We start from the raw sequence: 126,887 nt of genomic DNA, 5'->3' as shown, positions 1-126,887 counted from the left end.
TACTGAATTAGGGAGAAGTTCAGACTAGAGGAGAGATGCTCTGGCCCAGGGCTGCCCCTTCACCTGGGGCCCAGGGATTGCCCTGAGCCTTCTTTTTTTGTTGTTGTTTCCTGACCAGGGATTGAACCTGTGCCCTCGGCAGTGAAAGTGCAGAGACCTAAACGCTGGACTGCCAGGGAATTCCCTGGCCCTGAGCCTTCCTGTTCTTGGAGAAGTCCACCTTGCAGTTCTTTGAGATGGGGCTGTCTTAGGAACACACCTCTCTGACCTTGCTCTTCTTATGTACAAAAATGCTCCCCAGGCTTCATGGTCTCTCCCACTGAACAGACTGAGACTGGGGGATGTGCTGCAGGGTGCCCCTGGCATTCACGATGAACAGGCTTTCAGGGTTAACTGATGTCCTTACCCTCTTCCAACATACCTGTCCTAGGCCAGGCTCTGAAAAACAACTGTGTTGGTTGTAGCCTGGTAGGTTAAACTCTCTGAACTTTGGTTTTCTTATCTGGAAAAAAGGGTTTAATGACACCCACCAGCTGGGTTTGTTGTGAAGATTAAATAAAGTGATATATGTAAACTTCCTTACACAGTGCTTGGAACATGGAAAGAAGTCAATACATATTCATTCTCTTACACTCTTCCTTTCCTTCTTTTCCACTGCTGTCCTCTCCCTGATGTCAAGCCAGAAGGTGGGGAGTCACCTAGCCCCTTTTCTCTCCCTCCCTAAAAAAGATCAGATTCCATGCCCTGTCATTCCTGTCTCCTGGCCTCTACATGCCCACTACCTCTTAGCTGAGTTCAGGCCCTCATCATTTTCCACTTATCACTGCAAGTAGTGGAATTAAATTATTCTCCCTAAGACCAGCTTCATCTATTTCCAACCCATCCTCCATGCTGTTGCTATTTCTAAAATGCAAATTTGATCATGTCTCTCCCCTGCTTAAAATTCTTCATTTGCTTCTCATCACCTTTGGGATAAAATCCAATCTCTTTGGCATGCCACACGAAGTGCTTTGTGATCTGGTCCCTATTTATCACTCTGCCTTCATCTATCCCACTTCCCTCCCCTGACCTAACACATCATACTTTGTGCTTAAGCGCTCAGAGTTCCCTGAACAAGCTATGCTCACCACCCCTGAACATCTGCCCTTATTATTCAGCCTGATTGGAACTGCCGCACACACCCCACTTCCAAACCACCACACACACACACCCCCACCAGGTTCCCTTGATCCTTTTGGCCCTTCGGGCCTGAGCACAGCAGGTCACCTCTGGGAGCCTGTGGGTTAGAGCTACACGTCTGCTCACACATTTGTCACAGCACGTATCACACTGCAGAGCAACTGTCACTTTCTGACTGTCAATCAACTGTGAATTGAAGTCAAGAGCTGCATCTTTTATCTTTGGATCCTTAGGGTCTTGAGTACTCCAAGCGCAGATAATAAATGTTTACAGAGTGAGTAAATGGGCTGGGATATGAATTAAGGTCTGATTCCAAACTCACGCTCATTCTATGTGGCATCATGTTATTATTTGAGAATGAATTCATTCATTAAACAAATACTTAATGGGTATCTATTTTTCCAGGCATTTTTTAGTAAGGTACATCCCATGTCATCTGGGTCCATTTCCTGTTTCCTTCTTCGCTGCTGTCTTTCATAGCTGATTATCTTTTGCTGTTCTGAGTTTCTGACAGGATACTCATTGGTCTTTTAGTCTGATTCCTGACTCGTTTCTGACTTCTGAACAATTGCTGCCTGCTGTTCTTACCTGCCATGTTTGCAGTTGGCATGTGGTCAACCTCACTCAGGTGTCCACCGAGCCAAGTTTCCAGTCGGCCTGCTTTATCCTATTCGGCCTCCCAAGTTTTGGCACAAACACTTCTTTGAATAGGAAGGGTTCAGGCTACCTCCTTTCCTTTGTTTCCTGTAATCTGGTTTTGATCTTTAAATTCACCAAAGATCTCCGGTGACCTGTTGAATTCAATGGGCTTTCTCTTATGTTTCTCCCAATCAACCTCCCCATTGCTTTGACTCCCTGACAAGAGTCCGCCTACTGATGCAGGGGACGCGGGTTCATGCCCTGGTCCGGGAAGATCCCACATGCCGCGGAGTGGCTGGGCCCGTGAGCCATGGCCGTTGAGCCTGCGCGTCCGGAGCCTGTGCTCCGCAACGGGAGAGGCCACAGCAGTGAGAGGCCCGCGTACCGCAAAAAAAAAAAAAAAAAAAAAATGAAATGTCTTTTCTCCCTATAGCCTCTATGATGTTATGTGCTCCTGATTCTCAACCTGTGCTTCTAGTAGCTCTTTTTTCTTTCTCCTCTGTTGGTTTCTCATTTTTCCTAAGGCTATTGGTTATGGAAAACTATGGGTTTTTCTCTAAGTCTCAATTTCAACCTCCTCACCTTTCTTCTTCTATGTTCTTCCCTAATATAGATAACACAAGGCTCTGTTAAAATGTAAAAATAGCTCACATTTTAGCATCACAGTTTACAGAATGCCTTTACATACCTGATTTCATTTATCCTCATTCTAGTATGTGAATGTCTTCACAAATTAACTCCGGTTCCATGCATGGGATCTTGCTATTCTTAGTAGCTCCTTATGATGCCTGTTCAGATTGTTATTCTCATTCTATTCTTTCTTCTGGACTCTCACTGCACTTGCCCAGACTTCCACCACAGCACCCATAATGATATTGCACCTTCGCGTTCACATGACCATCTCTCCCCTTCTAGACTGTAGGCTCTATGTCATGTGGGTCTTCTTTTCCCAACACCTAGCATAAGTCCTGGCCATAATGTGTGTTTAATAGCCAGTGAATAATTGAATAACTCCCAATTTTCTGGTCCCGATTCCAAGAGTCACTTCGAATCCTCTCCTAAATCTTGTTATTGATTCCTTATGCCTTAGGTTTCTTGATGTTGTCCCTTTTCTTCTGTTACTGTCACTATAGTCACCCAGACTGTTGCACTTTGTACAATTATGACATCCCCATCTTTTTCTCCCTGCTCTTGGTCTTTCTCTTGTCAAATCAGTCCTATGTTTTCCTTGCAAGTATAATCTAAAAATGCCATTTGTACCAGGGTAAGGTTTAAATTCCTTATTCTGACATTCAAGGCCCTCACACATCTCCTGCCACTTCCCTACCATAAACCTCAGTCTTCTTTCACCATTTCTTTCTTGTTATCACCCAGATGTCAGATCGACACCTTTTCCTCCTTCCCCCCTTCCTTCTAGCATTTGTCTAAATTTTAGCCTTCCTTTATCCAGCCCAAATCCCATTTTCTCCAGGAAGCTTTTGACTCTTTCAGTCCTAGACAATGTCTTTCTTCTTAGACCTATACTATTTACTGTTATACAACTTACTGTTGTAGCATACTTGGGCATTTAATCATCTATGGCAGGGATTGGCAGTTTATGGCCTGTAAGCCAAATCTGGCCTGCTGCCTGTTTTTGCACAGTCTGTGAACTAAGAATGGTTTTTACATTAAAAATGTAAAAGAAGAAAAAGAATATTTCACAGCACATGAAAATTATATGAAATGCACATGTTAGTGTCCACAATAAAGTTTTATTAGAATATAGCCACACCTATTTTGTTTAGATATCGTCTATGACTGCTTTCAAGCTATAATGGGAGGCTCAAGTAGTTTAACTATAGGGCCTACAAAGCCTAAAATATTTACTCTCTGGCTGTTACAGAAAAAGCTTGCTAACCTCTGATCCAAGATCTTGGATTCTCTGTATAATCTTTGCATCACTGTTCAAGAACTTTGGAGAGGTCTGCTTCACTAAAGACAATCATTTCAAGGCTAATTAGCTGTTCCTTAGACAGGTGGGGGAAGCCAGAGGGTAGGCTGCATAAAGTAGGTGCTAGCCTACTTAGAATTTAGTAACTTAGGCAACCAGATTCCCATTGGAAAGTGAGAGTCAGAAGATCCCAGGTAGATGGGGGAAAAGATGTGATCTTCTTTTCCATCTTCTCTGTTTCCGAAGTGGCAGAGAAAATGTAAACACACAGAGGGTCTCGCTAGAGAAAGGGTATTTGAGGTCTTATCTGAATCTGGTTGTTGAGAAGGGATCAGTGGTTGCTGGCTGAGAGAAGCTCAGCTATTAATGACTCAGTTATTACAGGCCATGATAGAAACTATCAAAAGGGTGTAACGGCTAACGCTGAAAGTGTTTGGCTTTGGCTGACTGAAGCTCTAAGTAGGCTAAAAGGTTTTACAATGCCTAGAAGTATCACAGGCAAGAGCATTTAAAGGATTTCTTTAAAGTAGAAATGGAAGCTAGATATTTAGGAATAGCAGTTGAAGTTATCAGAAAGTTCCTGACTTTTACCTAGGTGTTCTATTTCTTTTCATCTTGCTCTAATCATATTTTTTTCTTAAAACTTATACAACATAGTGATTATTTAGTGAAGTTCCATCTTACTGAAAAATAATCTATATAGATTGGACTGCGGGCTTCATCTTTCACATCTGCTCCCTACATCTGGGCAGAATCCACTTGCTAGTTTTGGTACTCAAACATATACCACCAAATGGGTTCCTACCCGAATTGCAGGAAGAAAAAACCTAGACTCTAAGAGATAGGACTTGCATATTGAAATCTATTTTAATGGCAACAATAGGTGCAAGGTCATAATGTGTGTGTGTGTGTGTGTGTGTGTGTGTGTGTCTCTTTCTCTCTCATTTTTTTAATAACTTCACTACCACAGTGGAGCACAGTGGAGGGCACATTGTCAGACTGAGATTGGATGAGTAAACAGTCGTAAATTAACTTTTGGGGGGAGCTCATTACCTATTCAAGTAGACGCTAGGGGACCATCATTTTGTTGGAGAAGGGTTTTTCGCATTATGTGGGAGGTAGAATTGATGAATCCTAAAATGTCTTTCAACTCCTTAGATCTATGATCTTCCAAATCAAACAGGCACTTCAAAATTCCCCTGTTCTTTGCCACAGAATACCGTCCCCTTGCATCTCTCTGTCTCTTTTGCTCTCTCTGTCCCTCTCTGTCTCTATCTCTCCCTCTCCTTCCCTTCCTCCTTTCTGCCCTTCGCTTATTCAGACTGCCATCCTATTACTAAATCTTAATCTGTAACATCTCTTGGCTTTTACCCTTTCATTCAGTTTCCTGCTTCACATGTACCCTCTTGATATCCTTCCAGCTCTTCTTTCTTCACTTTCTTAAACTCACACACTCCTTCCCTGCCTCTCTCTCTCTTTCCTTCGTGTACTACTCCTTCCTCTCCTTCCTCCTTTGCTCCCCCTGCTTCATTTTCCATCTTCTCATCCCCCGACGGTCTCCCCCTCCTTCCCGCTCTCTGTCTTACCCTAGTTTGGAAATGCAGCAGACCTCTGAGCCTGCCACCATTGGGTGCCAGGGGCTGTCACTCTGCGGCAGGAAGAGCTCCTATTGGTCGGGCTGGAGGCTGGTAGGGAGCTGACTATAAAAGGTGGGGCCGGCGGAGGCTCGCGGAGCGGCTCTGACAGGACAGGGTCGGAAGGGGACTCCTGGCGGGCAGCTGAGCGCCTGGAGCTGGGGTGCGGGCACTGGAGCAGCGGCTCTCCGCACTAACTCTCCTCGCCTCGTCAGCGGGGCCCCTGCCTCAGAGCCCGGCAACTTGCGGCCGTCGCCCGTGCAGCCTGAGTGCCCCTTGTCTCCCCTGCACGTGTCGCGCCCCGCGCGCCCCGTCTGGCCGCCGCGATGAGCGAGGTGAGAGGCGCTGCCCGGCCCCGCCGCTGCGGACTAGGGCTGCGGCGCGGGGAGGCCGCGGCTCGGGGTCCCAGGGCTGCGAGGGAGGGTGCTGCAGCCCAGAGCCGCTGAGAATCCTCCCGGGACGGCCCCTGCCTCTCTGGGAAAGCTCCCACCTTGGAGTGCTGGGGAGCGATTGGAAGAGGGAGGCTTTAAGTTCCCTGACTGTCGGTGGAGATTTGGGGGGACTGGAATCGATTGTAGAATGGGAGGGCTGAGGTCTCAGGTCGTAAGTTTTATCCTCAGGATACTGCCCTCTGCATAGGTCTTACTGCTCCAAGGTTACTCGGGCTTCCCTTCACTCCCCAGACTTCTGAGAAAAACATTAGCTTCTGTCTTCCCTCTCCTAGGGCTGTATTGCTTTTACACTCCTTATGTAGCATTCAACGGAGAACTCCAGCCCTCGCCCCCTGGGGTGGCCACTTCGCCCCTATTAGGAAGGTGGCATCCTACCCTCCACTCATTCAATCAAGAACTAACCGTTGGAGGGACCATTCTGATATTCAGAAGGCTTGTAGTGGGGGCCTGTCTGGCTGCTGGGGAGATGTCCCCTTCAAGAGTAGACCTCCTTCTGCAGTGCTTGTTACACCCTGAGTCTCCACAGGGTCCGTGGTCATCCGAACCAGACCCAGTCCATTAACTGTGATTTCCTCTATTCAAAGAACACTGTCCATCCGTGGGGGTCAAAGCAGAGACTGGGAAAGACCTCTTCCATTGTTTGACTGCATTTTTAGGCATCCAGAGACAAGGATCTTTCTTTCTAAGTGAAGTCAGTATGGGCAGTGACATCACAAGCTTGCTCTCTGCACCCCCTTCCTAGTACCCAGGATCTTGTGTTAAATCCAACATCTCAGCTATATGCCAGATCCCAGCTCTACTGCTTACTAGCTATGTGGCCTTAGGCAAGTTTACTAAGCCTTTCTCTGCTTCAGTGTTTTATCTGCAAAATGGGGGTAATACTGGTCGTTCTAACGATTAAATGAGATAATATATGCCAAGTACTGAGAACAGTACCTGGCAGAGAGTAGGCACTCATTGTATGTTAGATATTGTTATTATCTCCATCTCACTTCTAAAATTAAAAAAAATTATTTTAGAGTATTTCAGAAAACTAGCATGAGAAGTGTCAAGGATACGAGGTTAGTGAAGGGGTAGGACCCTGTAGGTCTCAGTTTAGATCTTCATCTTTAGTAGGAGCTCTGCTGGCTCCTACCAAAAGCTCTCACCCAGGGAGCCAATTAGTGCCAACTACTATGTTTTGGTTGCCATGTCCACTAAGTTTATCCTGGAAAATTCAGCTACTCTGGGGGCTGCAGATGAACTAAAGTGGTTTCCTGTCCCTCAGATAGTTGTGACTGTGACCACAGCAGCCTTTCAGAAAGAAAGAAAAGGAAAAAAAGGTTCAATCTTCTTTCCTTTTGCTTCTTTCAGCCCTAATGTGAGAAGAGAGGTTTTCTTTGCCCTCTCCCGTTGCAGAGCACAGGCTCGGGACGCGCAGGCTCAGCGGCCATGGCTCTCGGGCCCAGCCGCTCTGCGGCATGTGAGATCTTCCTGGACCGGGGCACAAACCCGTGTCCCCTGCATCGGCAGGCGGACTCTCAACACTGCGCCACCAGGGAGGCCCTCTTTGCCCTCTTTTCACTGAGGTCTAGAGTTCAACGCCCCCCTAGTGTTTCTAAATCTGAAAGTTGCAATTCAAGCCATCCCCTGGAGGTTTGTGATGTGAAGTCTATGCCAACATGAAGATGTGTGGTTAGCCTGTGCTTTTTAGGGGAAGTGCACAGCCTCTCTGTAGGCTACACTACAGGGGCTGGGATCTAGGGTGATAGTTGGTAGAGTGACAAAGCTGTCACAAAGCAGTGTCAAGAAAAATAATTTGGTGTTTGAGGGGAAAGTCAAGTCTTGACTTAGCAGCTGTACTTGACTAGCCTCGATCAGGAACTCAGTAGAATGAAGAGAGTGGAATCCTTGGATGGGAAGTAACTGACAGTGTCTGCAGGGCTGCCTGACCTCCCAGGCTGTCAGAGTGAACTGGTCCTAACTAGCAGTTTAGTCGTCGAAGCTGCCTCCTAATACAAAGCTGAGCCTGGCTTCAGGGATGAGTATTTATAAAATCCAGAAGCAGCCACCTGGGCTTACACAGAGATCAGCTGTCCCTGAACCAGATACCCAAAGGGCCTCTGCTTCCCTAGAGGCCAAGACCCAGCCTGTTTTCTTCCTCTTGTAAAAGCTATGAAGAAAAGTGGAAGTGTTGCCCAGAGCTCTGAAGCTCTAGGGAGACTCCAAACTTCTTTCTCTCAGCCCAGCCCCAGGGGTCTCCTCTTTCAGGCTGGAGCCCTAGCCCAGGAAAGCCCTGTGCACTCTGAATCTTATGTAAGCTCCACCTCCCCCACCTGCTTATTGTCTTGCTTCAGTGAAACTGCATGAAATGAGAGAATTTGGGATCTCTTTAAGAGATTTCCATTTCAAATGAAGAACAAAAATTGGGGAGGGGGTCTCCAGACCTAGAGGAAAAGTGTAGGATCCTGGTGACGCTGCTGGGGAGGGTCTCTGGTGATACTTTCCCTTCCTGGCTCTGCTGTCACTCAGTACTGCAGCAGAGCATTCCCCTGTGAGTGTGTGTGTTCGTGTGCAGAGGAGCTGCAGGGGCTCGTCTCCAGCTTGTCTGCATTCACAGCTGCAGGCAGGACTTGATTGCTGTGAATCACAGTCTTATCTCTTATAGTTTAATAACTTTTTGCTAGTTTCGGTGGAGAATGGGGATGGGAGATGCATTCAGTCCATGAGGGCTCTTTCCTATAATCCCTTGTCATATGGTGTAGCTGGCGGCTTAAAGCACAGTTGCAAGTTCTTCTGTGATCCTGTTGCCCTTCTCAACTGTAAAAAGCCCAGCTGGAGGAATCCCTTGGTCCAGCCGTCATTCTGCTGAAATGGGGCTTATGTATGACTGGTAACTAGTTCCATGGTGTCTGCCCCATAGTGTCTGTCCTCAAGCTGGCAGGGGATGGAGCAAGGGACAGATCAACTAGAAACCTCACTAGACCCAGTACTCCCTCCTTTATTATTCTGCTTGCTGTCCTCCTAGGTAATAGGAATGGGATATCACACTTTGGGGATCACATTCTCCTTCCTGTGCATGTCTGCCTGAATCTACAACCTCCTCCACAATGGAAGTTTGGTCAGGGTGACATCATTCTGTTATGTCTTCTGCGAACCATTTGTTAGGGAACCTGGTAGGGACTTGGAGGAAATCCAAGTTTCTCTCTTTCTCTCTCATTGGTATTTTATTATGATGATGATTATGTGGGACGTATAAAACAGAAGAGCTGGATACTGGAGAGCCTTCCACCTCTAGAAATATCTGGCTTCTGAAGTAAGAGAAACCAGAATTTGGTTCCAGAGCTTGCTCATCCCTTTCTCAGTCACCAGTCCAGGTTGTTGGCTTTAGCTGCTTGAGCAGGAGACTGGCTGATAAAAGTGGATGACTTTGTCATCCTGTGACCTGGGAATATAGTCTTCTCCCTCAGCTGCAGCTGTTATCAGTAACACCTTAGAATGTCAAGTCTCTATAGGGACAGGCACCGTAAGTATTGTGGCTGGAGTCCGAATATGCAAACCTGATGTGTCTTTCATGTCTGTCCATGGAGAATCTTAACTGATGACAGTGATGGAGATAGGGCTGCAAAGACAGAGGAGGAAGTAGGATCAGGTCGATCAAGACAAGTCACTAGCTTGTCTTTTCAAGGTAGTGGTTCTATGAATGCTTCCCCCTGTTTTCTTTCTGTTTTTCTGTAGTTCCAAATTGTCTTTCATGAGTCTATGTTATCATGGAAAAAATAAGCTTAGTTTTGCAAAAATCCTTCTATCTAGAAGAAATACAGATATTTTTTTTTTACCAAAAAAATCTCAAATAATATATCAAAACATTTTAGCGATATAATTTCAGATTTGTCAAGGAACCCTAAAGATCATCTGGTCCAGGGCTTCCCTGGTGGCGCAGTGGTTGAGAGTCCGCCTGCCGATGCAGGGCACACGGGTTCGTGCCCCGGTACGGGAAGATCCCACACGCCGCGGAGCGGCTGGACCCGTGAGCCATGGCTACTGAGCCTGTGCGTCCGGAGCCTGTGCTCCGCAACGGGAGAGGTCACAACAGTGAGAGGCCCGCGTACCGCAAAAAAAAAAAAAAAAAAAAAAAAGATCATCTGGTCCAATCTCCTCATTTTACAGATGAGGAAACTGCGGCCCAAACCTTATCTAAGTTTACACAGTATTAGAACCAACACTGGGGCATAGAACTGCTGCCTTCTTATCCCCAAAGAACTTTCCCTAAGACTCTTTTAACATGTGACTCCAGTGATAGAATGGTTTAATCTACATGCAACTTTGAAGGAATATATTACAAATACTTTCTATAGGAGATCTAAGCAGTGTGATTTAATAAATCCTGAGCAAGAGGATAGAGAGAGAGGAGAGACCAACGTAGGATGATGTGTACCAACGGGGTAAATTTTGGTAGAATACTAGACAGGGTAAGCACTATTCTTCCTTATGCAAGATGCCTAGTCACCTTAAAAGTGAGTGCAATGGATATGCTGAAGTGGAGTAGGTAAGTTAATAGGAGTGTAGGAAGGCGGAAGTCTGGAGGTCCTCTTTTCATGCGTTCTTAGTTTCTGGTGTCCATCACTGATTATCATCACTGTAAAGAAACAAGGACCAGAAGGAGAGGTTTTCTTTCAGAAAAGAAAGGAATGAGCAATTCTCTTAACTCTAAAGTATTTGACTTGGAGGATCCAGTGCAGAAAACAGGTATCTAAGTAAAATTGCGGTACCTGATAATCAAACAGACGCTGAACATTTACTCCTCCTTCATTTGGCCACTTGACTTCCAAAGAGAGTACCAAGGCTTTGGGAGGAGAAATCTAGAAGAGGGAAAGAAGAACACGTTAGGCTGGCAAAGTAAGTGATGAATGCTAAGTGCGTGATTTTCTAAATCCGTAATCCAGACCTACTGCTCAAAGTGACTTGCTCCAGCATTATTTGACCTGCAAGAGTAAGCCAAGTCAGAAGCAGATCCCAAACCACTTTTTCTAAGAAATCTGCACCCCTGCGGGTGCCTGGATCTTATCACGTTCTCCTCCCTGAAGCCTGATTATTGTTTAAGTCCAGGCTGATGCCAGAAGGCGGGCCCACCTAGGTTTCCCAACCCCCCATCCAGGGAAAAGAGGTGCCATTTACCCTTCTGTTGTCCTTGGTGCTGCCTCCCTCCCCCACAAAGCCCTCCAGCTGAGCGTTTGCCTTGTAGGCTGTGGTGGGATTAATACGTTTATTCTGGGACAATAACGTCATGGGTGGGATGCACACTGAAGATTCCAGTAATACATGATGCTTTGGCACTACTCTCTCTCCCCCACCCCCTACCCCCAGTATGGGGTGAAGGCACAGCTCCAAGCTGTGTGCAGAGCACCGCAAATAACTACTCATTAAATTGTGGCAGCCCATGCTGGGGGGAAACGGGCGGGGGCTGTTGACTCACCGCATACCATGAGCTGGCATAGCCAAAGAATTCTGCCTGACTCCAGTGAGGGGTACTGCTATTTCAGGAAACAGGGGTGGGATGGCTGAGCGGGGAAGGACAGACCAGGGGGCTTGGGAGCTCGGACTGCTTAGGTTGTATTCCTGTCTCTAAGGTGTTTGGGTTATATTCCATGCATTAGGAAACATTAGGAAAAGAATGTGTGTCTGTAGAACCTGGAGTAAGGATTCCTAGTTCTTTTTCTGTTATTATCTTGAGGGTGACCTTGAGCAAGTCTTTCTGAAGCTGTTTGAGGACTGCAGCTGGTTGCTGCCCTGAAAGAATTGAAACAGTTCCAGCAGTGCTCCAAAAACAGCAGTCCAGGGTCTTTCAGGGGCACCAGGGGATCCCAAAGGCCTCTCTAAGGGTCTTTAGCAGTGAACTTCATTTATCACTGGGGGAGAACATGTCAGCAGGGATAAAAGGGTCCCTGGGGGGCTGAAGCCTCTTTGTCACTACTTGAAAGCAGATGCACTAACTCCTGTCTCCCTTCAGTTTCTGCATCTCTAAAGCAAGCAGGGAGCTTACAAGGCCTAGGATTTATTTCAATACTAAGGCAAGAAAGGGGTCTTTGGGGCTCGTATTTAGGATTTTTAGGATTCAGGCCCTTTTTAGATTTCCCTGCCCTGGACTATAGGACAGGATTCTGAGTCCTTGTGCTTATCCATCTGAACTAAGTGATCCTAACAGTACTATAATGTGTATATGATGTGTTTTCATTTGCCCAGCATCCAAGATATATCATGCAAAAGCAGAGTATATGTGATCCAGATGCAATGAGGTGCTCCTTTGTTCCTGTCTGTTGCTGCTGTTAACAACCTGTGATACCTCTTTAAAGACCCCAGTGGGATGAGGCGTAGGGGGAAATCTGGGTAGTTTACCTTTCCCATGGTTAGTTCTAAATTGCTGCTTGGAACAGAGGGGGTGACACTATCTTGCCTCTTCGCGTGACAATGGTTGCTGTGGCAACACCATTAAAGATGTAAGAGACAAAGAAAGGAAGAAATGCAGCCCAAGAAGGGGGCAGGGCGAGTAGGGCCTAGAGTTATAGGGTACCTATTCCCCAATAGTGACAGCTATAGGGAAAAAGCACCTAAGTCGCTACCACTTTGACTATTTTCAGGTGCTTTGCCAATACTAACAAACTATCCTTCTGAGGCAAGGAATGGCTTTACACAGTCATCTTTCTGATACAAAGGATTGATTGAGGAGATATGGTCTATTTGCTCCTGAGGATTAATCATCTTCTCCCTGTGGTCTACAAAAAAAAAAAAAAAAAAAAAATAGGGTATGTTTCTGTCTAAGGGTTCTTTGCAATGAAACATGAACATTAATGGAGGTGCTGTATTGGAGGTCCCCTCTGGTACACCTATGACCTGGGAGTAGCTCCAGGAGGCTCCAGGGCTCCAGACATGGGCAGCTGCTATACAGAATACAATTTCTGCCCAAGCAGACTATTGTTGGGCCCTTTACCAAAGGTTTAGAGCTATTGTCAGCATTTTTGGGGACAGACATTGGGAATACAGGGAGATTGTGATTTCCAGGGTTGGTTTAGAATAAAAAGAGAACAGTTATGAAACTCCTTTGGTAGCAGAATAAGCCTCAAGGGCCCTTAGAACCATCCCAGGTATTCCCTTCATCCTTCAGTCCCACTTAGTGAAGATATACTCTGTGGCAGCTCTAGTTTTTGATTCCAGGTCTTGAGCCAGGCAACACCCCAGTAACTTGTCCTATTCTTATATTCAATCCACAGTTACATTACTTCAAAATAATAACAATTTATTTTGATATATGCTAGGTATATTTTTTCTAGTTCTTTTCACCTTTTAGGATAGATATGTTTTCTCTTCTGCAGATGAGATGTCTGAGCACAGCAAGGCTAACTGATTTATCCAATGTCACACAGCTAGGAATGGGAGAGCCGGGATAGTCAATGCAGATCCAGGATATGAACTCGGATCTGTCTACCTCTACCTAAGATGACATATTGCTTCCACCAGGAATTTGAGGCTTGAGAAAATTTTAATTCACATAAACAAATATCTACTGAGTATCTACTATGTGCAAGACATAGGTTGCAGTTACTACAAGTGATACACAAATAAATGGACCGTGCTTTCAAGGAAATGGACTCTGGTGGGGTGGTGAAGTTGGGGAAGGGGAGGTAAGACAAATACACAATAACTATAATACAGGTAACATGAAATACACTCCTAGAGAAGTTCTTCCCCTTCATCCTCAGCTGTTTTTCAGGCACATCTACTGAAGTGAGGAAAAGCAATGACCTGGCTTCACAATCTCTGAGCCAGCTACAGAGTGAGGCCCTCAGCTATCTGAAAGCAAATTAAACTTCAGAAATCGTGGTGAGGTGGCAAATACAGCAGAGTAGGAGCTCCCTTCATTTGTTCAACATATACTGAGTGTGTATCATGCTAGACCCTGGAGTGAGTAAGATAGACACTGCCCCTGCCCTCATAGCGAGTTCCTCATAGGAACTTGCACAGAAATGGAGGAGACAGACATTAAATAACTAATTAATAAATTATTATTTAATTACATTAGTAACAAGTACTACTAAGGAGAAATACCAGGTGCTGTGAAAACTTATGACGGTCCTAGCCTAGTCTGGGGAGCTAAGAAGGGCTTCCTGGAAGAAGGAACCCTTAAGTAGAGCTCTGAAGGATAAATAGGAATTAACTAGGTAAAAGGGGAGCAGGGGTAAGGGAACCATGTGCCAAGGTCCTGAGGTGAGAAGCAACAGAGATGAGGTTACCGAGGTAATCAGAGGTTGCATAATGTAAGATCTTTTAGACTGTGTTAAAGATTTTCTTCTAAAAATACAAGCATTTTCTTCTTTATCCTAAGAGCATCAGTAACCACTTGGGCTATTACCGTGGTCCACATAAGAAACAACTGTGTTAGGATGGTGGAAGTGAATGGATTAAGAGATATTTGGGAGATAAAGTTAATAGGACTTGATATTGAATTGGATATGCAATGTGAAGGAAAGAAAGGTGTCAAGAACAATTTCTAGGTTTGTGGCTTGTACAACTGGATGAAATGGGGAATACCTTGCAGAGCACTAGGTTGGGTAGGTAGGATTATGAATTTAGTTTGAGACACAAAGAGTTTGGAGTTCCCATAGAACACCCAAGTGGAGATGTTTTATTTATTTATTTATTTTAATTTTAATTTTATTTTATTTATTTTTTTGTGGTACGCAGGCCTCTCACTGTCGTGGCTTCTCCCGTTGCAGAGCACAGGCTCCGGACGCGCAGGCTCAGCGGCCATGGCTCACGGGCCCAGCCGCTCCGCGGCATGTGGGATCTTCCTGGACCGGGGCACGAACCCGTGTCCCTTGCATCGGCAGGCGGACTCTCAACCACTGCGCCACCAGGGAAGCCCAAGTGGAGATGTTTAAAAGCTCAGAGGAGGTTTCTGGGATAGAGGTATGCAGTCTGCCCTCTGCATCCACGGGTTCCACCAACAGCGGATTGAATTTCTGAATCTGAGGATGCAGAACCCATGGGTACTGGAGGGCAGACTGTACTGTGCCATTTTATGTAAGGGACTTGAGCATCTGTGGATTTTGGTATCCCTGGGGATCCTAAAACCAATCCCTCTTGGATACCAAGGGAAAGCTGTACATTTGAGCCGTCAATGGCATTCTGTGCGGTTCAATATGGTAGCCACTAACCACATGTAGTTATTTAACTTATTAGTTATTAATAAATTATTAACTTATTAAATAAATTTATAAATTTTATTCCTCAGTTGCACTAGCCCCATTTCAAAATGCTCGATAGCCCCATGTGCCTAGGGGATGCCATATATTGGGCAGCACAGATATAAAACATTTCCATCATTGCAAAAAGTTCTTTTGCAGGGGTCTGCAAACTTTTTCTGTAATGGGCCGGGTAGCAAGTATTTTTGGCTTTGTGGGCCCTGTGGCCTCTGCTGCAATTACTCAACTCTGCTACTGTGGTGCAAAAGCAGCCACAGACAATATGCAAACAATGGGCATGGCTGTGTTCCAGTAAAATTTAATTTAGGAAAACAGGCCGTAGACCAGATTTGGCGGTGCGCAGTAGATAGCTGACCACTGTTCTATCGGATGGTGCTGTATAAATGATAACTGAAGTCATAGGTGCAGATAAGATCATCTAGGAAAAGAGAACAGAAGGGAGCCTAGCCCTAAACCTCGAGAGCCCCCAATACTTAAATGTTGACAGAAGTGTCCAGAAAGATAGGAGAAAAATCAGGAAAAACTGTGATGTCCCAGGAGCCAAGGAAAGAATGTGTGTCAAGAAAGGTGAAATGATTAAGAGTATTGAACGCTTCAAGAGGTCAAGCCAAGTGGAGCTGAAACTTTTGCATTTGATTTCTTATCATAGAGCACATTGGTTTTCTAAAGAGGCATTTCAGTGGAGTAGGAGTAAGAAGCTAGGTTGAAGTGGGTGGGAGAGTGTGTGGGAGGTGAGGAAATGGAGATAGTAAGTGTTCTGAGAAGTCCAGCTATGAAAAGAAAAGAGATGTGAGAGACCCTGGCCCCCACCCCTTCCCCAGTCACCTATCTACTCTACCTTTCTAACTGGTCCTTCTCAGTCTTTTCTAGCTCTCTTAACCTTCTTTCCCCGTAAAAAAATAACTTATTATTTAATAACTTATTACGTTACTTGTATAACTTAATAAGGTATAACTTACATGCAGTAAAATGTACTTTTATCCGGATATAGTTCTGTGAATTCTGACAAACATATACATCATGTAACTGCCACCACAATCAAGATATACAGCAGCTCCATCATCCCCAAATTCCCCCATTTTCCTTTATACTCACCCCTCCCATGACCTCAGCCCTTAGCAGCCACTGATCTGTCTGCTGTACCTATAGTTTTGCCTTTACAAGAAATGTCATATAATTGGAATCATACGGTATACGTGTATCCTTACGGGTCTGGCTTCTTTCACTTAGCATAATGCCTTTGAAGTTCATCCATGTTGTTGTATGTATCAGTAGTTCATTCCTTCTTTAATTGTTGAGTAGTATTACATTTTATGGATGTATTACAATGTGTTTACCCATTCCTCAGTTGAGGGACATTTGGTTGTTTCCAGTTTTTGGTGATTGCAGGTAAAGCCGTTATAAACATTCACCTGCAAGTTTACGTGTAGACGTACGTTTTAATTTCACTTGAGTAAATACCTAGGAGTAGGATTGCTGGGTTGTATGAAAAATGGACACTTAAGAAACTTCCACACTAGCTGTTCCATCTTACCTTCCCACCAGCAATGTCTGAGAGCTCCAGATACTCTGTATCTTTGCCAGCACATCGTATAGTCATTAAGAAAAAACCAACAAAAACACGTGTGTGCATGCATGCGTGCATGCGTGCACATGCGCACACACACACACACACACACACACACACACCCCCCAAAACAACAACAACAAAACATTCTAATAGCTGTATAATGATATCTAATTGTGGTTTTAATTCAAATTTCCCAAATGACTAATGATATATATTTTTTCATGTGCTTATTTGCCATCCATGTATCTTCTTTGGTGAAGTGTCCAAATATCTTGCTCCTTTTTACAAACTGTATTCATACTATTGAGATTTGAAAGTTCTTTATATATACTGGATACAAGTCCTTTATCAGATTTGTGATTTGCAAATATTTTCTTCCAGTCTGTAGTTTGTCTCTTCATTCTCTTAGGAGTGTCTTTCAAAGAGCAGTTTTGAATTTTGATGAAGTCCAATTTATAATTTTTTTCTTTTATGGATTATGCTTTTGGTGTATCTAAGAAATCTTTGCCTACCCCAAGGTTGCAAAGATATTTTTTCCCTGGATTTTCTTCTAGAAGTTTTATAGTTTTAGGTTTTATATCCATTTCAAGTTAATTTCTGTATAGGGTGCAAGACATAGATTGAGGTTTCTTTGCACTTGACTATCCAATTGTTCCAGCACTATTTTGAAAGGACCATCCTAACATTTTATTTATTTATTTATTTTTATAAATCTTTATTGGAGTATAATTGCTTCACAATACTGTGTTAGTTTCTGTTGTACAACAAAGTGAATCAGCCATATGCATACATATATCCCCATATCCCCTCCCTCTTGAGCCTCCCTCCCACCCTCCCTAACCCACCCCTCTAGGTCATCGCAAAGCACCGAGCTGATCTCCCTGTGCTATGCTGCTGCCTCCCACTAGCTATCTATTTTTACATTTAGTAGTGTATATACGTCGATGCTACTCTCACTTCGCCCCAGCTTCCCCCTCCGTCTCCCCCCATGTCCTCAAGTCCATTCTCTATGTCTACGTCTTTATTCCTGCCCTGCCACTAGGTTCATCAGTACCATTTTTTTTTTTAGATTCCATAATATATGCGTTAACATACAGTATTTGTTTTTGTGTTTCTGACTTACTTCAGTCTGTATGACAGACTCTAGGTCCATCCACCTCACTACAAATAACTCAATTTCATTTCTCTTTATGGCTGAGTAATATTCCATTGTATATATGTGCCACATCTTTATCCATTCATCTGTCAGTGGACATTTAGGTTGCTTCCATGTCCTGGCTATTGTAAATAGTGCTGCAATGAACATTGTGGTACATGTCTCTTTTTGAATTATGGTTTTCTCAGGGTACATGCGCAGTAGTGAGATTGCTGTGTCGTATGGTAGTTCTATTTTAGGTTTTTAAGGAACCTCCATACTGTTCTCCATAGTGATTTTATCAATGTATATTCCCACCAATAGTGCAGGAGGGTCCCCTTTTCACCACACCCTTTCCAGCATTTACTGTTTGTAGATTTTTTTGATAATGGCCATTCTGATAGGTGTGATGTGATACCTCATTGTAGTTTTGATTTCCATTTCTCTAATAATTAGTGAGGTTGAGCATCTTTTCATGTGCCTCTTGGCCATCTGTATGTCTACTTTGGTGAAATGTCTATTTAGGTCTTCCACCCATTTTTTAATTGGATTGTTTGTTTTTTGATATTGAGCTCCATGAGCTGTTTGTATATTTTGGAGATTAATCCTTTGTCTGTTGTTTCATTTGCAAATATTTTCTCCCATTCTGAGGATTGTGTTTTTGTCTTATTTATGGTTTCCTTTGCTGTGCAAAAGATCTTAAGTTTAATTAGATCCCATTTGGTTTTTTCTGTTTTTATTTTCATTACTCTAGGAGGTGGGTCAAAAAAGATCTTGCTGTGATTTACGTCAAAGAGTGTTCTTCCTATGTTTTCCTCTAAGAGTTTTATAGTGTCTGATCTTACATTTAGGTCTTTAATCCATTTGGAGTTTATTTTTGTGTATGGTGTTAGGGAGTGTTCTAATATCATTTTACATGTGGCTGTCCAGTTTTCCCAGCACCACTTATTGAAGAGGCTGTCTTTTCTCCATTGTATGTTCTTGCCTCTTTTGTCATAAATTAGGTGACCATATGCACATGGGTCTATCTCTGGGCTTTCTATCCTGTACCATTTATCTGTATTTCTGTTTTTGTGCCAGTACCACACTGTCTTGATTACTATAGCTTTGCAGTATAGTTTGAAGTTGTGGAGCCTGATTCCTCCAGCTCCGTTTTTCTTTCTCAAGATTGCTTTGACTATTCTGGGTTTTTTGTGTTTCCAGACGAATTGTAAAATTTTTTGTTCTAATTCTGTGAAGAATGCCATTGGTAGTTTGATAGGGATTGCATTGAATCTGTAGATTGCTTTGGGTAGTATAGTTATTTTCACAATATTGATTCTTCCAGTCCAAGAACATAGTATATTTCTCCATCTGTTCACCCTAACCTTTTAATATTGGGGTTCCTCAAGGCTTGGTCCTAGACCCGCTTCTTTTCACTCTAGTTGTGGTTGAAGAAGGAATTCAGATTGAGGAAGGCTTTTTCTTGTTTTTTCGGTTTTAAAGAAAGGAAGAGGTTTTATTTATAAGCAAGTCAAGAGAATTGATTGTGAAGATCCCTGAGGAGGAGAAAAGGGGAATGGGATCTAAAGCTCAAATGGAAGGAAAAGACATCATCTGAATGCTGATAAATGCTCTGGAAGGAGGTATGGGGTCAGGAAAGGGAGGATATTGCTGTGTCATATCCCTCTCTGCAGTCTCTCAAAGTTTGAAGACAGAAGACCCCTAAGCCAGCAGACCTCTCCTTTTCCTCCGTCCACACTGGAAGGGAGAGTCCACAACTTTGAACTGCAGAGGAAACAAAAGTATACTCATGGGGAATTGACAGCTACTGCCAAGATGATGGAATGGAACATTGGAGCACATCAGGCCCAGAGGTGAGGAGAAAAGGAATACAGGAATGTAGGCAGGGAAAGAAACTAGGGCCCTCTAGGGAAAGGCAAGAGTTGATGGGCCTCATAGTTGCTAATTACATGTTGAGAAGTAAGAAACATTTAGTCCTGTGTAGGCAGTGAGGCTGAACTGAACCAAGCTTCAACTCACTAGAAACTTCGAGTAACAGGCTTAAATGTAAGCAAGAGAGTCATTTGAAATGGAAACCAATAGGATGATCCTGCACATGGAATTCTCAGAATCTGAAAGGCTAGCATCTGGCCCTGGGAGTGAAAAACACACATACAGGCTATGGCTAACCCCCAGGGGTCAGCCCGGTATGTGTCAGGAGGCCCACTGGGCAAACATCAAGATGAAAGCCAGAATCAGCATGGCTAGCTCAACTAGCAGAGCAGGAATCTGAGTCAGTAGGCAAGGTCTGGGATCAGGTTCTCAAATTACAAGAAAGCTTTCCCCATATTGGGAGGACAGGACCCTCTAGAGTATATATCAAGCAAGTGTTGGGGACTATGGATTGAGAGACTGGTCCTTGAATACAGCTGCCTAACTGTGGGAATGGAAGGAAATCATGATCTCTAGGACTTTCCTTCTTACCTAGGGATTGCTCTGCTGTGTGGGAGCACTTGTCTATTTAAATCAGTTTCACACTGGACATCCTTCTCATGTGGTATGTATGTACCACATGCATACACGTGCTTACGCCTTTGGCTGGAGACGGATACAGCATAGCATAATGTTCAAGAGGGTGGACTCTGGAGTCAGACCACGTTGGTTCAAATCCTGGCTTTGCTACTTCTTAGCTATATGACCTTAGGCAAGTTAATTAACCTCTTCTGGCCCTTAGTTTTCTTATCTGTAAAGTGAGACTAGTAACAATACCTATCTTATAGGGCTGTTGTAAGAATTAAACATGTTAAAGTACTTAGAACAGTGACTGGCACAAAGTAAGTATTATATCAATATATATGATTATTAATAAGATGAGGTGGGGTGGCATTCTAAAGTCCTTGATTTCTTCCAGTTCCCCTAGATGGGTCCCATAAGGAAAAGGAAGGATTTGCTAAACCATTTCACTGTTGTTATTTCTGGTCAGAAGAGCTCAGTGTTGAAAGAAGTAGAAGAGCACCTGAGAGTTTCCAGTAATCCATACCTGGCTAGAATGAGAGGCTGAGAGAGAGCGGCTGAGAAACGCTCACCTGTCACAGCTCTGTGGGTGAGCACTGATCCTCTGGAGTTGCGAGTTTTTGTAAGAGACACTCTTACAGCACATGTGGTTTCTGGTTCATCCAGAGAGGACCTCCGTGCCTCCTTGGTTTACCAGAAATATGGTTAATCTGATGGCTGTCAGATGGATGCACCAGAGGACCTTGATTCATCTAAAATTGCTGAGTTTCTGGAAGATACACAGGAGACTTGGGGCAGAGACCAGGGACCAGGAAAGGGCTGAGTATCACGTAGAGGGTGGGAGCTAACAACATGTGATCTAACTGCCCCCACCTCCTACCTCAGCAAATCACTAACCACTAAATCCAGAAATCTATAGTGTTCGGAGTAGCTATTTGAGAACTGGCTGGAGAGGGTACAGGGAGGAGGAGCAGGTTGAAGCCCCAGCGTATTACTTTTTAGCAGAAGGTGTGAGAGAGATTTCAAGGGGCATTGTTAGTAATAGGGGTTTTCTTCTCCTTTACAGAACCCTTTTCTAGTCTCCGTAGTGACCTCTCATAAAGTTCGGCCAAATGGAGCTGAGAACCCCTGGGTGGCTAGACAGCAGCTGAGCCATGGCTCCATTCCAGGGTCAGTAATCTCAGGAGAGACTCAGGAAGGTGACAGCTGGCAGGGCAGAGGGAAAGGGGTGGCGGGTGTGGTTCAGCCCTGGCAAATATTCCTGCTTCGAGGATTCTCAAGGTTAGCTGATATGAGAAGGAAGGCAGAGGAAGGGGCCGTTACTCGAGGGAAGATTTTTAGAACTGGGGTCCAGATTTTCCTCCAAAGGGGAGGGATGAAAGAAAAGAATTGGTGGATTAAGGGAACAGGCTTAGAGAGAGAGAGAGGGATAATGGTTAAAGCAAGGATCAGATTCAGGGATTTGCTGGCAATAAAAAAAGGAGGGTTTGAAGTCAGAGATCATAGGACTATAGAACTTGCCTCTTGACCCGTGACCCTCTTGTCAGGACTATTGACTATTATCCTATTACTAAACACCCCATGTATCTCATGCTTTTGCAGTGTGGACAGACCTCTTGTGATGACAGCGTGCCAGTGTGGAAAGCGTCACCTAGCTAACTACTGGGTCACTACATTGATCATGTGCCAAATATATATATATATATAGACTACAGGAAGATCATGGGAAAAGAAAGAATAATGAGTGGGCAGTCTCCCAAGAGTCTCAGGAACAACCCTTCCTCTAATGGAAACTTTTTTTTTTTTTGGTCAAAGGGGGACTAGCAGGAATTCCATAGGGTTTGGGGAACACCCTTGTGCAAGTTCTTTCAGATTTTTAAATAAAAATGTACATATACATACATAAGCAATCAATATATTTTACAAAAATTGGACCATATCAACTTTTATTTGTAAATTTAATTATTTTTGGCTGCACTGGGTCTTCGTTGCTGCGCGTGGGCTTTCTCTAGTTGTGGTGAGCGGGGGCTATATTCGTTGCGGTGCACAGGCTTCTCATTGCCGTGGCTTCTCTTGTTGTGGAGCACGGGCTCTAAGGTGTGCAGGCTTCAGTAGTTGTGGCTCGCAGACTCTAGAGCATAGGCTGAGTAGTTGTGGCGCACGGGCTTAGTTGCTCCGTGGCATGTGGGATCTTCCTGGACCAGGGATCGAACCCGTGTCCCCTGTATTGGCAGGCGTATTCCCAACCACTGCACCACCAGGGAAGCCCCCAGCGTTTTTTATCTTAATAATTTGTATTTTACTTTAAATTATTATTTTCTTATTTCCCCCTAACTTTCTGTTAGAAAAATTTATCAGAGTTGAAAGAGTTGTTCAATGCACATCCATATCTTTTCCAGCTAGATTCAGTAATTGTGAATATATTAGCATATTTGTGTCAGCATGCGACGGTATTCGATCTTGTGGACATAGCACAGTGGCTAAGAGTGTGGAGTTGGTCTGCCTCGGTCCCAGAGCCAGTTCCACTGTTTTCTAGTAGTGTGGCTTGACCTTGGGCAAGATCTTTTTTTTTTGCGGTATGCGGGCCTCTCACCGCTGTGGCCTCTCCCGTTGCACAGCACAGGCTCCGGACGCGCAGGCTCAGTGGCCACGGCTCACGGGCCCAGCCGCTCCGCGGCATGTGGGATCTTCCCAGACCCGGGCACGAACCCGCGTCCCCTGCATCGGCAGGCGGACTCTCAACCACTGCGCCACCAGGGAAGCCCTTGGGCAAGATCTTTAACATCTCTAAGCCTGTTTCCTCAACTATAAAATAGGATGACATCTCAGAGATTTCAGAGGATTAAATGGGATACGGTTTGGCCATAATAAATGCTCAGGAAGTATTATTTGGATACTTGTCTTATCTCCTCACTCAGCCTGGAAGATAGGGACAATATCTTGACTGGTTTTACTTTATTTTTTTTTTTAATTTTTGGCTGCGTTGGGTCTTCGTTGTTGCAGGCTGGCTTTCTCTAGTTGCGGTGAGTGGGGGCTACTCTTTGTTGTGGTGCTCGGGCTTCTCACTGCGGTGGCTTCTCTTGTTGCGGAGCATGGGCTCTGGGTGTGCGGGCTTCAGTAGTTGTGGCGCGCGGGCTCGGCGGTTGTGGTGCGCGGGCTTAGTTGCCCCATGGCATGTGAGATCTTAGTTCCCTGACCAGGGATCAAACGGGCATCCCCTGCATTGCAAGCCGGATTGTTAACCACTGGACCACCAGGGAAGTCCCTTACCTGCAGAATTTGACACAATTAATCACTCTTGTCTCCTTGAAATAGTTTCTTCATATGGCTTCTAAAGTACTATAATCTCTTGACTTTTCTCCTGGCTTCTTCTCAACTTCTCTTATTGATTTCTCCGCATTTCTACAACCTCTAATCACCGGAATGCCCCAGGATTTGCCCCTTTTCTCCTCTTTATCTGAACTCACTCCCTTGGTGATCTCACCCAGTCTCATGGCTTAAATGCCAACCACATCTTAATAACTGTCTAATTTATATCTCTAGGCAAGAGTCTTCTCTTTAACTCATCTTGAATATCCAACAGCTTATAACAACATCTCCTCCTGGTAGACAGTGGACTTGAGGATGGTGGGGGGCCGGGGGCCAGGGGGTACGGGGTGGGGAGGCTGAGACAAAATGAGAGAGTAGCATTGACATATATACACTACCAAATGTAAAATAGCTAGTAGGAAGCAGCTGCATATCACAAGGAGATCAAGTGCTTTGTGACCTCCTAGAAGGGGTGGGATAGGGAGGGTGGGCAGGAGGCTCAAGAGGGAGGGGATATGGGGATATATGTATACGTAGAGCTGGTTCACTTTGTTATACAGCAGAAACTAACACAACATTGTAAAGCAATTATACTCCAATAAAGATGTAAAAAAAAAAAAAAAAAAAAAAAAACTCCTCCTGGATAACTAGGTAGGCAATCTCAAACTTGTCCAAAAACAAGTTTCTGATTCTTTCCCTAATACCTGCTGCTCCTGCTGTCTTCTTCATTTCAGGAAATGGCAATTCATTTTTTTTTCATTTCCTCAGCCCCAAAACTTTGGAGCTATCCTTGAGTTGTGTCACTATGCCATTTAACCAATAGTCGTAGCTTGAAAATACAGTTGGCCCTCTGTGTCTGAGGGTTCTGCATCCGTGGATTCAACGAACCAAAGATTGAAAGTATATAATTTTTTAAATTTCAGACAGTTTCAAAAAGCAAAACTTGAATTTGCTGCAAGCCAGCAACTATTTGCATAGCATTTACATTGTATTGACAACTATTTACATAGCCTTTACATCGTATTAGGCATTATAAGTAATCTAGAGATTTTAAGTATGTGGGAGTATGTGCATAGGTTATATGCAAATACTTGCCAATATACAAATAAATGCCATTTTATATAAGGTATTTGAGCGTCTGTGGATTTTGGTATCCTTGTGGGTCCTGGAACCAATCTCCTGCGGAATCTGAGGGACAATTGTATACCTAGAATCAGATCACTTCTCACCACCTCCACTGACACCTTTTTGATCCAAGCAACCATTATCTCCTGTCTAGTTTTCTGCAATAATTGCCTAACAGATTTTTCAGCTTCCTCCCTAATGCCCCTTATGTGCCAATTGAAGGTCTCTAATGGCTTCTCATCACCCTTACGATAAAAGTCAAGCTCCTTAAAAAGACTCCCAAGGCTTAAAAAGACTCCCAAGGTCCGACGGAGTCTGCCCCAACTCCCAGTTATCTCTGATCTCATCTCCAACTGTCGTTCACTCCAGCTACGTTGGACTCATGCTATTGCTCAAACACGCTAGTCACACTTCCACCCCAGGGCCCTTGAGAGCTCTTGCCCACCACCTACAGCCCTTACTCCCTTATCTCCTTCAGCTCTTGGCTCAGATACCACCTTTCAGAGAGGCTTTTCCTGACCACTCTGTATAAAACTGTATTTCTCCATTCCCACCTGGCAGTCACTACCTCCCTTCCCTGTCTTTTCTCTATAGCACTTATCACCACTTAACATAATAATAATTTTTTTATTCATTTGTCTATCTATATCCTAGAATGTAAACTCCATGAGGGCAGGGTTTTTTCTGTTTTGTCCTCTACAATTTCCCTAGCACCAATCAATACTTGTTGAATAAATTTTGATGACTCTTCTCCCTCTCTCTGATCTCAAGACCCACTTCTTCAAAAGACTAAGGGATGGGGCTTCCCTGGTGGCGCAGTGGTTGAGAGTCCGCCTGCCGATGCAGGGGACGCGGGTTTGTGCCCCGGTCCGGGAAGATCCCACATGCCGCGGAGCAGCTGGGCCCGTGAGCCATGGCCACTGAGCCTGTGCGTCCGGAGCCTGTGCTCCGCAACAGGAGAGGCCACAGCAGTGAGAGGCCCGCATACCGGGAAAAAAAAAAAAAAAGACTAAGGGATGGACCTGGTAGTAGGAGGGCTTGAAAATGATGATGGTGAGTCTACGGGGATGGCACCTTAATACTTCTGTGAATATCTAATATTCTGATTTTTCTTTTCCAGCTTAACACCAAAACATCCCCAGCAACCAACCAGGCAGCTGGCCCAGAGGAAAAGGGTGAGTGGGGGTGGGCTAAGCAGTTTGTAGGGCAGGTAAATATAGGGACATGAAGACAAGTAGGGCTGGAAGCCTGGAAGCTCCTAAAGTCAGATGTAACAGGAATAAGAATGTGATAAGTGAAACAAAGCACTAGGTTAGGACTACTATATCTATAAACTTCCTTCCACTTTTTCCTAAGAAGTAAACCTACTAGAATTTACGCTTTGATTTTAGAAACTGGCTCTGGAATGCTTGGAAACAGGTACAGTGATAGGAAGAAACTCATCAAATGATCCCAGCCCCTGTCTCAATCAGAACTTTAGGGAAAACAGGGGAAAGTGAGTGTGCCGTGGGACTCTGAACTGTAGGATTTAGGAATAAGTGGTGATAGAAGACATTTGTCATCTTGGTTCAAGAGTTGCAAAGCTTCTGAGTACCTACTATAACTAATTCTCAGCCTAGGTACCCTGACTCAAGCTTCTGGGAGAGTCATCAGGCATTCCGGGTCCTAGCAAAGATTGGGGGACCTCACAGAGTCCAGTAGAAAGTGGACTTTAACCACTGTATTTGGGGTCTGGGAAAGGGGCTGGGGCAATTCAGGTTTACTCATTAATGAATCTCTCAACTATCTGCAGGGAGAGCTGGCAATGCCAAGAAGGCTGAGGAGGAGGAGGAGATTGACATTGATCTGACGGCACCAGAAACAGAGAAGGCTGCCCTTGCTATTCAGGGCAAGTTCCGGCGATTCCAGAAAAAGAAAAAGGATTCCAGTTCCTGAATAACCAGCCTTACCCTTCACCTTGCTCCCTTCCCTCCCCTTCTCCACAGCTCTGACTCCCATGTATCTTTGTCTCCTTGTCCCTCAAGCTTCTCGTTGAGGCAAGTTCAACACTTATACATTATTTTCCCTGGCCTCTCAAGCCATCGCAGCCGCAGAGGCACAAGGAACACAGGGAAGATGAAGAATTCAACAGGCAGCCACTTGCTTAAGGGTGGAATGTTTTCTCCTTGGGATACAGCTTCTTGACCAGTACCTGTGCCTGCTCTATGAGGCTGAAGAGCAAGAGGATTTGAGGTTGAGAGAGGGACCCCTGATGATGTGGGAGGGAGGGAAAAGCCTTCAGAGTAGGGTGCCCGAGGGTGGGGCATATGTTCCACTGGTTACAGCATTCACACTTCAGGTAGCATTTTTTACCTTCACATCCTTCTCATCAGAACCTCAACTTCCCTCCTATGAGCTAAGCCACAGTGGGGACTGGAGCCTCCCTTTCTCCTGGGCAGACCTAAATCAAACTGCTCCCATGTTAGTGCATGCTCAGTAGATTAGTTCCAAGGAAGGCCGACTGGGACTGGTAGAGACAAGGGCAAGTTTCCTTCATCGTCTAGTCTAGAACCGTAAGGGGCAGAAGTGGAAGAGGTTCAAGGGGCCGCAGGCAGGGAAATGGGAAGATTTGGGAAGGAAATCGCCAGTTGATTTGGGAAGAAAAGAAAAGTGAAGGAGGAGGAGATCTCTAAGGACACAAGTTACTGCTGGTAAAGGTGTACCATATGAAGGATTCCTGGGGCTTTGTTAACCTGCCTACCTCTAACCCCTCATGCCTAGCCACCCCCAGAGGCCACAAAAACCAAGTGACCCTTGTAGTTCCCACCTGCCCCATGGTGGAGTCAGAGCAGAAGTGGAACAGCCACTCTGTGTGATTTTAGCATGTTTAATAATTATGAAAACAATAAACAAAATCCTCAAGTGGGGCCTTTTGACCTCTCCTTCTGTTTTTTCTCGGGAGGAATATGAATATAAGCCTGAGCTGGCCTCAGGGAGGGTGGTAGAGCAACTGCGCGGATTACATGATGGCTCAGGAAACTAATACAGACCGAAGCCCTCTCCTACCTTCCTTCCCTGACCTTGTCCTCACCTTGATTCACCACCCACATTGTCTCTACCTGCTGCTATTTCCACCCCCGATGCTCCCCTACAAGGGTGCTCATCTCCTTCCCTTTCCCCTTCCAGCGAGCACACGCTTGGTGGATCTGCCTCTGAAAACCAACCCCATCTTCCCTTCCTCCCTCTCCCCGAGTGACCTGTGTTAGCTGTCCCTCCTGCTTTGTCTTCCTCCCACGACCCTCCTCCCCTCCCACTGTTTTATCAAACAGGAGAAGAAGCAGATGACTCTGGGTCAGTAGAGAGCACCACTGTCACGCTGAAGATTTTAAACCATGAATAAAATGATGGCTTACGTTGCTGAGAAATGATTTCTATACATTGAAGCCAGAAGCCAAATGCTTGAAGGTCGAACAAGGAACGCTCTCTCTCCCCCATTCTCCTCACTTCTTAGTACTGATTTAAGAATACGGAAGCTGGAACCATGCAGCAGCTCTGAATAGGAAGCAAGGAACTATATCCCTGGAAGCAACCTATATTACAAAGTTCGTCCATGCCTAACAAGCCATGGCTATAGACTATCAGGAGGATTAAACAGTAATTCATGGGAAGGCCCTCTTCTCCTGTTGCCAGAGACGAGAAGGAAATTTTACATTTGAAATCTGTTCTGAGTGCAGTATAGTAATGATGGTGGCTTTTAGTCCTGGACTCAGGGGCAAATAAAAGGATATGCTCATTGCCACACTAGGTGTGTGTCCAGTATGTCCTGGTAGAACAGGAGGATTCCCTGTTCTCTGGTTCCGTGGACACAAGATGGGGATTAACTGTACTGCACCTTGGTCTGCCCCTATTAACACTAAAGTAAAACAGGTACTTCCTATTCCTGGTGATATGAGCTTCTGAGAGTTGGCTGGTGCTAGGGCAATAGTGGCATTCTCTGTCACCAGCCGTCTCCTATAGACTCTGCTGCTTGGAGGATACCTGCTGATTTGTTTTTTGCCACACTGGTCTGGAGCATGATTTTTTTCCCCTTCACTACTACTAGCTCCAGGCTATTATTCTTGTTCTCATGTGTATTTTAAAGAAAGTGCATGGTAGCAAAAACATAGTCTGTTGCTTTGGGAAAGATAGTTTGAACTGGAAAGAAAGGTTTAGGCATCTTTTGCTGGACCAGTAGTAGTTCTCAGTAAAAGTTCTGAAAGCTGGTTTCTCTCTGCCCAGGCTACTTACTTCTACCATAGGGCACTCAGATTGAGCCTTTCCTCTCTGGCCTATCTGTAACTCCTCCTTGGGGCCCTAGAATTCTGTCTCTCTGCCAGAGACACGATCCTTGAGTACTGATCACTGAGAAATTATTCCCGAGTGCTTTGTTCTGTGGAGCAAAAACCACAGGTCTTTGAGGGATCGGTGAATACTCTCATAATAAGTGGTTTAGCAGAAGACACACGCATTAGAAACAGTCGAGGAAGAAAGCAAATGCAGTTGTCACATCTATATCACTGATAACTCTTTTGGTACTTTTTTCTCTGTGTAGGAGTGGCAGAGCTGGGAGTAGAGTCTCGTCAAAAGTGAAAGAGGTCTGGAGATCTGAGCGGGAGATACTTTGAAATATGTTCCCAAAGCCCAAACTTGGAGGTGAAAGTCTTGGGAGAAATTCAGGCGGCTAAAAGGACAAGGATCCTGCTTCCCTGGACAACCTACTTTCAGGGACTTGGTGTCATTGCTGGGTAGGGCTCTTGACCTCTCCTTGAACTTGCCCCAATATAGAGCCATCTTTTTCCACTTTGATCTCTTCCATCTTTTACTCTTACACTTAACCCCTGTCCTAATGTCCTTTTTGGGAGCTTCCCTTCCTGTCCACCTCTGCCTCTCTCTGTCTACCCTTGCTGTGTTTCCCTTATTTCTGGAGTTGTTTTCAGTGGGAGTGACTCCTGGCAGCTTCTTTGAGCAGGGGCCGTACTCATCCCTGAGAACAAGTTCTCACTGGAATCACTCTCCAGTGAGCTGCTGTCTTCCACTTTTAATCCTCTGCTGTCTGTGCCTCTGAAAACTGAGGCTTTGTGGGTCCGGTGGTTTGTTAAGACGGACATCACTGGTGCCTACTGTTCTGGTTGTTTGGCTGGTAGCCCTGAGTCCAGATCTGCAAAGGCAGAAACTCACAATCCACGGATGTTCAGAAAGTCAGCCTGTTCCCAAGGCTTCAGCAGAGGCCTCTTCATTCCCTCCCTGACTTCTTCCCTCCTCCAGCCATTGGGTTAGGGTGGCATTGACCGCTCTCCCTCCTGCTCTCAGGATTCTAGTCTCCCCTTGGTATAACACTACTGCTACTAATAATAGGCCTTTCTTATTCCCTAATCACCTAGATCTTCAAGAATAAAGCAAGAGGGTCATATCCCCTAGATCACTTGCGTATTACCTGTACATAATGTTCTGTTGACATAGATTTCATCATGTTCACCTCCCAAGTTGGGGTAACTCCCTAGGCTTATGCTACCTGCAGCGCATGAATGGTGATGACAATGGTAATATCTAGATTTGTAAAGTACTGTGTGCCAGGCCACGTTCCAAGCAGTTTTACATATGTAAACTCATTTAATTCTTACAACCCTACGACATATTATTTCCATTTTACATATGAAGAAACTGAGACACAGAGAGATTAAATAACCTTCCCAAAACAAGTGAATAGGTAAGTTAGTATCAGAGCTCAGGTAGTCTGCCTCCAGCATCTGTGCTCTTTGTACCACCTTGATAAGGGACTGGATGACTGAAGAGTAGAGAGCTTTGTTGTCGAGGACGTCGTTCAGCCTAGTTTAGAGGGCAGAGAGGGCCAAGCTTCCCTTAGCTGAGCCCAGGCATATCTACTGGTCCCTCATGGCCCACACAAGTAAGACCTAGACCCTCTGTGGTCCCCCATATTTCTAGGGGACCACCAGCTCTGGCTTTACCTGATTGTACCGCTAGACTCCTCCCAGAATTCTATCAGTGGCTTGATCGCATCCAGCTGCCTCCCCTGGCGCTCCAAGGAACCTAGGGGCAGGCCTTCTGGAATTAAAGGTGGTTTGAAGTGAAATGGCTAGAGAAATGGGGCACAGAACTTGGCGGGTAGGGCTGATACGCATGCCCAGAAAAGGAAGAAGGGTCAACAGACTCACATTAGGGTATAAAGGTGAAGAGATGCGGGCATCAGGAAATGAAACCAAACTCTTCTCTAACTCCTGGGAGGGCTCCAGGTCTCACTGATTCCCCAAGCCAGTTCTCAACAGGAGGATGTACTGCCCTCTAGGGGATGTTTTGGAAGTCCATGGGGGTATTTTTTTGGTTGTCATGATATGTAGGGGGTGGGGTGGGGATGAGGGAGGGTTTCCTGGTATTGAGCATTCAGGGGTGAAAGATGCTAACCATACTGCAATGACCAGAATAGTGCTGCACAAAATAAAATTGTCCCACATCCCTCATGTCTTTTAAAAATACCATTGTGTATTAATGTGAAAAACCTGTTATAATCTGAGGGTACCTGGAACCCAACTTCATTTTACATACGAACACAAAGTACTTTTTGCACCATTTTAAACACTGGATTTTCAGAAATGCAACTAACATGTAGATTGAAGGAACTTATAATGTGTTTTGTTCAGAACTTTATCATGAGTTGCTTACCGTTTCAGAAATCCACGTCATCGATGACAATACTGCTTATGGTATTTGAGTCACTGATACGTATGCCCCTATCAGTTTGCATTTGTTGCTGTTGTATTTACAGTGATTCTACGTGTAGGTTCAAGTCTCTACTATGTTTTATGCTTCCAGTGTAGTTATGCCTGAACATTACATATTAAAATACAGACAATTTTATTATAAATTAATCTTTTATTTCACTTTTATAATATATGGTTAGAGTATTATATTTACTTTTTGAAATTATGTTTATAGTTTATATTACATATGAATATCATGCCTGGATAGTAAAACGGGCACTGTGTCTGAGGGCTTTGGGAACTGTTGCTCTAAGCTTTTGGAAAGCCATGCCCAGCACTAGCCTGAAGATTCAGGAATTCATCTTTCCCCTGCCTCCACCCCTTTTTTCTCTAAAAGAGGCCCCCAAACCTTACTGCCAAGCTGTAAGTCTTTACCATGAGCTGGACACTTAGAGAGGGACCACAGGATAAACAATGGGGACTCAGCTGGAAGCCACACTTAATGCCTACAAAGAAAAGCCTTTGCAAGACAAAAGGGTCATGTCTGTGTTGTGATGATGTCTGAATTGTGAAGCAGACAGTAGTAGATGGAGATCTGACCTGTGGGCAAGTTAGGCCCTCCTGCCTGAATATGTATTGGGGGAGAGGTTCCCCACTTGCTTCAACTGAACAGAGGAAAAAAAGGGAGGAAGAGTATGACTAGGAACTAACGTGGATGGAGCTTCTACTCTATGCCAAGTACTTAGTGACATGGTTTACATATATTCTCAATTTCTTCTTTTAAGTGCACCATAGGATAGATATCAACTTAACAAAACTCAAGCTTCCACAGTCACATGATTTCCCAGGTCACAGAGAGCTTCAACAGGAATTAAAGCAGGACTGGTTTGATCCGTGTTTTAGGTTGCCAAAAACAGGGGTGAGTTCCTTCTTTAGACCATTCCTAATTTTTCGTTCTTTTGGAATAAGCAAAGAGAGACTTCCCTGGTGGCGCAGTGGTTAAGAATCCACCTGCCAGTGCAGGGGACACGGGTTTGAGCCCTGGTCCGGGAAGAGCCCACGTGTTGCGGAGCAACTAAGCCCGAGTGCCACAACTACTGAGCCCGCGCGCCTAGAGCCCGTGCTCCGCAACAAGAGAAGCCACCGCAATGAGAAACCCGCGCACCGCAAGGAAGAGTAGCCCCTGCTCGCCGCAACTAGAGAAAGCCTGCGCTCAGCAACAAAGACCCAATGCAGCCATAAATAAATAAATAAAATTTTAAAATGCTTTAAACAAACAAACAAACAAATCTTCTAGATGACTCCATAGCTGAGTGCCTAATATGTCAACAGCAGAGACCAACACTGAGTCCCTAATATGTACTACTCCCTGGGGGGACCAGCCAGACACTTGATGTCAAGTTAATTACATTGGATTTCTTTCATCATGGAGGGGGCATAGATTTGTCTTCACTGGAATAGACGTTTTGGACATGAATTTGCCTTCTTTGCTCATAATGCTCCTGCCAGCACCAACACTGGGGGAATTCACAGAATGCCTATTCATAGTTATGGCATTCCCCATAGTACTATGTCTAATCAAGGAGCTTATTTCATAGCAAAGGAAGTTTAGTAACGGGCTTGTGCTCATGGAATTAAGTGGTCTTACCATGTACCCCATCATCTGAAAGCAGAAGCTTATTTGAAACGTGGAATGGTTTACTGAAGATTCACAGCAGCAATTGGGAGACAAAACCCTGAAAGAATGAAGTTCTGGCTTACAGGATGCAATATATGCTTTGAATCAGAGACCATTACATGGTGTTTTCTCCTCTATGACCTGAATACAAGGGTTCCAGAGTCAAGGGGTAAAAGTGCGGGTGGCTTTTTCACTATGACACCTAATAACCAACTCACAGAATTTTTGTTTCTCCTGGCAACTTTGAGCTCTACTGGTTTGGAGGACTTAGTCTCCAAAAGGAGAATGCTTCTACCATTAGACACAATGGTTCCATTGAATTAGAAGAGGAGACTGCCACCTGGTCATTTTGGGCTCTATACATCACTGAACCAAGAGGCAAAAAAAAAATGATTACTTGGCTGGCTGGTGTGATATATCCTGATGACCTAGGGGAAGTTGGGATGCTGCTACACAATGGGAGCAAGGAGAGCTATTTCTGGAACCCAGGAGATTCTCTGGGGCATCACTTAGTACTTCCTTGCCTAAGAGTAAATGTTAACATAGCAACCAAAAAAAAAAAAAAAAAGACAGGACAGACCTTGAGTCAGAAATGGAAGTTTGGATCACTCTACCAGGTAAAGAACCCTGACTATCTGAAGTTCTGGCTGAAGACATAGGAAATATGGAATGAGTAGTTGAAGCAGTTCATAGATATTAATTATGGCTTCTTGACCAATTACAGAAATGAGGACTGTGGTAACTTGGCATATTTTCTGTTTGCTTGTTTTAGATATGTATTTGTCTAAGTTAACCATTTTATTCATCTCTCCCTTTCTTCCCATTTTTATGTTATTATACTAGTTGTTGGAAGTGAACTTCACAATTTAATCTTTAGGTAACAAAAAATTCAGTGGAACTCTGGGTTTAAGGAGTAGCTAATATAGCCAGAGATGGACATGATGACTGGTGGCCTGTTTGAGGAAATGTGAAAAGCTCTGTGTTGTAGTCTGACTTTACCTCCCTTCTCCAACTTCACTCCCACACATAAATATTTGTCCAATTTCTTAGATGTTTTAAGGCAGAGCAGCAAATTCATGTTAAGGGTGGTTGGGCAGGTAAGGAAATGAGAGTAGTGAGAATTCAGGCCCTATCTAGAGGAAAAAAACTATATTCAGTTCAAGATGATTGTTGCCCTGTGACGCTCAAATGTAGCCTTAATTTAAATAAACAAACACGCTTCGTGTGGGACGAACAAAAGATGTCTTCCTGGTTATTTCAATCTCTACTTTAAAAAAGTCATGCAGAGCTTCCCTGGTGGCGCAGTGGTTGAGAGTCCGCCTGCCGATGCAGGGGACACGGGTTAGTGCCCTGGTCCGGGAAGGTCCCACATGCCACGGAACGGCTGGGCCCGTGAGCCGTGGCCGCTGAGCCTGCGCGTCGGGAGCCTGTGCTCCGCAACGGGAGAGGCCACAACAGTGAGAGGCCCGCGTACCTCAAAAAAAAAAAAAAAAAAAAAAGTCATGCAGTTTTCAAATACGTGGGAGAAAAACCATTAGCGTGTTTCAAGGAAGCCAAGAGATAAAGTGTTATCAGAAAGAGGAAGTGGCCATTAATGTTAAATGCTGCTGAAAGGGTGAGGAGGACTGAAAAATGACCATCGAATCTGGCGAAATGGACATCATTAATGCCCTTGGACAGGAGCAGTTTCAGTAGAGGGATGGGGACAGTGTGTTGAAGGGAGAATGGGAGGTAGGAGATAGTGCCCTAGACTTGTTCAAGAAGTTTTGCTATAGAGGGGAGCAGAGAACTGGGACAGTAGTTGAAGATGCGAATAAGGGAGATATTTAATTGTTATGTGTAGGAAGATATTTCATTTGTGTTGTATTTTTCTCCACAATTACCAAGTGTCTTTTGGTTTCATTTATAATATATTCTGCCATTAAAGAGGTTCAAGATTTTATGTACTTCCTTTAAGATTTCTGGACTTCCTGTCTTGTTTAAAGGCCTTTTCCATTTGAGGATTAAATGAATATGCTTATTTCCTTCAGATACTTGTATTTTATTTCTTAATATTTAGATTTTATTTTTATATATGGCATGAGATAAAGATCTTACCTTGTTTTCTTCTATACATATGTCAATTGCACCAATACCTTTTGTTAAATAATCCATTAATTTACCACTGAACTAGAATGTTATTTTTATAATAAAATATGTTCCCACACTTATTTGCATTTCTGGGCTCCGTATTCTGGTCTACTGATAAAGACTCTTTAGCTTAGATATTCCCAACTTCATTGAGTTGTGACTCAGCTTCCTCTCCCACCCTGAAAAAGCTATATAGACTCTATTAGCTTCTATTTTCCAATTTAAAAAAATGTGGTAAAATACAATTAACATAAAATTTACCTCTCAACCATTTTTAAATGTATAGTTCAGTGGTATTAAGTACATTCATAATGTTTTGCAACATCACCATTATCCATCTCCGTAACTCTTCATCTTGTAAAACTGAGACTCTATCCCAATTAAACAATAACTGCCCATTCTCCCATTTCCCCAGCGGCTGGCAACCACCATTCTACATTCTGTCTCTATGACTGTGACTACTCTAAGTACCTCATATAAGTGGAATCAAAGTATTTGTCTTTTTATGCCTAGCTTATTTCACTTAGCGTAATGTTCTCAGTTCATTCATGTTGTAGCATATGTTACAATTTTCTTTCTTTTTACAGCTGAATAATACACCATTGTATGTATAGATATACCACATTTTCTTATCCAGTCATCAATTGTCCAGGGACCTTTGGGTTGCTTCCACATATCAGCTATTGTGAATAATGCTGCTATGAACATGAGTGTACTAATATATTTTCAAGACCCTGATTTTAATTTTTTTGGGATATATTCCCAGAAATGGAACTGCTGTATCATATGGTAATTTTGTATTTAATTTTTTTGAGGAACCTCCATACTTCCCACAGGGGCTGTACCATTTTACCTTCCCACCAACAGTGCACAAGGGTTCCAACTTCTCCACACCCTTGTCAACACTTTGTTTTGTTTTTGATAGTAGCTATCCTAATGGGTATGATGAGGTGGTATCTCATTGTAGTTTTCATTTGTATTTACCTAATGGAATCTATTCGCTTTTCTATTAACATGAATTTGGGTTAATTTTTCTTTTCAGAGAAGTGGAAGACAGCCCTTGAAATAAATGGAAGCACTCTGGGTTTTGGCAAAGCTGCTGTTAAAAATCTTATCTTTAACCTCTTAACAAGGTGAAGAATTGACTTGTGAGAATCTTGGGTTTTTTGCTATCAGTAACCGCCAAGGGAAAAAGATATATATGTTTTTCCATAATTATTTAAGGATTCCAGGATATTAATGGTGTACCATTAGCATACCAACAAACCAGCTAATGAGCTATTAATATTATACCTAAAATGCACCAACAAAACAAAGTTGTGTGTGCATGAGTTTGTAGGGGTGAATGAGATTAGTGCTAGTTTGTAAAGTGTAATCCTTTAGGCAAGATTGAGAAACATCTTTAAAGGACTGATCCTCAATATCTTAGTTGTATATCAATTTATAGTTTACAAAGGTTTCCATACACAGGATGGAATCATGTGATTCTTACAAGAATCCTGGGAATTCAGTAGGGCAGGTATCATTATCTCAGTTGTTTACAAATGCAGAAACAGGCTTACCTAAGCCAAGTGACTAGCCCTGGGTCAGCTTGTGAGTGGCTGAGGTATCTTAAAAATATAGATCTTGGTGAAGAGGGAATCTGTTATAACCCATGTAAACGCAGAGCCTGACACACAGTTTAGCACATAGTACGAACTCTGTGTACTATAGTACAAACTCACTGAATATTTGTTGAATGTATGAATGTGTCTTATGAGCCTATTTCAGAGTTCTTTCCATAATACTATGTAATCCATGCCATGAAATCAAATTCTTAACAACTGAAACCGGTTGGGGAGAAGAAGGAGTTGGGGGAGGAGAGGGTTTGGGGAAGGTGGGAGGTTGGGGATGGGATAAGGGGCAGGGATTATTCCCAGAAGAATGAGGAAATTGGAGATGGAGGCAACAGCTTCTGGAAATGTCAGTGTTTATTAAACATTTAAGGAGATTTGGGGGTTTGAGAAGAAATATACAGAATGTAGAAAAATCCTAAGAATCCCCTGTGGCTAGGAGTGCAGCCTCTTCCCTTTCCCCCGTTTCCCATTTGTTTTTCCTGCTTTTTCTTTGGTTATTTAAAAGCTATTTCTTAAGGCTCATTTGTCCCCTCCTCAGCCCCTTCACCTATGAAGATCCTTTGTCTCTCCCTCTCCTTTCCTGTGACCTTGAGTCCCAGAACAGTGCTCCAAAGTGGTCAGGGGGCACCATTCCTGTAGCTGAGGTTTGAGGATCGGGGGCCCCTCTGCTTGGGCTGGCTCTCCATTAAGGATTTAATGGGGGGTGGGGAATTGCCAAAGCCACATGACGTCATTGGTACTCAGTCATGGGGGGAGGGTAGAGCATGGGCACAGATCAGATAAAACAAACAAACAAGAATGGATTAAAAAATAAAAAATAACTAACAACCTAAATAAAACCTGAAGGAGAATCTGATCTGGGTGACCTGGGTGTTAGCTGGGAGGGCAGAGTCTGCAGCTGGGCCACCTGATGGAGGGGAGGGAGGGTCAGAGAGAAGAGGGTCAGAGGGACAGGCTAGGTGGTGCAGGGGATGGGAATATCAGGTGGCCTGGAGTTGAGGCAGGGGGTAGCAAGGTCCCTTTCTTTTCAGCGCCAGAGGAACGGGTACCAAACACACAGTCCCTGGGGCAGGTGGAGTGTAGGATGGAGCCCTGGGCTTCCAGAAAGCCAGGAGGTGAAGGTGGGGGAGAATATGAAGTGCTTGGGGAATGAATTTTGGAATGAAACTTACATCTCAAAGGGAAGTGAGGGCAGGGCAAGGGCTGGGGAGCTAAGGAGGAAAGCACCTAGACGGGGGATAGAGGAGCCTAGGTCCCCCTTTTCTGGCAGGGCCTTGGTGGGGGGAGGGGGTGATCACTTTTCTGAGTCCAGGCCCATCATGTTCTTGAGGGCGTTCTTGAGGCTGGTTCTGCTGGGGGACTTGACAGCAGGCCGGAGCTCCGAGCTCTGCTCATCCTTTCGTAGCTCCATCTCTATGACCACCATCTGAGAGCCTTTGGTAGCCTCCGCCCCTGACCCCTTACCCCCCGCCCGGCCCGCTAACCGCTATTTCTTATCCTTGCGAGACTCCCCCAACCCTTTAGTCTTCTTCTCACTGGCAGCTTTGGTGCTTCTGCTGTGGTCCAGCATGGCATACAGCACTGGCGTCTGTGGGGAGGAGTGCACGCATCAGTCACTGGTCAGGTGGGGCTTGACTGTTCCCATCCTGCCCCCGACTGCTGCCTGGAGGCACCCCAAGTCCCACTAACCTGCCGGCCGCGCTTCGATGAGTCCTTCACAGACTTGTGCAATTTCCCCTTCTCCATGGCACTGCAGGGAAAGGGGGTGCTATGGATTTGGCCCTGTTGGAGCCCCTCACGGAGGGGTCAAGGCTTCCTTTTCCCTTTGGCCCTCCCACCCATTGGGTTAGTCTCCGCCCACATGGGGAGTAGTGGGTGGGGGAAGGGGAGTCGGCTCCGCGCCTTACCTGAGTCTCCTCTGCAGGGCCGCCTGCCTGCGTAGCCAGCAGTACCGAATCAGGTAGAAAAGCAGCAGCAGCAATAGAACACCCCCCAAAACACCCCCGATCACGGCTCCCAGCACCACCCCGTACCTAGTAGGCACTAAAGGGGAAGGAAAAGAAGTGGCGGAATGAGCAGGGACAAGTATCTTTGGTTCCTAGCCCCACACTTATTCCCTGCGGTTTGGGTTGTAAGACATCCCAACCAAGGCTGTCTTCTGCCCACTCTCCCTGAGCCTGAGGGGCATTAGCCCCGGCATTTTGCCCCTTCCCCCAGCCTCTCAGGGAGGCCCGATCCCCTCTCTGAACTCCCTCCCATGCCCACATCCCACCTCCTCTCACACCTTTTTCAAAGACATAGAGCGTGACCTGAGAGGTCTTGCCCACTATGTCTGGTGGGTTTTTGACGTCACAGGTGAAAGTGCCGTTGTCACTATAGTCCAGGTTGTGTATGACAATGGAGCCATCCTTCCAGAGAGGGTCCCCTACCCACTGAATGCGCTCTTTGAAGGTCCCCACCTCATCGATGTAGGGCTGTCCCTTGGCATAGTGGAAGATCTATGAGGAATGAGGGGAAGCATGTATTTCTAGCTTCAGGGTGAGGGATTCTGGGCTGGTGAGGGTAATGCTGGGGAGGGGGTTCAGCCCTAGTCAGTGTGACAAAGATTGCCACTTACTCCCCTTCCTTAGCCCAAGTTCTCTTTTCTGTGGTTCTTTGAAACACCCTTTCTGTTATGCAAACTCAGGATTCCCCCCAGGCACTCACCGAGATGGCATCACGGCCTCCTTCTGGCTGGTAGCGCCAGGTGAAGGAGATGTCATCTGAGACCCACTCACTGGACCAGAAGGAGCAGTGCAGGGTCACCCGGGAGCCCACAGCACCGTGGACCTCCTTGTCCGTGTAAACCACAATGGCCTGGGCTGGGGAGAGCACTGCAAACATAGAGGGGGAATCAGATGCACATGTGGGCCCAAAAAGGGATATAGAGGGAGTGAGATCAATAGGAAGTCAAGCCTGAGTCAGAGGCCAAAGCGAAGACTGGGACAGAAATGACGCATTCTGCGGTCCAGGTCTCTCTCGCCTAATTGAATAGATGAGTGGAAATGCTGTGCTGGTTCAAGCTCTTCGGCATGTTCATAGAGGAAATGAAATCAGCAGTACCAGAATTCCCCTGAGGACTTCCAGAAGTTGAATTCTGTCTCCAAGTCTAACTTTCCCTTTGGATCAGTATCTAATTCTTAAGCTATCCCTTAGATGCAGGCTTTACAATTTTTAAAACTTATTATAAATTATACAGGTAACACATAGTGCATTCTTCTTATAACTATTCAAGCAATAGAGATAAAGAGAGCTAAAGTCTCTCTTGACCAATTCCTTTCCTGTAGTCCCCTCCCAGATATTACCAACGTTATCAGTTTAATGTGTAACCATTTTCTATGTGTCAGACTCAACATAAACTCAAGATACACATATACTTATAAGAAATAGTTTCTTTCTGTGGAGCTTTCTTTTCTTTTTTAACATATATTGCATTATAGTCTTTTTTTTTGGCTTAAGAATATATGTATAAAAAGAATATATGTATCTGTTGGGAGTGTTCCACTTTGATGCATACAGATCAATATTACTTTTAACAGCTACATAGTATTTCACAGTACAACAAACTCAAATGTCTTGCAGAAGAATTGAAGATAACTAGAGAATGTAAGTCTTCTTCCCTGACCCAGCTGTCTTCAGTGCTGAATCCCTGATTGCCATACAGCTGCTCTTGACTGGGGGGGTCACGGAGGGAAGGCCCTCATATCCCTCTCAGGGGAAGCTTGATTCAGAGCAGCACCCCCAAGCCCAAAGCTCAGATGACTCTGCATTTGAGCCCCTTGTGGTTCTGCTTTGACCCTCCTCACCCTCCTCTTGGCCCTTTTGGCCCAGGGTCACTCCCAAGACTCACCCACACAAGGCCATTCCAGGGAGATTATGTATGTGGGCTGGCCCTGGCTGGGGGCAACTGTAGACCCTTTTGTTCTATGGGAGAGGGAGGAAGCAATCAAATAAATAGAGACCCATTGTCTGACCACTGACCAGTGTTGGGGGCTCATGCCTCCCCTCCCCTCACTGCCCCCCGCACCCCTGCCCGTGGTCCATAGTCCCAAATCTCCCACCTCAGCATGCAATACCAATGACTCACCTCCTGGGACTGAGCCTTCGAGCCTTCTTGGGTATCCCAAATGTAACAAGGAAGGTTATTCATTGGATCTAACTTCTATTCCTCCTGTTCAAATATCAACCACTGCCCTTCAGCTCTGTTCAATGGTGCTATGAGTGGGACAGAACTTTCTCTCCCTCTTATACTCCAAGATCCCCTCTCCCCATTTCCCTCACCACGCCCTTCTCCAACTCCCTATCCTTAACATTTTCTCAGGATACCTCTGAATAGTCCAGTACAGTCCAGAAGAGTGTAGCTGCTAGGTTTAGGACTCAAGGAGCTGACCGCAGAGAATCTCAGACATTCTAACCAGCCCTCCCTCCCCTCCCCTCATTTGCCCTACTTCTCACCCACTGCACTAGGCTTCAGGGCAGTTTGGAGAAGGGAACAATCCATTCAGATAACCCTGCTTTGAACTTCTCTTCCTCACCCAACATCTGCCGTGGGGCAAGGAAGGGGCTGGTCAACTTATGTGGAAGATAGCTTTAGATGAGACAAGACCCTAGAATCTCACAGAACCTCCCTTCTACTCTGTTCACCCACATAATGGACAACAGATCCACAAAGAGAAACTGAGGTACCAAGAGACAAAGGATCGGAGGAGTTGGGGCCACAAACCTTGGGCTCCTTCCTTAGATCACATTCCCTGACTTCTCTCTTCAGGGAAACTAAGGTTAAGGTACCTTCTGCACGACTAGGGAATGAGTAGGGACCAGAACCCAGATGTCTGAACATGTTCCTTACCAAGCTCTAACACTGCTTCCTAGTAGGCCTTCACCACTGCTTTGGGGGCATGTTACTGGTTTCCAACCCGGGTCCGGTCAGGTCCACCTCAGGGAAGCTCTCTACACTCTTTTCCCTTTTCCCGTCACAGAATACCTTTACCTTTACAGCCTCCCTCCAAACTATATATATATTTTTTCTCTGCATAGAATAGCATCTTCCTGCTGTTGCTGCCTCTTTCTTTGATTGCAGTGAGGAGCGCAGCGAAGGCAGGGGGAAGGTTGCTGAGAGACAACCTGAGCCCCGGGGCCCCCAGACTGGGGTGGCTCAACTTACCCAAAGAGGAGAAGAGTAGCGCAGCCAGGATAGGACTGGGGTTGGAAGAGGGAGCCCCAGGAGCCATAGCTGGGGCAGGGCTAGGGCCCGGAGCGTCTGCGGGGTTGGGAGAGTGGGGGACAAGGAACTGAGCGGGGGTTCCTGGAACCCGCTTAAAATCCCCCAGGGTCCCGGTATGAGGGGGCTGTCCTGAGCCAGTAGCCAATTGCAGCCTGGCATGTGCAGTTGAGAGGTGGTGAGGAGGGGGGCAGAGCACAGGGAGCAGAAGGGGCATTGTGTCCTCTGGGTAGAGGGGTGGGGGGGGGACACATACCACCCCATACACTGAGGGCTTTGTGTCTGCTGGCCTCCCCCTGCCCCAGGCTGGAATGTCGGGGGGGGGTGAGGGAGAGGGACAGAAAAAGGGACACAAACACATTTCTCTGAGGGACAGATGGGTGGAGGAACCTGAATCCTAAGGCTATGAAAAGGGATTCCTCCCTAGCCTCCATGCCTGAGAGTGGCTCCCCTAGGGCTCTAGGAGTTAGAGGTGGGTTTCCCCCAGAGAACTTTCAAAACAGGATATCCCTGCTATCTTCACTACTGTGGGCTACATTACAGGCTTCTTGAGATGACTAAGTCCTTTGGGTGTCTTTTTTTTTTTTTTTCCTATCTCTCTGCATCTTGGGTGATTCTTTCCAGATAAAAAACTTTTTTTCCGTGGGAAAATACCCAGGGAAGAATCCCTTGATCTTTCCCTTTTTTTCAGGAAGTCCTTCACTGCCTCACGCTGCAGTTTAAGTCCATTTCAGTTAAAAGCAAGGCAACAAAATTATATTGAGTGCCAGCCAGCTACATATATGAGTATGTGAATACGTGGGTATGTGAGTAATAGAAAGAGGAATAAAAATTAAGATCCTCCTTCAAGGAGTTCAAAATTTAGTTTGGGGAGGCAGAGGGGAGAATCAGAGGACAAACCCGTTAACAATGAAATATAATAAACCATGATGCAGCAGACTGATGAACAAAGTGCTGAGAGTATAAGTGAGGGCACATAGAGCTACATTAGGAAAATTAAGTTATGTAACAGAGATTAAACACAAAAATATCAATAACTTTCATTTAATAAATGAAGTTCAGAGGAAGAGGGAGTCATGTCTAGAAGGCAGTATTAGATGTGGACCAACCTTTAAGGATGCATGCCATTTTGAAAAGGAGAAATTGGCAGTGAGGGTATCTAGGCAGATAGAACAACAAAAGCAAAGACAAAGAGATAAGAAAGTGTGTATGTGTGTGTGTGGGGGGGGGGTGGGTAGGTTTGTGAAGTTTTGGGAATATTCAGGGCAGATCTGGTGTCCTCCATTTTTACTCAATTTGGGGGATCTTGAACAGGCATCAGAGGTAAGGAGTCTGTACAGGAAAGTTGAAGCCAGTTTGTGGATGGCCTTAAATGACAGAGCAAAAGGGGTGGATTTAATCCGGTACATCATAAGAATTCTGCTGATGGTTTTGGGATGGTATTTGGGGTTAGGAATGGGAGTGTCTACATGGTCAGAGCTGAGTTTTAAGACAAACACGTTACATGAAACATTGGAAGAACTAAGTGAAAGAGGCATTCATTGGATTTGTTAACGTGAAGCTTCCGAGGGCCAAAGCAAGATCAATGACTGGAAGATCAATCGCAGAAAACTGTATTTTAATGTAACAACTTCCTAATGACTAAATTGTTTACTAAATGAAACTTGTTTTTTGAGGTACCCATTAGCGAATATGTTAGAACACACTCTTGAAAATCAGCTGTCAGCAGCGCTACAGAGGAGATTCCTACACTGGAGAGAAAATCGGGCTGGAGAGCCTGTAAGGTCCCTTCCAGTCCAGAAGTTTATTATAGTGCTTTCTTTGCCAGCATTATAGAAATGCAAAATAGTATATTCATTTGATGTAGAAATAAATGAATCTGTGCTATTTAAGTCCTGAAAGGAAAAGTACATAAGCGCTAAATATAAATAAGATCTGAATATTAATGCAACGAATATGTTTTTATTGCTGAACAGGAGTTGCTTTGGCTGTCTGCTTCACTTCTCCTCATCCTTCCTCCTCAAAAGAGGCTCAAGAACTTTTGCGCTTTTCCGTTCCTTTCCACTTGCTTGTTTTCTCCCTTATAAGTGCTCTGGAAGTGATTGCTCAAAACTGTTTTTATGTATATAAATCAAAGCAAGTTCTCCCCCACCCGTACCCCAGGTTCTTCTGGCAGTGGGTGTCACCCACATAGCCCTGAAACAAGGAACAAGGGAGCGTTGTCTTTGGTTAGTGGGCATCTAGCTCATGCAGCGGCTCAAGCCCAGGAATTGTGAGACATAAAGCTAATCGAGGTGGTTAGAGGACGCTCCCCATCCTCGGATGGTGCTCTGAGAGGTTCTCTCCCCCACGGATCTCAACTTGTGCACTATCTCTGTACTGGTGAAGACGGTTCACATAAGAATGGGAAGGAGCCCAAAGTATCTTTACAAAAAAAATTTTTTTTAATTGAAGTATAGTTGATTTACGAAGTTGTGTTAATTTCTGGTGTACAGCAAAGTGATTCAGTCATATATATATTCTTTTTCATATTCTTTTCCATTATGGTTCATTACAGGAGACTGAATATAGTTCCCCGTGCCATACAGTAGGACCTTGTTGGTTACCTGTTTTAGACATAGTAGTTTGTATCTGCTAATCCCAAACTCCTAATTTATCCCTCCTCCTTTCCCCTTTGGTAACTATGTTTGTTTGTTTTCTATGTCTGTTTCTGTTCTGTAAATAAATTCAGTTGTACCATATTTTAGAGTCCACATATATGTGATGTTATTTGTCTTTTTCTTTCTGACTTACTTTAGTATGATAATCTTTTGGTTCATCCATGTTGCTGCAAGCCGAAAGTATCTTTTTCCCTGCATGTCTCAGTCACCCTATAATACTTTTTAGTCCCACCTGGGAGGGGGAAGGCGTGAAACTAGACTGAGAAGTCCTCAGTGAAGAATCTGGGCAAGCCCTCTGCTTTGTGGTGCTAAACAAAATGAGTGTTTTTAGAGGTGCTACCTGTGAAGCACCTCTGAAAACAAAAAGGTAAAACGTAGACTGCAGAATTTGACCCAGCGGCAGTTCTGCGGAAAACTTACCACTTTTTAGAAGTCAGCTGAGAGAGGAGGGGTCAGAGACTAACTGCGCACAGAAGATATGCGAAGAGTCGGAACTAGGGCTGATCCGGAGAGCCTCCCAATCCTCAGAAAGAGCTGGTGTCGTCACGTGACAGAAGCCCCGCCCCTCCCATCGCCCAGAGGTGGTGGGGCCGTCGGCGTCACTTCCGTCCAGGCCGGAACCCAAGATGGCTGCGATCTGTTTGAGGTGACTTTAGTGTGGGGTGGGAGTCGGTGCCGGCGGCTCTCGGGAGAGCTGCACTGGCCCCTCACGTCTTGCTAACAGCTGTTTACCCCGTGCCTCGGCAGGGAAAGGACCTGTGGGTGGAGGCCACGCGCTTTGGAAACCTAGAGACCCTTCCCCTCCCCTAGCGTCTCCTGTGCACCATGTAGGGCTTCGGGGGTCCCTGGCCGATTATCTTTTCCTTACTCCTTGCGGATGGGTCGCGGGGCTCTCGCCGCTTCTGTTTTCCCACTTTTTTTTTTTTGCGGTATGCGGGCCTCTCACTGCTGTGGCCTCTCCCGTTGCGGAGCGCAGGCTCAGCGGCCATGGCTCACGGGCCCAGCCGCTCCGCGGCATGTGGGATCTTCCCGGACCGGGGCACAAACCTGTGTCCCCTGCATCGGCAGGTGGACTCTCAACCACTGCGCCACCAGGGAAGCCCAGCTTTCCCACTTTTAAAATAGTTTTTCCCCACTTCTAAAATAGTTCTTCCCCAGATTGCTCTTGTGGCTGCAGCGAGAGCCGAGCTCCAAGAAAATAAGTAGGTCTAACTTCTCTTATTTAGGGCTTGGGCCTCGAGGAGAAGGATCTTGGTGTACTTTACCTTTGCGTTTTACTCCTGCAAACACCAGCTGCTGGCAATGAGTGGGCACTGTCCCAGTTCCTAACGGGCTCCTCGTAGAGAGTGCAGGAGGCCTAGACCCCTATCGGGGTGACGATTAGCAATAGCGCCCATAGTGGTTGCTCTGCTGCCTCAGAGCAGCCAGGAACTTCAGTTTGTTTATTTTTTTACTTGGTGGGTGAGGGGAATAGATGCCCCAGTTTTTCTCTGTAGTATCAACTCCTTGTCCTGAGAAATACCCTAGACTGTCTTCCATTATGAACTGTCCATTGTCGACAAGGCCTCGTTCTCTGCTCAGAGCCTTTCTAGCCATAGCGATTTTTGACGCTGTTGGTACAAATCCCAGCATAGTTTCGTGCCAGCACTATTTTTGGAAACTATTTGTTATGGAAAGTTAGTTTTAATGCAGTTGGGATTTAATTCCTGATTTCCCCAAATGTCTTCTCATTTCTCTTTCCACTTCAATCACCCAGTGTAAAAATAGACGGACTTTATTTAGTTTTTCTCTGTGACAAAATGATTCCTCTTGGAGCTGAGATCAGGAATGGTTTATCTTAATCCTTCGTTTTTCTCCCTGACTCTTATTTACAATTGTGTCTTTTTTTCTAAAGCGTGTCAGGGGTAGTCTTGCCAGATTGCCTCCTTTATTACAAGTAGTTTGACCATAATTGAATGCTTTTGAATTCTTTGATATATCATATTTTAGAAGATGTCACAGGCTTTTTGGTGGAATTAACGTTTAGCTTGTAATGATCATATTGGGTCTAAACAGTTCATTTTAGGAGTTTCATGATTAGCGCTTAGAAACCAAGGATCACTGTACACATTGAGTATGTCCAGTCTGTATCATTTTGAGCTGTGTAGGACTGTCATCACTAGGATCATTAGTGGTAGTACAAAACTCTTATGGAAAGGGCACCTTAAATTCTAGGAGCTAGTTTCTAGTTCTAGTAGTGTCACTAATTCCATTTATTTGGGACAAGTCAAGGTCATTGATTGCATGATTGTGGTTTCTTCACTTGTGAATGAAAATAGTGATAACTTGAACTCACTTAAGAGAAATATTGGCTAAACATTTTTAATGCTTGGTTAACTAAAAATTATTAGTTATCACAGTATTGTATGTCATGGCTTTTGAATAGTGCTCTATATTTTGTAGACTCCCTAAAGTTAATGGGCTAGCTAGGGAGGAATAACCAGCTAAGTAGCACAGACTCCACTGGCAGTCAGTCAGGGAATGAGTTGCCAAAGCCAAGACTGAGATAGAGAACTAAGCTAAGAACGGCTAGGCTTCTATCTAGTAAAGTTCATGCAGTTTAAGCACAAAGCCACCAAGTCATTAACCCTCCGAATGTTGCTCATCATATTAAATGCTACATGTGAAGCACCTCCAAAAACAAGGTTTAATTTATTTAAAGTCTAAATTCTTAAGACTGCCTTTTAAAATAAGCATACTAATTCACAAATCATTTTTTTGAGCCTCTTCTGTCATATTGTTATAGGTGCTATAGATGCAAAGTATTCCAGTTCTATTCTTGAGGAGCTCAAAATTTAGCAAAGGAGATAAATGGATTAATTAATAAGCAACAGAATGTTGATTTAGAGATATGAACAAGTGATGTGGGAGCATGACAGGTGCAGCAGATAGGGCTAAAGGAGTGGTGAAGTTGCCATTTGGGAGTTGTTGGATCTTGAAGGATGAGTTTATCAGGCTGCTAGGGAGGTCCACTCAGAGAATAGCCTGAGCAAAGGCATGTGGTCAAAAGAAACTATGCTCTGTCTGGGGGCAATGTAACATTCAGTGTGGTAGAAGTATAGAGGGCTGAAGGGAGCTTGTGGGAGAATAGCTCTGGAGAATTGGATCAGGTCATGTTGAGAAGGGCCTTGTTTGACTGCAGTGTGAACCTTATAAGTAGTGGGGAACTGTTAAAGACTTGCAGGCAGATGATTGATGAAGTCAGCTTTATTTTTCAGTAATTTAACGCTGCTAATATTGAATGATAGGGAAGAGATTGGTGCTAGGAGATCAATTCAGGAGCTCCTGTTACAGTCCTAGTGAGAAATGAAGAGAATACAGACTAAAACAATGGACTGAAGTTTTCTAGATAGTATTGGTAAGATTGGGTGATGCCTTGCATATATATGGGGGGATGTAAGAGAAAAGAAATCAAGAATGACTTAACATTGTATCTTTGGAGTTAGTTGGGTGCTCATACAATTAATCAGAAATTCTATATATAAATGATTGCTCTTCATTGTGTCCTTCAAGGTTATGTAAATACTTTAATGTTCCTGTTACCTCATTTATGAAACTAAATTTTGACATGCCATCAGATCAAGTTTAGAGGGCATACAAGAGAAATTCATTATATTATAGTCACATCTTGTTTTGGACCAAAAGTGGATCTTATTCAATTTGATCACATAGACTTGGCTTTGAATAACTTTTGTTTTTTTCCAAAAGTCAAATCCATTTTCAGCAGATGAATATTTTTACACTGCAGAGTTTTAAAAAGAATGTGATATGAATTCTAAAGACCTTTGGGAGACCAGTGAAATATTACTAAATTACATGTATGGGGTATATTGCAGTTTAGAGAGTGCTTTCCTATACATTTTCTCTTGCAGTCCTCCCAACAACCAATAATGTAGGTATTATCAATCCTATTTTATAAATGAAAAAGCTGAAGCTCAGTGACTCACTAAGTTACACAACTTATGCAGATCTAGACATCCAGTCTGGCTGTTTTACTTTGTCCAGTGTTCTTGTTACATTACTGTTGTTGCCTCAGTACAGAGAAGAGTTTCAAAAACAATTTAAGCCATGATTACATTTTGCATTAAATAATGCATTTAGAAAGGGACAGGCCCTAACTAGAAATCAGTTCTGGCTTGTTAATTAAAAATAAAATAAAGTACTGTTACTTTCTAGCTATAACATATAACATATAACTCTTCCTGGGTGGAAAAAGAAATCTTTTCAGGGTTCCTGGTTTCACATGAAAGGCAAGGATAGATTAGATATCTACTTTTGTCATATTTCAAATAAGGTTATGCAGTTGTGCAACTAGTTTCTGTTAGGGCCTTGTGGAAAGTTTACGTTGGTATTTGTCTGGGAGACAATAGCACTAGACAGAGAGTGCTGTAGATTCCAACCCACATCTGCAAACTCTTGCTGGGTAGCTGAGTGACTGGACGTAGCCTGGTGTGAGGAATGCATGCCCTGCAACTTCAGAGTCACAATTGATTTAAAGAGATTTGTTCCCACTTCTTTCTTTCTGGGAGCCTTGGGTACACAATGTCTGTATTCATCTCTTGCCTCCAAAGCTGGAAAGAGGGAAGAGCTGAAGGAAGTGTTGGTTGGATTATTTTTCCTTCAAATAGTGGGCCCTTCTAGTGTTCTAGTGTAGAGTGTAAGGTTCTTGAAATATTTATGCATCTAATATCAATGGTATGAGGGACATCATGAGCTTTTTTAGAAGATCATTGGATCTTAATGTGATCTTGTATCCCCACAGTGTCTTGCACATAGTGTATATACAATAAACTTTTGTAGAATCTCAATGTATTTGGTCCCAGAGCTTCACTCTGATAACTTTCTCAAATACCTTTGGAAAGATTCGATATAACGTGAGTTAAAGGGGTGTAGTGATCATGTGTTTTTCATAATACCATGTAAATGCTGGATCAGTTAAATTCTCTTTAGATAGAATGCCTGGGTACATTTTAGTCTCAGACTTGAAAAGCAGTTCCGGTATTGATATATACGTTTCAAAAATAGCAACTTTTTAGTAGAAAACTTGTGTTACCTACTTCAAGTACCTTTTCATGTGGGTAGTAAAGAAATCTACATTCTCATATTTTTTGCACTATTATATGACAGCCTTTTTCACTTAAAGTTCATCGAGGTTGTCTGGAACTTGTTGGTAGTTCCTAGAATGACAGCTTAATATTGAGGACCCTGCCTCCTCAAACCCCTTGTTCTTTAAACCTTTTAAATTCATCCATTTGCATCAGGTGTCTGCTTTGGCTAAGTTGTATAGTACTTGGTGTTGCCACTGGCTTATTCTGTACCCACCCCCCTTTTAAAATTTTATTTTATTTTATTTTTTATTTTATCTTTGGCCATGACTCATGGCATGCAGGATCTTAGTTCCCTGACCAGGGATTGAACGCTTGCCCCCTGCAGTGCAAGTGAGGAGTGCTAACCACTGGACCGCCAAGGAAGTCCCCCTCTCTTTTCTTTAAACCCCTGTCTTTTAAACATCACCTCCTTTAAGATCTAGCTTGAAAAAATTTGCTTTCTGTATTTCTTTGTTGAACATTACCAGCTCTGGTTATTCTTTTACCTTGTATTATTTGTGTTCAGCTAAAACCTTATTTTGCATTTGTGAGTAATATTTGTGATTATTCTCAAGTTATTTAAAGTTGCAGCTTTCCAACTAGAAAAAATCTCAAAGATCCTGATACTGTCATTGTTTTTATCTTATTCCTAATTTTCCCCTCCACCCAGAGTCTAATACAGTACAAAAATAGAGAAGTTGATATACTGAAGTACATCTCTAAATGTGTATTGACTGTTGGTTCTCTTATCTTTCAGACGTGCTGGCCATCACTGCCTCCGTGCCCACCTTAGTCCTCTGCTCTGTATCAGAAAGTAAGTTTCCAAATATGGAGATTATTATTATTTAACCTTTTTTTCATCAGGGAAAAGCAGTAGGTTGACTGATATTTTGGGGATATGTACGAAAGCAGGTAATTGTAGATGGTTGGCTGAAAATTTAGTGATTGTGGTCCTTATTTTTCTCAGCTGGTAGTAGAAGAAGGAAGAATAAGAATATATCTTTGTTTTTTTCTCAATTTTCCTCACTTTAAGCTTTTCTGCTATATATAACTTTATTGATTTGCATTTGGGGCAGCTCCCAGGCCTTAGTCTTTATCTCTCTTTCTTTCTGCTATATTCATTTCTAGTCTACTGACTTCAACAATTGTCTCTTTGTGGTTCTTTTTTTTTTTAACGTTTAATTTTAGAAATGTTTTGTACTTCCAGGGAGTTCCCTAGTGGTCCAATGGTTAGGATTCAGTGCTTTCACTGCCGCGGCCCGGGCTCAATCCCTGGTCGGGGAACTGAGGTCCCGCAAGCTGTGTGGTACTGCCGGGGGAAAAAAAAAAGAGAGATAGTAGAAATATTTTGATAATTTGTACTTTCAGAAAAGTTGGAAGAATAGTACAAGGAGGTTCTGTATACCTTTCACCTACATTCATCAGTTGTTAACATTTTGCTGTGTTTACCTATCACTCTATATATTTTAGGTTGTACTATATGAAATTGCCATTTTTGTGGGTCAAAACTGGCCTAGTATTGACAATTTAGTGTGATTCAGCACAATTTAATTATTGTGATTATTTTCTCTGAATTCTTTGAGATTAAGTTGCAGACATCATGACCTTTTACTTCTAAAAACTTCTCCTAAGGGAATTCCCTGGCGATCCAGTGGTTGGGACTCCGAGCTTCTACTGCAGGGGCTACCAGTTCTATTCCTGGTTAGGGAACTAAGATCCTACATGCCGTGTGATGTGGCCAAAAAAACACACAACTTCTTCTAAGAACAAGAGCATTATGTTATAAAGCACAGTAAAATTATACAAATGCAATTATCAAATTTGGCAAATTTAACATTGATGTAATCTTATCTGATATACAGTTGTTTTTCAGATTTTCCATTTGTCCCAAATAATGTACTTTATAGAAATACAGTCCACCTGTCCCCCATCCAGGATCTAATTAGGCTCACATATTATATTTAGTTGTCATATTTCTGTAGTATCCTTTAACCTGGAACTATTTCTTAGCCTTCCTGTGTCTTTTATGACATTGACATTTTTGAAGAATACAGGTCAGTTATTTTGTAGAGTGTCTCTTAAGTTAGGTTTGTCTGATTGTTTTCTAATGACTAGATTCAGGTTATCCATTTTTGGCAAGTGTAATACATAAATGATGTTGTATCCTCAGTACATCACATCAGGGGCATGTGATGTCATTTGTCCCATTAGTGATTTTAACTTTGATCATTTGAATACAGAAATGTCTGCTAAGTTTTTTCCCAGTATGGAGTTACTGTTTTTAACTTTTGCAATTAATAAGTAATCTATGGGGAAATATTTTCTTGAGGGGGATAGATCATGTTTAATATAGGCACCTAGAAAGTTAAATTGTTGAACACAGCTGTTTAACAATTGGCTTCAGGGACTTCCCTGGCAGTCCAGTGGTTAAGACTCTGCACTTCCACTGCAGGGGGCACAGGTTTGATCCTGATGGGGGAACTAAGATCCCATATGCCCCACAGTGCGGCCAAAAAAAAAAAAAAAGTAAAAAGAAAAGAAAAAGAATAAAACAGTTGGCTTCAGCCTAGCCCAGTGACAAGGAAAACCAAGAAGCTATTCAGAGGTACTGAGCTGAATCCAGTTCTTGATTTTTGAGAACCTAAAAAGGATTCTTGAAGAGCCAGATGAGAGCAGATGGTAATGTATGAGATATCACTCATGGCCTGGGAAAAGGGTAATCCATTTATATAAATGGTTTTGAAATATTATATTTGCCCTGCCGCCCAACAAGAAAGAAGTTTAGCCTCCGTTACTGGACCTGTGTGTTGGGGGATTGGAAAGAAGAGTTATCCTCTGATATGACCTCATTGGGTGATTGAGGTTATTAATAACTGAGTCAACCTTGGCAGAAAGATAAGGTGAGTGGACAAACATGTTTTCCTAATACATAGGTTTATCTAGCCCAGCTTACCTTTTTATATGTTAACTTTTTGTTATGTGAAAATTTAAACCAAGTTTACTTTTAATCATTTTAAAACCTTTTGGTTTTATTTTAGTGCTGTTCCTTTGGGAACCACAGCCAAAGAAGAGATGGAGAGGTTCTGGAATAAGAACACTGGTTCAAACCGTCCTTTGTCTCCCCATGTCACTATCTACAGGTAAGGGCTCTGGAACCAGGGAATTTAGTAGTAGTGGATAAAAGTTCTGGAGGTTGGCCCATAGCCTCCCTGATTATTTCCCTTAGGCCTTTTTTATAACAAGATGACTAAATTCTCTCTTCTGGCCTTAGAAGGGTAATCTAGCCTGCAAAACTACTATTTGGAAAATTCTGGTAAGTCAAAATGTAATTCCTATTAATTAAAAAAATTTATTTTGAAACAATTTCAAATTTACATAAATGTTGCAGAAGTAGTGCACTGTGTTCCTCTATACCTTTTGCAGATTCCCAATGTGTTATAACATGTCTGAATGATTTAAGAACAAGTGCAGTGATGATGATACCCCATTATTCCTGTATTAGTTTTCTATTGCTGCTGTCACAAGTTAACTACAAACTTGGTAGCTTAAAACAGCACATTTATTATCTTACAGTCCTGTAGGTCAAACTCTGGCTCATGTCTTACAGGGCTAAAATTAAGGTGTTAGCAGGGCTGCATTCGTTTCTGGAGACTCTAGGGGAGAATCTGTTTCCTTGCCTTTTCCAGCTTCTGAAGGCTGTTCCGAATTCTTTGGTTTGTGGTCTTCCTCCATCTTCAAAACCAGCAATGGTGGGTCAAGTTCTCCCATCCTGTCACTTTGAACCTGCTTCATTGTCACATTTCTCCTCTAACTGCCTCCTTCTGCCAGACCCTTCCACTTTTAAGGACTTTAAAAGGATTATATTGGGCCCATCCAGCTAATCCAAGATAGTCTCCTTATCTTAAAGTGAGCTTATAGCAACCTTAATTTCACATGCAACCTTAATTCCCCTTCGCCATTTAAGGTAAATACTCACAGGTTTCAGGGATTAGAATGTGGACATCTTTCTGCCTACCACAATCGCTTAATACTTGAGTGTATAGTTCCTAAATTCAAGGAAACTCTCCATGCTACAACCATCACAGTCAAAATTAACATTGATCCAGTGTTACCAACTAATCCTCAGATCCCATTCAGATTTTGCCAGTTGTCCCAGTAATGTCCTTTATAGGTCCAAGAGCCAACTCAGGATCATGTATTACATTTAGTTGTCTCTTTAATCTCCTTCAGTATGGAACAGTTTTTTAGCCTTTCTGTATCTTTTATGATCTTGACATTTTTAGGATGTTTCCCAGTTTGGGGTATATCTGATGTTTTCTTGTGTTTATGCGGTTTTGGCAGGAATACCTCTGAAGTGATGCCATGTTCTTCTTAGTGCATCCTATCAGAGGGTGACACAGGATGATGATTTATCCCATTGGTGGTGATGTAACTTTTTTTTTAAAGATTTATTTATTATTTATTTATTTAATTTATTTATCTTTGGCTGCATCGGGTTTTAGTTGCAGCACGTGGGATCTTCGTTGTGGTGCACGGGCTGCTCTCTAGTTGTGGCGTGCGAGTTTTCTCTTCTCTAGTTGTGGCGCACAGACTCCAGGGTGCATGGGCTCTGCAGTTGTGATGCATGGCTTCCAAAGCACATGGGCTCTTTAGTTTGTGGCACACAGGCTCTAGTTGAGGCACTCGAGCTCAGTAGTTGTGGTGTGGGGGCTTAGTCGCCCCACAGCATGTGGGATCTTAGTTCTCTGACCAGGGATCGAACCCACGTCCCCTGCATTGTAAGGTGGATTCTTTACCACTTGACCACCAGGGAAGTCCCTGGTTGGTGATGTAACTTTTTATCACTGGTTAAGGTGTGTCTGCTAGGTTTCTCCACTGTAAAGTTAATGAAAAATGATGTTGTATTTATTAATTCTTATTTTGTGGGGAGGTACTGGAGAGTATAATATTCTACTTCTCATCAGAAGTTTATCCATTAGCATCTTTCGATGGTAGTTGCCTGAATCAGTTATTCCTGTGATGGTTGGCAAATTGTGATTTTTCTAATTCCATCATACCTTGTTTATTACTATAAGGTAAAGCTTGCTTTCTCTCTCTCTCTCTCTCTCTCCCTTTCTCTCTCTTTCTTTCTTTCTCCAGTATTTCTAACAGGAAAAACTCTTCTCCTCTACTCTTACGACACCAACTAAAGGAAAGACACTAATGTTTCCTCTCTACTCTCTATACTTCTGATACCAAATGTGTACGGGTTTTCCCACATCAACCAATTTTTCAACTCTCCAGCACCAACTGGGTGTCCAACAATTCAGTTATGACACTTACTACTTGGAGTTAGCACAGACCCCCCCAGGTTAGGGGCTCAGTCCCACAAGACTGCCTGCCACTTTGGATGCCAATCGCAAGTCCCAGGTTGTCACCTGTACTTCTGACTAATCAACTATAAATCAAGAGTTTTCATAACACCCTCTGTGGATTCAATAATTTGTTAGAATGGCTCAAAGAACTCAGAAACATTTTCTTAAATTTACTGGCTTATTATAAAGGATATTACAAATGATACAGATGGATAGCCAGGTGCCCTTTTAGTTAGTTCTATGTCTGGAAGGATCCTGAGCACAGGAGCTTCTGTCCCCATGGAGTTGGTGGTGCACTCCCTTCCCGTCATGGATGTATTTACCAGCCTGAAAACTTCCCAAACCCTGTACTTTGGGGATTTTTATGGAGGCTTCAACACGTAGGCATGATCAATTATTAACTTAATCTCTAGCCCTTCCCTTCCCGGAAGGAGGTGGGGGTGGGGCTGAAAGTTCCAAGCTTCTGGTCATGGTTTGGTCTTTCTGGGGACCAACCCCCATCCAGAGTCACCTCATTAGAACAAAGATCGCTCTTACCACCCAGGAAATTCCAAGGGATTTAGGAACTGTGTGTCAGGAACCAGAGTCAAAGACCAAATAAAAAGATACTCCTAGCACCCCTATCACTCAGGAGATTAATAAGGGTTTTAGGAGCACTGTGTCAGAAACTAGGAACAGATATTTTTATATATATATATATATATATATATATATATATATATTTATGTATATATGGGCTTCCCTGGTGGTGCCTGCCAATGCAGGGGATACAGGTTCGAGCCCTGATCCGGCAAGATCCCACGTGCCGCGGAGCAACTAAGCCCATTAACCACGACTACTGAGCCTGCGCTCTAGAGCCCATGAGCCACAGCTACTGAAGCCCACGCTCCTAGAGCCCGTGCTCCGCAACAAGAGAAGCCACCACAATGAGAAGCCCGCGCACCACAATGAAGAGTAGCCCCCACTTGCCGCAACTGGAGAAAGCCCGTGAGCAGCACCGAGGACCCAACAAAACCAAAAATTAATTAATTAATTTAAAAAATATGTATATATATATATTTTTCCTATTATTGCACAATTCCTATTTTGCCCAAAGAGTTACACTGTTACTCTGATTTATTTTGTTGTTCAGATTGTCCCAGCCTTAGCTAGTGGGAGTTCTTTCAAGATGGCTCCTGTGAAATCAAGATCTGGGTGCTAGATGTGCTCACTGCTACCAGGATATCATTGCTTCTAGGCTGTTTCAGTAGATAGATCTATGAGACATATGTATGAATACACACATGTACATGTGTATATGTGAGTATATACATATGCATACGTACATCTATTTCTGTTAATTTGTTGTTTTCAGAAGTAGCATTGATGGCTGTTATGCTGGTGTCTTCCCCAAAAACCCCTATAGATCTGCTCCTTTCTAGCTAACTCAGCAAATCATCTTGAGCTGAGCTACCGTCTTTACTTGGGTTCCTGCCAGGGAGGCTGATCATATTTTAACCACCTCCACAAATACCACAACCCTTCAGATTTTTTCCAAGCCAGATTCCAGAAATAATTCTGATTGAACAGTAGAAATTGGACATTCTACTAAAACAGAAGATTAATAAGTGATCTCAATCCTTGCTACTTTATGGTAAAACTTATTTTTAAGAGCTGAAGGATGTGGGGGAGGATTATAATGATGAAGAACTTCTCAAATTATTTTGAGTCTATATTTAAAGCCCTGGCCTTTTTTCACAGCTCATATAACAAACAGTAATAAGCTGATGAGATGAGACTTAAACTACCTTGTTTGCTCTTTGGTTATGAAACTCTAGACAGGAAACATAGAGCTGTTTCCAAGGTGAAATGTCTGGGAAAGATTTCTGAGATATCTGGAATCATATATTTTCTGTTGCTAACTTTCATAGATTTTTGGAGGTAGCACGGAAGTATATGGTTAAGTTAGCCCTTTCTGAAATACTCTTTTTTAAAAATTTTTTAAAAAATAAATTATTTATTATCTATTTTTGGCTGCGTTGGGGCTTTGTTGCTGCACACAGGCTTTCTCTAGTTTTGGTGAGCAGGGGCTACTCTTCATTGTGGAGCATGGGCTCTAGGCATGCGGGCTTCAGTAGTTGTGGCTCATGGGCTCTAAAGCGCAGGCTCAGTAGTTGTGGCGCACGGGCTTAGTTGCGCTGCGGCATGTGGGATCTTCCGGGATCAGGGCTCGAACCCATGTCCCCTGCATTGGCAGGCGGATTCTTAACCACTGTGCCACCAGGGAAGTCCCTGAAGTACTCTTTATCTCTTAATAAATTAAGTCAGTTTATCAAAGCAAAAGTGTATATAGGGATTACATTATTGGGAAAACAAGTCATTCTAAAGGACGTTAGAAAATAGTTTAAAAACTTAGAGTTAGAAACGTTCTTAAATTTTAATTTATTCTTCAACCTCATTGGTTTTAAGACTGCTACTTGGGGCTTTGGATATTCCATTAAGCTTCTGCGGATAGTCGTGTGGGGCTGGCCAACATGCAGATTGCACTGTAGGCCCTTAGTCCTGGATAACCAAAGCAACGTGACTTTAAGGATTTTGCATTTGAAGAAAGAGTGCTGCTCAAAAAAATAATAATAATAAAAAAATAAAAATAAAAATGTTTAAAAGCCACTGTTGTACCTAATGAGTGAATTTCCTCTGCAGTATTTTCATAAATGGATGTCTACCTATGCTTGCACACCTCCAGAGAAAAGGAACTATCACCCTTTTCCAATTTGGGAATTTCTCTTATTATCAGAAAGACCCTCATTTTATTGAACTTACTACAACTTATATCTTCTGTACAGTGGTTCTAGTTCTACCTTGAACCATATAAAATAGATCTAAGTCCATTTTTTTTTTTGACAGGCTTTATTGACGTTGAGTATCTTTTTAATGTGTTTATTGGCCATTTGTATATCTTCTTCGGAGAAATGTATATTCAAGTCCTATGCTCTTTTTTTTTTTTTTTTTGCGGTACGCAGGCCTCTCACTGCTGTGGCCTCTCCCGCCATGGAGCACAGGCTCCGACGCGCAGGCCCAGCGGCCATGGCTCAGCGGCCATGGCCCAGCCGCTCCGTGGCACGTGGGATCCTCCCAGACCGGGGCACGAACCCGTATCCCCTGCATCGGCAGGCGGACTCCCAACCACTGCGCCACCAGGGAGGCCCATATGCTCATTTTTAAGTTGTGTTGTCTTTTTACTTTTTTTAAATTGTGGTAAAATGTATATAACATAAAATTTGCCAGTTTAGCCATTTTTAAGTGTATAGTTCAGTGGCATTAAGTACATTCACATTGTTGTACAACCATCACCACTGTTCATCTCCAGAATCCTCTCATCTTCCCAAACTGAAACTATACAATAATTACCATTCCCCTCTGCCCCCGGCACCTGGCAGCCACCATTCAAGTTTCTGTCTCTATAAATTTGACTACTCTAGGTACCTCATAAGGTAGAATCATATAATGTTTGTCCTTTTGTATCTGGCTTATTTCATCTGGCATAACGTCTTCAAGGTTCATCCATGTTGAAGAATGTGTCAGAATTTAATTCCTTTTTTTTTTTTTTTTTTTGTTTTTTTGTTTTTTTGTTTTTTGCAGTACGCGAGCCTCTCACTGTTGTGGCCTCTCCCGTTGCGGAGCACAGGCTCCGGACGCGCAGGCTCAGTGGCCATGGCTCACGGGCCCAGGCGCTCCGCGGCATGTGGAATCTTCCCGGACCGGGGCACGAGCCCGTGTCCCCTGCATCGGCAGGCGGACTCTCAACCACTGCGCCACCAGAGAAGCCCTTAATTCCTTTTTAAAGCTGAATAATATCCCATTTTACATATGTACCACATTTTGCTTATCCATTAATTCGTCCATGGATTTTTGTGTTGTTTCTATCTTTTGGCTCTTGTGAATAATGCTGCTATGAACGTGGGTGTACGAATATCTCTTTGAATCTCTGATTTCAATTCTTTTGGGTATATCCTCGAAGTGGAATTGCCAGGTCATATGGTAATTCTATATTTAATTTTTTTAATATAAATTTATTTTATTTCTTTATTTTTGGCTGTGTTGGGTCTTCTTTGCTGTGCGCGGGCTTTCTCTAGTTGAGGCGAGCGGGGGCTACTCTTCGTTGCGGTGCATAGCTTCTCATTGTGGTGGCTTCTCTTGTTGCAGAGCATGGGCTCTAGGTGCATGGGCTCAGTAGTTGTGGCTTGTGGGCTCTAGAGCACAGGCTCAGTAGATGTGGCGCGTGGGCTTAGTTGCTCCGCAGCACGTGGGATCTTCCCAGACCAGGGCTCAAACCTGTGTCGCCTGCGTTGGCAGGCAGATTCTTAACCACTGCACCACCAGGGAAGTCCCTATATTTAATTTTTTGAGGAAGCAACGTACTGTTTTCCACAAGGGCTGCACTGTTTACATTTCCACCAGCAGTGCACAAGGGTTCCAGTTTCTCCACATCCTTGCCAACATTTGTGATTTGCTGTTTTTGTTGTTGTTTTAATAGCCATCCTAATGGATGTGAAGAGGTATTTCATTACGGTTTTGATTTGCATTTCTCTAATGATTAGTGATGCTGAGCATCTTTTCATATACTTACTGGCCATTTATATATCTTCTTTGCTTTTTACTTTTTTGGTGGTATTGTTTGCAGCGTGATGTTAGGTCACTTGCTGAAAATCATATATCTTATGTCTCAGCTTTTCCTTGATTAACATTCTACTAACAGTCAAAAAGAAAAAAATTCAACACACTTTAAATCAGTAGATATTTGTTAATTGCTCACAGTGTGCTTGGTACTTTTTTAGGAGTTGGAAATACAAAGATGAATAACATATAATCTGTGTTCAAAAGGATCTCAGTATTTCCTGAAAAAAAATTTTCCAAAGGGAAATCATACTGACTCCTAGTGATCATCTTTTCTGTAAGTGAATTTAAACAATCTTGATTTTCTGTGCTTGACTCTTATCTAATGTTTGAAAGGAAATAGTGGGGATGATCTGTCTCTGCTCCATGATATCTGAGGCCTCAACTAGAGAACACAAGGCTGGAACTGAAATAATTTGAAGATCCGTTTACTCACATGTTTTGGGTTGATTCTGGCTCTTAGAGGGGACTTCGTTTTTCTCTCTGCATGGGTCTTGTTACATGATCTCTCTGCTGAGGCTATTTTGGGCTTCCGTATTGCATAAGAGAGGGATGGACGAAGGGATGGAGGGATAGAAGGAGGGCAAGTGATTTGGAACTCGTGCAGTGTCAGTTCTGCTGCATTCTATATCTTGAGGCAGTCAGTCATGAAGTCCTGCCCAGAGTCAAGGCGCTAAATATAAATAGTGCCTGATAAGGAGTGACAAGATTCTGGAAGATCATGTGAGACTGGAAATAATATCATGGTTGTTTGGAAAATAAAACCTCCCTTACCTACTCAGTACTAGGCTAACCAGGCTATGGTTTTAACCATTTTTTTTAATTAAAAAATTTTTTTTAAATTAATTAATTTATTTTTGGCTGCATTGGATCTTCATTGTTGCGTGCTGGCTTTCTCTAGTTGCAGCGAGTGGGGGCTACTCTTCTTTGTGGTGCGCAGGCTGCTCATTGTGGTGGCTTCTCTTGTTGCGGAGCACGGGCTCTAGGCGCACGGGCTTCAGTAGTTGTGGCACACGGGCTTAGTTGCTCCACGGCATGTGGGATCTTCCCGGACCAGGGCTCGAACCCGTGTCCCCTGCACTGGCAGGCGGATTCCTAACCACTGCGCCACCAGGGAAGCCTAACCATTTTTTTTTAATTAGGGTAACATTTGACTTTATCACTCCCATTTTCCATTTCAATATGTCTAAAAGATTACTAGAACAGTGCATATATTCCATGTGTTAGCTCTTGGGATTTAATTGATCTTGCCAGGAGCCCTAAGTGCACTTGGAATGCTAAGCAATGTCTTATAATTTCCCGACTTTTTTTTTTTTCTTTCAAATCAATATTTGTTCTGTCTTTTTGAGTCTGATAATCATTCTCTTTGACAAATAAAATAGTTGAGCAATCTGCTTTGCACTCTGTCATCCATTAACATAAAATTGTCAACCCCAGTTAGGAGGCTGTCTTTCCCTGAATACAATTTTAAAAGCCCCTTGTTGTCCTTGACATTTTTGCAAGCCTCAGCTCATTCTGGGTTTTAGTCTCCTGATTCTTCTAATCAAATTATGCCATTGTTCTCCGCTTGTCCTTTGTTATGAGGCTCTTCTTCTGCCTTTTATATTTATCTTGTTAGTCTGAGTTAATGAGAGTGGTGTCTAGCCAGTTTTTTTGGTTTCTTTAGACATTACTCCTTTCTTACTGTGACCATTTTTAATACATAGAATTTCCTTTTGCGGTCCTTTCAACCTACTTGAGTTGCTTCCCTTTAGAGTATGGAGTACGTGGTCTGATTATGCTCAGCATTCTCTATCTAAGCTGACTTTCCAGGATGAATGTTAACTTTATCCAGAGATGCCTGTTCTTTCCATTTCACTAACCAGTTCCCTCTTGAGCATGAGCACTAGGTCCAGAATGTAGCAGTGTTGGTTGTCCTTCAATGGAAATGCTTTGGCAGACAGACAAATCAGAACATGATTTATTTATTTATATTAATTAATTAATTAATTTATTTTTGACTGTGTTGGGTCCTCTTTGCTGCACGCGGGCTTTCTGTAGCTGCGGCGAGTGGGGACTACTCTTCGTTGTGGTGCGCGGGCTTCTCATTGTGGTGGCTTCTCTTGTTGTGGAGCACGGGCTTTGGGTGCACAGGTTCAGTAGCTGTGGCTCGCAGGCTCTAGAGCGCAGGCTCAGTAGCTGTGGCCCATGGGCTTAGTTGCTCCGCGGTATGTGGGAATCTTCCTGGACCAGGGATTGAACCCGTGTCCCCTGCATTGCAGGAGGATTCTTAACCACTGCGCCACCAGGGAAGTCCCAGAACATGCTTTAAAAAGTGGTTTGATGACAAAGTATTTTAAAACTACTGTGGATTAAGAACATATACTAAATCCAGCAAAATGGGATTTTAAATTTGGGATAGGTAATTTATTAGGGAATGACTGATATGCTCAATTTGGATATTTTGGGGTATATAATAAGAAAGATCACGGATGACTGTGTTATATGAAACAGCGGATAAATAAAACTCAGGTTTTCTTCTACTTCTGTCTTATGACTGGAGAAATGGAGGGACACAGGTGGTTGTAATCTAGTGTTTATTTTCTAACTGTATGCAACTTTTATTGATGTTTTTGACCCATGTTCCTTCTTCTTATGAAAGGAGGAGTTTGAGTTTTAATTGATTCCTCCTCTCAGCTCTGTTAGTGATGCAGTCTGGAAAAGGGAGTAATGCATCTCTTTAAATAAATCATTGTTCTTATTTTCAAATTAGAGAGTGGAAACACAGGAATGTGAAAGCTGTTTGTTTTTATTTTGTGATAAATGGTTGCCTATTTCCAAAGTGGTTTATATTCTCTTTGCCAAGACGGACTCTCTACTATGGTGTCATCTATTCCTCTTTTTTTTTTTTGCGGAACACGGGCCTCTCACTGTTGTGGCCTCTCCTGTTGTGGAGCACAGGCTCTGGACGCGCAGGCTCAGCGGCCATGGCTCACGGGCCCAGCCGCTCCGCGGCATGTGGGATCTTCCCGGACCGGGGCACAAACCCGTGTCCCCTGCATCGGCAGGCGGACTCTCAACCACTGCGCCACCAGGGAAGTCCTATTCCTTCTTTTAAATTGCTTTTGTGTGTTTCTTTTCAGATGGTCTCTTCCCATGGTGATGTCCATTTGCCACCGTGGCACTGGTATTGCCTTGAGTGCAGGTATGTATGTATGTTTTTATGTGCACGTGAACACACAGACACACACACATACTGCTTTGAAAAACTTTGCTGTTTCTTTGGCTCTTGGCAATGCCTCCTCAGAAACTTGATTTAGAGAAAATGATAAGTCATTTAAGCTTATTGTTTGTTCATTTCTTTAACAATTAATTATGAGTTCACACAATGCTTAGGTTCTTTTCTTAGCCAATTTTTTTCTTTTTTTAATTCTTTTTCTTATCTTTTCTTAGCCAATTTTTAAATCATCCCTAGCATGTCCTGATAGTATGTTTATTGTCATTACGGAGAACAGATATAGAAATATAATGGAGATAGATTGGCTGACTGACCAAACACAGTCCAAGATTAACCATCAACCTTATTCTTTCAGAAACTCAGTTTTAGCACTCAGTTTTCATCACCTAGAATTGATCAGGTGCAAAAACATTAACTCATTCTCCAATCTCAAAAATTCTTGGTTACAAATCAGAATGTCTGTTTATTTATTTATGTGATATGAAATACAGCTGCAGAGTGAGTCATATGCTGGTCTTAGTGCATCCTTTTCAGGTAGTAAGGTTTATTACAAGTAGGATGTACAGATTATAGTCAGGTTTCTGGAGTCTGATGGATCTTTCCACAGTAGGGAGGTACTTTATAAGAGGATCAGCTGTATTTTAAAAGTTTTCTCTGGCTAGCGCTGGAGACGTGGACATATTTTTGTTTTTCATAATATCCTTTGGGGGCCCCTCCTAGGCTTCTGTAGAGTGTGTTTTCACTGAAGTGGTCATCAGCACAACTAGTGGCTCAAATATAGGGATCCTGTATTTGGGGAGCAGCTGCTGAGACATTGGAGAAATTATCCAAAACTAAGTCTCTGCTATTCACAATTAGATTAGTTTTGTTGGTAAGCAAGTAAAGATAGGAATTCCTATTTAAGATACGATGTTATCATTCCTATGTTACCATTCCTTAGGTTATTATATAACTTGTAATTATTTGCTTAGTTTTTATAAATCTGTCTCTTTTATTAGGCTGTAAACTCTTCATAGAGTAGGAACTGCATCTATCTTATTTACCTTTCATATCCTCTAGCACTCAGTAGGTGCTTAGTTAATCTTTATTTACTAGATGAGTACAACCATGTAAATCACTTTGCTCATAGTGGTCATTTCAGATATGTTCGTTCCTTCTAACTTCTAATTAATCTCCTGTTATGCATTAGAAATTGGTTAGTGATAATAATAGCCTCTACCCTCAAGGGTGAAAGAGTCTAAGGAGTAAGACAAATAAATATTTATAATGCACTGTGATAACCTTTTAATAGAGATATGAGATCCCAGAGGAGAGGACAACTCTTCCGGAATTGGAGAACTTGAAAGAAGGATGAGTAGGAGAACTCATGAAAAGGAGGTAGAGGAGGACTTTCCAATGGACAGACTACCTTATACAAAGGCACAGGGTTTGGAAAGCATCCAGAGCCCTGGATAATGATAACTAGATCTGCTTGTTTAAGAGTTGTGTTATGGGAGAAGCAGCAAAAGATAAGGCTGGAAAGTGCGCCAGACTGTAAAGGACTTTGACTGCTGTGCTGAGAAGTTGGAACTTGATCCCATTGACCATGGGAAGTCATAAAGGTTCATGTTCTCATTTGTTTGGCCTAGACAAATCCATGATTAGGTATTTATTCAGACTGTAGAGATTTTGTGGCCACTATATAAATTCTGAAAAGCATGTTGAACTAGAAAAGCATGATGACACTAGTTTGACTTTATATAGAATTTATTGAGGAAGACCTTTACAAGCAGTCCTTTAAAAGATGGAGAGAGAAGGCTAGTAACACTCTTTCATTGCTTAGATTCTGTAGGGATTAAAATACTCGTGATTTTTCATAGTGACAGACAGTATAAAAATCTAGGTGAAATTAGGTAAATTGCTTGAGAATGACAGGTACCTGAAGCTGCGATGTGAATGAGCCTGGGAAAGGGTAATCAAGATGCAACATACAACAATAAAAAGAATGAGATTCAAAAAAGAAAATATGAGTGCCAAACAACAGATATTTTAGAGGAATACAACTATAAATAAATTGTACAATTAACTTGAATGGGTAGAAGAATGGTCCTGAGTGTTTTGGATAGTCTTGAAAAACAGGTTAGATTGGAGAATCAGAACTTCAGTGGAAGGTCACTTGACTGTATAGGCAAACCTACTGCTCAGGCAGTCGTTTCTTTTCTAGAGAAGCCAAAGGACTTATAGATATATAAAGTAACTAATGGAACTCTGAAATGACTTTTTTTCATCTGGACTTTTCATGAGATGGGACTGGCGTTATTGATTCTCCAATGTGATGTGTTATACCCTCGTCATTCCTGACTGAGGCAGTTTAGAGAAAGAGAAAAGAGCATAAACTTTGGAGTTAGATCTGAGTTCAATTCCAGCTCTGTCACTAACTAGCTACTGTATCATCACTTCCTTTTCTGGTTATAATAATACCTAGTTAGGACTGTGAGAATTAAGTATATAAAATTCGAGCTGTAAATCAGGGTTCCCATGACCCCTTCCTCAGGTTTGATAATTTGCTAGAAGAGCTCACCATAACTCAGGAAGACACTTTATTTAGACATACCGTTTTGTTTCTTTTTTTTTTTTTTTTTTTTTTGCCATGTGGCTTGTGGGACCTTAGTTCCGTGACCAGGGATTGAATCTGTGCCCGCTGCATTGGAAGTGTGGAGTCCTAACCACTGGACCGCCAGTGAAGTCCCAAGACATACTGGTTTTTAAAATAAAGCATCAACTTCTTTATTTTATTATTTTTTTTAAACTTGCTTCAGAACTTTTTTTTTTGGCTGCATTGGGTCTTCGTTGCTGCACTCAGGCTTTCTCTAGTTGTGGCGAGCGGGGGCTGATCTTCGTTGCAGTGCACGTGCTTCTCATCGCAGTGGCTTTTCTTGTTGCGGAGCTCGGGCTCTAGGAGCGCAGGCTCAGTAGTTGTGGTGCACGGGCTTAGTTGCTCCGTGGCATGTGGGATCTTCCTGGACCAGGGCTTGAACCCGTGTCCCCTGCATTGGCAGGGGGATTCTTAACCACTGCGCCACCAGGGAAGTCCTCAACTCCTTTATTTAAAAAACTAAACGGGGCTTCCCTGGTGGCGCAGTGGTTGAGAGTCCGCCTGCCGATGCAGGGGACACGGGTTCGGGCCCCAGTCTGGGAAGATCCCACATGCTGCGGAGCGGCTAGGCCTGTGAGCCATGGCCGCTGAGCCTGCGCGTCTGGAGCCTGTGCTCCGCAACGGGAGAGGCCACAACAGTGAGAGGCCCGCGTACCGCAAAAAAAACCAAACGGAGGAGTTACACAGGGCAAGGTATGGGGGAGCAGAGAGGGGAGTATGTATGGAGCTTCCATGCCCTCTCTGGGCACACCACTCTCCCAGTACATCTTTGTGTTCAGTGACCTGGAAGCTGTCCAAGTCCTGTAGTTTAGGGGGTTTTATGGTGGCTTCATTACCTAGGCAAGGTTGATTAAATCATTGGCCATTGGTGATTAGCTCAATCACCAGCCACTCCCAGGTGTGGTGGGGTTGGGGGAGGGAGGTATGGGACTAAAAGTCCCAATCCTCAAATCATGCCTTGGTCTTTCTGGCATCTTAGACCCCATCTTGAAGCTGTCTAGCCTCCTGCCCCCCCTGCCCCCCAGCTACTAATTATCTCATTAGCATACAAAAAACCTTTCCTTTCACTCCAGGGATTACAAGGGTTTTAGGAGCTGTGTGCCAGGAATTGGGGGAAAAAGACCAAATACATATTTCTTATTGTATCACATCTTCAAACAAGGAATATCAGTATCAGTAAGTTAATCAGAAGCGATTTTGGCCAAAGCTTTCCTCTTTACAAATGAAAAGTATATGAGAAGAAATTAAATATGAAATTTCCTAAATCCTCCTCTGATGTCTAGTGTACTGGAAGGCAGGAAATAGCCTCTCCTCCTAGAACCTGAGTGCCTGAGGAGGGACTCCTCTAACAGCCAAACAATTTAAATTATGAAAACAAAGCCACTGAAGCTGTCCCATCTAATCACTAAGAAAAATTAAATGGTGCTTCCACTTGGCTGCCAAGACCAACTTCAGCCTGCTCCTCTGCAGTTAAGTGCTACATACAGAGCTGTGCGGATCGTCAGTAAGTCCTGTTGCCACTTCCAGAAGCCATCATAAGTTCTTTCAGACACTTCTTCCCAGCAAGCCTCTGCAGATGTCACTGCCAAAGAAAATGAAAACATCTAAAAGGGACTTGGTGGACCTGTCCAAATGATGATTAAAACTCAGGTTGGCAGTACCTGATTGCTGTCCTAACTAAAGTGTTGTCAAACTAATCTCATCATATATTCTGCCTGTCTGCTTCCCTGCAGCCTTGTGTGGGGGGGGGCACGAGGCGGGCAGGAGTATTCATGCATTGAGGGAAAACAAAGCATTTTTGAGAAGCATTTTCTCTTCTGGTGACAATCAGTTTTTCCAGGTCATCCCCTCTTGACAATTCAGGGACTAAGACATGGAGTAGGAAGGGCTGAGAATGAGATTTTTAGCTACAAATGATCAGACATTTTCTGAGAGGTAAAAGATTAAATATTCCAACTATTAATGTAAATAATAATCACTACCAGGCCTGTATTAGGAACTTTATATATATGTATTTAATTTAATTCTCACAGTCCTAACTAGGCATTATTATAAGCAGAGAAGGAAGTGATGATATAGTAGCTAGTTAGTGACAGAACTGAACTCAGATCTGTCTTAACCAAAGTTTGTGCACTTTTCACTCTCTCTACACTGCCTCTGTCTGGAATGACTGGGATTCCTAACATATGACATATCACATTTGAGAATCAATAATTCATGTCCCATCTCACAGAAAGCCCAAGAGAATAAAACAGTAATTTCAGAGTTCCGTTAATTACTTTATAAATCTGTAAGTCCTTTGGCTTTTCTAGAAACGAAGCTGACTGCCTGAGCACTAGGTTTGCCTGGTCTCTCACTGAAGGTCTGATTCTCTAATCCGACTTGTGTGAATGTCAGTGTGGAACAGCAAATGAGCATGGTAATGTCCAATTTAATTTCTGAGGTTTGAGATGTACAATATCCAACAACATATTAGCAAATAACTCTGGTTATTTAAGAATAAAAGTTTTTTCTTTCCATTTACAAGGATAATTTTTTTCACATAGCTACTAAATTGTTAGGACATAAATATTTGAGTTGTTTGAATCTAACTACTTAATAAACAGAACTGTTAGGTTTTTCTTTTGGCTTGGGGGCATCATGAAAAAAATTCCTGAAAACACTGAGGTACCATGGAACTGAGATAGTTTGAGAAGGTTTGGGAGGAAGATATGACCCAAGAGCGTTCAAGGATCTTTGACAGCCTGGGTAGATAGGAAGCTAGACGATCACAGGAGCTCCCCACTATCCTCTGAATTTCAGTGCAAACCTGAAGTTCCGAAACCTCGACAGCCACACATATGCCTCAGATACCAGGCTCAGCTTTGATCTGTGCACCAAGTGTGACAGCAGTCTACTAACTGAGTCCTAGGAATAGCCACTCAGCAACACTAACCTCTAGGAGACCAGACTCTGACGTGGCTGCCTCATCCTAGGGTGTGAACAGCATGTCTTCCTTCAGCCTTTGCTTCTCCTATGAATGCTATAAAATTCTGACGCATCTGAGGTTTCGTCAAAGAGCTGCAAGCCATGGTAGTTATTCTCAGCACCAGCATTCTTCCAGACTGATGGAGAAATGGACGGCACCCAAAAGTTTTTAATTTTGATGAAGTCCAATTTATTATTTTGTTGCTTCTGGTTTGCTGTCATATCTAAGAAACCACTGCTAATCCAAGGTCATAAAGATTTACTCCTGTGTTTTCTTGGTTTTATGGTTTTAGTTCTTACATTTAGGTCTCTGATCCATATTGAGTTAAATTTTTGTATGGTAGAGATGTAAATTTTTTTCTCATTCTTTTCCTTGGACTGAATGTACTGTTCTTATTTTTTCTTACTGAGATGATGATATAGATGTAGCCAGAGGTGCCTTCTAAAATGATGGGTGAAGTTTTTATAAAGAGATGTTGAAAGAAGTAGCAATATGGCAAATTTAAGAGATTAGGGTCAGATTCCAAGTAACGTATCTTCCACTGAGAATGTGAACATTAGTTTAAATCTTCCCCATTTTAAAATGGTTTAGAATTGTGTGAAGTCCTAGGGGCTGTCATAGAACCCAGTTTTATGTGTTACATTGGTTGTAGCTGGTGTGTAGCTGTGACGGGCTTACTTTGTTTCTCCGCAGGGGTCTCTCTTTTTGGCTTGTCAGCCCTCTTGGTCCCTGGGAGCTTTGAGTCTCATTTGGAACTTGTAAAGTCCCTGTATTTGGGGCCAGCGCTGATCCACACAGCCAAATTTGCACTCGTCTTCCCTCTCACGTATCACACCTGGAATGGGATACGACACTTGGTAAGTTAATTGTAGACTTGTACGTTTTCTGGGTGAAAGGAATGGAGAGCCTGGAAGGATTTTCTCTTTCCTGGTCTGAGTTTAGTGCTGTTCTTAAAGTTAGTTGTGCTGGACCTTTGTTCAGGGGCCTCTTGGGGAAAGCTAAACTAGATGCCCTGTGCATTGCCAGGTAGCCCAGCTGGTGATGCAGCTGAGACTGGATGTAGGCCTGGCAGATACTTGCAGGGTCTCAGTGAACTCTTTTAGTTTCAAGAGGGATGTTACCAAAAGAGACCCATGAAGCCAGGCCATACATCTGGCATAGAAGGCATATTTATCAGACAAATACTAGTTACTGCTTTCAGTCTAAACTTCCTGTCAACACAGAGTGACAAATTTGGCTGGAGTCAAATATTCTGACGTTTATTATCTTGATGTTGGATTGTGTTAACTGCTTTTGTTTTTTGTTTGTTTTGAACTATTAGAGAGAATGGGGCCAACTTTAACAAGCAACTGGGTGCTAGGATCCCAATATTGAGTTTAGGAATCTTTTGATAGCCTGAAATCTGACCATGTTGCCTCCTACATGACCTTGGGGTCAGTTCAAACTGGTGTCTCCTTCTCTTTATTAAGGAATTAAAGCTTAATCAAACCTGCCCCAGGTCAGAGATGAATCTCTCCTACAGCATCTTAAGATTTATATTTTGTGGTCTCCCTACCCCTAATCTTGCTTCCTTTCCCAGGAAGATAATTACAGCTTTATTCTTTCTGGTTTTCCATAATTTCTCAACCTAAGCCTCTGTCAGTTGGATGCTCTTGCCTTAATTTGACCTTTCATAACTTCCACATCAGAGCCTAGAGATAAGCACTTTCTGAATTGTATTCTGGTCCAATAGACAGTTTAATGGAATCAGAAGAGTGAGAGACTAAATGATCTATTAAATTAAGTGTATCTATCAACTGGTCCCTGGGGCAGTGTTCAGTTTGATTCAAAATGACTTCACTTCCCTCAGGAGGAGGGGATGGAGAGGGACGGCATTTCCATTAATGACTTCTTATTCCACAGAACAAAGCTTTCCAATGGAATCAGCTGATCAGCTTCCTTTGTTGGCATCCTGGCTCAGGCAGGGACTTGCCATATATTTGCTTTTGTCTCAGTATGGGGGGAGGGAAGGGGAAGAGATTTTATAAAATGTCAGAACTAAGTCAAGGCTTTTCTTAATCCCTTAAATCTGCTTTTGTTTGTTCTTTTAGCAAGTCCTGGCTCTGAGTGTGGGACAGGATTTTTATCTGTTCTCTGTGACAGTCCATAGTTCTTGCACTCTCAGCTTGATAATTGCCTTGCCAGAAGATCTAGTGGGGGAGTGGAGGGTGGAATTGATATTAAGAGAGTAGGAAGTGACAAGGTCTCTGGTATGCTAGAGAATATTCCCCCATCACCACCACCCAGTAGGACTCGATTTTTTGGTAAAACACTGTGCCTTTATAAGCAAAACAGCTTTTTGTGGAATCTGTTTGACTCCTAATCTTATCTAGGTAGAAGCTCTTTGGCAGCTGAGGTGGGGCATCTTCTTATCTTGATTATTTTGGGGGCTCTCTAATTTTTCTCTGAAGCAATCCTAATTTATTCAGTTTTACATTCAGGGTATAGGTATATGTGTGTGTTGAGACAGTCATATGTGGAAAGTGTGAAACCTGAAGACTCTACTTTTGCCCTAGGGGATCTTTTAGAGTACAATATGTTAATGTCCCTAGGGCACAAGGGAGTCTAGATCAGTATTTTTTAAATTGTGTTTTTTTGACTCAATGGGTAGAAAATCAATACAGTGGGTTGCTACCAACAAAAAAAAGAAATTTAAATAGAATACAACATATAGAATATAACACACATGGTAATGATAAATATTGCTTATTGTTTCATGAACTTTTATATATTATATATTTTATACACACACACGCACACACACACTGGATACTAATTAAAAGGTATTTCTTAGTTGGGGGTGTGGGTCACAGTCAAAACAAAATTGAGAAATAGTGTTGTAGACCCCAAAGAGTATTTTTAAAAATTATTAGTCCTGGACTTCCCTGGTGGCACAGTGGTTAAGAATCCGCCTGCCAATGCAGGAGACACAGGTTCGAACCCTGGTCTGGGAAGATCCCACGTGCCGCAGAGCACCTAAGCCCAAGCGCCACAACTACTGAGCCTGCACTCTAGAGCCCATGAGCTACAACTACTGAGCCCTTGTGCCACAGCTACTGAAGCCTGCGTGCCTAGAGCCCATGCTCCACAACAAGGGAAACCCCCACTTGCTGCAACTAGAGAAAAGCCTGTGCGCAGCAATGAAGACCCAATGCAGCCAAAAATAAATAAATAAATTTATTTAAAAAAAAAAACTAGTCCTCTGATGGACAAATGTTCCTTCTCAAAGGGGATTCTGTGGTTGGCTATACCTAGGAAATCATGTATATTATATCCCCATTTTGGAGATTAACAGTGTGTATTAATAAATTGTTTGAGAAGTCTTGTAGTTAAACTTTTACCAAATTAATTTGACTACAGAACTTTTTTCCCCCATGTAATGCCTTTTAACATCCTGAGGAACTAGATTTTGGAGAAACACACTTTGGGAAACATTGATCAGTTTTTTTGTCACGAGAGAAAGTTTTTATTCATTCTGGAAGATCTTATGGGCTGAGGATGGATCCCTTTACTATCATTGGGATAAGCAGGTGGTCGTTACTGTATTGTGAGTTTTGAGGAAAGTGAAGGTCAGGAATAAGGGGAGAAGAGCTTTTCTCTAGAATCATGCTGAGAGAAATTGCCTGTTCCTAGGTGGAGTTCCTTTCTGAGAAAGGAGCTGTGAGAGTGACCAGGACCCTGATTGCTGAAAAAAAATTTTTTTTTCTTATTTCCACAGATGTGGGACCTAGGAAAAGGCCTGACGATTTCCCAGCTATACCAGTCTGGAGTGATTGTCTTGGTTCTTACCGTGTTGTCCTCTGTAGGGCTGGCAGCCATGTGAAGAGCCGACGTTCCCAGCATCATCTTCCTACCCGTTATTGCATTGACCCATCTTCCTGTTTGTTACTCTTATCTTAAGCCAGGGCAAAGTTATCTTGATTTGTTTAGACCCTTTTGTGCTTGCAGATCCCCTTGGAGCTCAGCAGTAAGAGTACCTTATAGAACTAGAGTAGTGGAAAAGGATCCAGTTTTTCCCTTATTTCTAAAGATGGAATGACTATAAAAACTCCCTTTTCCTGCCCCCAGCTTGCAGCCTACTCTGGGCCTGGGAGCCCTCATTCTCTCTCCATATTAGGCCTTGATTTGTGCTGAGGGTCAGCTTTTGGCTTCTTCCTAAGACAGTGGAAACAATGCCACTCTGTGGCCTCTGCCATGGGGACTGGGAGTGGGGCTTGGGTTGCCACTGCCTGTGGGTTGCTGGCTTAAAGGACAATTCTGTTAATTGGTCAGAGCCCAGGGTCTTTAACACCCACACAGTGTGACTGAAAGAAGAGGGGTGGGGGTGGAGGGGAATTAGCCTGTCCTGGCTAGAGGGAGATGAAGAGAGTAAGTTGGCTCTTGGAGCACATGCTTTGGGGAGAAGAAGATATATAGCTTTTGATGCAAGAGGAAGATCCAGAAAACTATCACTGAACCTATTAAGGATTATTTCTCTTCCTTGCATTTCCAGAAAAACCAAACCTCTTATTGTCATGTTTTCTAATCCAAATTCATGTGACAGCTTTTTCTGAAACAGAATTAAAATTATTATTTTGTCTTTGACTCTCCTTGATATCTTGAGAAACCAAGACAGTGGTGGTTGGGGAGGAGCCAATTTCCTCCCCCTCCCTCTGGTCTCAGGCGATTACATCCCCCAATCTGACCTTTCTCAGGAGGGAAACAGTTTGTCCTACAAGTGACCACTGGAAAAATTTTCAGGGAATCAAATGCAAGTAGCCATGGATCTAACATCTTGCCGAAACCTCAGAGAAGGAAGGAGCAAAAGAGAGGAAGTTGAGCTTTTTGTTTATTACAGGCTCCAAAATCCCACTGAGAACTGATTATTATAAGCCTTAAGGTACAGTTCAGCAAATTATGATCCAGTGGAACAATGGAGGGGACAGCCAAGGGACTATGAATATGAACTAAGTATGTCCATTTGGGGAGAAAGGAGAGTAGAGGTAAGAAAGGAGAGATTGTTGGAAACCTGGCAAACATTTATAGTTTAGTGAGAAAACTTGCTACTTTTTATAATCCATGTAGGCCAGGCTTTTGGGTCCCTAACTGCCTTGACAGGAGTGCTGTTTTGATAGCCTTTGGAAACTCTGGGGTGACAGGTCTATCTTGTCTGTCACTCTGAGTTTTTAGCCGACCAGTTAAAGCTGTGGGTTGGAGAGAAGTAACAGTGGCTGTAATTGGTGTCAGTTAGAGAGGAAGACCTTACTTAGTTGCCTCAACAGTCTTCATCCCAGCTCCCAAGTAGTCTTTGGCTTTAAGTGATGATCACTTCTCCCTTTTTGCTACACTGGCCCTGGGAAGTCTTTGTAGCCTTCCTCCAGCGTATACATATGTCCTCTGTACTTGTCCTTGGAGTTAGGCATACGTGTTCATGAGGGAACAATTGGGCAATGGAACTGGGAAAGGTTTGGCAAGGGCATTAAATTTAACAGCCAGTGCCAGGAAGATGCAGAATGGGGATAATGATAAACAGAAATTGGAGGCTGGGAAATAGATAAGGGACTTTTTTGGTGGCTTCTTATCATTCAGGTGATTGGGGTGAGGGGAGTGGCAGTGTGGTCATCATGTATGTTATTCTGTCCTAAATTTCTCCTTGTTGTCTCCCTTTATTTCTCTTCTCTGTCTTCTAATCACTTCTTTATCTTCAGTTTTCAAATTGTATTTGTATTTTTGCTTGAGTTTTGCTTTTGTAACTCTTTCTAATTTGTTTTCCCTGTGTGTTCTGTCATCAGATAATGAAGTGTTAGACAAGGATTGTGTCTTCTACTCTGGCTTCCTGTACCTTTTCTTCCCCACCTTCTCCAAATGCACATACACACACTCTACTCTAAATGATTGTACTTCTGACTTTGAAGTTGTAGTTCATGCTCAGGATGAAACGTGAGCGAGTAGGGGTGACAGACTGGTTATTTGAGGTTTCTTTTGCTGTGATTCAGACCAACTTCCTCCTGGTCATTTCTGGAAATGACTCAATCCTTGTAAAAATGTGTTCTACCCCCAAGCCACTGTCATGTTCTTTTCCCTGCTCTATTTCCTCCAACCCTTCTCCTAGTTATGGGTTAAAAGAGGCAGACATAGCAGGAGGGAAAAATCCAAATCAGTAAAAGAGTCAACAAACAATGTTTATTTTCCAAATTTGCCTTTATTCCCATCCATAATTTCCCTGACTGGGAGGTCTTGCTTACATCACTCAATCTCTAGACAGGTTTTCTCAGTGTGGTCCCTTAGTCCCTTATGGAGTTCCAGGTTTGCATTTCTGGACCTCAGCTAAATTAGGACCTGCACAGTGTTCTAGCATACATGGGCTTCCAGGTGGACTCTTTGGAGAGTTGGGTGGGCTTTGGGGACCTGGAGTGTGACCTTCAGAGGGGTGTGACCTTTGGAGCTGATCTGGGGAATTGAGATTTGATGCTGGGGAGCTTGGGATTATGGTTGCACTTGGTGCTGCTTGCCGTACAGTCTTTGTGATAGACTCCCCAGGTTTCTTCTGACTGTCTGGATCATGGGGCTGTCAGGGGTGGAGTAGAAGAGACAGTTATGTTTCAGGTTAGGCCTAGATCATTCCCAATCCATCTCAGAATTCTAGATCCCTTTCTCCCCATTCCATGAACAAAAGGTCAGGTTTCAAATAAGAAGAGTTAAATTTGATACTGTTAACTTCCCCTTGAGATCAGCTCATGCTGTACTGTGTGGACGGGGTATGAATGGGAGGGTGTGGATAAGATGCCCTTAGCTTATCCCTTCAGGCCTCAGAGGTTGTTTAAGGACTGGATAGGGTAAGACAGAATTGGTTAGAGGTTCCCCCTGCTGGGATTGTGGTAGTATAACATTAGGCATTTTTGAGGTTGAAAAGAAGTGAAGACAACAGGACTGAGGTTAGATGGGAGGAACAGATACCTTGCCTAAGATTTCAGGATGTAGCCCATTGGAGGCCTTGAGCAAATCAGGATATTTCTGTATCCATTTGGTAAGGGAGGCAGCACCAGCAGCTGTACGGGAGGTCAGGGTCACCCGAGCAGGGGGTATCTTCAGAGGCATTTGCCAGGTGCCCATGAAGGAACCCCAAGGACTTGCCTAAAAGGAAAAATGGGATTCCTCAACAGGGCTTCTCACTCCCAGTAACTGACCTATTGGTGGGCTGTTTGTCTTATTTCCATCCTTTACCTTTGGGAATGCATCGTCATGAAACAAGAATGAAAGCATAATTTCCCCACTCTTCCTTTTCCCCCTCTCTCATTTAGGCTACCCTAATTTTTTCATCCGCTTGTCTCTGCTGGCTTAAATTCCACATCCTTAGGTTAAGTTTGGCAGCGTACCCACTGCATAAATGTTATCACCTGAAGGTGTTCATTTTATACAGATGATTCATCCGCTTAAGGAATTCTGGGTGTTAAACACGACCCTGTTCTGTTGGATAAGCTGGCTGGAAGTTTGGGGGCACTCGTGTTACAATGTGAATTAGATTGCACCTTAATTTTCCAAATAGTAGCTGCAGGAGATTGCAAGTCTCCCTGCCCCCTTACTCCAGTTCTGTGCCTCAGTTCTTTACCTTTCAAGATGAGAATGGAGATGAGTATCTCACCTTGGAACGGGGCACTGAAGGCAACAGATGGCCACGATCATTGGCGATAATCTGAGTGTAGCCTTCATGGGAAGAAATCCTCTGGGGTAGAGGTGGGGACAGAAGTGCTTGTGAACATGGAGTGGAAAAGTGGAAGAAAGTATCTGAAGGGCTTTAATTAAGGATTGAGGGAGAGGAGGATATGGGAATTCCAAGAAGGCTGAAAGAAGTTAGGTACCAGTGAATTACATAGAGTGTGACATAAAGAACCAGAAACTGGCATTGTGGTGTGCTGAATGTGGAATACCTCTTTTGTTGGCTTGGCGAGAGACCAGTTCTGCAGATACTTGGGTGAGAAAGCTTTTTCATACTGTGGAGAAAAAGATGAGAAGCCCTATGAGACTCAAAGGCCCCAAGCCCAGGAAATGATAGCTAGGCACAGTTCTTCAGATTTGAAGACCAAAAGCGTGAACAACCATGCTAAGTAAGCTTTAACTTGCTTTAGAGAGGATGTGATTTGTTTCATCTGTGTGCTGTCCAACATGGAGCCACTAGCCACATGTGGCTGTTGAGCGTTGGAAATGTGACTAGTCCAAATTGAGGTGCTTTGTAAGTACAGTTGACCCTTGAACAACATGGGTTTGAACTGTGCACGTTAACTTACAATAAATAAATATGTACTTTTCAATAAATATGTTTTACAGTACTACATGATCAATAGTTGGTTGAATCTGTGGATGTGGAACCCTGGTTATGGAGGGCCGAATCTAAAGTTATATGTAGATTTTCAACTGTGTGGGAATCTGTACCCTAATCCCTGCCTTGTTCAAGGGTCAACTATATAAAATACAATGGATTTTGAAGACTTAGTACAAAAACGAATGAAACATCTGATTATAACTTAAAATATTAAGTGTTGGAAATAATATTTGGGGCTAAATTATTAAAATTTACTTTATTTCTTTTTAATTTTTTTCACGTAGCTACTAGAAAATTTAAAGTTACATTTGTGACCCACATTATCTTTTTATTGTAGTGCTGGTCTAGACCAGCGGTCAGCAAACTCTGGCCTGGGCCAAATCCATCCTCCTGTCTGTTTTGAGATGGCCTGAGAAAGCTAAGAATTGTTTTTATAGATGAACATTTGCACTTGATTTGATAAAGGGGAACACTAACTTTGTACCCCAATTAACCGAAATATTTTCTCATCCTATAAGAATTTCATGCTTTTCATTAACATTACAAAAAATTGCACTCAGTTATTGTATTTTGAATTTTGTCAAAATTTTATGGAAAAGTGTTTTCTCTCATACCTATATAATATCTCTGATTTTGTCACTCGACTCACAAAGCCTAAAATATTTACTCTCTGGCCCTTTTCAGAAAAAGTTTGCTGACCTCTGGGTTAGGGCCTACAGACTTAACCCAGAGATACCTATTTCTTGTCCTTGGGCCCTCCCTCCCCTGAGGAGCTGAGGAGGTAAAAAAATATTGTCTCAACCCACTCTCAGCTATATATTCAGTCATCAGAATCCTACGGGAGGGGTCAGACCAAAGGTGGAATCTGGAAGGCAAAATTTAACGTTAAAGAAAGAAATGGAAAAGAGTACTTACTTGGTTGGCGCTGTAGTTAGTGGCCATGATCCTGCCACTTCCTCTGTTTACCTGTGTTGCCTGGCAACTGCAAGAAGGCAGACCTTCTCGACTACCTCCCAATTAGCAGGGGCTGCCTTTTCCTTCTTGTTAATCACTTTCTTGGCTGACAGTGCCCCCGATCTTTCCCCTTGAAACTTAGGTTCATTTTCATTTTAGAGATGTGAGGGACAGAGTAAATAAATGTGAGAAAATTGGTTGAATAGTGGCCCAGACTTTTTTCTAGCATAACTTCCCCTGCTTAAGAACTTCCAGGTTGTCTTTGACTGGGGTCTTTAACCACCATAACAAACCATGGAGCCCCAAGAGCTGTGTTCATTGGGCAGTGTGGTGTAATGTATCATAGACTTTAGAGCCAGACACTGGGGTTTGAGTCCTTACTAAACACAGGAACATAGCTGTATGGCATTAAATAACTGATGTCCCTTCACTGAATTTCTATAGTCATTTGTATTGTGGAAATAATAGAACAACTACAGGGTAAATGAGGTGAGGTGAATAAAGTATCTAGATAATGTCATACCATGGTAGGTACTCAGTACTGCCAAGACCCTGTTTACGGGGTCCACTACTTCATTTTCTCAGAATAACAAAGGAATGATGTTTTTATTTATTTATTTATTTATTTTAAAAATAAATTTATTTATTTATTTTTGGCTACGTTGGGTCTTTGTTGCTGTGTGCGGGCTTTCTCTAGTTGCGGCGAGCGGGGGCTACTCTTCGTTGTGGTGTGCGGGCTTCTCACTGTGATGGCTTCTCTTGTTGCAGAGCATGGGCTCTAGGCGTGTGGGATTTAGTAGTTGTGGCTCACGGGCTCTCTTAGAGCACAGGCTCAGTAGTTGTGGCGCACGGGCTTACTTGCTCTGTGGCATGTGGGATCTTCCCAGAACCAGGGCTCGAACCCGTGCCCCCTGCATTGGCAGGCGGATTCTTAACCACTGCGCCACTAGGGAAATCCAGGTATGATGTTTTTAAAAGCAGCTGATTCAGATTTGTCCCCAGAAAGAAAAACATATCCTTAGTCCTTAAATGACTCCTGTCTCTTCCATCACTCTCTAGAATCACAGAGCCTAAAAACAAAGGTGCTTGATGTTGGCTGGGATGAGGTGGAATCAGGAGCTGGTGCCAGGAGATTGAGCAGGGATGATGAAAGAAAGCTGTAGTGTGGAAAACATCAGATTTAGAAAATTAAGTGGTGGTGCTATGACACAAACCTAATGTTTGTTGGACTAGGAAACCTCTCTGAGACTAATCTAAAATGGTATTATCAGAACCATCTACTGGGTTGTTAGGGAGAAAGTGGAATTGTGTTTTCTGAATTATAAAGTTTATACATAAGGCATTAAAATGAAAGGAAAAAACTAAGAAATAAGTTGTCCAAAGAAATAGATCATTGAGAACCAGGAGAGCATTTTAATGGATGATTGTCAATCCCTTCTCCCTTCCTTCTTCCAAAGTCCTCATCCCAGCCAACACACCAAGTACAAGAACGCTCCTACACTTCTAGAGATGGAGGTAAAAACCAGCTCTTGTTTTACAGACTCTGGCAGTTAACAGATGTGCTTATGTGAGGTCTGGAAAGGGGACTCATGTGCTTAGTCCCTGTGGTTCTCATTAGTCTCTAGAGTGATAACATTTTGGTTCCTAAAGCCACAGTGATATTTAAGCAAGCATCGTATCTCTTGGAACTTCTGTCTTTAGCTGGTACGCTTTTCTGATAGAGATGTAATGTTATATGATGGCTTCAATTTTATTTTTTTTAATTAGTTTTTGTTTAATTGAAAAAAGTGTACACGGGAAAAAAATTTCACGTTTACGGAAAGGTATTTACTGAAAAGCAAATCTCCATTTGACTTCAACTCCCAGTCTTGCTCCTCAGAGGCAACTACTCTTATTATTTTCTTGTGTCTCCTTCCAGAAATACTCTATACATTCTAAGATTAACGGGAGCAAGCCGTTCACACTGTTTTGTGATTTGCTTTTTTGACTGTCTTGGGGATTTTTTTTTTCATGATAGTATATTATTTCATTTTAGGGTGTACCATCATGTATTTATTTAGTCTCATTTGGATGACCATTGAGGTTATTTCCAGACTTTTGCTGTTACATACATTGCTGCAATGAAAATCTATATCTACATATATATCTTTATGAATATAAAGATATATATAGAGAAATATGTGTATATATCTTTAGGAACATATGTGATTAGTAGGATAAATTTCTAAAAGTGAAGTGTAAAGTCAAAGGGTTTATGAATTTAGAACATTAGTAGACAATGTCAAATTGCCACTCAAAGACATTGTACCAGTTTATACATCTGCCAACGGTGTATGAGAGTGCTTAGTTCTCCACTCCCTTACCAATGTTTTTCCTGTTTTTGTCAATCTAATAATAAAAACTAATGTAGTTACTTTATGCCAGGCGCAGTCCTAATTGCTTTTTATTATATTTTCTCATTTGATTCTCACAAGAACCCCAGCCTAGGAAACTGGGGCATGCACAGTAAGGAGTAGAACCAGGATTTAATCCCAAGCATTCTGACTCTAGAGTGATCAGTTTTTTTTTTTTTTTTGAGTGATCAGTTTTAACCATTACACTGTATTGCTTCTTAAGCTGTAGGTGAAACATGGTGTATCCTTGTTTTAAACTTTCTTTAATTACAAGGTTTTTTCTTTATGTTTTCTTTCTTTTTTTTCCCCCTGAAAATAGCCTTTCATGTTTTTTGCCATTTGTTATTGAGCTGTTGATCACTTTTATTAATCTATTTGAACTTTATGTATTAAGGAAATCAGCCCTTTTGTCAGTTATGTTGCAAACATTTTCCCCCAGTTTGTCATTTAAATTTATGTAGTCAAACTTATCACCCTTTTTTTCTGTACTTCTGGATCTTATACTTTGAAGGCTTTTTGTAAATTCCAATATTTTAAAAATAATTCACCCCTGGTTTCAGTTTTTATATTTAAATTTTTATTCTGTTGGAATTTATTTTGGTGACTAAACTGAAGTCAGTCTCCAGATACCTAACTAGTTGTCTTGGCATCATTTATTGAATAAGCCATCTTTTCCCGACTGATTTGAATTGCCACCTTTATTGTATTCCCTAATATATTTGGGTCTGTTTCTGGATCCTCTAACCCATTGTTCTGCAGGGAGAGGTGACCATTTTAGGTTATTTGTGTCTTTAAAATCCATGGTTCAATCCTGGCTGGGTCCTGTGTGAATTCTCCAATTAGAATTTCACAGACACTAGGAAATTGTAATATAAATAGTAACAGGCAATTTCGAGCTTCTAACAAAATTGTATTGAATATTAGCCTTTCTTCAGATTGACTGGTTGACTTTAGGTACAGCTGTTGTTCTTTCATCGAACCAGATTTAACTCTTTCAAAGTTGGAAGGGCTCATAAAGGCCCCACTCAAAAAATATGCCTCACGATATTTTCATCATTTGATTCAGTTCTCTGATGCCTGAAATTAGACCATTAGGAAATCTTTTATTTGGGTTGAGATCATCTGCCATTGGACTACAAGTTTACTTTGTGTCTATAGGAAGTGTATAAACTACCTAATTGAGGGCAACTACCAACCTGAGCACTGGAGTCAGATTGCCTGGATTAAATTCTGGTTCTGCCTAAATGTGTGACCTTGGACAAGTTACTTGGTCTTTCTGGGTCTGAGAACCCTTATGGTGTGAAACGAGGATAATCTGAGTTTTGAGAGTTAAACATATGTAACATGCCTAGTAGGGTACGTGATGCATAGTGAGTGTTCAATAATTTTAGCATTAGTATTAGCTCGAGACTGCCCAGTAAAAAGAAGTACCTATTCAGGTTACCTGAAACAGAAAAGGGGGGAATTTATTATAAAGTTATGGGATATTTATAACAGATTCCAAAAGTAGGAAGTATAGTTTGGGCCTTAAAGGGTACTAGAATCTGGAAGATAGAACATGATCAAGAAGAGGGATTTTTTTTTTCTCCATCTCATTGTTCTCTGCAATGCCTTGTTCTTATTTCTCTGCAAGTCAGCCAGTATGATTGCTTCCTCATTGACAGCCACCATCCTGAGATTACTTGGACTTGTACCTTTCTTGCAACCTAGTAAGAGTCTTACTAATACAATAGGAGGGAATGGGAAGAACAAAAAGAATGCTGGTCAGTTTAAGTGGAAAGAGACCATAGAAGGTAAAGCTTTTGCTTTGAACCAGTGGATCTTCTTTTAAAAAATAGGTAATAACTTTCCCACAATCAGTTATCAGTTTTTTCTGTAGTTTTCCAAGGTTTTGTGCATATTCAAGAATAGATATAATAAATAGAAATATATATTTTATTCATCACCATTACATTTTACACAAATTGTAGCATAACATACTACTTTCATTTTAAGATTAAAAAATATATTTTGAATATCATTAAATATTAGTGCATAAAGAGCTTCCTTGCTTTTTTTATAGCTGCATAGTATACATTAATGATGTATTATAATCAGTTCCCTATTGTTGAACATTTAGTTTGTTTTTAAACTTTTGCTATCACAGTGCAGCAATGGATAACCTTCTGCATATGTTGTTTTGCATTGTGTGAGTATATTTGTAAGACAAATTTATAGAAATGAAATTGTGAAGTCAAAGGATATGTGCAGTTTGATAGATACTGCCATATTGCCTTCTAGAGGTTATATCCCCTCCAGCCACATATCAAGAGTTCTCTGGCAGAACTTGAAGCCTTGATAGATTGATGAGATCTCCAAGTTTGCTTTTATCCCACATCTCTTCCCAGACATTAAAGAGATTCACAGCAACTTCTCCCTCAAAAATCTGCGTTGTTAGGTAAACTACCCCATTTAGTGATTTCTAATTTATAATAGCCAAAAGTTAGCAACCTGAACTTTCAATGTATTTTTCTTCCCATGGCAATTTTTTTTTTCTTTTTCACCATGCAGCTTACAGGATCTTAGTTCCCCAACCAGGGAATGAACCCAGGCCCTCGGCAGTGAAAGCGCAGAGTCCTAACCCCTTGACCGCCAGAGAATTCCCCCCCATGGCAATTTTAAAACCAGAAAAATCATTAGTAACCTCATTAGTAAAAACTTGAGCATCTCATCTATTACATAGTTTGACCAACAGCTCTCCACGTTTTCTTCCAGATAGTTCCAAAGTACCCTGCATGCTAGTTCACTGGGGCAGGTGGTAGTGGGTCTTGGATTGGAGACCTGGCTTTTGCCTGTTTTCCTGAGTTAACAGGATCTTATCCAACCAAGCTACTGGACCAACTTTGAACTATTTACACCTCCCTGTTTTCTATATTCCTTTATAGGAACTGAAGACAGTTCTGTACACAGTAAGCACTGAAGAAATGGATGGCTGCATATATAGACACTATTTCAAAATTTCTCTATATATTACAAATTTTTTATCCTATTTTCTTTCCTTGGAGGAACCTAAGGCTCCCTCTATTGGAGACTGCTATTATGTCTCCCCTCCCATACCCCATAAAAGAAGAATATTGTTGATAAGAACACTTCCTGAGGAATCTAGAGAACAAGCTGTAGACGACCACAGTGACTGAGGAGACATCAGTATCTCTCACTAGTGGAGAGAATTAAATTTATGTTTACTTGAATAACCAAGAATAAACGATGGTTCTAATGGAAAGAGTGTAGTTATGTGATAGCTATGTGCTTTGACGATATACACAGTGGCCATAAAGTCTGGGAAAAGATACTATTTTGTTCTGTATTGAAATATAATACCAACAAACCATTAATATGTATTCATTTATGTTTCCAGATTTCTTGGCAACCCTGTAAATATAGTGCAGATAACAATGAGAGATTAGATATGTGAGGTAGATTAGGTAGTATGTGAGAAGTATCAATAGAATAAGACCTGATTATCATATACAGATATTAACTAAAAATAAAGGATTTGCCTCAAGTTAGGTGCTAGGGGAAAGCAATGGGGGCTGGTGGGGGGAGTGACTGATTAAGAGATTCCTAGATAGTTTCAGTGTTGCTCTATATTAGGAAAAACTCCAGTCCTCCTGTGTTTCTCCTTTACTCTCACACTACTATCTCATTAACAACACTTCTGACACCAGACAACGGGTTTTTCCCCACATCAAGTAATTCCATGACACCAGCTGGGTGTTCTATAATTTAGCTCAATTCTAATGCTATCTACCTGGAGATAGGATCAGATCCCACAGGTTAAGGGCTCAGTCCCACAAGACTGCCTGCCCCCCTACCCTTCAGATGCCAATTGCATGTCCAGGTTGTTACTTGTGCTTCTGATCAATCAGCTGTAAGTCAGAGGTTCCCATGACCCCCTCCTTGAGTTTAATTAATTTGCTAGAATGGCTCACAGAACTCAACAAAATACTTGAGGATATCTGTGAGGATATGATAAAGAATACTGATGAACATACAGATAGAAGAGATGTTTAGGGAAGGTATGTGGGAAGGGGCATGGAGCTCCCATGTCCTCTCTGGGTCTGCCACTCTCCCTGGACACTCTCCAAACCCTATCTTATTGGGATTTTTCTGGAGGCTTCATCACATAGGCCTGATCAATCGTTAATTCCATTTCTAGCCCCTCTCCCCTCTCCAGAGAATGGGGGATGGAGTTGAAGTCTAAGCTTCTAATCATGACTTGGTCTTTCTGGTGACTAGCTTCCATCCAGGAGCCCACCAATAATCACCTCATTAGAACAAAAGACACACCCACCCCTATTACCCAGGAAATTCCAAGCACTGTGTCAGTAACCAGGGTCAAAGACCAAATGTTAGCACAAAAGATGTTCCTAGTGCTTTTATCACTTAGGTATTTACAAGGGTTTCAGGAGCTCTGTGCCATGAACAAGGGGCAGAGACCAATATATGTATTTTCTATCATCTCACGTGCTCATATAGACAATAGCAAAAGAGACAGACCTTATGTATTGTATAAAAGTATTAGGATAAAGTTAACCATTAGAACAAAAATACAAACTCTTTTAAATACCAGAAGGTATGTTAAAAAAAAAGTTGGGGTGGGGAGAGGAGGAAGCATATGAAATAGATCACATGGTGAGAGACCTACATATATAAAAAAAAATATGTAACTTAAATCAGTAAGGCAGCTGTAAGTCCAGAAATATTGATTGAATCAACAAATATATAAATGGGCTTACCACACCTGTTAAAATGATTTTCACATTGACTACAAAAGCAAATTCCAACACTATGCTGTATAAAAGAAATAATCTAAATTGAAGAGATTCAGGAAGCCTAAAAATAAATGACTAAAAAAGTACCAGAATTATTTTCCTAAATTAAAGCAGGGGTTGCAATTGTAATTATCCAAGAAAGTAGAATTCTGACTAAAATTGTTTAAAAGAGATAAAGAATTTTTAAAATTAATTTATTTATACAGAAAGTTCTTATTAGTTATCCATTTTAAACATTAGTGTATATATGTCAATCCCGATCTCCCAATTCATTCCACCAACCCCTCCCCCTGGCCTCTTGCCCCCTTGGTGTCCATATGTTTGTTCTCTACATCTGTGTCTCAATTTCTGCCCGGCAAACCCATTCATCTGTACGATTTTTCTAGGTTGCACATATATGCGTTAATATATGATATTTGTTTTTCTCTTTCTGACTTACTTCACTCTGTATGACAGTCTCTAGATTCATCCACGTCTCTACACATGACCCAATTTTGTTCCTTTTTATGAGTGAGTAGTACTCCGTTGTACCACATCTTCTTTATCCATTCGTCTGTCAATGGGCATTTAGGTTGCTTCCGTGTCCTAGCTTTGTAAATAGTGCTGCAATGAACATTGGGGTGCATGTGTCTTTTTGAATTATGGTTTTCTCTGGGTATATGCCCAGTAGTGGGATCGCTGGATCATATGGTAATTCTATTTTTAGTTTTTTAAGGAACCTCCATACTATTCTCCATAGTGGCTGTATCAATTTACATACCCACCAACAGTGCAAGAGGGTTCCCTTTTCTCCACACCTCTCCAGCATTTGTTGTTTATGGATTTTCTGATGAAGCCCATTCTAACCGGTGTGAGGTGATACCTCATTGTAGTTTTGATTTGCATTTCTGTAATAATTAGTGATGTTGAGCAGCTTTTCATGTGCTTCTTGGCCATCTATATGTCTTCTTTGGAGAAATGTCTATTTAGGTCTTCTGCTCATTCTTGGATTGGGTTGTTTGTTTTTTAATATTGAGCTGCATGAGCTGTTTATATATTTTGGAGATTAATCCTTTGTCCGTTGATTCATTTGCAAATATTTTCTCCCATTCTGAGGGTTGTCTTTGCATCTTGTTTATAGTTTCTTTTGCTGTGCAAAAGCTTTTAAGTTTCATTAGGTCCCACTTGTTTATTTTTATTTTTTCACTTATTTATTTTTGTTTTTACTCTAGGAGGCTGGTCAAAAAAGATCTTGCTGTGATTTATGTCAGAGTGTTCTTCCTATATTTTCCTCCAAGAGTTTTATAGTGTCCAGTCTTACATTTAGGTCTCTAATCCATTTTGAGTTTATTTTTGTGTATGGTGTTAGGGAATGTTCTAATTTCATTCTTTTACATGTAGCTGTCCAGTTTTCCCAGCACCACTTATTGAAGAGATGGTCTTTTCTCCATTGTATATCCTTGCCTCCTTTGTCATAGCGTAGTTGACCATAAGTGCATGGGTTTATCTCTGGGCTTTCTATCCTGTTCCATTGATCTATATTTCTGTTTTTGTGCCAGTACCATATTGTCTTGATTACTATAGATTTGTAGTATAGTCTGAAGTCAGGGAGTCTGATTGCTCCAGCTCCATTTATTTTCCCTCAAAACTGCTTTGGCTATTCAGGGTCTTTTGTGTTTCCATACAAATTTTAAGACTTTTTGTTCTAGTTCTGTAAAAAATGCCGTTGGTAATTTGATAGGGATTGCACTGAATCTGTAGATTGCTTTGGGTAGTATAGTCATTTTCACAATATTGATTCTTCCAATCCAAGAACATGGTATATCTCTCCATCTGTTTGTATCATCTTTAATGTCTTTCATCAGTGTCTTACAGTATTCTGCATACAGGTCTTTTGTCTCCCTAGGTAGGTTTATCCCTAGGTATTTTATTCTTTTTGTTGCAGTGGTAAATGGGAGTGTTTCCTTAATTTTTCTTTCAGATTTTTCATCATTAGTGTATAGGAATGCAAGAGATTTCTGTGCATTAATTTTGTATCCTGCAACTTTACCAGATTCACTGATTAGCTCTAGTGGTTTTCTGGTGGCATCTTTAGGATTCTCTATGTATAGTATCATGTCATCTGCAAAGAGTGACAGTTTTACTTCTTCTTTTCCAATTTGTAATCCTTTTATTTCTTTTTCTTCTCTGACTGCCGTGGCTAGGACTTGCAAAACTACGTTGAATAATAGTGGTGAGAGTGGACATCCTTGTCTTGTTCCTGATCTTAGAGGAAATGCTTTCAGTTTTCACCCTTGAGAGTGATGTTTGCTGTGGGTTTGTCATATATGGCCTTTATTATGTTGAGGTAGGTTTCCTCTATGCCCACTTTCTGGAGAGTTTTTATCATAAACACATGTTGAATTTTGTCAAAAGCTTTTTATGCATCTATTGAGATGATCATATGTTTTTTTCCTTCAATTTGTTAATATAGTGTATCACATTGATTGATTTGCATATATTGAAGAATCCTTGCATCCCTGGGATAAATCCCACTTGATCATGGTGTATGATCCTTTAATATGTTGTTGGATTCTGTTTGCTAGTATTTTGTTGAGGATTTTTGCATCTATGTTCATCAGTGTTATGGGTCTGTAATTTTCTTTTTTTGTAGTATCTTTGTCTGGTTTTGGTATCAGGGTGATGGTGGCCTCATAGAATGAGTTTGGGAGTGTTCCTTCCTCTGCAATTTTTTGGAAGAGTTTGAGAAGGATGGGTGTTAGCTCTTCTCTAAATGTTTGATAGAATTCACTGTGAATCCATCTGGTCCTGGACTTTTGTTTGTTGGAAGATTTTTAATCACAGTTTCAATTTCATTACTTGTGATTGGTCTGTTCATATTTTCTGTTTCTTCCTGGTTCAGTCTTGGAAGGTTATACCTTTCTAAGAATTTGTCCATTTCTTCCAGGTTGTCCATTTTTTTGGCATAGAGTTGCTTGTAGTAGTCTCTTAAGATGCTTTGAATTTCTGCAGTGTCTGTTGTAACTTCTCCTTTTTCATTTCTAATTTTATTGATTTGAGTCCTCTCCCTCTTTTTCTTGATGCGTCTAGCTAATGGTTTATCAATTTTGTTTATTTTCTCAAAGAACCAGCTTTTAGTTTTATTGATATTTGTTATGGTTTTCTTTGTTTCTATTTCATTTATTTCTGCTCTGACCTTTTTTATTTTTAAATTAATTAATTAATTTATTTATGGCTGTGTTAGGTCTTCATTGCTGCAGGCGAGCCCTCTCTAGCTGCGCTGAGCAGGGGCCACTCTTTGTGGTGGTGCACGGGCTTCTCACTGTAGTGGCTCCTCCAACTGCAGAGCACGGGCTCCAGGCTCCCAGACTTCAGCAGTTGTGGCATGCAGGCTCAGTAGTTGTGGACTGCAGGCTCCAGAGTGCAGGCCCAGCAGCCATGGTGCACAGTCCTTGTTGCTCCGCAGCATGTGTGATCCTCCCGGACCAAGGCTCGAACCTACATCCCCTGCACTGGCAGGCGGACTCCCAACCACTGCGCCACCAGTGAAGCCCTTTGCTCTGATCCTTATGATTTCTTTCCTTCTGCTAACTTTGGGTTTTGTTTGTTCTTCTTTCTCTAGTCCCTTTAGGTGTAAGGTTAGATTGTTTATTTGAGACTTTTCTTGTTTCTTGAGGTAGGCTTGTATTGCTATAAACTTCCCTCTTGGAACTGCTTTTGCTGCATCCCATAGGTTTTGGATCGTCATGTTTTCATTGTCATTTGTCTCTAGGTATTTTTTAATTTCCTCTGATTTCTTCAGTGATCTCTTGGTTATTTAGTAACGTATTGTTTAGCCTCCATGTGTTTGTGTTTTTTACAGTTTTTTCCCTGTAATTGATTTCTAATTTTATAGCATTGTGGTGAGAAAAGATGCTTGATATGATTTCAGTTTTCTTAAATTTACTGAGACTTGATTTGTAACCCAAGATATGATCCATCCTGGAGAATGTTCCGTGCGCACTTGAGAAGAAAGTGTAATCTGCTGTTTTTGGATGGAATGTCCTATAAGTATCAATTAACTCTATCTGGTCTATTGTGTCATTTAAAGCTTGTGTTTCCTTTATAATTTTCTGTTTGGATGATTTGCCCATTAGTGTAAGTGAGGTGTTAAAGTCTCCCACTATTATTGTGTTATTGTCGAGTTCCTCTTTTATAGCTGTTAGCAGTTGCCTTATGTTTTGCGGTGCTCCTATGTTGGGTGCATATATATTTATAATTGTTATATCTTCTTCTTGGATTGATCCCTTGATCATTATGTAGTGTCCTTTCTTGTCTCTTGTAACATTCTTTATTTTAAAGCCTATTTTATCTGCTGTGAGTATTGCTACTCCAGCTTTCTTTTGATTTCCATTTGCATGGAATATCTTTTTCCATCCCCTCACTTTCAGTCTGTGTGTGTCCCTAAGTCTGAAGTGGGTCTCTTGTAGACAGCATATATATGGGTCTTGTTTTTGTATGCATTCAGCGAGCCTGTGTCTTTTGGTTGGAGCATTTAATCCATTCATGTTTAAGGTAATTATCGATATGTATGTTACTATTACCATTTTCTTAATTGTTATGGGTTTGTTTTTGTAGGCCCTTTTCTTCTCTTGTGTTTCCCACTTAGAAGAGTTCCTTTAGCATTTGTTGTAGAGCTGATTTGGTGGTGCTGAATTCTCTGAGTTTTTGCTTGTCTGTAAAGCTTTTGATTTCTCCATCGAATCTGAATGAGATCCTCGCTGGGCAGAGTAATCTTGGTTGTAGGTTCTTCCCTTTCATCACTTTAAATATATCATGCCACTCCCTTCTGGCTTGTAGAGTTTCTGCTGAGAAATCAGCTGTTAACCTTATGGGAGTTCACTTGTATGTTATTTGTCGTTTTTTCCTCACTGCATTCAATATTTTTTCTTTGTCTTTAATTTTTGCCATTTTGATTACTATGTGTCTCAGCATGTTTCTCCTTTGGTTTAGCCTGTATGGGACTCTCTGTGCTTCCTGGACTTGGGTGGCTATTTCCTTTCTCATGTTAGGGAAGTTTTTGACTATAATCTCTTCAAATATTTTCTCGGGTACTTTTTCTCTCTCTTCTCCTTCTGGGAGCCCATAATGTGAATGTTGTTGTGTTTAATGTTGTCCCAGAGGTCTCTTAGGCTGTCTTCATTTCTTTTCATTCTTTTTTCTTTATTCTGTTCCACAGCAGTGAATTCCACCGTTCTGTCTTCCAGGTCACTTATCCGTTCTTCTGCCTCAGTTATTCTGCTATTGATTACTTCTAGTGTATTTTTCATTTCAGTTATTGTATTGTTCATTTTTGTCTGTTTGTTCTTTAATTCTTCTAGGTCTTTGTTAAACATTTCTTGCATCTTCTCTATCTTTGCCTCCATTCTTTTTCCAAGGTCCTGGATCATCCTCACTATCATTATTCTGAATTCTGTTTCTTGAAGGTTGCCTATCTCCATTTCATTTAGTTGTTTTTCTGGGGTTTTATCTTGTTCCTTCATCTGGTACACAGCCCTCTCTGCTTTTTCATCTTGTTTATCTTTCTGTGAATGTGGTTTTTGTTCCACAGGCTGCAGGATTCGAGATAAAGAAATTTTTACCACGATTAAAAAAAGAGAAAGAATTACACTTAATATGGAAGAAATAGAAGCACATTAATAATAGGAGACTTTAACAAATCAGATCTAGAGAGATAAAGTGAACAAGAAATTAGTACAGATACAGACAACCTAAACAACATAATAAATAAGATAGATTTAATATATATTAAACTCTGAACCTTGATAATAGAGAATATGGCTTTCCTCCCCCCCAAATGCATAGGATTCACAAATATCACAAAAATGTGGCACATTCACAACTTAGGCCACAGAAAAAATCTCAATAAATTCCAATTTGAATTTCCAAATGGGAAATTTAAAAACTTGCTGTTAACCACTTCTGGGTCAAAGGAGAAATGCAAAACCAATCGAAAATGTTAATAATGAAAATAAGAATCTATGGGAAATAGTTAAAACAGCTATCAGAGATTTAATATTAAATGAATAGAAGTTAAAAAGCAAATATAAATGAACATTATGACTCAAAAAACTAGGGAGAAAAAAGAACAAGGCAAACTAACACACCATTGTAAAGCAATTATCCTCCAATAAAGATGTAAAAAAAAAAAAAAGAGAGACATCAGTCATATCAAACTGAACATGGCCAAAGGAAGGAACTAGAAAATAACAGAGAAATGATTGTATCTTCAGCAAGACAATGACATGGGGAAAAAAAGGAGGACTGTTTTTAATTAAAAGAGATATAAGAACTAACCACAGTATGAATATTGCTGGATCCTGATTCTAATTAAATGTATAAAGACATTTAGAGAAATCTGAATATGGAGTGGCTATTGGATGGTACTGATGGATAATGATGGATGATACAGGTGGATAATGATCTTATTTTTAGAGATGTACCGTGAAGAGTTTAGGATTGTGATGTCTGAGGTTTGCTTTAAAGTACTTCAGGAAAATTTTTTTTAAAAGGATAGATGAAGCAACTGTGGCAATATATTGATAAATATTCAATCTGGACAGGGATATATACAAATTCATTTACACTATTCAACTTTTATGTATGTTTGAAAATTTTCATAATAAAGTGTTTTTTTAAATTAAAAAAAAAGGCAAACCAGTGTCAGGAAAGGAAAGAAATTAGTAAAAGAAAGGCAGTGTTAATGGGTTTGAAAACTACAACAACAAAAAGTAGAACTTTTAAAACTGGAAATTAAAATTCTCTTTTAAAATAAATAAATCCAAAACTGTTTCTTTGAAAAAATTAAATTGATAACTTCTTAACTAAACTACTCAAAATAAAGGGGGGCGGGGAAGACAGTACAAATAGATAATGTTAGAAAGAAAGAGACACAGAAAAGAAAAATTTTTATCTATTCTATGTAAATATGTTTGAAAATCTACATTAAATGTATAATGTTGTATAAAACCCCAATTTAACAGAATTGACCCCTGTGGAGACAGAGTAAAAACATATCATTTAATATAAAAGAATTAGAGAAAATGGTTAGAGTTACCCCACAAAACAAAACAGATCCAGATAGTTTCATAGAATATATTATCAAATTTAAAAAAATAAATCCTTAACTTTCTAAGCTATTTTAGAGCATGGCAAAAGAAGGAAAATTCGCAAATTCACTTTATGAAGTGGGTGTAACGTTGATTCCCAAACTTGAATTTTGGAACCATGACAAAGACTAAACAAAAAGCACTCTAGATCAACTTCACTTATTAATATTGATACAAAAATCTTATATAAAATATTAGTAAGCAGAATCCAATAGTATGTTAAGAAAATTGTATCATGACCAAGTGGATAATACTCTATGGATGCAAAGATGGAGAGTCAAAGGAAGTACGTTAATATAGTTTATCATATTAATTGATCCAAGGTAAAAAAAATGCTCATCTCCACAGATGCATTGATAAATTTTAATACATAACACCACCACCAAAAAGTAAAAAGACAACTGGGGGAAAAAGTTATACCACAGGCAAAGAGTTAGCATCCTTGATAAAAACAACAGGGACTTCCCTGGTGGTCCAGTAGGTAAGACTCCACGCTCCCAATGCAGGGGGCCCAGGTTCGATCCCTGGTCAGGCAACTAGATCCCACATGCCACAACTAAGAGTCCACATGCCAGAACTAAGAAGCCCAAACACTGCAACGAAGATCCTGCGTGCCACAACTAAGACTCGGCACAGCCAAAATAAATAAAGAAAGAAAGAAATAAATGTTAAAACAAACAACAACAAAACTTCTAAAAATACAGAAGAAAAAGACTAATAACCCTATAGAAAACTGGTTATAATGGGGCATGTCACAGAGAAAGACATACAAATTGCTGTTAACCATATGAAAATTGTTCAGTATTGCTCATAATTTTAGAAATATTGAAATTAAAACTGCATGGAGATACCACATTTTACCCACGAGACTGCATAAATCTAAAAGTTTGATAACGTACTCTGTTGGTCAGTCTATGAGGAAACAGGCATTCTAATATGTTGAGTATGGAAATGTAAAATGGTACAACCTCCACGATGGAGACTTTGGCAGTATCTAGCTAGCACAGTTATCAATGCCTTTTGATTAAGCAATTCCATTTTTAGAAATCTATCCCAAAGATACTCTAGCAAAAATATGAAAAGTGTCAACTATTATATGCAGCATTATTTGTAATAGCTACAGACTGGAAACAACTCAACTGTCAGTAATATGGTATCTCCACACAGTGGAGTACTACACAGCTGTGAAAAGCAGTGAGGAAGATGCTGCTGTGGAATGATCTCCAAGAAATACTTTAAAGTGAATAAAGCAAGGTGTAGGACATGTGAATAGTGTGCTACTGTTTATATTAAAAAGGAGATATAAATTATATGTGTTTCTAATAGAAAAATGATGGAAAAATAAGTGGTATGATTAGTGATTACCTTTAGGTAGAGAGGAGAAATAATGCAGAAAAGATAGGGGTAGAAGATAAACTTCTTTGAATATACCTTGTTTTGCAGAGTTGATTTTAGAACCATGTAAATATAATTATAAAATTATAATTATATTATATTTATAATTATAAATATAATTATAAAATTATAATTATAATATAATTATAAAATTAAGATTAAAAAAAGGTAATTCCTAAAATAAAAAACAAATGAATTCTCATTATTTTCACAACAGTTTTCTTTTTACAGAGATAATTGGCTAAATACAACAGCTATATAAATGAGTTAATACCTAAACAGCTATACTAAACAGCTATATAAATGAGTTAATACCTCTACTACTAAACGTCACAAATTTCATAACCAGTTTTCTTTCTTAAGACTAAGTCTCCCTCTAGTGGAGATTAGTTTTACAACCAGTCCCCTACCCCCTACACTACAAAGGAAGAAATCTTTTGCCCATTGTCTCCTGCCACCAAATCCTTAAATTACGTAAGTGTTAGAGTCATGAGGAGGAGGATGTGGTGGAAGATATTGAGCAATGGGATAGCAAAGAGTCAGGGACAGAGTCAAGTTTTAAAAAGAAGTGGGGGGGAGGAGAGACTCTAAGAGCCAAGAAAATTTGGTTGTTCAACCCAGAATGGGGAAGGAACTCCAACTTCCTGTTGTTGGAGGATTGCCACCACCTCTGCGCAGAAAGATTTGATTAATATGTCAGTGTCGCTGTGTACTCAGGGAAATAGCTCCCCCTAAGGCATTGCTTTAGGGAGAAACCTGGGTGAGAAATAGTGGTGAGTAGATGAAGAGTGATGGGAGTCAATTCCAGGCATCTCTCCCATCCCTCAGGACTCTCCCAGAGTCCCGCTGACCCTTGAGGTCAGATGCATGAAAGCTTTGCCTCCTTGGAAACTGATCATGGGGAAAGGTACTGGCACGGTCTCTTCAGTTCCTGGTAGGGAGAGGAGAGTCAGAGACTGGCCCACATTAGTGGTTGCATAAGGCTGAGGAGGGACCTGAGGGTGATGGCAACTTGCTACAGGATTTCTTTCAGGGACGAGGAAAATTTTCTAAGGTTGTGGTGATATTTGCACAACTCTGTGAATATACTAAAAGTCAATGAAGTGTGCCCTTGAAATGAGTGAATTGTATGGTCTATAAATTATATCTCAATAAATCTGTTACCAAATAAATAAATAAGTAAATGTCCCCCCCCCTACCCCCACCAGATCTAACTCCTTAATTCAGTTCTGGGGGCCTGCTCTTCTCCATATCTAGCCTAAGAATACTGTCCAGGAAATTACTCATTTGAATGACTATTTCAGCCAATTCCCACACCTTTCTTTGTTCTGCCTTCACTTCCTCCCTTTAAAAGGTGAATTGAAATCCTAGATGGAAAAAATTGTCCTAACTAGGTGTGGTGACACTTCCTGTGGGCAAAATGTAAGAAACATGTTGCTAAAGGCCAAAGTTCTTAATATAACAATAAGTAATGTGAACGTTATACAATGAAATATTATCAGCCTTAAAAAAGCATGAAATTCTGACATGCTACAACATTTGGATGAACCTTGAAGACATTATGCTAAATGAAATAAGCCTGTTACAAAAAGACAAATACTGAATGATTTATTTATATGAGGTACCTGTACTTAGAGTGATCAAACATCATAGAGGCAGAAAGTAGAATTCTACTGGGGGTGGCAGGGGAGATGGGGAGTTATTGCTTAATAGGTACAGAGTTTCAGTTTTGCAAGATGAAAAAAATTCTGGAAATAGACAAGGGTGTTGGTCATATAACAATATGAATGTACTTAATATGACTGAACTGTACACTTAAAAAGGGTTAAGATGGTAAATTTTATATGTATTTTACCACAATAAGAAAAAAAATTTTTTTAAGTGTTGTGTAATGTGAACTTCACTGAAGACTGCCAAGTAATGAAAATAGGTACCGATGATGCTAGGATAAGATCTCGTCTCATTTTAACAAGTACCAAGAGGAACACCAGAGCTCTCCAGAGTTCTGTGTCCCTCCTTGTTACATACAGAAATCACTCAATCATCATTCACACCTCTTCTCTGAGAACATATTGCCTCAGACCACTCCCAAATTTTACCCTCTCCTTCTTTGTTTGTCAGAAATAAGGCACAGAGTCAGTAATTTCCTAAAAAGTCTAGATCAGAGTTTTTATTCTCACAGTTATCAAAATTTTTTGAGCAATTAAAGTAAAGCCAAAGTTTTTAAACTTATTTTTGCAATAGCCCCTTGTAAAATGAGAATAATATTAGTACATTTTATATATGAGAAAACTAAAACATAGGAAGGTTAAATAATTTGTCCAAGATGCACAGCCAGTAAGTTGCAGAACCAGTTTTCAAACTCCCAAACTGACCTGTTCCTGAAAGTCCAGACCCTAAAATCTGAAATCTCGAGCCCTCATTTAATCTGATTGGATAAGTGAAACAAAACAAGTTTCTCCTGTGGGAAGTCTCAGATGTTTAACTTCCAAGCGTACATTAGAACTCTTCTGTAGTGGAAAGGGGATATAATATACACCATTTCCTCAACTTATTTGACCACTGGACTAATTTTTCATGGAGCATCTCAAGGAATTTTCTTAGCTGAAATTTTGCAAAACTTTACATGTAATACAGAATATTGTTTTTGTATTTTTCAACTACTTTAAGAGAATATTTGAATTACTTTCTCTCATTTGGAAAAATTTTTAAATTGAGATATTGAGAAACTTAATGATTTGCCTAAGGCCATAACCAGTTAATACTGGAGCTGTAATTAGACTCTAGGTCTTCTGGCCACAATTTCAGGGATTTTTTTTTTTTTAATTATAGAAGGAATATATTCACATTGTAGAAAATCAAACAAATCAAACAGAGATATGCAAAGACTCCCCCTCCGCCACCCCCCAGCATTCCAACCTCATCTTCCTTGGGGAAAAAACTATTCTAGTTAAAGTAGATTTGGCTGCAAGTGACAGAAAATCTAAAATAAGTACCTTAAAAATATAGAGAGGTTTATTTTGCTCCCATGAAAATGTCCAGAGGTATGCAGTCCTGGGTTGTTAGAGGAGCTCTGCTGCTTGAAGACCTCAGGGTCTTAGATTCCTTCCAGCTCCATCCCAAGGGTGGAACCCTGATTCTCATAATCCAAGATGGCAGTAGTTCCAAAGGGCACGCAGCAGCTGTCTTTTATTTATTTATTTATTTATTTATTTATTTATTTTGCGGTACGCGGGCCTCTCACTGTTGTGGCCTCTCCCGTTGCGGAGCACAGGCTCCGGACGCGCAGGCTCAGCGGCCATGAGCTTACCCGGACTGGGGCACGAACACGTGTCCCCTGCATCGGCAGGCGGACTCTCAACCAGTGCGCCACTAGGGAAGCTCAGCAGCTGTCTTTTAAGGAATGATACTTGAAGCTGTCACACAAAGATATTTCCATTTTCATCTCATTGGCCTGAACTTAGTCACTGACCATAGCTCGCTGCAAATATAGCAGGCTAGGAAAAATACAGTTTTTATTCTGAGAGGTTATATGCCCAACTAAAAATTACATTACTAGAAGAAGTGGGAGAAATTATGTCAGGGAACTGTTTCTGAAACTAAATAATCGTCAGCACTTGTTATGCATCCTTTCAGATTGTTTTCTTGTACTATACACATTACTCTGCAACTGGCCTTTTTCATTTAATGTATCACTGAGGTATCAGAGTCCTCAGCTAAAAGAAATACAAATCAACTCTGGCTAATTCAGCGGAAAAATAACTTATTAAAGGACATTGGGTAGTTCATACGATTTCTAGGGAGATAGAGAATTAGACTTGGATTTTAAGTTATTCCTGTTAGTCCTGACGAATTAGTACCCTGAGCTGCCACTGCCACTGGGCACGAACACTGCGGCTTGCATATCTGACTTACTCTGCCCTCTGCCCTGGCTCCATGGGCATACGACCTATGCAGTCCCATAGGGCCCTGCACTGAGAAAGGCTGTGACCTGGGTTTGTCTGTTGTTCCTGTCTTGAAATTCTTAATAATTTTTGAACAAGCGGCCCCACATTTTTATTTTGCACTGGCTCTCAGTTGATCATTTGGCCCATCTTGGGTGTTTGTTAAGTCACAGCACGCACTCAAATGATGGACAGATGTAGGTCCAAAACCAAAATTAATCTTCCTATTTCCCATTCCGATTCACATTTGTTCTCCAGTTTTACGTCTTAAGACTAAGACTCTTTCTAGTGCAGACCAATATTTTGACATAAGTAGTGGCTCACAATTTACTCATTACATTCAGATATGCATGGGAAAAAATGTAGCCTATTTTATAATTGATCTAACCTGTTCTTAAACCTCTATCCTACAAGATGTGGAGAAATGGGGGGAAATTTAACTGCCCAGTTAAGGATCTCTAAGTTTTTTCTTGTTTAAGTTGTGGTGGTGATTGTGTTTCCAAAGATGACAACAATATGTCCCACCCCGTAAGCTGTTTTGAAATGTGACCTGGACAATTACCCTACAAGAGGTAGAGTCTATTTCCGCTCTCTACGAATCTGGGAACTGCTGATATGTAAGTTCCAGGGTGGAGACTTAACAGATCTGTAGCTTCTGCCCGCCTTGGTTGGGAACATTCCCTCTTGCTAGTCTGTGCCATGTAAGAAGACCAGTTACTTTGTCAGAGATAAAGGCCATGTGGAGAAAGGCCTAAGGCTATCTTGATCATTCTAGTTCCAGCCAAATTCCCATCTGAGCCCCTGCCAACCGACAGAACCATAGAAATAATAAATTGTTATTTTAAGGCACTAAATTTTGAGGCGGTTTTACAGAAATAGATAACAAAACATGGTATTTGGGGGTTAACTCAGTCCCTATAGGAAGATGCTTGGTCTTTCATCATTCCTCTTAATTTTTCAACAGGGTTGCAGCTAGATATTCCATACCACATGCTCTTAAACGTGATGCTGACACTTCCACTGAGGAGTCTGTATTCTCTCCTCTTGAATTTGGGTGGGCCTATGACTAAGGTGGAAGTGACACAGAGCCAAAGGTGACAGCTTCTGCTTGGTCCTCTTGGGATGCCACATCTTGGAGTCCAGCCACCTTGGATCTGAGGAAGCAGAGAGACCTCATGGAGAGTCCACTTGTAGGTGCTGCTGCTGACAGCCTCAGCTGAGATCCCAGCCGACAGCCAGCATAACATCCAGACATTTGAATGAGCAGCTCCACATGATTCCAGCCCCCAGCCGTCAAGTCACCTCTGCCCTCCAAGTCTTCCCAGCTGAAGTCCCAGAGATTTTAAGCAGAAACAAACTGTCCCCAACATACCCTTTCCAAATTCTTGACTCTGGAGTCGTTTGTTACACAGCAGTAGATAACGAGAACACTCTCTTATTCTCCTCAAGGTGGCATCTAGGTGAAGGTGGACCTACCATGACCTAGAGGTAGCAGAAAAGGAAGGCAACCCTGTGGCTGGCAGCTGGCACCTTACTGCTCTCAGATGTGTTGGGCTGGCCTTGTCCCTGGGTGCCATGTGCTAAGTTGCAGCTATTTCTGTTGGGCCTTTTGCAATCCTGACATTAATTGCTCAAGTCCATTGACCCATCCCATTCATTTGCCTCTAGCTGCAAAGTCTCTGCCCAGTAAGCTGTTTTGTCTCATTCCCAGACTTCTACAAAAGACATTTGTTCTAGTCTAGGTGTCTTCCCTTGGAAGGAGATGGGAGTTAAATCTATTCAGAATATATTCCTCTCTCCTCCACCCCCCACCAGCGACTCCCAGTGTGACTGTATTAGACCAGATGGTGGGTCAAGTTCTCACCTTCTACTCTTAGGGGTTTTTTGTTTGTTTTATTTTGTTTTTTTAATCCATTCCTCAGGAGTGGGAGTCTCAGAGTCCCTTCCAGCACTAGCCCCACCTTCAGGGTTTCATTAGAATATTTGGGAGTGTTCTGCAAGGGGTGTAGGCAGGAGCAGCTGTGTTTAAGGTAGCAAGAAGTACTGCTGGCACCCCAACCTCAGTTTCCTGCAGTTTCCCCACTGCCTCACCTTGTTGTCAGAAACCAGGCAATTCACCTCTTCCATGGTAGGGCTGGGGCTCACATTCTCTTGTTTGACTTGGACCTCACAGCTGCTCCCTCCAAGGACTCCAAGACAAAGTACACTCTTTATAGGCCTGGTCTCAAGTGATGCTCTGATTTAAAAAGGGATTTGTGGACAATCAGTACAAATGACCTGGGTTTGCGTCAAAATCCATCACTAGAATGGGAACTCAGGCATATGTCTTTACAACTTTATTTCCTCATCTGTAACATTTTGATGATTATCTCATAAGATTGTTAAAATGATTGACATTGTAAACTACTGTGATACAAAGTAAATGTAAAACAAATGTTAGTCATTATGATTAGAAAGTGTATGATTAGCACGTTATGATTAGAAACTGTATATTAGCACGTTAAAAACTCCGAAAGCTATTTAATTAGAGAACTGCTGAACTCTGTTGAACCAGAATTTTCCTGGTTAATACGTCCACAGGAACACTTTTAAATAGCACACCTATAATTGGGATTAGGTGGAGATGGAGGGGCTGGGGAGAACGGGAACACACCCGGCTGGAACACGCACATGACTATGAAGTGTTCAGATCTATGGGATCGCCACTCTCCTCGGAGCAATGACAAGGCCCGGTCATTTCCAGCTCCTGGGGCCGAAGTGGGGACGCCAACAGGAGGCTGCCTGCGCTGTGCTCCACTTCCCTCCCACCGATGTGTGGCCGGTATCGTGTCACGTTGCTCCCATTGTCGGGAACCGATCAACACTTCCCAGGTTTCCGGTCCTGACTCAGGCCTGACTTGCGGGAAGGCTCCCCGCTGCGGTTGCACTGGGAGGAGCGGGGGCGGGGCCGCCCGCGGGCGTGACGGCGGGCAGGGGGCGGGGACGTCCGAGGGCTGCGGCCAATCGGCCTTCTCAGACTTCCGGGAAACCCTGGCGCGCCTTTTCTCTAGGCCTCAGATTTCCGGCCTTGAAACAGGTTTCTCGGGTTGTACAGTTAAGCCGAAGGTGGCCTTTGTGTAGGGTTCGTGACCCGGAGACGGTCTCTCAGGAGCCCGGATTTCAGGTGTGTCTGGGGACCCCTGGGCGTCTCGGTTGACTCGCGCGCTGCCCAGTTGTTGGCGCTCGGAGTCTGCGGAAAACGAGGAAGGAGGGGTTAGGTGCAGCCTGGACGCCCCCAGGAGTAAGAAGGCGAAATCACGCGACGAATTAATTTTTGGAGATATTCGCGTTTTTATTGTTTAGTTAATGTGTCCATATCTTCTTTGTTTTTGTAATGAAAACTTATAATCTCGTCTTTGCCTAACTAGATTGCTCTTTTCTCATATAACGTCTTTTTTATTTTACCATGTTTGAATTCGTCTGCCCCCTCCAGAAAAATGTCCACTGACATTTTCACTTAAAGTTAGGTCACATACACTTACCGTTTCTATTTAGTCTTAATGGTATTTTTTTTCATCTTAAAAACATTTGATAGTTTTTGAATAGGTGATATATAAAAGTAATAAAAATAAATCCACACACTAAGAAAGTTAATACAGAGAACAAACAGGTGGTTGCCAGAGGGGAGGGGTGGGAGAGGAGAGAAATAGGTGAGGGAAGTTAAGTGGTGCAAACTTCCAGTTACAAAGTAAATGAGTTAGGAGTATGAAATATACTGTGTGGGGAATATAGCCAATAATAATGTAATATCTTTGTATGGTGATAGATGGTAATCATTTTGAAATGTATAGAAATATCGAATCACTATGCTGTGCATCAGGAACTAACATAGTTTTGTATAGATCAAATATACCTCAAAAACAAACAAACATACTAATAGAAAAAGAGATCAGATTTATGGTTACCAGAGGCAAGGTCTGGGGAGAAGCAGAATTGGATGAAGGTGGTCAAAAGGTACAAACTTCCAGTTATTAGTTAAATAAGTACTAGGGACATAATGTACAATATGATAAATGTAATTAACACTGCTGTATGTTATATATCAAACTTATTTAAGAGTAAATTCTAAGAGTTCTCATCACAAGGGAAAAAATTTTTTTAATGTTATCTTATTTTGTATCTATATGAGGTAATGGATGTTCACTAAACTAATTACGGTAATCATTTCATGATGTATATAAGTCAAATCATTATGTTGTACACCTTAAACTTACACTGTGCTGTATGTCAATTATATCTCAATAAAACTGGAAGGGGAGAAAAATCATTAAAACAAAAAACAAATGAAGACTGGCTTTGAAAATTCCCTGAGCAGACAAAACCAGTTTAGTCATACAGCAAACCTTAATTTAGCTTATTTTGCAAAGCAAGGGAGACTAATTTGACCTTGGTCACTTCTTGCTCATGCCTCTGGAAGTCATAGGCACAACTTAAACTCTTCGCCAAAATTGATATGAGGTAACCACTAACCAATCCCTATCACTTAAGAAAATTCTAATATTGTAACCAATCACTGTGAATAATAAGCAGTCACTGCCTCCTGACTAATACAAGCTGCTTTGTAACAATACAGCTGGCCCTTCCTATTCCTGGCTTCCACATTCTTGGGCTCAACCAACCAAGAATCAAAAATATTTGGGAAAAAAATTTCAGAAAGTTCTAAAAAGCAAAACTTGAATTTCTCGCAAGCCAGCAACTATTTACATGGAATTTTTGTTGTATTTACAGCTATTTACATAGCATTTACATTGTATTAGTTATCATAAGTAATCTAGAGATTAATTAAAGTAAATGGGAGGACCTTAGTAGGTTAGAGGCAAATACTACACCATTTTATATAAGGGACTTCAGCGTTCAAGGATTTTGGTGTATGAGTAGAGGTCGTGGAACCAATCCCCCACAGATATGGAGGGACGACTCTATACCCCTGAGTTTTCCTCCACGTTTGGAGTGAGTGCGCCTGGTTTGTGAACTTTCTTTTTGTTGTGTGCACAATAAACTTTTACTACTTCAGTGATTCATTGGTTTTACTTCTGCTGTTTCTGAACTTTTGACAAAGTACTGGGTTGGCCAAAAAGTTTTTATTTTCACCAAGAACTTTATTGATCAATGTATACACCATTTTGTTCCACTACCTTCTGCCATTTTTCAGGCAACTTCATAATTCCATCCTCGCCAAATTTTTTATCTTTTTGAGCAAAGAACTGTTCCAAGTGCCTTTTACAGTCTTCCAGGGAATTGAAATTTTTTCTATTAAAAGAATTTTTTTTTAATTTTTGCGGTACGCGGGCCTCTCACTGTTGTGGCCTTTCCCGTTGCGGAGTACAGGCTCCGGACACGCAGGCTCATTGGCCATGGCTCACGGGCCCAGTGGGATCTTCCCAGACTGGGGCACGAACCCGTGTCTCCTGCATCGGCAGGCGGACTCTTAACTACTGCACCACCAGGGAAGCCCTATTAAAAGAATTTTGTAAGGACTGAAATAAATGGACATCCAAAGGTGCAGTGTCTGGTGAATATGGCGCATGAATCAGAACTTCCCAGCCAAGCTGTAACAGTTTTGCCTGGTCCTCAAAGAAACATGTGGTCTTAATTTATGACAAAGGAGGCAAGAACAATGGAGAAAAAACAGCCTCTTTAATAAGTGGTGCTGGGAAAACTGGACAGCTACATGTAAAAGAATGAAATTAGAACACTACCTAACATAAAAATAAACTCCAAATGGATTAAAGACCTAAATGTAAAACCAGACACTCTAAAGCTCTTAGAAGGAAACATAGGAAGAACACTCTATGACATAAATCACAGCAAGATCTTTTTGACCAGCCCCCTAGAGTAGTGAAAATAAAAACAAAAATGGGACCTAATGAAACTTAAAAGCTTTTGCACAGCAAAGGAAACTATAAACAAGACAAGAAGACAACCCTCAGAATGGGAGAAAATATTTGCAAATGAAACAACAGACAAAGGATTAATCTCCAAAATATACAAACAGCTCATTGAGCTTAATATCAAAAAAAAAAAAAGCCCAATTAAAAAATGGATGGAAGACCTAAATAGACATTTCACCAAAGAAGACATACAGATGCCAAGAGGCACATGAAAAGATGCTCAACATCACTAGTTATTAGAGAAATGCAACTCGAAACTCCAATGAGGTATCACCTCACACCAATCAAAATGGCCATTATCAAAAAAATCTAGAAACAATAAATGCTGGAAAGGGTGTGGTGAAAAGGGGACCCTCCTGCACTGTAAATTGATACAACCACTATGGAGAACAGTATGGTGGTTCCTTAAAAAACTAAAAATAGAACTATCATATGACCCAGCAATCCCACTACTGGGCATACACCCTGAGAATACCATAATTCAAAAAGAGTCATGTACCACAATGTTCATTGCAGCTCTATTTACAATAGCCAGGACATGGACGCAACCTAAATGTCCATCGACAGATGAATGGATAAAGAAGATGTGACACATATATACAATGGAATGTTACTCAGCCATAAAAAGAAACGACGTTGAGTTATTTGTAGTGAGGTGGATGGACCTAGAGTCTGTCATACAGAGTGAAGTAAGTCAGAAAGAGAAAAACAAATACCGTATGCTAACACATATATATGGAAGGTAAAAAAGAAAAAAAGTGGTACTGATGAACCTAGTGGCAGGGCAGGAATAAAGACGTAGACATAGAGAATGGACTTGAGGACATGGGGGCGGGGGAGGGGGAAGCTGGGGCGAAGTGAGAGTAACATCGACGTATATACACTACTAAATGTAAAACTAGATAGCTAGGGGGAGGCAGCAGCATAGCACAGGGAGATCAGCTCGGTGCTTTGTGATCACCTAGAGAGGTGGGATAGGGAGGGTGGGAGGGAGGCTCAAGAGGGAGGGGATCTGTGGATATATGTATGCATATGGCTGATTCACTTTGTTGTACAACAGAAACTAACACAGTATTGTGAAGCAATTATACTCCGATAAAGATTATAAAAAAAAAAGAAAAAGAGGGCTTCCCTGGTGGCGCAGTGCTTGAGAGTCCGCCTGCCGATGGAGGGGACACGGGTTCGTGGCCCGGTCCGGGAAGATCCCACATGCCGCGGAGCGGCTGGGCCCGTGAGCCATGGCCGCTGAGCTTGCGCGTCCGGAGCCTGTGCTCCGCAGCGAGAGAGGCCGCAACAGTGAGAGGCCCGCGTATCGCAAAAAAAAAAACCAACCAAACTTATCATATATTTTATCTTGTTATCATTTGCCTCACCCACTAGAATGTAAACTACATGTGGGCAGGGATTTGGTTCAGTCGTTTTTTGTAGTTAATGAATCCCTGGAGGTTAGAACAGTACCTGGAACTTAGTAGGTACTCTATAAATATTTGTTTAATAAAATGTATGATGGCATTGTTTGTCATATCTTGGAGTGGGTAACAACCTAGCATCTATCATGGGGGAAAGAAAAGTAAAATGGGTGGGTGCCCACTATGAAATTATTTACAGCAGTCAGAAGCAAAGGAGTAAATGTACACACAGAAACTTGGGTAGAACCCAAAGTCACAATGCTGAGTGAAGAACATACACAAAATTAGGAAACAATTACACACAAAACAACTACACAGTCTACAAGGATACATACAAATTCAAAATACATATCAAACACATTAGAGAGGGGGTGAAAGTAGGCAATAGGGATAAAAGAAAGTAATAAATTAAGACAAAAATAAATAAAGCAAGAGAAGAGTCTTGCACCCATCCATGTGGATCGAGGGCAATGAATTGAGATTAACACTGTACCTGAGGTCCATCCCCAAATTATTGAATGTTGTGAATACATATTTTAGTTTCATACAAAAATTTTAATAAGAAACTTAAAAATATGTATTTGTATGAGTATCCAGAACAGACTTCAAATACATGTTTATTTTTTTCTGAGAAATATTGAAACAAATTTTAACAGCTGTATTAGGGCATAACTGACATACAGTAAATTGGACATATTCAAAATGTACAGGTTAAGTTTTGGCAAATGTATCACTCTATGAAATCATCCTCACAATGGGGAGCCAACTTGCCCATTAGGCACGGTAGGCATGCACCTACAAAAATATTTCGACTTATTTTAAATCCAAAATGCCTTAATTTTATTTAAAAAATCATTTAAATTCAAAATAATGAAATTTTACAAATGATTTTATATAATATCAATACCTTCATCTTTATACCAATGCAGCTGTAAAATATATTAATAAATTATATATTTAAGTCATATTATATACAATAGTATATTATATTCAGTTATATATTATATGTTATATATAAATGAACTATATTAATACATATACATTTTAAATTAAAGAAAAGATTTTTAACATTTAAACATTATTTTTTATGAAGAGTCCCAGGAAGGTCAAAGTGTCTAGGGCCAATGAAAGTCATAATGCAGCCCTGACACAATTAAGATAGTGAACATATCCATTGTCCCCCCAATTTTCCCTTTCTAATCCTTATTGCCTGCCATTCTCCTTCCACTTACCAAGCAATCACTGATCTGCTTTCTGTCATTATAGTTTTCATTTTCTACAATTTTATATAAGTGGAGTCATATAACACTCTTTTTGACTGGGCTTCTTTCACCCAGCATAATAGTAATTATATATATATATATATATATATATATATTTTTTTTTTGCTGAGCAGCATTCCATTGTATGGATGTAACCATAATTTATCTTCACCTGTTGGGTGACGTTTGGGTTGTTTCCAGCTTTGGGCTGTTACAAATAAAGCTACTATGAGTATTCGTGTACAAGTCTTTCTATGAGCATACACTTAATTTTCTCTTGGAAGTACCTAGGATTAGAATGGCTGAGTCCATAGTAGTAGTTTAACTTTCAAAGAAACTGTTAAACTGTTTTCCAAAGTGGATGTAACATTTTACATCCCCCCACCCCCCATCAGTGTATGAGTGTTCCAGTTCTTCCACATCCTGGACACCTGGTATGATAGGCATTCTAATACATGTGTATGATATCTCGTGTTTTAATTTTGCATTTCCCTAATGATTAATGATGTAGAACATCTTTAGATATGATTATTTGCTTTCCGTCTATCTTCCTTGGAGAAGTGTCTGTGCAAACTGCCGTGTGTGTGTGTGTGTGTGTGTGTGTGTGTGTGTGTGTGTGTAAATAACTTAATTAAAAGAAAATATACATTGTTTCCACCTGATTCAGAACCAAGGGCTTAGGGCCTTAGGCTTCCCTGTGGGGAAAGACTCAGAGGAGGGAGGGAGAAAGAATCTCCATGACTGGGAACTTAGAACTGAAAGCATGGGGACAGCTTAAATCGAAAAAAGAAATAGGCAGGTTTGTTGGGGGCGGAGAGCAGAGCGACTTGTAATACTGGCTCTGGAACTGTTCCATTCATGCCTCTGGACTGCAGGGTAAAGATACCCGCCCTTCAGCTTAAAGCGAGATAATGCTAGGCACACAGCTAGGTCTTGATAACAGGTTTGCAAATTCTCTGGAGGAGACAGCCCCCTGCAGACCCAGCTGAAGAAGAAGGAGCCTGAGCAGAGTTTGAATAAGGGACCAGCCTGAGTTTCAGGGCACCGCCCTGAACCAGAACTTGGTTCTGGGGATCCGGATCGGAGCCGATGACTTCATTCGAGTGACCAAAAGTGCTTTACGTTTCTGGTGTCAGAAAAGATAAGAGAAAAACTGGAGGACCGCCGCGGGGGTCAGTGCTCAACCAGCGAGAAAAAAAAAAAAAAGAGTACACGCCTTGTTTCCGCCCGGTTTCGAACCGGGGACCTTTCGCGTGTGAGGCGAACGTGATAACCACTACACTACGGAAACAGCCGATAGCTGCTCCTTCAAAAACTAGTCTTGAAATGTAGCAGCTCGTCACTGTGTCCCCGCCGGTGAGAAAAGCGCTGGGGCGGGTCGACCACAGCCTAGGCTCACCCAGAGGCCTGGAAAGTGGCAGGCAAGGCCCGGAGGCGCGCCCGGTATCATGGTTACAGCACCAGGTGAGCTCGATGGTGCCTCATCAGGAAGCTTCCAGCACAAGTGGAGCTCCAGCCAGTGTCGTTGCTGTTGAAAGCCTGAGTCTGTGGGCCAAAGCTCCAGACTTCCTCAAAGGCTCGTCGTGCAGTTTTCCGGATCCTGCAGGTCCCGGAGGAACGCTTGGCGGGGAGCCGGAGCACCCTGGGGTAAGGTCACCCTCTGGCACTTAGTGCGTGTCCCCTGTTCCGAGACTGGAGAAAAATGGTGCGGTAACTACAGGTAGGAAGAGACTTAGGTGACAGACTCGGCCAAGATAAGGAAAACCAGCTCATATGTGAAACAAATATACACCTTAAGTTTGCCCAGTACGTACTTTAGAAAGAAATTGTGATGGAAAAACTGTTTTCTCCTTCCTACGTCTTTCTTCCCTTTACTACTCACACCAGCACTTCACTTCTGGTCACCAAGTGTGTGGAGGTTTTTGCCCCACACCAAGCAATTCTCTGTCTCTGACACCACCTAGGTGTTCCACAGTTTAACTGAATTCTGACACTATCTACTTGGAGATTAGATTAAAGGCTCAGTCGTACAAGAGTGCCCTCACCCTCTTCATATGCCAGTCTCAAGCCCAAGTTATCACCTGAACTTTTTTTTTTTGAATTTTATTTTATTTACAGCAGGTTCTTATTATCTATTTTATACATATTAGTATATATGTCAATGCCAATCTCCCAATTCATCACACACACACCGCTCCCCCCCCCCCCCCCCCGCTCGGTGTCCATACATTTGTTCTCTACATGTGTCTTTATTTCTGCCTTGCAAACTGGTTCATCTGTACCATATTTCTAGATTCCACACATATGCGTTAATATACGATATTTGTTTTTCTCTTTCTGACTTACTTCACTCTGTATAACAGTCTGTAGGTCCATCCACGTCTCTACAAATGACTCAATTCCATTCCTTTTTATTGCTGAGTAATATTCCATTCTATATATGTACCACATCTTCTTTATCCATTCGTCTGTCAATGGGCATTTAGGTTGCTTCCATGATCTGGCTATTGTAAATAGTGCTGCAATGAACATTGGGGTGCATGTGTCTTTTTGAATTACGGTTTTCTCTGGGTATATGCCCAGTAGTGGGTTTGCTGGGTCATATGGTAATTCTATTTCTAGTTTTGTAAGGAACCTCCATACTGTTCTCCATAGTGGCTGTATCAATTTACATTCCCACCAACAATGCAAGAGGGTTCCCTTTTCTCCACACCCTCTCCAGCATTTTGTTATTTGTAGATTTTCTGATGATGCCCATTCTAACTGGTGTGAGGTGTACCTCATTGTAATTTGATTTGCATTTCTCTAATAATTGAGCATCTTTTCATGTGCCTCTTGGCCATCTGTATGTCTTCTTTGGACAAATGTCTATTTAGGTCTTCTGCCCATTTTTTGATTGGGTTGTTTGTTTTTTAATATTGAGCTGCATGAGCTGTTTATATATTTTGGAGATTTTCTCCCATTCTGAGGGTTGTCTTTTCATCTTGTTTATAGTTTCCTTTGCTGTGCAAAAGCTTTTAAGTTTCATTAGGTCCCACTTGTTTATTTTTTCATTTGTTTATTTTTGTTTTTACTCTAGGAGACTGGTCAAAAAAGATCTTGCTGTGATTTATGTCAAAGAGTGTTCTTCCTATGTTTTCCTCTAAGAGTTTAATAGTGTCCAGTCTTACATTTAGGTCTTTAATCCATTTTGAGTTTATTTTTGTGTATGGTGTTGGGGAATGTTCCAATTTCATTTTTTACATGTAGCTGTCCAGTGTTCCCAGCACCACTTATTGAAGAGACTGTCTTTTCTCGATTGTATATCCTTGCCTCCTTTGTCATAGCGTAGTTGACCATAAGTGCGTGGGTTTATCTCTGGGCTTTCTATCCTGTTCCATTGATCTATATTTCTGTTTTTGTGCCAGTACCATATTGTCTTGATTACTGTAGCATTGTAGTATAGTCTGAAGTCAGGGAGTCTGATTTCTCCAGCTCCATTTTTTTTCCCCTCAAGATTGCTTTGGTTATTCGGGGTCTTTTTTGTCTCCGTACAAATTTTAAGACTTTTTGTTCTAGCTCTGTAAAAAATGCCGTTGGTAATTTGATAGGGATTGCATTGAATCTGTAGATTGCTTTGGGTAGAATAGTCATTTTCACAATATTGATTCTTCTAATCCAAGAACGTGGTATATCTTTCCATCAGTTTGTGTCATCTTTGATTTCTTTCATTAGTGTCATAGTTTTCTGAGTACAGGTCTTTTACCTCCTTAGGTAGGTTTATTCCTAGGTATTTTATTCTTTTTTTTTTTTTTACAGTGGTGAATGGGATTGTTTCCTTGATTTCTCTTTCTGATCTTTTGTTGTTAGTGTATAGGAATGCAAGAGATTTCTGTGCATTAATCTTGTATCCTGCAACTTTACCAGATTCATTAATTAGCTCTAGTAGTTTTCTGGTGGCATCTTTAGGATTATCTATATATAGTATCATGTCACCTGCAAAGAGTGACAGTTTTACTTCTTCTTTTACAATTTGGATTCCTTTTTTTTCTTTTTCTTCTCTGACTGCCGTGGCTAGGACTTGCAAAACTACGTTGAATAATAGTGGTGAGAGTGGACATCCTTGTCTTGTTCCTGATCTTAGAGGAAATGCTTTCAGTTTTCACCCTTGAGAGTGATGTTTGCTGTGGGTTTGTCATATATGGCCTTTATTATGTTGAGGTAGGTTTCCTCTATGCCCACTTTCTGGAGAGTTTTTATCATAAATGGGTATTGAATTTTGTCAAAAGCTTTTTCTGCATCTATTGAGATGATCATATGGTTTTTATTCTTCAATTTGTTAATATGGTGTATCACATTGATTGATTTGTGTATATTGAAGAATCCTTGCATCCCTGGGATAAATCCCACTTGATCGTGGTGTGTGATCCTTTTAACGTGTTGCTGGATTCTGTTTGCTAGTATTTTGTTGAGGATTTTTGCATCTATGTTCATCAGTGTTATGGGTCTGTAATTTTCTTTTTTTGTAGTATCTTTGTCTGGTTTTGGTATCAGGGTGATAGCCTTGTAGAATGAGTTTGGGAGTGTTCCTTCCTCTGCAATTTTTTGGAAGAGTTTGAGAAGGATGGGTGTTAGCTCTTCTCTAAATGTTTGATAGGATTCACCTGTGAAGCCATCTGGTTCTGGATTTTTGTTTGTTGGAAGATTTTTTATCACAGTTTCAACTTCATTACTTGTGATTGGTCTGTTCATATTTTCTATTTCTTCCTGGTTCAGTCTTGGAAGATTATACCTTTCTAAGAATTGTCCATTTCTTCCAGGTTGTCCATTTTATTGGCATAGATTTGATGGTAGTAGTCTCTTAGGATGCTTTGTATTTCTGCAGTGTCCATTGTAACTTCTCCTTTTTCATTTCTAATTTTATTGATTTGAGTCCTCTCCCTTTTTCCTGATGAGTCTGGCTAAAAGTTTATCAATTTTGTTTATCTTCTCAAAGAACCAGCTTTTAGTTTTATTGATCTTTGCTATTGTTTTCTTTGTTCCTGTTTCATTTATTTCTGCACTGATCTTTATGATATCTTTCCTTCTACTAATTATGGTTTTATTTGCTCTTCTTTCTCTAGTTCCTTTAGGTTTAAGGTTAGATTGTTTATTTGAGATGTGTCTTGAGGTAGGCTTATACTGCTATAAACGTCCCTCTTAGAACTGCTTTTGCTGCTTCCCATAGGTTTTGGATCGTCATGTTTTCATTGTCATTTATCTCTAGGTATTTTTTGATTTCATCTTTGATTTCTTCAATGATCTCTTGGTTAGTTAGTAACATATTCTTTAGCCTCCATGTGTTTGTGTTTTTTACGTTTTTTTTCCCTGTAATTTATTTCTAATGTCATGGCATTGAGTCGGAAAAGATGCTTGATATGATTTCAATTTTCTTAAATTTACCAAGGCTTAATCTGTGACCCAAGATTTGATCTATCCAGGAGAGTGTTCCGTGTGCACTTGAGAAGAAAGTGTAATCTGCAGTTTTCAGATGAAATGTCCTATAAATATCAATTAAATCTATCTGGTCTGTTGTGTCATTTAAAGCTTGTGTTCCCTTATTAATTTTCTTTCTGGATGATCTGTCCATTGGTGTAAGTGAGGTGTTAAAGTCTCGCACTATTATTGTGTTACTGTTGATTTCCTCTTTTATAGCTGTTAGCATTTGCCTTATGTATTGAGGTGTTCTTATGTTGGGTGCATATATATTTATAATTGTTATATCTTCTTCTTGGATTGATCCCTTGATCATTATGTAGTGTCCTTCCTTGTCTCTTGTAACATTCTTTATTTTAAAGTCCATTTTATCTGCTATGAGTATTGCTACTCCAGCTTTCTTTTGATTTCCATTTGCATGGAATATCTTTTTCCATCCCCTCACTTTCAGTCTGTATGTGTCCCTAGGTCTGAAGTGGGTCTCTTGTAGACAGCATATATATGGGTCTTGTTTTTGTATACATTCAGTGAGCCTGTGTCTTTTGGCTGGAGCATTTAATCCATTCACATTTAAAGTATTATCAATATGTATGTTCCTATTACCATTTTCTTAATTGTTTTGCATTTGTTTTTGTAGGTCCTTTTCTTCTCGTTTTTCCCTCTTAGGGAAGTTCCTTTAGCATTTTTTGTAGAGCTGGTTTGGTGGTGCTGAATTCTCTGAGCTTTTGCTTGTTTGTAAAGCTTTTGATTTCTCTATCGACTCGGAATGAGATCCTTGCCGGCTAGAGTAATCTTGGTTGTAGGTTCTTTCCTTTCATCACTTTAAATATATCGTGCCACTCCTTTCTGGCTTGCAGAGTTTCTACTGAGAAATCAGCTGTTAACCTTACGGAAGTTCCCTTGTATGTTATTTGTCGTTTTTTCCTTGTTGCTTTTAATAATTTTTCTTTGTCTTTAATTTTTGTCAACTTGATTACTATGTGTCTCAGCATGTTTCTCCTTGGGTTTATCCTGCCTGGGACTCTCTGCGCTTCCTGGACTTGGGTGGCTATTTCCTTTCCCATGTTAGGGAAGTTTTCAACTATAATCTCTTCAAATATTTTCTCTGGTCCTTTCTCTCTCTCCTCTCCTTCTGGGACCCCTATAATGAGAATGTTGGTGTGTTTAATGTTGTCCCAGAGATCTCTTAGGCTGTCTCCACTTCTTTTCATTCTTTAAATAAATTTATTTATTTATTTATTTATTTACTTTGGTTGCGTTGGGTCTTTGTTGCTGCACGTGGGCTTTCTTCAGTTGCGTCGAGCAGAGGCTACTCTTCATTGTGGTTTATGGGCTTCTCACCTCAGTGGCTTCTCTTGTTGCGGAGCACAGGCTCTAGGCACGCGGGCTTCAGTAGTTGTGGCTTGGGGGCTCTAGAACGCAGGCCCAGTAGTTGTGGCTCACAGGCTCTAGAGTGCAGGCTCTGCAGTTGTGGCGCATGGGCTTACTTGCTCTGCGGCATGTGGGATCTTCCCTGACCAGGGCTCAAACTCATGTCCCCTGCATTGGCAGGAGTATTCTTAACCACTGTGCCACCAGGGAAGCCCTCATTCTTTCTTCTTTACTCTGTTCCATGGCAGTGAATTCCACCATTCTGTCTTCCAGGTCACTTATCTGTTCTTCTGCCTCAGTTATTCTGCTACTGACTCCTTCTAGTGTATTTTTTATTTCAGTTATTGTATTGTTCGTCTGTTTGTTTGTTCTTTAACTCTTCTAGGTGTTTGTTCTTTAATTCTTCTAGGTTTTTGTTAAACATTTCTTGTATCTTCTCGATCTTTGCCTCCCTTCTTTTTCTGAGGTCTTGGATCATCTTCACTGTCATTATTCTGAATTCTTTTTCTGGAAGGTTGCCTATCTCCACTTCATTTAGTTGTTTTTCTGGGGTTTTATCATTTTCCTTCTTCTGGTACATAGTCCTCTGCCTTTCATTTTGTCTATCTTTCTGTGAATGTGGTTTTTGTTCCACAGGCCACAGGATTGTAGTTCTTCTTGCTTCTGCTGTCTGCCCCCTCTCTCTCTCTCTCTCTTTAAATTATAGTCGATTTACAATATTGTGTTAATTTCAGGTGTACAGCAAAGCTATTCTACATATGATTCTACATATATATGTATATACCTATATTCTTTTTTTTTCTGAGTCTTTTCCATTATAAGATATTGAATATAGTCCTTATGCTATACGGTAAATCCTAGTCGTTTATCTATTTTATATATGGTAGTGTGCATCTGTTAATCCCATACTCCTAATATATCCACCCCCCTTCCCCTTTGGTAACCATAAGTTTGTTTTCAATGTCTGTGAGTTTGTTTCTGTTTTGTAAATAAGTTCATTTGTACTATTTTTAAAATTTCACATATAAGTGATATCATATAATATTTGTCTTTCTCTGACTTACTATGATAATCTCTAGGTCTATCCATGTTGCTGCAAATGGCATTATTTCATTCTGTATGGCTGAGTAATATTCTATGGTACATCATACCACATCTTAAGTCAATCCTCTGTCAAGGGACACTTGGGTTTTTTCCACATCTTGGCTATTGCAAATAGTGCTGCTATGAACATGGAGGTGCATGTATCTTTTTGAATTAGAGCTTTCATCTTTTCCCAGTATATGCCCAGGAATGAGATTGCTGGATCATATGGTAACTCTATTTTTCATTTTTTAAGGAACCTCCATACTGTTTTCATAGTGGCTGCACCAATTTACATTCCCACCAACAGTGTAGGAGGGTTCCCTTTTCTCCACACCCTCCCCAGCATTTATTATTTATAGAGTTTTTGATGATGGCCATTCTGACCGGTGTGAGGTGATACCTCATTGTAGTTTTGATTTGCATTTCTCTAATAATTAGTGATGATGAGCATCTTTTCATGTACCTATTGGCCATCTGTATGTTTTCTTTGGAAAAATGTCTATTTAGGTCTTCTGCCCATTTTTTTTACTTTTTGTTGTTGCTGTTATTGAGTTGTATGAGTTGTTAGTATATTTTGGAAATTAAGCCCTTGTCGTTCGCACTGTTTGCAAATATTTTCTCCCAGCCCATAGGTTCTTTTCATTTTGTTTATGGTTTCCTTTGCTGTGCAAATGTTTATAAGTTTGATTAGGTCCAATTTGTTTATTTTTGCATTTATTTCTATTGTTTTGGGATTCTGACCTAAGAAAATATTGCTACGATTTATGTCAGAGAATATTTTGCTATGTTCTTTCTAGGAGTTTTGTGGTGTCATGTCTTCTGACCCACGAGTTATAGATTGGGGGTTCCAGTGATCCCCTCATTAGGTTGGATTAATTTGCTAGAGCAGCTCACAGAATTCAGGAAACACTTACTTGCATCAGTTGTGTCAATTTATTAAAGGATATGATAAAGGATACAGATGGACAGCCAGATAAAGAAATACATAGGCAAGGTCTGGGAGGTTCACCTAGTGCAGGAGCTTCTGTCTCTGTAGAGTTGGGGTGCATCAACCTCTCGGTGTGGATATATTCACCAACCTGGAAGCTCTCCAGACTCCCATGCTTTTGGAATTTTATGGAGGGTTCATCACATAGGCATGATCAATCAATAACTCCATTTCAGTTCTGTTCCCTCTCTGATGGATGGGGCTGAAAATTCCAAGATTTTAATCATGGCTAGTCTTTCTTGTGACCAGTCCCCATTTAGTAGTCATGCAGGAGCCCACCCAGAATTGCCTCCTTAGAACAAAAGGTTCTCCTACTGCCCTTATCACTTAGGAAATTACAAGGGTTTTAGGAATTCTGTGCCAGGAGTCGGGGCAGAGACATATATATATATATATATATATATATTTTTTTTTTTTTTTCTATTTTCTCTTCTCTCACAGCCCACCACTCCTGGTCTCTGGCCACAGACCCCTCCCAGCAAAATGAAACACAAGTTCAAAGGTACTGACACATTACTAGAATCCCCAGCAGTCATTAATGATCATTCCTGTCCATCATCATATTGTAGGAGAATGTCTGCTGGGACAAGCCCACTCAGTTTGCAGGCTTACATTCCATCTTGTCAAGTTCCAAAAACAGGCGTGGTCTCAGCAAACATGTGGCTTCACCCTTTCAGGCATCTGATATAATTGAGCTGAGGTGATATCATTTCTTGCTCTGAGCCTCTTTCAAGGTGTTAATATAATATTGGATTTTTGCCTCATTACATAATTCATTTACTCATAACTTTACTGTTACTACTACTATTCCTCCTTCTCTCCATTTATACCCAAATTCTTTTACCTTTGGAAGGGATTAGGTTCAGCCACTGTGCTGGTCTATATTGCAGGCAGTAATAATAGTCTAGCATGTGCCTCCCCATCAGTCCACTTCTATTCAGGTAAGGTAAGGTTACATAGGTGCAGAGCTAGCGGGCTATCTTAACCACCAGGCAATATAGCTGCATTCACTGTTAGCCCCAATTTTATCATATGGTATGAAGGCACATTCTGCCCCATCAGGCCCTTAGGAATTATGACATAAAGATCAGAAACACAGTTGCACTTTTTGCTTAGGAATCATCCCTATTTTCAGCCCTAGTTGTAGCCCTGGTCCCGTGACCACTGCATCAGGTAGGGGGGACAAAAAAGTTGAGATGATGTGGGAAAGAAAGAATACTCCATCCTTCCCCACCCCCATCCCCCAGATCCACCAGTAAAACAGAGAAATCTATCTAGTGGGGACACTCCTTTAGTGCCTCTCATTTTGAGTGTAAGCACACTCCAACTCCCAGTTAGTGTGTCTAATTAACATTGCTTGAAGCCCAGATTTACATGCCTTCTGTTTTATAATATTAGGTAGGGAAAATGTTTCCCAGTCAGATACAGTGTCCACCCCCATAGTACAATCAGGTAGAAGACACACAACCGCTTCACATAAAACCTGTTCAAACATACCAATTCTCCTACAAACTTTTCCTGCAATTCCATTAGCCCCTACACTCCTAACTGTAGCCTCCAGGAGGAGTTCATCAACAGGTTTTGGTCTTACAATACTAGGTAGAGGAAGTGTTCCCCAGCCAGACATAATATCCATTTCCAGGAAACATTCACGTAAAGGAGACACAACTTTACATGAATCTTATTTAAACATTTCCACTTTTATAATCTTATCAGCACTCACGTTTTTATGTTCTCTCAGTCTAACTGTAGACCATATCAGGGTTTCACTAATAGATTTTGGTACCATAGTGTGTGGGGATCCTATAACAAGGGGTCCTGGAAACGTCTCTTTTCCACCCCTTGACCATTTTACCCACTCTTGTGCAAAAGGCTTTGGGTCCCCAGTGAAGGGTTGAGCCAAGGGACCCTGGCCCTTTTTGTCAGTTTTTAACTTGATTATTCTGCTTGATCACAGACCCAGGCGATTCTGAGTGGGGTTTCTCATCAAAATCTTTGCCTTCTGGCTTTAATAATTCCTCTAAACTGGGGTAAATGGAGCAGAGTTGTTTGGGGCCTTTTGATGTTGGGGAACCAGCAAGGGGTTCCCTTGAACCACCCAACCTTCTATAGTGCTGCATCAGCACTTCTGTTTCAACACCATCAATGTCTACCATATTCATCCCATTTCTTAATAGCCGTCTAAAGATTTCCACGCTGTTGGAGAGAGCTGGAGAGTTCTTTGACTCTCCTCACTGTCTTTCTCCATTTTCTTTTTAATTATTTTAATGCCCTTCGTTTCAGTAAGACCCACACAAGGAAGCTGAGACAGCAAATCTGATAAGGCTTCTTGGATTCTTATTGTTTTGTAAGAGTAATGTCACATGGGGTGTCCATGCAACAGGGGCACCCTTAGTTACAGCACTTACCATAACTTGCATAAACAGGCATATTCAGCAGGTGAATATCCCGTAAACATAAAACCAATCGCATATGGCTTACATGCGAAGCATATCAACTGCTTCATCTGGGGTGCTCCATTTGGCATTTATAGGGGGAATTGGGCAGTCTCCCTTCTCAGGACAAACACACTTTACAGTGGCTTTTATCCAGTCCATTAGGCTTGCTGTTCCCTCAGGAATAATCTCCTGTGTGTCTGGCTCATGTAACGCCATCTGTGATTGTTCAGTAGTGAACTGTGGGTCCTGTATCAATGTAAACATGCTCTTCCACTCTGCAGCATTCAAAACCAAAGACACAGCCCCTAAATTAACCCTTCTCACCACCCATTTTAATAAAGCTTCCTCAGGAAGCTGATGATACTGATAAGAGACAGCCCCATTCACACTATACCCTCTGGTTTCAGTAATTTCTTGTTTTGCCCTCCCCCAACATTGACTACCTTCTTGTTAACCAGAGGCTTTGGAGGTACTTTATGTTGTCCTGGCATAATTTTTCCCGTTGTGGGCAGCTTTGAGGTTAGTGGCTGAAGTTCAGACCAACCCAACTCCGAGTTTGGATGAGCAGCAAGTTTTGACCCAGCACTTCCTTTATTTTAGCTTTTACAGATAACAGTGACCAAGGGATTGTATGTTTACTGTGCTTCTTATTATTATGCATTTCCTTGCTTACTCAATGAGTCAGCTCTTCAGGAGTCAGATCATCCCCATCTCTAAATTCCATTGGCAACTTTTACCTTTAGTAAATGATTGAAGTGCGGCTGCAGTTTAATACCATGGGTGACTAGGTAGCCATCCAGGGATCAAAGGTTCCTCATACACCACCCTCTCATCCTTTCTCTTCCCAAACCACATGTTTCCATGAGTCAGGGTGGTTCTAGCAAATCCCACTTCACTGACACCAACTATAATTTGGAAAAACCTGTGCTCCACAACGGGAGAGGCCGCAACAGTGAGAGGCCCACGTACCACAAAAAAAGATAAGCCAATTGCTTAAGGTTATAGATAAGAACTTTAAAATAATTATGGTTATTATTTAAAGAAAATAGAGGGAAAGATGAAAAATTAGATGAAAAGATGGAGAATTTCAATAGAGATGTAAGAATCCATACAGAGATGCAAATGGATTTCTAGAACTGAACTCTCTGGATGGCTTTAACATCAAATTGGACACAACACAACAGAAGATGAGATTATTGAACTCAAAGACAGGTCAGTAGAAAATATCCAAACTGAAGCACACACCATGCAAAACATGGGAAAGAAGAGACTATACCAGAAACATTTAATTGGTTCCAGAAGGAGAGAAGAAAGATAATGGACAGAAGTGATATTTGTAGAGATAGAGACTGAGAACTTTCCAAAACTGATGAATGATTCGATCTCCAGATTCAGGGAATTCAGCGAATCCCAAGCAGGACAAATACAAAGAAAACCACATCTTGGTTTTTTCTTTAGTTAAATTGCTAAATTTCTAAAAAAATCAAAGTTAAATTACTAAAAATAAAAGTTAAAAATCATAAAAGTAGATAGGGGAAAAAAAGATATTATTTTTAAAAGGATACCATATCAACGATGTCTGATTTTTCCAACAGAAACCGTGGAAGGCATGTAATAGCATGTTTAAAATGCTGAAAAATAGAAGAAACACCTACCATACTAGAATTATATAAACAGTGAAAATATCCTGAATATGAAAGCAAGATAAAGACATTTTCAGACAAACAAAAGCTGAACAATATATTTCCAGCTGACTGAGGGGAGTTTTTCAGGATGAAGGAAAATGTCTCCACATAGAAACATGTATATATAAGAAAAAATGAAGAGCACTGGCAAACTAATGCATGTAAATATGAAATAATATTGCCTGTTTTAAGTAACAATGATAACCATGTTTTATGGGGGTTATAACCTATGAGGAAGTGAAATATATGACAACAATAACAGAAATGGCAGGAAGGTAAAGAGAACTGAACTGTTGAAAGGCTCCTGCATTGCTCATGAAGTTGTAAATATACTAATTTAAGTTAGGCTAAGAGAAATCAAGGGTGCCTCTTGTAATCTCTAGGATAACCACTAAAAGAATAATACAAAAAGATATAATTACAAAGTTAATAGAGGAAATAAAGTTGAATAACAAAATATACAATTAACACAAGAGAAGACAGGAGAGAATAATAAGGAAATAAAGAACATATGGAGAAAGCAAAAAGTAAGATAAACTTAACTACATGAGTAATCACGTTAAATGTAAATAGACTATATAGTCCAGTTAGAAAACAAAGATTGTTAGACTGGATAAATAAACAAACCTACAATGCAACTGTGTGCTGTTTACAATACACAAAATACACTTTAAATATTAAAACACAGATTGGTTGAAAGCAAAAGGACAGAATATACCATGCAGACATTAACCAAAAGAAGGCTGGTGTGCCAATATCATCTAAAACTGGGAAAAATACCCAAATGTCCATTATTGGGAGACTGGGTAAATAAATTGTGATATATTTATATAATGGAATACTCACAGCAACAAAATAACTATATACAGATATCTTCAACAATATGAATGTATTTAATAATCATTATGTGAGTGAAAGAAACTATATCCAAAAGAGAACTTACCCTGTGTTTTCATGTATATGAAATTTCAAGAATTGTGATAAATGTCAGAATAGTGGCTCCCTCTGGTGGGGAGAACAGATTGAGAAGGAGTAGGAGAGAAGCACCTAGGATGCTGGAAATGTACTATACCTTAACTTGAGTGGTGATTGCACGGGTGTATACATATGTAAAAACTCATCAAACTGTAAGTTTAATGTTAGTGCACTTTAAATCTCAGTAAAAAGGAAAAATGAACAAAATACAATTCCTTAAAAATTACAAATGTGGGACTTCCCTGGTGGTCCAGTGGGTAAGACTCCATGCTCCCAATGCAGGGGGCCTGAGTTCAATCCCTGGTCAGGGAATTAGATCCCACATGCATGCCGCAACTAAGAGTCCACATGCCGCAACTAAGAGTCCGCATGCCACAACTAAGACCCGGCGCAGCAAAAATAAATAAATTAAAAAAAAAATTACAGGGCTTCCCTGGTGGCGCAGTGGTTGACAGTCCGCCTGCTGATGCAGAGGACACGGGTTTGTGCCCCGATCCGGGAAGATCCCACATGCTGCGGAGTGGCTGGGCCCGTGAGCCATGGCCGCTGAGCCTGTGCGTCTGGAGCCTGTGCTCCGTGATGGGAGAGGCCACAACAGTGAGAGGCCCACGTAAAAAAAAAAAAAAAAAAAAATTACAAATGCAATTTCTTTTCACTTAGCAATTCTATGAATTTATTCTCCAGACATAGCTGCACATTTTCAAAATGATACATATACAGGTTATTCAAGCAGCATTCTTTGTAATAGTAAAAGATTGGAAACAACCTAAATGTCCATCAATAGAGGATTGGTGAAATAAATTATGAACAGCTACACAGTGGAATACTATACAGCCACAAAAAGGAATGAGGAAGATCATTTAAATGAATAAGGCAGGTATAGAAAAATATATATAGTATAATATCATTTGTATAAAAGGAGGAGTATAGACATTAGGTGAATAGGGGTTTTTAGGCTTTTCCTATTCCTAGTTGGTTCTCATTATCCCTCACTTCTTATCATGGCCCCTGACTCCTTTTGTGTGAAGCCACAAAATCTGCAGGGTGTGCAACCATGATCTTTTAAGCCACTGTCTGGGGAAGTCTGAACAGGTAGCAGCCTCTCTGCAAGAGTGGGATGTTTGAAACAATTGTATCAGATAATGGTAAAGGATCTCCTGTAAGCTTTTAACAGGCAGACTTTACTCAACCCATTTAAAAGGCTGGTTAACCTTAGTATGTATATGAATGATTTAAGATTTATCTTTCATCTACAAGAGAAATAGAATGATTCATAATAGTTCGTTTTCTCTAAAGCCCTAATACAATGCAACGTTTGTCTTTTTAATTTGTTTGTTTTGATAACTCATATCTTTCACAGACCCAAAGGGCTGAATAAAATGGGAACTACACCTGTTTGTAGATTACTTTAGTTTGACTGTAACTGGAATGAAATATCTTGTCTGGCACTATATAATCAATTAATCCAGGATGGCAAGTCTACAGGATGGGACGTTGAAATACCCTAGAACAAAAGGCAATATGTTATTCAAGTTGGTAATCAATTTTTAAAATGTGCAAGGATGGTTTCTGAGCTGCTGGGATCAAAGTATTTGAACACAACAACCTCTATTCCTCTACACAGAGATGTGTGGGTTTTTCCCCACTGACCAGTTCTCTGATACCAGCTGGGTGTCCTAAATTCAACTGAATTCTGATACTATCTACCTGTGGTTAGCACAGCCTCCACAGGTTAAGGGCTCAGTCCCACAAGACTGCCACCCCCCCATTTCAGATACCTATTGCAAGAAACACCTTTTTCTGTTTGATTTTGAGATGCTTGCAGATTTCTGAGATTGGAACATTCTCCCTATTGCAATGGTTTTTTTGAAAAGTCTTTCATTATCTAAGTCTAGATTTGTTTTTATTTGACAATGAAAATATAAAAGCATTTAATTCATATGCTGAATCACTGAAACGACACAATCCGTATTTCATAGCTCCTATGGGCACATGAATTTTTGTCCCTACCAGAACGGTGGAAATGCTGCACAGGACTAACTCAGCTGCTTGTACTTTACTTCTTGATACACACATACTACCAACATTTTCTATCTTTGGCTTGCTGATAAGTAAGGACTGAAAGGAAAAGGAACTATGGGTTGTTCTGTCTTTCTCTTTCCTTCTATGTCATCGTTTTCAGCATAAGTGGTTGGCTAATTCAGGGAAGTGATATGATAGGATTCCCTGGTCGTTTGTTTTTCTTAGAATGTCACTCCCTTTTTGCGTCTGAAGCAAGTTCTGCTTTGAAGGGAAAGTGCGGCCTCTGAGGCAAGCAGGTCAGCCTATTCAGTCATAGAGGCAATGTACTTACCTTATTCTACTCATCTTAGGTTTACTCATCTTAGGATGAGTAACCTCTTAGTAAGAGGCGATGTACTTACCTTATACTACTCATCTTAGGACCCACTGCATAGTGGGTCCATCCGGAATTCTGTGTTCATCAAGCATAGCAAGTGCTATATACCAATGGGTGACAAGGAAGGCAGGTAAGAATGTTGCTGGTATCTGCTTATCCAGCAGGCTCCATTGTTCCATCGGACTCCAGTTACAAAACGCTCGGTCAAAGATAAAATTATTTAAAATTTCAGGGACATTTTTCAGGCCTCCCTAAAAGTTTCTAATAGTTGTTTGAATCATTCCCAAGATCTTTTTCTAGAAGGTGCTGTCTGTCCTTTTTAGTGCCCTTCCCTGGTGGTCTAGTGGTTAGGACTTGGCACTTTTACCGCCACAGCCCGGACTCGATTCCCGGTCAGGAAAGCTAGTTCTGTTTCTGATCACCCACATTCTATTGTTGCTATGGCTGCTGCGGCTTCAATGCCTGAGCCTTTACCAAGGCTTGCTTGCCTGCACCCCAAGTCATCCGGTCTTGAGGCATATATTTACGAAGGGAACAAGGTGACTGTGAAAAATGAAAAAGTCCTCTGTGCAGATTCGAACTTGCTTACATGTGCCTCACCACACTGGGAATTACTGATTTCTGTGGCTTGTCGTCACCCAGCCTAACTGTGCAATATAAGTAATTTCTACATGAAATGAGTGAGTTATTGCAAATGGTTTATAAATCTATTAAGGCTTGATTGGCATAGGCACAGTTTTAGTAATGGATGTAATCCCCCTGCACCACCCCCCCGGCCCAGTTCATTGAAACCCTAAGAGCAGTTACATTCAGAAATGTAGACAGCCCAGGTAACTTTATCAGGTCCACTGCTGTTTCTGCTGGTGGCTGCAGCCGGATATTCCCAGTTGCCCCATTAGTTAGTTGAAAACATCTGTTATGCTTCTTTACGTATTTTAGTCATAGAAAACCACACTTCATCCAATAAGAACACATTTGTAACAATAAGAACACATTTCTACATAATAATCGGTTAGTTAACTTTACCTGTAAGGCAGGAACTGTAATAAAAAGATCAAGGATGGGCTTCCCTCGTAGCGCAGCGGAAGCATCCGCCTGCCAATGCAGGGGACATGGGTTCAAGCCCTGGTCCGGGAAGATCCCACATGCCACAGAGCAACTAAGCCCGTGCGCCACAACTACTGAGCCTGTGCTCTAGAGCCCGCAAGCCACAACTACTGAGCCTGCGAGCCACAACTACTGAAGCCCGCGCGCCTAGAGCCCGTGCTCTGCAACAAGAGAAGCCACCGCAGTGAGAAGCCCGCGCACCGCAATAAGGAGTAGCCCCCGCTCACCGCAACTAGAGAAAGCCCGCACGCAGCAACCAAGACCCAACGCAGCCAAAAATAAATTAAAAAAAAAAAGATCAAGGATGATATTATTAAAATGGCAAGTTACATGACAACAGTCCTTCCTTGGCTCTCAAGAGACGTCGTCCCGCAATTCTCAAAGTTGACTTCAGGATAACCTGGAGACGTTTGAGAGGCACGAAGACTTCGTGTGCCGCCCCTTAATCTAAGGATCTCCAAGTTCAGCACTGGTGGGCAAAAATCAGGAGCCACGCGATCACTTGCGTATCTCAAAGATTGCACGCAAGCAAGGCTTTGCTGTGGCAGAGGTGGTCGGAGTCTCAACAGCAATAGAATATAGGTGACCAGAAAGAAAAAACAGCCGTTCCCTGACTGGAAATTGAACTTGGGCTGCGGCGGTCAAATCCTAGCAACTAGACTACCAGGAAACAGGGTCAGGAGGCTGCAGTCAGCACCTTGTGGAAAAATATCTTAGGAATGATTCAGATATGTATGAGAAAACTTTCAGGGATGTCTGAAGAATGTTTTGAAGTGGTGTGTGTGGTGGTGGTGCAGTGATTGCCATCTGGGTCAAAGGGTGGAAGGGGACTTTAGTGGCAGAAAAGTTGGAAGAAAGATTGTGACAAGTCAAGCCAGGCAGGGAGAGGATAATTTTTCCTACAGCATTTTTGTCACTGACTCTCTGACCACAAGGGTTTCTCTTTCCTTCCTACTTTCTTTCTGCCTTCTTCCTTCCCTCCTTCCCATACTACCTTCCTTCCTTCCATTCCTAAAATTTGTGTGCCTCTCTCCCTTCTGTAGTTTCCCCATGTTTGACTGAGGAAAACATGTCCCTTTTTGCCCTCCCTTCCCCTAAAAGGACAATATTCCTGATCTTCTCCAAATTTACCTCTCCCCAGTGCAGAGGGAGAAACATTCAGGGTCAATGGGAAACGCCCACCTGGAGCTGCACCCTTCTTCTTGGCTGTGCTGTTATTTGTGACCTGGGAATGACCTGCACAAATGCCTGAATTCTGATTAGGCTTCTTCTCCCATCAGTACTGCTGAGGTGGATTAGGCCTCCAGTGCATACAGGCAAGGATCCACAGGTGGCCAAAGGAAGGCTGTTTGCAGGAGTTTGAACAGAACTTGGACAAGGGAGGTGAGGTGCCCTTTCAGTGCAGAAAGGAGCTAGAGTTGATAGAGGGTCCTCCCTGTGCCACCATGCTTAGGCACAGAAGTGTGGGGAGTCCCATAATTCTAAATGTAAAACTGGCCTCACAGATCCTTCAGAAGGTATTTTTGTCAAGGTAGGAAGAAAGATCTTATTTTATTTTACTCTTTATTAACTTAATTTATAAGTTTAAAATATTTAAACATGTGGTATGTGGGCCTCCATTTGTACTCATTCCCACAGCTGCAGATATTAGGGCACACTGACTTCTGTGGCTTTCCAGGCCCACCCATGTAACAAGCTATCAGCTCCTTGCCCTGACCACTTGGATCTAAGGTCCTTCTTTCCTAAATTGAGTCATCTTTCTCCACTCCCCCCACGAGGAACCTTTTCCCGGGTCCCACCCCTAGTGAATCACAGCACCCTTGGAAATAAGCTCAGAACCTTTCCTACCCACTGTATCCATTAAGCATCAAGTCCTTTCTGTTTCATCCTCTGTGGCTTCCCCTCCAGTGAGGACAATGTCAAGTTCTTTGGGGAGTGTTTTCACCTCAGTAGCTCAAGCAGTTGCCAGGTAGTTTGAAGGTACGGGGCTAATGGGTGTGCATTTCCCTCTTAAAATTGTATTCAGGGCTTCCCTGGTGGCGCAGTGGTTGAGAGTCTGCCTGCCGATGCAGGGGACACGGGTTCGTGCCCCGGTCCGGGAAGATCCCACATGCTGCGGAGTGGCTGGGCCTGTGAGCCATGGCTGCTGAGCCTGCGCGTCCGGGACCTGTGCTCCGCAACGGGAGAGGCCACAACAGTGAGAGGCCCGCATGTCACACACACACACACACAAAATTGTATTCAGTATCGTGTTTCCAATTTTTAAAAAAGATTCCTTTAACTTGAGGAACACTCAGATTGCCTACTAGAAGTTAGGAGGGAGAAAAGGGGGCCTGTAAAGTTTCTTGGATGTTAGACTGGATGGATGGTGTGTTATTCAGGATCTCCTAGAAACAGAACCATTAGGGGATCTGTATCTATCTATATCGATAACATCTATATTTATATCGCTATCTCTATCTATCTATATCTAGAGAGAGAGATTATAAAGAATTAGCTCATGTGGTTATGGATCTGCAGTGTGAGTTGGCAAGCTAGACACCCAGGAAAGCTGATGGTTTGGTTCTAGGTGGAGTCTGAAGGCCTGAGAACCAGGAGAGCTGATTCAAGGCCAGCAGGCTCCAGACCAAGGAAGAGCTGATGTTCCAGTCCAAGTCTGAAGGCAGGAAAACCCCAATTCCCAGTTTGAACGCAGTTAGGCAGGATGAGTTCTTTCTTACTAGGGGGAGGACAGTCTTTTTGTTCTATTCGGTCATCCAGCAGATTGGATGAGGCCCACCCACATTAGGGAGAGCAGTCTGCTTTACTCAGTCTTCTGATTGAAACGTTAATCCCATGCAAAAGCATCGTCACAGAAACACTTGAAATAACATTTGACCAAATATCTGGGCAACCCATGGCTCAGTCAAGTTGACACATAAAAGTAACCATCAGATGGTGACACCATTATACTGAGCACACACAGAGAGAATTGCTTTGGTTGGGCTTTAGTTTAGGATAACTGCTTTTTCAGAGCATTTTTGCTTCTATCCTACCTGGATGTAGTGCAAAGATGCTTTCATCTGGTTGCATAAGAG

At 41.6% G+C, this 126,887-nt stretch overlaps 5 protein-coding genes across 5 annotated transcripts in view; 2 read left to right on the top strand and 3 right to left on the bottom strand.

Moving 5' to 3' along the window:
* NR1I3 (nuclear receptor subfamily 1 group I member 3) overlaps nt 1-1,774 on the bottom strand; it is a gene marked incomplete at its 5' end in the record, with an annotated part of 13,473 nt that extends 11,699 nt beyond the window's left edge. The window contains 1 exon segment of the mRNA XM_082657282.1: nt 1,768-1,774. Within this exon segment, the coding sequence (XP_082513408.1) occupies nt 1,768-1,774 (7 nt within the window).
* Nucleotides 1,775-5,708: 3,934 nt separating this feature from the next.
* On the top strand, nt 5,709-26,978 carry PCP4L1 (Purkinje cell protein 4 like 1; the record flags this gene model as incomplete). Its single annotated transcript, XM_082657159.1, has 3 exons — nt 5,709-5,717; nt 25,829-25,883; nt 26,501-26,978. The coding sequence occupies 3 exons, from the start codon at nt 5,709-5,711 to the stop codon at nt 26,641-26,643; spliced, it is 207 nt and encodes a 68-aa protein (XP_082513285.1). The 3' UTR covers nt 26,644-26,978.
* Nucleotides 26,979-37,252: 10,274 nt separating this feature from the next.
* Nucleotides 37,253-42,180, bottom strand: MPZ (myelin protein zero). The gene is made up of 6 exons (XM_082667196.1): nt 42,070-42,180; nt 39,573-39,739; nt 39,151-39,364; nt 38,774-38,909; nt 38,556-38,616; nt 37,253-38,454 (listed from the first exon to the last, which is right to left on the bottom strand). The coding sequence occupies exons 1-6, from the start codon at nt 42,134-42,136 to the stop codon at nt 38,353-38,355; spliced, it is 747 nt and encodes a 248-aa protein (XP_082523322.1). The 5' UTR covers nt 42,137-42,180; the 3' UTR covers nt 37,253-38,352.
* Nucleotides 42,181-45,356: 3,176 nt separating this feature from the next.
* SDHC (succinate dehydrogenase complex subunit C) lies at nt 45,357-73,365 on the top strand. Its single transcript, XM_082680678.1, has 6 exons — nt 45,357-45,432; nt 50,670-50,726; nt 52,951-53,052; nt 63,045-63,106; nt 69,436-69,599; nt 72,500-73,365. Exons 1-6 carry the CDS (start codon nt 45,413-45,415, stop codon nt 72,602-72,604), a joined length of 510 nt encoding a protein of 169 aa, XP_082536804.1. The 5' UTR covers nt 45,357-45,412; the 3' UTR covers nt 72,605-73,365.
* Nucleotides 73,366-75,031: 1,666 nt separating this feature from the next.
* On the bottom strand, nt 75,032-78,022 carry CFAP126 (cilia and flagella associated protein 126; the record flags this gene model as incomplete). The annotated part of the gene is given in 6 exon segments (XM_082657029.1): nt 75,032-75,052; nt 75,056-75,328; nt 75,718-75,894; nt 76,403-76,483; nt 76,689-76,751; nt 77,996-78,022. Coding segments are annotated over 6 exon segments (642 nt in total).
* Nucleotides 78,023-126,887: the final 48,865 nt, after the last annotated feature.

This window comes from Grampus griseus, assembly GCF_964374135.1.
Source record: "Grampus griseus genome assembly, chromosome: 1".
NCBI classification, from domain to species: Eukaryota; Metazoa; Chordata; class Mammalia; order Artiodactyla; family Delphinidae; genus Grampus; species Grampus griseus.
This window is presented reverse-complemented; position numbering and strand designations above follow the sequence as displayed.

Coding starts and splice junctions, on each gene's coding strand:
- MPZ (XM_082667196.1), bottom strand. CDS start 42,136: ATGGCTCCTGGGGCTCCCTCTTCCAACCCCAGTCCTATCCTGGCTGCG. Junction 39,740..42,069: donor GCTACTCTTCTCCTCTTTGG/GTAAGTTGAGCC, acceptor CTATGTTTGCAG/TGCTCTCCCCAGCCCAGGCC. Junction 38,455..38,555: donor CATCGAAGCGCGGCCGGCAG/GTTAGTGGGACT, acceptor TCCTCCCCACAG/ACGCCAGTGCTGTATGCCAT.
- SDHC (XM_082680678.1), top strand. CDS start 45,413: ATGGCTGCGATCTGTTTGAG. Junction 45,433..50,669: donor ATGGCTGCGATCTGTTTGAG/GTGACTTTAGTG, acceptor CTTATCTTTCAG/ACGTGCTGGCCATCACTGCC. Junction 63,107..69,435: donor TGGTATTGCCTTGAGTGCAG/GTATGTATGTAT, acceptor GTTTCTCCGCAG/GGGTCTCTCTTTTTGGCTTG.